This window comes from Hemicordylus capensis, chromosome 2, assembly GCF_027244095.1.
Source record: "Hemicordylus capensis ecotype Gifberg chromosome 2, rHemCap1.1.pri, whole genome shotgun sequence".
Classification (NCBI taxonomy): domain Eukaryota; kingdom Metazoa; phylum Chordata; class Lepidosauria; order Squamata; family Cordylidae; genus Hemicordylus; species Hemicordylus capensis.
Window position 1 is genome coordinate 428,666,244 of NC_069658.1, and position 104,427 is coordinate 428,770,670.

At 45.9% G+C, this 104,427-nt stretch overlaps 4 protein-coding genes across 8 annotated transcripts; 3 read left to right on the plus strand and 1 right to left on the minus strand.

The window, feature by feature from the left end:
• Nucleotides 1-12,387: 12,387 nt before the first annotated feature.
• LOC128346313 (keratin, type II cytoskeletal 5-like) lies at nt 12,388-33,533 on the plus strand. Of its 3 annotated transcripts, none has more exons than XM_053299475.1 (10): nt 12,664-12,802; nt 18,387-19,226; nt 21,528-21,742; nt 22,808-22,868; nt 23,298-23,393; nt 24,798-24,962; nt 28,020-28,145; nt 30,347-30,567; nt 32,449-32,483; nt 32,921-33,533. In XM_053299475.1, exons 2-10 carry the CDS (start codon nt 18,681-18,683, stop codon nt 33,190-33,192), a joined length of 1,737 nt encoding a protein of 578 aa, XP_053155450.1. In that variant the 5' UTR covers nt 12,664-12,802; nt 18,387-18,680; the 3' UTR covers nt 33,193-33,533. The 3 variants fall into 3 exon arrangements, with proteins under 3 accessions (XP_053155451.1, XP_053155450.1, XP_053155449.1); XM_053299474.1 differs by having other exon boundaries at nt 12,674-12,802; nt 17,425-19,226; XM_053299476.1 differs by lacking the exon at nt 18,387-19,226 and having other exon boundaries at nt 12,388-12,802.
• A 3,849-nt stretch (nt 33,534-37,382) lies between these two features.
• ETAA1 (ETAA1 activator of ATR kinase) lies at nt 37,383-50,052 on the minus strand. The gene is made up of 6 exons (XM_053290459.1): nt 49,747-50,052; nt 46,656-46,793; nt 44,392-44,468; nt 42,540-42,658; nt 40,273-42,305; nt 37,383-37,560 (listed from the first exon to the last, which is right to left on the minus strand). The coding sequence occupies exons 1-6, from the start codon at nt 49,958-49,960 to the stop codon at nt 37,448-37,450; spliced, it is 2,694 nt and encodes an 897-aa protein (XP_053146434.1). The 5' UTR covers nt 49,961-50,052; the 3' UTR covers nt 37,383-37,447.
• On the plus strand, nt 49,746-80,242 carry LOC128342726 (keratin, type II cytoskeletal 5-like). 3 transcript variants are annotated; one of them, XM_053290463.1, is made up of 9 exons: nt 49,746-49,905; nt 61,885-62,093; nt 67,832-67,892; nt 70,508-70,603; nt 72,066-72,230; nt 72,604-72,729; nt 73,889-74,109; nt 75,508-75,542; nt 76,464-80,242. In XM_053290463.1, the coding sequence occupies exons 2-9, from the start codon at nt 62,062-62,064 to the stop codon at nt 76,721-76,723; spliced, it is 996 nt and encodes a 331-aa protein (XP_053146438.1). In that variant the 5' UTR covers nt 49,746-49,905; nt 61,885-62,061; the 3' UTR covers nt 76,724-80,242. The 3 variants fall into 3 exon arrangements, with proteins under 3 accessions (XP_053146438.1, XP_053146439.1, XP_053146437.1); XM_053290464.1 differs by lacking the exon at nt 49,746-49,905 and adding an exon at nt 55,448-56,943; XM_053290462.1 differs by lacking the exon at nt 49,746-49,905 and adding an exon at nt 56,958-58,585.
• A 6,085-nt stretch (nt 80,243-86,327) lies between these two features.
• Nucleotides 86,328-103,986, plus strand: LOC128342725 (keratin, type II cytoskeletal cochleal-like). The gene is made up of 9 exons (XM_053290460.1): nt 86,328-86,798; nt 89,017-89,225; nt 90,985-91,045; nt 93,241-93,336; nt 95,404-95,568; nt 97,529-97,654; nt 101,572-101,792; nt 102,040-102,074; nt 102,176-103,986. The coding sequence occupies exons 1-9, from the start codon at nt 86,328-86,330 to the stop codon at nt 102,448-102,450; spliced, it is 1,659 nt and encodes a 552-aa protein (XP_053146435.1). The 3' UTR covers nt 102,451-103,986.
• Nucleotides 103,987-104,427: the final 441 nt, after the last annotated feature.

Genomic DNA, 104,427 nt, shown 5'->3' on the forward strand with positions numbered 1-104,427 from the left:
GTTGCCCAGATTTATGGAGTGCAGCAGATTTGGCAGCTTGCAATGGCAGAGTGGCTCTATAGCAGACAGGGCTGCTTCAACTTCAGCCTTCCTGCAGATGTTGGACTACAACTCCCATCATCCCTGACTATTGGCCACTGTGGTTGGGGATGAAGGGAGTTGTAGTCCAACAACAGCTGGCGGTCTGGAGGTCTGCAACCCTGCTCTACAGGATCACTTGATTCCGGGTTCCAGGGGGATGTGGGCTCTGGTGTCAATGGTTCCCCTGCCCAAATTGCCTGCAGTTGCCTCTTCTGACCAGCATTCTAGAGGTGGAAGGAGTACAGAATAAATGGAGGATAACCAAAGTTAACCAAAAGACAGAAACTGCTAGGGTACCTTAGGGCCAGACTAAACTCACATGGCACCTTTATCTCTATTCAGACAAAATGCCCTCCCACATTCAGTGAAGAAGGAAAAAAGAGCAGGCTGGGTAGCCATGCCTTCTGATACCAACATGCCCACTGGTTATGCCCATGCACCCCAATGGCTATGCATTCCACATTTGCCTGAAAGGGGCATTGCTGACCTGGAGAGCGTCCTCTGAGCAATTTGGAATCTTGGCTACTCTGGATATGGCTAGCTGATGCACTCCTGCTTTCTCCCCACACACTGCCAGCCGCAGAGAGCAGGCTGTCTGAATGGGGCTTCTTTCTTTGTAGGGGCCCCAGTTTGGATTAGGAGTGTGGCATTTAGGGAGCGGGTTAACCATTTCTTCCCAATGCTCCTTTCCTAGTGAAAATCGCATTCCCCAGCTTCTTTAGCCACAAAAGTGGGGAAAGACAGGTATTTGGGGTAGGATTTTCCTCCTACCCCATTAAACAGTTGGGTATAACTCAGGGGCAGAGCTACTAGTGTTCAAACATGTCACAGGAACACAGGCCCGCCAGGGGGGTGGGGCCTCCACAGGCCACTCAGCAGTCTCCACACCCTCCCCCTACTTGGTGCTATGGCTCCTCACCTCCACCCTTTTTGCTCCCCACCACTGCCTTTGCCACTACCCTCACTACTGCCCATCCACTGCCACCAGTATCCCGTGCTCAGAAGCAGGGAGGTCCTGTTCCATTCCGTTCTGGAGAGAGAAATGGATACGGGCCTCCCCGCTTCCCAGAGTCCCTCAACACCTATCCTCCTCCCCCCCACCCCACAGATAATATTAACTTTGGGACTGGGGTTAAGTCCAGGAAATGGCACGGGGGTGGGGGGAGGACTAAACTTCCCTTCCACCAGCCTTGATGAAAGACAATGACTTGGTCAGAGATTGTGAATGTGGACCATATCTAATCCTCTTCTGGATCCAGCAAGCACGGTCACATCTGTAGGGTAAGTGGGATGGTAGACTGTGGTCAGCGGCAGACCACTGGCTAATTTCTGGTGGACCACCTAGTAGTAAGGTAAAGTGTGCCGTCAAGTCGATTCCAACTCCTGGCGCCCACAGAGCCTTGTGGTTTTCTTTGGTAGAATACAGGAGGGGTTGACCATGGCCTCCTCCCACACAGTAAGAGATGATGCCTTTCAGCATCTTCCTATATCACCACTGCCTGATATAGTACCAGCGGGGATTCACACTGACAACCTTCTGCTTGTTAGTCAAACATTTCCCCACACCCCTGTAGCTTTCCATAATGAATGTCTAGTTTATATCCTTCCACAAGTTTACACAGTAAGAACTAATGAATATGTGAGACACAGCTTTTATGCTGGAACACCAAACATATGGGCTGGCATTCTGACCAAGGTTGTAGCTATAATTGAGTGGATGGGTTCAAAGAACCCGGGCCCCCGAGCTCCTGAGGGCCCCCCGAGCTCCTGAGGGGCCCCCAGCTCCACCTTCCCTATTTTCTTCATTACCTCCCTCACTCTGAGGGGCCACTGGAGGGGGGTGAACATGGCCCCCCTCTGCCCTAGCTACACCCCTGATCCTGACTAATGCGGGATGTTGCGCTAGCACAAAACTGTGTGCTAGCTAGTTGAGCGAAGTCGAGAGTTTGCGTCCCCAACTAGTGTTGCCAAACCGCTTTGCGCTTGTACAACGAGGTGTACAACCTGTGAGGGAACCTTTGCACAACAGCACAATTCCAAACATCCCTCTGGCATGGCGCAGCTTCTCAGTCTTCTTGCGCTAGCGTCGTTTTGTTCACAAGGCTAGTTCACGTGATCGAAATCTGGGTAGGACAAGCATTCTACCCAGGTTCAAGATCTGTGCATGCTTCTGATTTTCGATCATGTGTGAGTGGAAAGTAAAGTAGGAGGCGGGGGAATTGATCATGTGCAAGACATGATAGAGAGGTATAAAATCATGCATGGAGTAGAGAGAGTGGACAGAGAGAAATTTTTCTCCCTCTCTTATGACACTAGAATTAGGAGACATTCGATGAAAGTGAAGGCCAGGAAATTTAGGACTGACAAGAGGAAGTACTTTTCAACACAGTGCCTAATTCATTGATGGGATTCTTTGCCATGGTATGTGGTGATGGCCACTAGCTTGGATGGCTTTAAAAGGGGCTTAGACAAATTCATGGAGGACAGGTCTCTCAATGACTACTAACTTGGTGGCTGTGGGCTACCTCCAGCCTCAGAGGCAAGGTGCCTCTAAACACAAGTTGCAGGGGAGCAACAGCAAGAGAGAAGGCATGCCCTCACCTCTTGCCTGTGGGCTTCCCAGAGGCATCTGGTGGGCCACTGTGTGAAACAGGATGCTAGTCTAGGTAGGCCTTGGGCCTGATCCAATAGGGCTGTTCTTATGACTCATGCTAGATACAAGGGATTTTCCTCCTACCCCATTAAACAGTTGGGTACAACTCAGGGGCAGAGCTACTAGTGTTCAAACATGTCACAGGAACACAAGCCCGCCAGGGGGGTGGGGCCTCCACAGGCCCCTCAGCAGTCTCCCCACCCTTCCCCTACTTGGCGCTATGGCTCCTCACCTCCACCCTTTTTGCTCCCCACCACTGCCTTTGCCACTACCCTCACTACTGCCCGCCCACTGCCACCAGTATCCCGTGCTCAGAAGCAGGGAGGTCCTGTTCCATTCCGTTCTGGAGAGAGAAATGGATACGGGCCTCCCTGCTTCCCAGAGTCCCTCAACTGCTTCTCTGCATAGGATAGCAGCAATGGGCGGCAAAGGTGCAAAGGTGGCAGCAGGGCGGCTGCCTCTGCCCCAGTAAAGAAAGAAGGCAGGGGTGAGGTGGGTGGAGGGCGCACATGCCTCTGGCGGGGTGGGGAACACAGAGCTCTGCTGCCTCCACTATGCCCTTGGTACAGCTGCTGGGTAAGATGGAGCCCTCCTGCCTAGTGGGAGCCTTGCACATGATCATTTCCCCCACCTCCTACCTTGCTTTTTACTTGCACATGATTAACGATCAGGAGTGTGCACAACTTCTGAACCTGGACACTTGCCCTACCCGATTGTTGGTCATGAGGACTCTTCTTATGAAGAGTTAGTCAGGACGTAGTCAGTTAGTTAGCCATCAAGCATACAATACTCATGGATCTGTAGTCATTCTCTTTGGAGATGAGGTTTCTAACTCTCCACCCCTTGACAATCCTACCTAATGCAAGGTTCCAGTTTATATCACCCTCGATAGCAAAAACAAAAAGGAATTCAATATTGGTCCCCCCCTCCCCGCCAACACATTTTCAGGATTAAATGCTAGACTGTATAGAGGGTCCTACTTTAAGACCATTGGTCTGAGAGTGAAGGCAGATATTGGCCACTGACTGGTGCATCTGGTCTTTCAAACTCCCAAATGCACATGGTCAGCAATGCATGTATGATTGATTGATTGATTGATTGATTGATTGATTGATTGATTGATTGATTAAGTGCCATCAAGTCAGTGTTGACTCTTAGCGACCACATAGATGGATTATCTCCAGGATAATCTGTCCTCAACTTGCCTTTAAGGTCTCTTAGTGGTTCATTCATTGCTGTGGCAATCAAGTCCATCCACCTTGCAGCTGGTTGTCTTCTTCTTCTCTTTCCTTCAAGAGAAGGAAGAGATATGTGTAACAAACAGTGGTAAGCAACCAGGGGTTTCTAAAACAACCCAGGGTCTCTGCTGTCATCTTCAGTCACTCCCAAACCTGTAACTACATCTCCTTGCACATAGTTCTGCCTTTGCTCATTAGCTTTTCCATATAATTCATTTCTGATTAATAAGAACCACACCATGTCCCGCCCTCCTCTAAGTGCTGAAGAGAGAGTTTGCTTTCCTTATTAAAGACTGCTAGCTGCCGCCCCCCCCCACCTGCCCCATATTATTAAATCACCAAAAAGGGTCTTTCCAGTTTTTCATGCTTATAATAAGAATCCCAGTACATTATAAAATGGAGCTTGCTTTTCAACTACATTTGTTGGAAGAAACAAACCATTCTTATAATCAACTTCAGTAGGCAGCTTATCTGTCAGCAGTGTTCAAACCTGAATTAACCACTCCCTCATCACTGTGGTTGATGGTGCTTTCCAGTAAATGAGATCAGATCATTTCTGCTGCAACCAAGATATTTTGCAATAATAACAAGCTTTTAGACCTTTACTGGTCATTCTCAAAATCATTCAGGAGCAGAAGATTCCAAAAAACCTCTACTGCATTGTTTGGAAAAATAACTCAAAACAAATGGTTTTGTCCTGTGTATTCAGCTGCTATTTTATGAGTTCTCTAGATAATTTAGACATATAGGCCGCATTCACAAGTAACACGGAACCGTGGATCCAATGGACCTGCGGTTCCTCTCCCCACCCTACCCTCGCTCTCCTCTCTGAATTTGAACAAAATGGAGAGCAGGGATCCTGCAGTCAGCAAGACTGCAGAGGGGAGGGAAAACTGGGTGTGTGGGCTCCCTTCTTTCATGAAGGACAGGCCACACTGCCAATGATAGTCAGAGAGAGGGAAGAGCTTCCTCATTCAACTCCAGTTGCCGAAGAGTAGGACTGCGGTGCCATGTTCAGACATAACACTGGCACCACAAAACCTGAGTTAAAGGCAGCAAAACTTACCACAAACCAAAGGTATATATTGAGTCGGGGGTGGGGGGGAACTGCGAGTACATTTTTGGTCCAAACTGTGGTTGGACACATTTGGATGTACACAAATTTCAACCAGAGGCCCCTTCAACTCTGGTTTCATGTTAGGTGTGAGTGCATAGTTTACCATGTTAGAACTTGCAAAATACTGCAAGATACTTAGGGCTGGATAAACCAGCATGCACAGTGCTCTCTAGACATAGTCGCATGTCCCGGTTAGGATCTTCACGGTAGCTTAATTTGTTTCGGAAGTATGTGAAGCTATTCTCACAAGCAGCGAAAACCAAGCTAGGGAAGCCCAGCCGTGCTGTGCGTGACAACCACCAGGAGCTGCACAGATCCTGGCAGCGGTGCGGCAGTGAGCCCTCCTAAGTAGCCCACTGCTTAACCCAGGTTTTGGGCGTGAGCCTGCCCCAAAACTGGGCTAAGTGATCGTGTGTCTTCTGTAGCTGCTTGCCGCCACGGCAGACACACTTGGGGGGAGGGGGCTCCCAGTAATGCACCACGCACTCGCACAGTGCATTATAGGGGTTCGGGGGGGGCCAGGGCACAGCATGATGGCGCTTCCCTGTGCCCGACCCCCAGAGCGCCCAAGCAAGGTGTGGGAGCACTGCAGGGAAGCCGCTGCTGATCTGGGTGGGTGAGCTGCCCGCCCCGAGGAAGGGTAAGCGAGTGTCTGCGGAGAGGGCAGGTCAAACCAGACCTCCTTTCGGTGCGTCACACTGCTTGAGTGAAGCGCCTCTGTACATTTTATGAAGAGATGATGAAGCTCCCTTATAGAGAGCCCTTTCTCATGATCAGTGGGAAGGGCTTGAGGGCAGGCGGAGGGGAATGCTGCTGAAATGTCCTGTGGTTGTCTTTGGTAGAATACAGGAGGGGGTTACTATTGCCATCTCCCGTGCAGTAAGAGATGATGCCTTTCAGCATCTTCCTATATCACCACTGCCCGATATAGTACCAGCGGGGATTCGAACTGACAACCTTCTGCTTGTTAGTCAAACATTTCCCCGCACCCCTGTAGCTTTCCATAATGAATGTCTAGTTTATATCCTTCCACAAGTTTACACAGTAAGAACTAATGAATATGTGTGACACAGCTTTTATGCTGGAACACCAAACATATGGGCTGGCATTCTGACCAAGGTTGTAGCTATAACTGAGCGGATGGGTTCAAAGAACCCGGGCCCCCGAGCTCCTGAGGGGCCCCCAGCTCCACCTTCCCTATTTTCTTCATTACCTCCCTCACTCTGAGGGGCCACTGGAGGGGGGTGAACATGGCCCCCCTCTGCCCTAGCTACACCCCTGATCCTGACTAATGCGGGATGTTGCGCTAGCGCAAAACTGTTGTGCTAGCTAGTTGAGCGAAGTCGAGAGTTTGCGTCCCCAACTAGTGTTGCCAAACCTCTTTGCACTTGTACAACGAGGTGTGTACCTTCCCCACAGATGACCACTCCTCCATAGCTGGGCACGCTCACTGCCTGCCCAGACAATCCTCCGCTGCCCCAAGCAGCATGGGGGAGGGACCTGGGACACGTCATCCTGGAAAGCCCCAAATGCACCACATGAGTGTGTGGTGCCTTTATGGGGATCGCCACAGGGATGGGCGGGTGCCAGTCGCTGCTACAGTGCTGGCTAACAGCAGCCAGTACGGCACACAATTTAAAAAGGGGGTCTAAGGGAGGTTTGCCGCTGAGTCACCGCCGGGATCGGGTACGATCCTGGCAGTTCTCATGTGCAAGCCAAGCCTTAGCCCGATCTTGGCTGCGAGTGAGAACAGCCTCAGAGAGTCAGACCATGGGTCTATCCAGCCCAGTATCTGAAGCTCAGTGAGGTCTCAAGCAGAGATCGTAGAGATCATCCTAAGGCCTTTAACTGGAAATGGAGGGATTGAATCTGAACGCTTCTGCACACAAAGCATGTGCTTTAAAACCTGTGAATCAGGGCCAAGGTAACCTTGAAGGACCAGGCTCCCATCTTGTGCAAAGGAAACTTCCGCACAAATGGCTCCACAGACAGTTCTGAGAAGCAAGGGGCCACAGTCTGAGGATGGCTTCCCACACAGTCAGAGGATGGCCATGGCAGAGCACTTGCTTTGCATGAAGAGGGCCCCAATTTCGACCCTTGGCATTGCCAGTGAGGGCTGAGGAAGACCCCTGTCTGCAACCCTGGAGAGCCAAGGTCAGGCAGGCCAGCATTGACAATGCTGACTGCAGTGGTCGTCTGACTCTGCCTCCGGCACTTCTGTGAGTTCAGCCATGCTGATCAATTTCACTCTCATTTTGGGCCATGATAGCTGCTATGGCACTACTTAGTGCTATTCTTCAGAACTAGGAAAACCCCTTGAGGCTGCATGCCAACTAAAAACCCAAAAACAAAACACACCTCTGAATGGGCTTGATACCGTGTTGCTGTTATATAGATAGAAGCCAGTTCCCAACATTTTGTTACACACTAGGGCAATAACTTGGGTCCCCAGTTATTGCTGGACTACAACACCCATCACCCCCTGCTGCAGTCACCAAGTGATGATGATGAGGGTTGTAGTCCAGCAAATCTGGGAACCCAAGGCCAGAAATCCCTATTCTAAGGTGACCATAGAAACATAGGAAGCTGCCATATACTGAGTCAGACCCTTGGTCCTTCTCGCTCAGTATTGTCTACACAGTCTGGCAGTGTCTTCTCCAAGATTACAGGCAGGAGTCCCTATCTTGGAGATGCTGCCAGGCAGGGAACTTGGAATCTTCTGCATGCAAAGCAAGACCAAGAAACAAAACCAAGATTGGGAGGAACAGATAGGAGCAAATGCAATCCTTAATGACTGAGTCACCAGGGCCAGGGAGCAGAGTTAGCCCTTATTTCGGGGATGTCCCTAAAGGCTCTCCTTTCCCTTCATTTACATAAGTGAATGACTGCCAGTTTAAAATAAATAAATAAATAAATAAATCTGGGCAACACTGTTGCAGTGAAAACGAAGCTGCCCTCCACCTTAGAGACTTGTTGATCCAAGAGTTCCACTCATGGAGGGGTGCAAGGTGCATAGAGCATGGATAGCTGCACTCCACACATCCAATGATTGTTTCAAAAGCAATGCACATGCTTTCAAAAGCATGCCAATAAGAATGATAGGAGTTTTGCCATTATTAATGGGGTGTGTGTGCTAGTTTTGCTGGTTGTCATAATGGGGTGGGTGAGTGGGGGGGGATATCATTGTTCCAATCCTGCAGGAGATGATACAGACACAAAATTCTGTAGGGACAGGGACAGTGGTGGCAATGAATGATAACCCCAGGACCACAAATTGTGATAGCAGTCAGTGGGGGACAGAGGGAAGAACAAATAGAGGGCAACCGCTCTTGCAATGTCTCCATGCCTAAACACCCAATTTTACCAACATCACCACTATCATCCCCGCCCTGCCTATGGACAGCTCTGCTTTGCACAATGACCCCGCTTTCAGCCTCAAGAGTCATCACTTTGAGAAACTTTGCAAGGTGCAAAATAAGCCACTTAGATCATGTTCCAACATGAAGTTATTTGACTATTTTTCTCCTGAATGGAGAAGAAATAGTCCAAGGAAGAAGAACCACAGCAAGATTGCGTAGTAATGATGATGCAGTCCTTATGAGAGAGTTTGAAAAATGCAAAAGGTGTGGCGGGGAAGCCTAGGAGAGGAGGGTGGGAAGAAGAAACCGAAACCCTGCTGATCTAGGGAGAGCCTAGTTAACTCGACCACAGAGGCATGCAGATGCACAATGGGATTCTGACCAGATCTATATTGTGCTTCTTCGCTGCTCTGTTTCTTGGAAAACTCAGAGCAGATAATTAGGCTCTCCGTGATCCCCTATCCAACCACTGAGCTGGTCTATACCTGCTTAGCAGCCACAATGCTGCAGCATTGTGTGCACTCAGACTCTTCCGTGAAAAAAGATCGCAGCAGAGAAACACATAGGCAGATTCCTGCAGTCTCAAAACTGAACAGTATGTAGTGAACGTACAGCATACCAACCAAACAAACACAAAAAGCTGGACATTTTTGTGCAACTCGCCTGAAACCTAAAGGTCAATAGGGTGCTACACAAAGGGATAATTTGTGGTTTCCATCATCAAGGGCTGACCAAGTCAAACAATGTTCGAAGAGCCCCCGCTGACTTCTGAGGCACCACAGCCAAATGGACAGTGCTAGGATAAGGCAGTGGTGCCCAGTAGGAACATAGGAAGCTGCCATGTACACAGTCAGACCCTTGGTCCATCTAGCTCAGTACTGTCTTCACAGACTGGCAGCGGCTTCTCCAAGGTTGCAGGCAGGAATCTCTCTCAGCCCTGTCTTGGAGAAGCCAGGAATGGAACTTGGAACTTTCTGCTCTTCCCAGAGCTGTTCTATCCCCTCAGGGAAGGGTTGCCATATTCAAACTTCCCAAAGCCGGGTAGCCTAATTTGCATATTATGAACTTTTATGCAAATTATGTGGCAACTAATTTGCATTTTATTAATTAATTTATTTGACAGATTTGTATACTTCCCCCTCCTTCTCTGTCCTCCCATGTGATCAGATCCAGAGTAAAATCTGGGCAATATGGGCAGCGCATTTGAAATCCATGTAAATCCAGGTGGAATTTAGCAGCCAGTTGGAGGAGCCAAAATCCAGGGGCTACTCTAAATTCTGGGGGATGTGGCAACCCTACCTTAGGGGAATACCTTACAGTGTTCACACTTCAAGGGGCTATTCTTACGATCACAAAAACTGGGCTAGGAATATCCTAGCCCGATTTTTGTGATCGTAAGAACCACTGGGCTCGCAGCCGAGCCCGGTGGTTCTGGAGCGGCTAACCTGCTTCTGTAGGCCGCCCCTTAGCCCGGGTTTGTGGAGCGAGCACTCCGCAAGCCCAGGCTATCTGCTCGTGAGTAGCCACGGCGCCACAGCTACTCGCGAGTAGACCCCCGACCGGGAGGCTTAAAAGCAGCCTCCCGGCTCGAGGGTCTCCCCAGCATGCCCTGCGCACTTGCACAGGGCATACTGGGGCTTCCGGGGCCCGCGCAGCCCCCAAACTCCCCAGCCTCCACCGGCTCCATCTCGGAGCTGGCCATTGTGTGGGTGGCCAATCCGGCCACCCAGGGCTCCCTCCCCACTCAGCGCCCTAAACTGGGTCTCACGGATCGTGAGACCCGGGCCCAAGTCTCCCATTCATATGCAACCAGGGCAGACCCGACTTAGCTAAGGGGACAAGTCATGCTTGCTACCACAAGACCAGCTCTCCTCTCCGGCACAGTTGCATAGCTAGGGGAGAGGGGGCTGTGTTCGACTCTCTCTCTGGTGGCCCCTCAGAGTGAGGGAGATATTGAAGGAAATCAGGAGAGGTGGCGTAGGGGGGCCCAGGTTCTTTGAACCCATCTGTTCAATTATAGCTACACCCCTGCTCCTGCACCACTGCTGCCCTCTCCCACCCACCTCTCCGTCCATAAATGGGAATGTGCTCTGGAGGGGGAGGCCTCTGGTCGGAAAGCCCATTTGCTGATGGGGGAGACAGGTGTGTGGTAGTGATATTTCTCATTGGAGAAGCAGAGACGAGCATTGGAAGGGAAGGAGGGTTGGTGGAGAGGTCACCAAATGATATGGGAGGCAGAATGTCATTGGGGGACACATTTATGCCCTTGTCACTGCACCCCTGGGACTCAGATGTGGCTCCTTCCCCCTCCCTCCTGGTGAATGGGGGCATGGTGGTGGCAGACTCCTCATCCTTCTGAGGGTAAGAAGGAAATGCTGCTGCTGCATCCTTCCCATGCATGGAAGGGAGAGGAGGAGGAGAAGCCACGGCTGAGTCCTGTGGCAACAACTGTCCCCCTTCCACCCTTTCCCTCAGTGAACGAGGGGGATGCAACAGTGGTGGCATCTTGGAGGGTGAAGGGAGGGGATGCTGTCGCAGCCCTGCATTTGCCAAGGGGGAGGCAGAAGAGTGGCCAGCTCTGCCCTGTAAAAATGGGCCCCTCCCCATTGAGGAGGGGTCCTTAGTGCTCATGCATCAAGGGCCCCCAAAGACCCAAAGGCAGCCCAGCTCACTGTGATTATTATTTATTTATTATGATTTATTCAATTTCTATACCGCCCTTCCAAAAATGGCTCAGGGTGGTTTACACAGAGAAATAATATATAAAATGGCTCCCTGTCCCCAAAGGGCTCACAATCTAAAAAGAAACATAAGACAGACCCCAGCAACAGTCACTGGAGGCGTACTGTGCTGCGGGTGGATAGAGCCAGTTACTCTCCCCCTGCTAAATAAAGAAAATCACCACATTAATAGGTGCCTCTTTGCCAGGTTAGCACGTGATGTGCAGTGTGTGGGATAAGCACAACTCGGGCAGCACCAAACATGGAACTTGCGAAGCCGCCTTATACCTAGTCAGAGCATTGATCCAAAGAGCCCAGAACTGCCTATTCTGACTGGCGCTGGCAGTGGCTTACATTCTACACGGCGCCCCACTGATCCATGAGTGACAATTCCTATAGTGGCAATGTAGTGACAATTTCCCATCGTTCCCCATGGGAGGAGCATCATTACAGTGCGAATACAATTCTTGGTAGCCATGGAGCCTCTCGCTAGCAGTGTGGATGGGCTTTGGAGTAGCACAGAACCGGTGCATACTCCACGCTCCTGGAACAGTGCTGGGGAGAAGGTCAGCCGCCATCTCCATGGCCTCTTGCAGAAGTCTTCCCCCATCCCCACTGCCCAAGATCCTTCTAGCAGAGGTGCTGCAGATGGAACCCTGTGACTGAATGTATACAAGCCATCTATGCTCTGGAGCCACTCCCAATATAGCCAGCGTGGTGTAGTGGTTAGAGTGCTGGACTAGGACCAGGGAGACCCGAGTTCAAATCCCCATGCAGCCATGAGGCTTGCTGGGTGACTCTGGGCCAGTCACTTTGCTCTCAGCCTAACCTACTTCACAGGGTTGTTGTGAAAGAGAAACTCAAGTATGTAGTACACCGCTCTGGGCTCCTTGGAGGAAGAACGGGATATAAAATGTAAATAATAATTTCATCTGAAGTACTCCAAGATGTCTGATGCATAGGTTGGATGGAGCACACTGTTAGAGACAGAAACAGGACAAGATGCACATGCACAATCAAGCACTCTTTACAGTTTTATCTTTATTATCTCTTCAGGCTTGATGAACATGGTGGGAACTACACATTATAACAAATGGCTTATTCCAAAAGTAGGAGTCCTGGTTCTCTTCTATACATTAATACGCTAAGGTGGTCCGAGGCTAATCTCGGGTGGTACGTGGCACATCTTGCGAGAGTTCCTGCTGAGGAGGGAGGGAGGCTGAGGAGGAGTCAAAGAAAGAAGAGCAAAGGCCGAAGCGAGGAGGCCGAGTGAGCAGGGGGGAAAGCCGAGCGAGCAGGGCCTTCTGTCACCCTGCCAAGCCTACAGGAAGTCTGAGTGGCGGTGGGAAAGCTGAGTGGCAGGGGGAGAGGCCGAGACAGAAGGCGCAGAGGAAGGCTCAGTGGCAAATGGAGGGCTAAAGAAAGAGCAGGCATTGAGGCGGCGGCCCAGGTTGACTCTAACTGCAGGGCAGGCCTCCATCGCCCCGCTGAGTCTCGCAAGGAGGATGGCCGGGGCGGAAGGAGGACGACCGAGGGCCGTCCGTGTAGGTCGGATGCGAGGCCCCAGCTCAGCCATTCTCCTCGCAAGGAGACTCGGCAGGGCATCAGAGGCCGGCAGTGGGGACATCTCTGAGGTAAGGGGGCTGTGGGGGGAGGGGGAAGAGAGGGAGGGAAGGTGGGCAGGTCTCTGGGGTGAGGGGCTGTGGCGGGGGGGGGGGGGTGAGGAGAACAACTAGCAGGCGACCAAGGGTGGGCTGGGAGCTATCTATCTATCTATCTATCTATCTATCTATCTATCTATCTATCTATCTATTTATTTATTTTATTTAACATATTTTTATACAGCCCAAAACTTACATCTCTGGGCGGTTTACAACCAAATAAAAACAAAGGTAAAACATTAATTAAAAACACAAACAAGAAATTTAAGACACAATTTAATTTAAAAAACAACAACAAACCAATATTCTAAAAACAACATTAAAACATTTAAAACAATTGTTAGCTAGACAGGAAAATAAAGGCAGCCCCTTTGCATGTGGGGCTGCTGGCAATGGAGCAAACCAGACCAGTGGGGGGAAGGGGGGAGAGAAAGAAGGGAGAGGAAGGAAGAAAGAGAGAAAGAAAGAAAGAAAGAAAGAAAGAAAGAGGGGGAGAGAGAGAAGGAGGGTGGGGAGGAGGTCTCTGGGGTGAGGGGGCTGTGGTGGAGAGCGAGGGGAGCAAACAAGTACTAGCGCACAGATGCTCTGTGTGGGTTCAGCTAGTGTTAAATAAGTCATAAAGTGTGATCCAATGCTGTTGTTTCCCCACCCTTCAAGTGGCAGCCAAAGAAATGGAGTAGAAATGGAGCAGGAGCAGGGAAACATGCCATGTGAGGCCATGATGGCACCATGCATTTTCCCTTATCCAGCATCGCAGGGGGAGGAGGAAGTGATGTAGGGCCCCTGCTTCAGACAGGAGGAGCCATGTGCCAGCTGTTACCATAATTCCAGCCCACAATTACCATGGTTCGTGATCAGCAGTTTCCCACACCGATCGAGTTGTCTTCTCCTTGCTACACAATGGTGAAGATGAAACGTGTTGAAATCCAGCCGATCCATGTGAGATGCAGTGCACAAGAGGCTTACTCACCACATGGTCACAATCTGACCACATGGAGTGACTCAAAGTGGCATCAGCCTGTACACCATTAATTATCTACCACCATCAATGTACCTGAAGCAGGTACATTGCAAAAAACAAAAGCACCAACTAGCAAAAAAGGCAGCAGTCTGTGTGTATTTATTTATATATACATACATACATACACATACACACACACACACACTGGAGGAGACAACAACAACTAAGGTCCAAGCATGGGCAGGGATTAGGGAGGATAGACACTTTCTTAGCCTGGAGGTCTAAGGGGGGCGCACCTGGGCTACACTGCCATGCAGGGGGAAGTCTAAATTTTAGATTCTTTATTTTATTGTTAAATTTATATACTGCCTTTCATTAAAACAATCCCAAGGCAGTTTACAGCAGAATTTAAAAACAAGATTGTAAAAATGACACAATTAAAATATTAAGCTAAAAATATAAAACAAATCTGATTAAAAATTTAAAACAAAAGCATAAAAAAGCAATACAGAGTACAAACAGCAGCAGCAGAGACAATCAAATAAAAGCCTGGGTAAAATGCCACGATTTAACATGCTTTCTAAAAGCTGTGATCGAGACCGAGGAGCGGATACCCACTGGGAGAGCATTCCAGAGTCTGGGGGCAGCAACAGAGAAGGCCCTGTCCCCAGTGCACGACAACCAAGCTTCTCTTATTGTCGGCACCCAGAGCAGAGCCCCCTCAGATGACCTCATCAAATGGGCAGCAACCCTTGGGATGTGTATACAAATGTATTCCTTGAGGATGTGTATACAAATGTATTTCCCTGTATCTATAGGAGGTGCTCAGATCTTATAAGATTTTCTGGAGACAAATAGGAGCAGTTTTAGAAAAGAAAAAGCAGCATTCTCAATGGTGAGCTGCTGGTGGAAGCCCTCCTCTGGGAGGGGAGGGGTGAGGGAAAGTGCACTCTCCTTTCCCCTCCACGGGAAATTGTAGGACTTGTAGCTTCAGAAACAGAGAGAAATGTGCCTTGTGTGTGTGACATACTGGTAACTACAGTGTTTCTTAGCTCCTGTGGGCATTTCCTGTTCAGAGGCCGGGGGAGCCAACAGGGTGTGGTTGCAGAAGGGAAGAACAAGCAGCATAATAATCAGGGACTTTGAGATTGTAAGGAGAGTGGGAGGCAGTGCTGCAATTAAGCTCCAGAACACCATGAGGAAATTATTTAGGCCACTGGTCTCCAGGGGACACAGCAGAACAGACACTAGTCTCAGGGACAGGGGTGGCGACAGTAGCCCACATATACAGTGATATGACGGGAGAAGAAGGGTCCCCCCCTTGCAGAGTTGCTGGGGAATAGCTACGATGAAGGTTTATTCCCCAGCCCTAGTTTAGCATGTGCAGAGGGGGAGGGGAACAGTGTTCCCTCGAAGGAGTGTGTATGTACTCACACATTTTTGATGTCCGTTCAGTTAATTTTAGATCCCGCTCAGGTTTAATCAGGAAGGTCCCACTTTGAATGCATGTGTGCACACACTGCCTTGATAATGCCACCCAGAAAAAAACTCATTCTGCACAGATAAGTGGTTTTTGCTTCTCTTCCCTCCCTCAAAAACCTTTCGTTCTTCCACAAATATGTCCCTGAGGGCCACATGATTCTCGGGGATATATTTACTGAAGTGAAAATGGCTTCTGAAGGGAGGGGATATCTGTGAAAATTGCTTCCCCATTCCCTCCATGCACGCTGAGCCACTGTTTAAAGGGTTTGTTACTATACATATGCCTCATACTGCCATGTCTGGCTATAAATACAGAAACAATAGTCCATCAAAGAAAGCGAACGAAAAGAAGCTGAAGGCCACAAATCAATCCTCTGGTTTTTCAAAATGGACAAGAGATCGGCGGGGGGTGGGGGGGTGGGCAAGGAAGGAAGAACCACTTTACAAGTTTGTACTGGGATCAAAGAAAGGATGCTTGGGCACAGACAAAAGCAGAGGGAGTGGTAAGAAAAGATAAATATGAAGAAACACAGACACACATACCTAGGCTTTGTTTCAAATGAGGGTGAGGAGGACTAAAGGGTTAGGCCAAAGTCTTCACAGAATGGGAGGGAAAGAGACAAAGAATTGGCTCACTCCGCATTTCACCATCCTATTCTTGCAACCTGCAGACACTCAGACAATGGGCTTGCCTGTGGTATGTGTCTGGGAGACTGCTTGGATAAACAGATTTGGCATGAATCACCTCTTCCCTGAGTAAGCTGGGAAAAAGGAGAGCTACATTATACACAAACTGAAAAGGTGAGGGACACTTTTTTTAAAGGTTCCCACCCTCTACAGATAACATAAACTAACACATCATGGATAAACCATTCTTTAGGTATTTCAGCTTCCAAATGCTAGCAATCCCAATGTAAATGAGAGGCCTTGTAACTGCTTTAAGGCTAAAAAGCAATCAAAGGTTATACTCTTTATATTGCTTGCATTTGAAGGCCTTGCCTACTATCCAAGGACCAGGGTTGCAACACTGAGTTGATCAATTGATTAGACCAGGGGGTCACAGTATTACTGCAGATGTTACTAAACTACAACTCCCATCATCCCCAGCTGCAATTTATTGTGCCTGGGGATGATGGGAGCAGTAGTTCAGCAACATCTGGAGTACCACAGATTGGGAATCCCTGAGCTAGACAGACTGATTAAAAACTTGTCATTTGTTAAGAGGCTGTCCCCCTCCCCAGTTAATCTGGGACCAATTTTTAAAAATGCTTTTAAAGAAACTCTGTATGTAACGAGCATCATCTTAGAAGAGGCATGCCCTCTTCTCTCCCACATAGGCTGGAATGCCTCTTCTAAAACTGCGCTTGTTGTAACCCATGTGCCCATCATTCAGACACAAAACCTGACATCCAGTTACTCCGTACTACTACTCAGTAGTTATTCTAATGATCTACCAGCAGCTGACATACCATCTAGTTCCCTGTCATTCTAAGAGAGATGCACATATTTTATTTATTTATTATTTATTCAATTTCTATACCGCCCTTCCAAAAATGGCTCAGGGCAGTTTACACAGAGAAATAACAAATAAATAAGATGGATCCCTGTCCCCAAAGGACTCACAATCTAAAAAGAAACTTAAGATAGACACCAGCAACAGTCACTGGAGGTAGTGTGCTGTAGGATAGGGCCAGTTACTCTCCTCCTGCTCAATAAAGAGAATCGCCACGTTAAAAGATGCCTCTTTGCCAAGTTAGCAGGGGTAACATATGCATGAGTTCTGCTCAAAAGCACATGAGCGCTGGTTACAGAGACTGGGTGCCTCCATACCTACCAAGCACAGCATCATCACTGCTCTGATGATGCTTCCATTATTCCCAGTGGAAGCAGTGTTGGAATAGGGATGGTGCTGTGCTCAGTAGGCACAGAGGCAACCAGTGCCCATGTGTTTTTGAGCAGAACCCGGTTGCATATGTGCATCTCACTTAGAGATCTGCAAGGGACTGCATGGCATGTCAGCCAACAGCACTACTCAGAAGTAATTTAGTGTGGATATCAGCTGAAGTACGCATTTTAGTCTCAGGTGCATATGCAAATTAGGAAGATGCCGTTGATTCACTGGATAATTAATCCATTGTATTATGATTAACAGATGTGCTAAACCCAATTTCAGCTCTTGGTTGCCTTCAGACAACTTGGCAGATTCTTGGCAGATTCTACAGGTTGCATGCACAGCTGATAGGAAGGTGCATCAAAAGACACACACAAAATGGCCACAGACACAGAAAGGCCCGCTGCTGATCCCTGAGACCACCTCTATGTACTTAGTCCTTTGTGTGGTGGCAGTAGCGGAATGACTGTCTCCGAGTTCACCTTGGCAGAAGGGAGTCCAAGGAGGGAAGTTTGCCGAGGATTCCCTGACACCTGGAGCTGGCCCTGCCCAGACTCCCAGAATCCAGGCTGTTCTCAGAAGAAGCAGGAGTGGAAGTGCAAGAAGGGTGGGTGAGAGCAGGCCTGGTGTACAGCCCTCACTCAGCGAAAAAGCTCATGTGGCCTGCTAATCTAGTGTTAGACGATGCCTGTGCATTCACAGTTCAGATCCTGCAGGATGCCTTTAGCTAGGGGAAGATACCAGTCTTTGGTAACCTTTAATCCTAATGTTCAGAAAGTAAAAGCTTTTTACTCAGGCTTTTATGTGATTGTCTCCATTGCTGCTGCTTTGTATATTGTACGGTATTTTTATGTATGTATTAAAAAAATTAATTAGATCTGTTTCTATATTTGTCGCATATTTTAATTGTGTGATTTTTATAGTCTTGTTTTAACTTTTTCTATGTGAACCGCCTTGTGATTGTTTTAATGAAAGGGGATATATAAATTTAACAATAAATAAATAAATAAATAAAATGCATGATTTGTGCATGGGGTATGTCCATCCCTGCCTTTAATTTCTGAGGTGCTAGGGAGGGGTATGTGGAGAACAAGCTGTGTCCTTCGTAGGCCTGAGGAACTGGTTTCACAGCAAGGCACATCACCACCTTCCTATCTTCTTGTTCCCCAGCTAGAGTACAAATGGAACTCATTATTAACACCGCCTGTCTCCCTTTTCTGCAGAGGCCAGCGAAGGTGATCATTATTTCCAAATGACAAGGATGCCTTCAAGGGTTATACTTTCATTCAGCCTTTTGTATGGCAGAGTGATGTCACCGTTCAAAAAGCCGCAGGGCATGCCCAGCCCCGTTAATCAGAGAGGTGATCCATGTTATTCATCACCAATCCCTCTTCCTCCAGTATATAAGTAAAAAAGAAGAACCCTTAAGTCCTAGAGAACACAAGAACACCCGCCTCCCTTTCATCTACGGTGTGTGCTCTTTCTGTGTCTCCATTCTTTTGCTCCCTCCTGCTAAAATGTCTCAACAAGCCAGCGTAAAGATCCAGAGAAGAGGCTTCAGTAACGCCTCTGCCATCCTTCCTAACACTTGCCGCACCAGCTTCAGTTCACACACCGTATCCAGAGGCAAAGGCTGTGGCATTGGTGGTGCTGGTTTTGGTAGAGTTGGTGGCGGTGGTGGCTTTGGCAGCCGAAGCCTCTACAATCTTGGTGGATCTAAGAGGATCTCAGCTGTCGGTGGTGCCTCCGGTGCCTGTTATGGCAGTGGTGTTGGTGGTGGGTACGGTTTTGGTGGTGGCCTTGGCAGTGGATATGGGGTTGGTGGTGGCCTAGGTGGTGGCGTAGGCGGTGGCTTCGGCTTAGTCGGAGCTGGCTTTGGTGGTGGGCGAGGCGGCCCTGGCTTCCCTGTTTGCCCACCCGGCGGGATTCAAGAAGTGACCATCAATCAACACCTGCTGACACCTCTGAACTTGGAGATTGACCCCAACATACAGAGAGTCCGTAAAGAGGAGGGGGAGCAGATCAAGACCCTCAACAACAAATTTGCCTCTTTCATTGATAAGGTGAGAAATAAGATTTTATCAAAGCTTTACCTTCTGTTTCTGTAGCAGTCATAGCTGGGGAAACAATTGGAGTCCTTCAGTGGCAACTCCTACAGTTCTTTGCTGCCACTACAGCTATTTCATTGTCTCGTAGAGCTGGAGGGTTGCTTGTAGGCCAACCCACTGCTTGGCGCAGGAAATCCAGATATGGAGCATCCTCAGCAGAGGGCTATCTAGCCTCTGCTTGGAGGATAATCAACCCTCCCCTCAGATATCTGGTTCCTTTCCCAAACTGCTCTTGCCATTAAGAAATTTCTCCTAATGTTGGACTGGAATCTAACCTCCTATCCCTTAAGCCCATTCAAACTTGTCCTGGCCTCTGGGGAGGCAGAGAAGTAGTCTTTTGCCCTCTTCTCTGTGACAGACCTTCAAATGCTATCATGTCCTTTCTCAGTTTTTTCTTCCCCAGGCTATACACACCCAGTCCCTTCACTATTTCCTCATAGGGCTGCTGCTGCTGCTGCTTCTCCTTCTCCTTCTCCTTCTTCTTCTTCTTCTGAAAAAAGGATGCCTATGTCCTTCTCAAAGTGAGGCACGCAGAATTAGACACAGGATTGCAGATGAGATCTGATGAGTATGGAATAAAGCAGAACTATTACTACTCATAATTTGAAGAGTGTGGTTGTATTATTACAGCCTCAAATCACCTTAGCCTCTTTTTGCAGTCGCATTGCACTGCTGACTCATGTTCAGCTTGTGACCAACTGTAATCCTGAAATACTTTTCACATGTGCTACCAAGATGTACCCTTCATCCTATCCTTCTGTATTTGATTTGTGAGAGTTTTTTGCCTACATGTAAAATTTCTAATTTGCTTCTGTCGGATTTCATTTTGCTCGTTTCAGCCCGATTTTCAATTCTGTCATGGTTATTTTTCATTGTATTTCCATCTTCCAAGGTATTAGCAGTCCCTCCCAGTTTTGTGCTGTCTGCAAAACTGGTGAGGATTTCCTCCACCCTTTCATCAAAATTATTAAGACAACTGTTGAAGGGTACAAGAGACCCAAGGTAGAGCTCTGCAGCACCCTGCTTGAAGCCTTCCTCCAATTTGACGGAGAGCCATTGATGAGCACTCATTTCACATTAGCACAAGCCAAGGGCAAAGTTCCCAGCTTTTTATTGGTCATCTCCTGTGCCTTTTACAGCAGCCTGACATGTAGATATGTTGCAGCCAATGAGCATTTGCCGTTTCCCATTTGAGGGGTGCAAAGTAAGACTAGTGAAGCTTCTGAAAGGGTTTTTACAAATCCTTTCACTGAAGTCACAGGCTCTCAAACTTGAATCCCCACTACAACTCCCATCATTCACAGCCTTCAGTCATTGTGGCTGTGAATGGTGGGAGTTGTAGTCCAACAACATATGGGGATCCAAGTTTAAGCACCCCTAACCTAAGTAATCACTGTGCCAGGCTGCTGCTAACAGCACATGGCCAAGGCCAGTGGCGGGTGGGGATTAGCAATGCCAATTTAGGAAGGTAAAGAATTTAGAACTGACACAGTTCTAGGTTAGATGGCTTTCCATTTGATAGACAAGGCAGAATTGGAGGGTGGAGTGAATCATGATGAGTGGTAGTGATGATGGGCAGGAAAGAGTCGATTTGCAACAGTGACTGTGCATGCAAGATGAGGCTTGAATGGTTCGTTCATTCATTCATGCATTCATTCATGCATTCAAAGTTATACTCTGCTTCACCCTACAGTATTGGCAGTAACAGTATATTAAAAACAAATAGGGCTGTCCCTGAAATTTCAAACTTGTGATATTCAAAATGAATTTCAGGGTTCCTCCTAAAGAGAAATGGGATGGGGCCATAGCTCAATAGTCGAGCATCTGCTTTGCATGCAGAGGGTCCCGGGTTCAGTCTCTGGCATCACCAAGAGACTTTAGCTAAAGCAGGGGCACAACAAAACATGACTATGCATAAGTAAAAATATCATTTATGCTCATATGCATTATTATATTTATAAATATCTGCATTCCAGCTTTCCACAAGCAATGCTCAAATAGTACAAATAGGATACCAGCGCAACAGAATGAGTAACATACCTCACATTACATATGAGTGAGTTACATGATCTCGTAGTGTATCTTTCCAGTGGATGGTGGAACTGGAAACTTGCCTCTACCTGCTGCTGCTTCTAAATGATCTCGGCACTTACAATCAATTGCATTACCCTCTCATAATCAGGGTGAAGGTTTCCACTGGAGTTTGTATTTAACACAAGCTTTAAGTGATTTTTTTTTTAACCTTTCTGCTTCCAGGTGCGCTTCCTTGAACAACAGAATAAGGTTCTGGAAACCAAATGGATGCTGCTTCAGGAACAGGGCCAGAAATCCATTAAAAACAACACTGAACCTCTTTTTGAAGTTTACATCAGCAACCTGCGGAAGCAGCTGGGTAACCTGGAGAATGACAGAATGAGACTGGGTGGAGAGCTGAATAACATGCAGAACCTTGTTGAGGACTACAAGAACAAGTAAATCCCCACCCCCACCCACCCCTCTCTCTCTCTCACACACACACACCACTGCTCTGTTTATCCTTTCTCTTGGAGACCCCCTTCCTATATTGCCCCCATGTTTGATTCAATTTCATACACAGAAGCATTGGCTTAAATACATCAAGATTTCCTACGTGGAAATTGCTCTCTGTTCTTTTGCAGTGCAGGCCACGTGGATCTGCCCCATGGATTTCACACCGACCAGTAGCCAGCAAAAAGACATACACAAAGTTTGTCCTGGTTTAATAAAATAGGCAGACTCCATGGTGAGCACTTGGACACCACAGTGGGCAAGCTTGACCTAGTTCAGATTTAAGGAGTCTCCACATGGGAGGCAGACGAATACAGAAGGGGGGATTGTCACCAGTCTCTCCTTCTCCCAGAAGCATTCTGTGCAATGCACAGAAAATCCCCCCCCCTTCCATGCGCAACCACCCATGTTGCTAAAGTGGAAATATATCTGCTGCAGCTGTGCATCCTTTGGCTGCATGCACACAACATTATTGTTAGGACGGCAGCAGGGTTCCCTCTAACAGGGACTGCAACTCCCAGAAACCCCAGCTGCAATGGCTTTGCGTGGGCATTCTGGGAGCTGGAGTCAACAACATCCAGGAATCCCTGTTAGAGGGAACACTGGATGCCAAGCACTAAGACTAGAACGGTGATGGCTAAAGTTTTGGGCAAGTGTGGGGTTGTGCCCCTCTAGTGAAGCACTGCAGTTCATATGTAGCCTGCCAGCCTTGGCATATTTTTGTCTGTTGTCTATGGAGCCAAGGAATAGACCAAGCTACAGTATGGGAGAGGCAAGCAGGAGTTTAAACCTAATCGCATGCCATAGCCAGGCCTATGGGCCTTCCAGCTCCTGTCCTAGAGTGCCACAAACCCCCTCGCAGTTTATGCCACATGTGCTGCAGGTTGGCCACCTGCAGAATAATCTTCTGAACATCGTCAGGATCATCCTCAAATCCTTCGAGCATAGCAGCCACCTCACACTCATTTATCTAAAGAAACACTGTTTTTCTCCCTGCCCTGCCCTAACAGATATGAAGATGAGATCAACAAGCGTACAAATGCAGAGAACGACTTTGTAACCCTCAAAAAGGTGCGTGCCTCTTGATATCACAACCATGTTGCTGGCAGGAATAGTTTTGCTGTGGAGGGTAGCAGTCCTTTTCTCCGATGTTGAAGGGTGACAGCATATGTCCATCAAAAATTGCATTTAAAATACATCTCTGCGAAGAGAAAGCATCATATTCTCAAAACGTTGAGCTATTTTTGTTGTCAGAAGCAAGTAGTAGTGCCAGTGTCCACCATTCTTAAAAGAGCTGTGTGTGTAATACTAAAAATATTCATAAGAAGTAATGACTTAGAGTGATGCTACAGGCATTAGCCAAGAGGTCCCTGTGACATCCATGCAATCTCATTCCACATAGCACTCTGTACATACTCTGTACACATTGATGCACCTTGTCTCCCCCTCCTGCTGCCCTGGTTCTGACCATCTGGTTCAACAATATCTTGCCCTTTTTAGGATGTGGATACTGCCTACATGAACAAAGTAGAGCTAGATGCCAAGGCAGATGCCTTGAATGATGAACTCAACTTCCTCAAAGCCCTGTATGAAGCGGTAAGGATTCTTCCTATTCTCTTAAACTGTAATGTTTTGTATTACATCATTAGAATATATGGACTGCCAAGGAGACAGACTATTTGTTTGGCCAATTATTCTGCCATAGTGGCCAGTTTTGGAGGCTTCCATGGAAAATACTGAAAAAACTGCAGGGTAGAGGGGTCCATTGACGAACTGTCTCAGAGGAGCACAAAGGATGCATTTTTTAGAAGACTGGCAACATTTCTCAGAGGGAGTGGGGGTTGTTTTCACATCTTGAAAGGCCAATAGGCCTGGATATGCCATATTACTAGGTCTAAACTCCTGCTTGCCTCTCCTGCACTGTGCCTTGGTCTATTCCCTGGCTTCAAATTTCAATATATGGGAAATTCAGCAGCAACTTCATTTCACATATATTGAAATTTGAAGCAAGCTTTATGGTTCCTGCTTAGGCAAAAGAACTGAAGCATTTCAAGGGAAGTTAAGAGTTTCAATCAGATTAGAAACATTTCACAAAATGGTTCTGCACATCCTTAGTCCCAACATCTGGATGTCCAAGAATGGTCCAACCAGATGTCACCTCTTGAACATCTTGCTAAACCTATGTTGATAGAGCAATCCTTCATGAATTCCATGATAAAAATTGTTGGTCATCCCAACATACCATGGCAGGACTGTTCATCTTACTAAGCTTAAATGTGTGGTGTAAAACAAAATGTTATAGAACTAAAAGAAACATCTGTCCAGTTCCATCAGTCAAAAGGAATGTTGCACAAACACAGCATCTGGTCTGTGGGATAGAGTTCAGCAAATTCAGAATCTCATTGCTCATGTTTCTAACCTTTATTGATAAGAAGAAAACCATGAAAACATACAGACAGAGTCTCATGAAACATTAAGAGTACAGAGGGCTAAGCTGAATTTCCATGGTTTACAGGGGTGGGCAAAGTTGGCCCTCCAGCTGTTGTTGAACTACAGCTCCCATCATCCTCGACCACAGTAAATTGTGACTGAGGGTGATGGGAAAGTTGTAGTTCAGCAATAGCTGGAAGGCCAAGTTTGCCCACTTCTGGAAAGGGTAGGATTTTAGTGCCCTGTATAGCTGTTTCTCCCATTTCCTTTCCTATGAGTTCATAAGAATTTCTAAGATTTCATGACTCTGATGTCTTCATTTATTTTTCTTCATCCATTTCCACGACTATTTAAAAAAACGAAATCCAAATCCACATTTTCTGAAAACAGGAATCCTGGATACAGAATAAATTATGCAGAATTTGCATGTTTTGCACATTGGGCTAATTCATATTTGTGGAGAATTTGGGTTGGCATGGTGGGGCATATTGGCTTGGAATTTGCGGATAATGTATAGCTCTTTGTATGATGTATTTTTGTCTGAGCGGGATATTGTTACATCATCCACAGGAACTCGCCCAGATGCAGACTCAGATCTCCAACACATCTGTGGTCCTCTCTATGGACAACAACCGTAGCCTGGATCTGGACAGCATCATTGCTGAAGTCAAAGCTCAATATGAAGAGATTGCAAACAGGAGCAGGACTGAAGCCGAATCTTGGTACCAAAGCAAGGTAAATATGTGCTCCATGTAGTGGAAGAATTATATATCTTACATCTAAAACGATACAGCAAGAGACACTTATTAGGAAAACAGTAGATCCATGCTACTGTAGATTCATGCTACTGGACTCATGTAGTCCTGCGGTGCCATGGCTACCAGCAAGCAAAGTCACTTCAGCATGATTCGGGCTCCACATGGTAATATTTGTGAGTGGCAGCCATGCAAGTAGCCTAAATTGTGTGACTAGTTTATGCAGCACTGAATTTCTGAGCATCTCATTATTAACTCAGGGGTGGGGGTGGGGGTAAATCTACCACATTGGAATCCTCCTGAAAGGCAGATATAGGGATTTGAATGTAGTGGTATCTAAGACTAGACATTTTGAGTGGCTAGGGAAAGAAACAACTCCTTTTCTCTCCTTATTGCCAGCCTACACTAGTTGGGACCCACCAAAATGACATATTATGGCCTGAGGTGCTCAATAAGAATCTGCCTCCTCCGCCTGGTTTATGCAGTCCCAGGCAATCAATCAATCAATCAATCAATCAATCAATCAATCAATCGTTCTTATGGCCATAGACCAGCATAAAGCATAAGGGGTGATTACATATTAAAAGTAAAAGTAGATATTAAAAGCCTAACGGTGCACAATACAAGCAGATAATAGGAGTGTGCATGGTTTTGGTCCAGCATAATAGAACAGACCGCCGGACCAGTCAGGAGGTCCAGCGATCCGGCTGGGTGGGGGACTGTGACTTTAAGCGGGGTGGTAGTGGTACTTACCCTCCCCCCGCCACTCTTCCCCCTCCGGCGCTGGTCCTTGGAAAAATCTTCTTGGGGCGGCAGAGCTCCTCTCTGCCGCCCCGGCCCCTGTCGTTGTTCATCAAGCCTTAACAGAGACGAGCGCTAGTGGTGTGCATGCGCCCTGCACGGCGCGCTCGTCTCTGATGCTGCAGCGCGCATGCAGCATACGTCACTGTGACATATGCGGCGCATGCGCTGCAGCGTCAGAGACGAGTGCGCGCGCCACGGGAGGAGCTCTGCCGCCCCAAGAATATTTTTCCAAGGACCAGCGCCGGAGGGGGAAGAGCGGCGGGGCGGGGGGGGGGTAAGTACCACCACCACCCCGCTTAAAGTCACAGTCCCCCACTGCCGGACCAGGGGGGACTCCGAGCCATGCACACCCCTAGCAGATAATGAAAGACTATGATAAAAGACTATTAGTATCAGAAGTCGAAGTGAAATTTAAAATAAAACTATGGCTGTCTAAGACAGAGCAAGACCGCAAACTCTTCATGACCGAGGTCTAAGAATTGCAATTAACAGTACAAATATTTGTAAAGGCATCATTAAAACATCATTAAAAAGAGGCATAAAAGAGAAAAGCAAGAATGCATTAAAAAGTTATATGAAAAACATGGAGGTAGATAAAATCATGCAAAATTGCAGTTAACAGCAATTATTTAATAATGGTACCTATATTTATAAAAGGCATCATAACAACATCATTTTTGTAATTAAAAAGCATAAAAGAGAGAAGCAAGAATGCATTAAAAAGTTATATGCAAAACATGGAGACATATAAAATCATACAAGGGCAACTATAGGCATAGTAAGAGTTGTATCAATTTAGGGCAGGGTAAAAAACCAGGAAGCTGTGGGACTATAGAACTCTGGGTTGCCATGAGGGAACCCTGGGTTGCCATGAGGCGCTCTGAGGCAGCAGGCAAAGGTGTGCTCAAGTTAGTCCATAATGTTGGGCGCTGGGCACGAACAGGTCGTCATCATCCACCAGATTTTTATTGCTGCCATGCAGAACTTAGCAACACTGTAAGTGGGGGCGGGGTTGCTATCAGAAAGCAGTGAAGAGGTGTAAAATTGGTCCATACGATCAGGATAGTTATGTAATAACAGTAGAACAAAAGTTAGCTCAAATGTCCCCGTAACACAAACACTGAAGGAGGACGTACCCTGTTGTTTCTCCTTGCCCCAGGTCACAGGGGCATTGATGTTCCGAGAGTGGAATCTTGCTATATTGTCCCTCAAGCACAGCTGAGGGGGAAACATGGCAACGTGCCAGCGTGAAGGCCCTCCTGTGCTTTGGGGGCAGTCCCAGGCAAGCAACAAAACCGGGAAGTGTATCAAGTCTGGGATGGGCTTGATACATGGCTAGCAGGCTGTGTTTGGCTTGGTCAGTGTGCCCTATGGAGCCCAGTCCCAAATTCCCAATCCTACCAACTGCCCCTCATTGCCCCTCCGTCTCATTTCTCCTTCCATTGACTACTCCACAATTGGACAATCAGCACAGAATAAGCCTTATCACACAAGCAGCCTAATCCAGGCTAGGGCAGACCAGGCTGGGTTGGACTGCTTGTGTATAGTGCTGGGATTGAGCCCAGTCCCACCACTGCCCTCCCATACAACCCAACCTTTACCCCAGTGAGTGCGCCCTTTACCCTGGCACTGGGGTCATGTGTATGCTTGGGCTACATGCAGCCCAACCATACACAGAGCCCAGCATCAAGAGCGCCCAACTGAGGGAGGATCCCTCAGTGCAACACATTCCTGGTGTGGTGCACTGGGGGTGCCGGAGGACCTCCTCCTCTCTGCCATTCGCCATGGCACCAATTGTGTGTCGGGTGAGCAGCAGAGCCTTGGTAAGAAATTTGATTATGGGTGGAGAGGCACCCTGCCTGCCTCCTCGCCAGCCCATATGGTTGTGTGCACAACCTTAATATCTAATAAGCATATGGAGCCCTGTCCCCAGTAAGCCGTTATGATTCCTGTTTGTGTTTACAAATCAAATAAATAGCTCTTTCACTTAATAATGGTAAATGTAATGACATTTCTGTAATTCATTCTGCAGGCAAAATGCACCACATGAACCTGCTGCATTGTGAAATGTGGAGTTTTAGTATTCCAGTTGCAATAGATTGAAGCCCCAGCTTGATCAAAACAAGCCAACCAATCTATGCCAAAAGTTTATTATTAGTTTATTTGTTTATTTCGGCCCAAGGCCAGCATATATATGCCGAAAGTGATTGTGTTTGTTTCCGTTGTACATTAGTATGAAGAGCTCCAGGCTTCTGCTGGAAGACACGGCGATGACCTCCGCAACACCAAGCAAGAGATTTCAGAACTCACCCGACACATTCAGAGACTACGGGCTGAAATCGACAATGTGAAAAAGCAGGTGGGATATTGCTGGAAATGGAAATGTAATCATGTGTCTGGAGTTCTTCAGAAGTCAGTGCATCTCTTCCACCAACCTTGGTCAACCTTGGGAGCCAGTGTGGTGTAGTGGCTAGAGTGCTGGACTAGGGTCGGTGAGACCCGAGTTCAAATTCCCATTTAGCCATGATACTTGCTGGGTGACTCTGGGCCAGTCACTTCTCTCTCAGCCTAGCCTACTTCACAGGGTTGTTGTGAGGAGCAACCTAAGTATGTAGTACTGGGCTCCTTGGAGGAAGAGCGGGATAAAAAATGTAATTAAAAAATAAAATAAATGTAAGATAGGACAGGAGAGCCAGGGAGGATGCATGAACACAGAACTTTGGTTTCTCGTTCTCCTGCTCGCTATGGTTGACAAACAACTTTATCCAGGGGTGGGGGGTGTCCAGCAGTGGCTGTTGTACACCATGGAAGGACAAGCAAACTACTTTCCCAATATTATCACCACGTCACCTTAAGTGACGCAGCGGGGAAATGCTTGACTAATAAGCAGAAGGTTGCTGGTTCAAATCCCCGCTGCTACTATATTGGGCAGCAGTGATATAGGAAGATGCTGAAAGGCATCATCTCATACTGCGTGGGAGGAGGCAATGGTAAACCCCTCCTGTATCCTACCAAAGAAAACCACAGGGCTCTGAGGGCGCCAGGAGTCAAAATCAACTTGACGGCACACTTTACCTTTACCATAGTATTAAACCTTTGTTCTGGCCCCAAAATGAAAAGAGGATCAGTATTATGATTTGATGTTCTTGTCTCACCCTTATCAGCCTTATTGCTCTTCACTGATGTGGTTTTAGCCTCCTCTCACATGTCCATTTCTTAACTCTTTTGAGCCTTACTTTCCTTTAAAAAAAATACCACATCTGCCCCATTATCATGAATATTAGTTTCTACACCAGCATCATTGTTAGGACCATACCGTATTTTACGGACTATAAGACGCTACAGACTATAGGACGCACCTTAATTTTAATCCAGTTTTTCAGGGTTTTAACATATTAAACTGTTATCAACTGTACCGAAAAGTCCTGCTACCGGTAGCGCCAGGAAAGGACTCTCAGCCTTGCTTCAGTTTGTTCTCCTTTCTTCTTGCCTCAGATAAGTCCTCTTTCAATTGCTGCTACTCCACTCCTTGTTTGCTCTTCAACCTGCTTCTGACTCTATTAAAAAAACAACAACACCTCTTTCGTTTCCCAGCTCTCCGCTCCTCACCAGTATGCACATACCAGATGAGGGAGCTCTGCTTTCTTAATTCTTTTCACTTTCTTCACTCCTGCTAGCTCCAGGAAAGGACTTTCAGCCTTGCTTCAGTTTGTTCTCCTCGCCTCAGATAAGTCCTCTTTCAATTGTTGGTACTCCACTCCTTGTTTTCTCTTCAACCTGCTTCTGACTCTATTTAAAAAAAAAAAACACCACCCTCTTTCGTTTTCCAGCGCTCCGCTTCTCATCAGTATGCACATACCAGAGGAGGGAGCGGCTACCACTTCGGCTTTCTTAATTCTTTACACTTTCTTCAGCTGAATATGCTTGCAGAAAGTAAAACAGAAAGCTGAAAACAATGGTGTTGCTGGTGGTGATGTAATTGCACGATCGGGGAATCCACAGGGTGAGCTGGAGCGGCAGTCCCCAGGCTGCACAGAGTTAATAGCATCATTTAGCATTGTTTGCTGGGGGATACCCCCCCCCCCTCGGGCAGGCTTGCGAGTAAAAGACGCACCTGAATTTTGGTGGCTATTTTTTGAGTGAAAAAATGCGTCTTATAGTCCGTAAAATACGGTAGTTCAAATATTACTGTCAGCATCACTCGTGTGGCAGGGGGCTTAGGAGAGAAGCTGGTCTTCTGTCATTTGCACTGGGATAAGGAGACAGTAAGACACAGTGGGAACTGCCTCCTCCTGCTCAGAAAGGATTCCAGCTGTTTCTTACCTTCTCAATAATGGCCGTGGAAATGACACCTCTAGGGAGAAGGTCTGTGTGATGCTGATGGTTCTGCTTGCCAGAGGGCTTGGGACAATTACCTGTGGCAAGCTGGCAAGTGGGTGTGTAGATACTTGGCGCTATCAATGCATACTGTGCTTTATGAAGTCAACAAAAGACAGATCCTTGTTTTAAGCAACTTACAATATAAATGAAACCATTCCCCCTCCCCCTCGACCCCTACAGTGTGCCAATCTTCAGGCAGCCATTGCTGAGGCAGAGGAGCGGGGTGAGCTGGCCCTGAAGGATGCCAAGCAGAAACTGGCTGAGCTGGAGGAAGCTCTTCAGAGAGCCAAGCAAGACATGGCCCGGCAGCTGAAGGAGTACCAGGAGCTGATGAATGTCAAGCTAGCCCTGGATGTTGAGATCTGCACCTACAGGAAGCTTCTGGAAGGAGAGGAATGCCGGTCAGTAAGACACAGTCTTAGTACTCATAACCAAAAGCTCTCATCCTTTTATTCCATGCTAATTATCCCAGAATAACCACGATCTCTGTCTTCTCTACTTACCATTTCTAAGGCAAATTAGAATCCCCGCTTTTTACCATTACGACTGGGAGATAATAAAGGAATACAAAGGGGAACAAGTAATTTTAAATCTGTCTTGGCATCTAAATGGAGGGCTTGTTCAGTCAACAATGAAGTACAGGATGGATTGCTTGTGCGCCAGGCCTATCACAGAAAGCGAGCTTGCAGCACTTACTCTGGACTGTGGGGTGTGAAAAGATGAGAAAAGCTTTCCTTCTCTCTTTCCCTTCTCTGTGGTTCCTCTTTGAATAGAAGTGTGCAAAGGACCTCTGGAGGCCCACTGCCAGCTGTCAGGAGATGTGCGGAATACTGCATTGAGTATCACGGACTCCAGTCGTAACTTGCAACAGGAGATTCTCTGGCCACAGGGGCTAGGTGTGCAGCTCCTAGGAGAGAAGAGCTGGTCTTGTGGTAGCAAGCATGACTTCTCCCCTTAGCTAAGCAGGGTCTGCCCTGCTTGCACATGAAAGGGAGACTAGAAGTGTGAGCACTGGAAGATATTCCCCTCAAGGGATGGAGGCACTCTGGGAAGAGCATTTAGTTTCCAAGTTCCTTCCCTGGCATCTCCAAGATAGGAGAGAGATTCCTGCCTGCAGCCTTAGAGAAGTCGCTGCCTGTCTGTGAAGACAATACTGAGCTAGATAGACTGATGGCCTGACTCAGTATATGGCAGGTTCCTACGTTCCTACACTCTCCTCTCCAAGACTGGTGCACCAGCCTCTATGATATGGGCTCTTCAAGTGCATCCTTAGGTGTATCACCCAATCAACTTTCCTCAGGCCCCTCTCTCTGGATTCAGAAGTTCCAGGTAGCCACTTTTAGATGTTGAGGTTCTGAGGACTTGAGGATTCATTATGGCATTGTCAGAACAAACTTCCAAAAGGAGAGATAAGGGCTTCCAGTGGCACCTGCGGTGCTGCTCCAGTGCTATTGCTCTCCCCAACACTGTGCAGCCATCCAGGTATCGAAAGGGCTTTCCTTGGGGTTCCAAATGCTTCATATTCTACTAGACACCCAAGTGTCAGATTACTACTTGGTGAATCTGAACTGGTCTATGACTGTACAACTGGCCCTCGTTATTAGCAGGGCTTACGTTCTCGCCTATAGGTGCAAATACAGAGACCATGAAGGTTTTGTTAACCTTACCTCCATGGGGATCTAGGAGTTGTTTCCTACACACACAAAGGCTAAAAACAGGGAGTGGGACATAAATAAGAGAAATAAAGGACTCTACAATGCTATTCAGGTCTCCAGCAATGCCCTCCCCAATTTCCACACAAAATCACAGGGATGTTTTTTTTTTAAGAGCCCCAAATGGCTCTGCAATGAAAAATGGCAACCAGAAATGACATCGGGAATCATTTCTGGCCACTCAAATCCACAAATTCGTGAATTTAGCCTATTTTTATACCACAGACAAAGAAATCAGGCCTCTAAGACCCATCTGTAGATATGCTAAACCACAGTTGTTGAAACCAAGGATAACAAGGGCTGTCTGTACTAAACTAAATTAATTATCTATAAGATCTATTTGGTGATTCTAGCATGCAAAGACAAAATATTATTGGTCAGAGCAAGGAGTGTGCACCATTCAACATCCTATTTTATGGGATTCACAACATACTTCGCTATAATGAACCAGGGCTGCCCTTGTTTGTTTGTTTGGTTGGTTGGTTGGTTGGTTGAATCTGCCTCTTTTAGTTTAACCCTCAGTGTTCAGACAGTGCCTTAATTCTTACACCCCATTTTGTGTCTTGACAGGCTGACTAGTGATACAGCAGGTGCAGTGAACATCTGTAAGTATCTGGGAGAATATTCCTGTTTTGGGGATCACATGTTTGTACAGGTGTAAGAGGGGTCACTTGGTCCTGTTTACATAAGGAGGGCTGTACTTAGAGCAGCCAGACCACCATGTCTCCTCTCCATCCACATTCTTCTTGTCCATAATGCAGTTGCACAACTACAGCTACAGTGTCTGTACTGATGCAACATCCTTGGCATTCAGCTGTAGCACTGACTCAGGGGACCATATTAACTCAAGGGCCCTTGTCCTTACCTGTCATTACCTAAGGGAGCCCTACCCACTCTTTACCTTGCATATCTAATCTAATCTATCAAATTTGTATCTCTGGGCAGTTATTAGGCCAAAGGATGTTTAGAATCCTCCTAATTCATTTTGGCCGACTGGCCAGTTCTCGACACATTCTGAGCATGTGCTGTTTTCCCTCCACAGCTGTTGTCTCTTCAACCGTTTCACGCGGAGGTGCTATGAGCAGCGGTCTCGGCTACGGAGGTGGGAGCAGCCTCAGCCTGGGAGGAGCCGGAATGGACGGTTTTGGTGTAGGAGGCAGCTGCGTTGGTCTTGGGAGTGGACTTGGTATCGGAGGAGGCAGCGGATTCAGTTCTGGAAGCGGAAGACGTATCGGAGGTGTGAGCCTTGGAGGAGGCAGCTGCTCTAATGTCAAATTTGTTTCAGGTTCCTCTCAAAAAAGCTACAGAAGCTAAAGCTCAAACTCCCTTGTAGTGCTTTTAAATAAAAATGTAACGTGGACCATCTCAACCCTGGGCTTTTGTCTACACAAACCTCTGTCTCTCCTTTGTGAACAGCTCTTGTAAGACATCCAGTTTATAATTCTTTGAAATATACAAAATTCTGCTTGTAAATCGATCCATACTTTGCAATAATCTGTAATCTTGACCCCTACCTTTTTTGAGTCAAAATTCTGAAGTTTCAAATTTTGTATAAACCAGATGACCATTTGTCTGCTCTTCAAGTTGTTTGAAACCTTGCTTCACTTTTGAGTGTGTTATTCTGTCCAATAAAATGCATATTGTAATTTATAGAATGGCCCATTGCTGTTATTGAAGAGCTAGTGAAAAATAAAAATACACACATCAGAGAGTTTTAAAACAATACTAAAGGTTGTGCCATTGAGTCAGTGTTGACTCCTGGCAACCACAGAGCCATGTGGTTTTCTTGGTAGAATACAGGAGTGGGTTACCATTGCCTTCTCCTGCGCAGTATGAAAGGATCCTTTCATCACCTTCCTATATCGCTGATGCCCAATGTAGGAGTTTCCCATATTCTGGGAAACACACCAGCGAGGATTCGAACCAACAGCCTCCTGCTCTCTAGGCAGCTTGCTTCCTCGCTGCAACATTAAGTGGCAAATCAATACTAAGGTAAAGTGTGCCATCAAGTCGATTTTGACTCCTGGCACCCAGAGAGCCCTGTGGTTTTCTTTGGCAGAATACAGGAGGGGTTAACCATTGCCTCCACCCACGCAGTAGATTATGCCTTTCAGCATCTTCCTATATTGCTGCTGCCCGATATAGTACCAGCAGGGATTCGAACCAGCAATAAGAGGAGAGCTGGTCTTGTGGTAGCAAGCATGACTTGTCCTCTTAGCTAAGCAGGGTCCACCCTGCTTGCAAATGAATGGGAGACTAGAAGTGTGAACACTGTAAGATATTCCCCTTAGGAGATGGTGCCACTCTGGGAAGAGCAGAAGGTTCCACATTCCCTCCCTGGCTTCTCCAAGATAGGGCTGAGAGAGACTCCTGCTTGCAACCTTGGAGAAACTGCTGCCAGTCTGTGAAGACAATACTGAGCTAGATAGACCCATGGTCTTATTCAGTATATGGCAGCTTCCTATGTTCCTAACCTTCTGCTTGTTAGTCAAGCATTAGCACTTATTTAGCACATTTCAAGCATGGGTGGCCATCTTGATGGTGACAGAGATTTGAAAGAAGCCTTTAGCATCTCTTCATTAAAGGCTCTTTTGGGCAGTGGACTGGGCATGCAGAAGAAGAATGGAACTATTTTCACAGCTTTCCCCTCCCACCAAAAGTCCTGCCCACTTATATAATTATGTTCCTGAGGTCACACAGCCCTTAAAAATATATATACTCTTCCTGCTCCTTTTTCCTCATGAAAAATCCACCCCCTCCCCCCATGGAAGCTATTTGTCCCCAAAGCTGCTATTTAATGCAAATAACTTTGGGGCAATTTCCTTGAGGAAAGTAGCACATCTGCTAAACCCTGCTTGAGGCTCACTTGTGCCTCAAACATTCACACATCTGCCATCTTGAACTGGGGTGAATGACATCATCACAAACTATGCCACTGAAGTGTCCCTATGCATCCCTACAACTGTACCAAATTTGATTCAAATTGGTTAGATGGTTCACAAGTTAGCCCACTTGCACCTCAATCATGCATTCACCATCTTGAAATCGGGTGGATGACATAATCACAAACTATACCCACTTATGCCTCAAACGTTCACACATTTGCCATCTTGAACTTTGGTGAATGACATCATTGCAAACTATGCTACCCCTTTGTGTCACTACAACTGTACCAAATGTGGTCCAAATCAGTCCAGGCATTGCCAAGTTGATAAGACAAACAGCTGGGTGATCTCATAAGTTTACTTTAAGGAAAGTAGGCTAAAAATCCTACTCATAGAAAACTAGCAGGCCAGTGACAAATCTGGGGTAGAACCCTTCTGATACTGAGATGTCTACATGGAGAGAATACTGTGAGTTCAAGGTTGGGGAAGCATTCAGTCATGTGAGCCCACACAACTACAGTATGAAGTGGTGTAGCCCAGATGTGGGTTTGCTCCCAATTCAAAACTAGGCCTTCACTGAGAAGCTGCACCACATCTAAAGATGTAGCCCATCGGGTGTTATTAGAACACATTAGTAACAGGGAGCATAAACCAGAGGTCTCTCTGCAGAGTCTGTGGTGTTTGGTGTGTTCCTGTCCCTTTTCCAACTCTCATCCTTATTCCTAGCCAGTTTAGCACTAGCTATCTGTCTTAGACACAGAGCAGAATTCAGGGTGTTAGCGTAACACCTTCCCCCACATCTTAAACATACTCTTCTCATATTCTTCTGGATCAGTCAGAAGACATGTGGGGTTCCCCAGGCAAAGGGATACCACTGTAAGCCTCTGCTTTCCTCAGCTCTAGTCATATGGATGGGAGCCTTTTAGCATCCTCTGATCCCCATCTCCTAACCATGTGGCTAGAGTAAGGTCACAATCTTCTCTTCTAAAGCCTGGTTTCACACCATCATACAAATCTATGTTTAATGCAAATTACCATCATTAGCACAATTGTGTGAGCCCAAGGTGATGTCAATGGCCCAAGATGAATCTGAGATTTCTGCCATGGTTTGAGTTCATACAATCACACTAATGTTAGTAAGCCACATTAAACCTAGATTTGAATGATTGTGTGAACCAGATCTAAGTCCACACCACACAGTGTGGCCAGTTTGCTCTACTGCATGAACTGATCCATGTGGCAAAGAAGTGTACACAGTTTGTCAAGGGAAGCAGCCATCATGGATTGCATTCTAGTGCTGTTTCCTAATTACAGATTAGGAGGAAGCATTCATGTATAAGAGGCTGCGCATTTAATCACAGTTTACAAAGATAAATAAATCTAGAAAACCTTACTATGTTCAAATGTACACAAGAGTTTACAAAAAATCAAGCTCTTAGGCATTCCTGCGATAACACAAAATTTAAAATGTTCTGGTGAACTGTGGTCCAGGTTTTAACACGTAGTCTTGCATTTTTCCATGGATACATTCCACCAACTACTTGGACTGGAGAGGCATTACTAAGATATTGTGGGCTACCGAGAGTAAAATGGGATATGGGCTACAAATTATAGGAGCCACCTGGTACTAGAAAATGGCTATAACACAAATCTGTGGCAAGAAGAAGTTATATGTTCAAATATTCCCGAGTAAGGACTGCCACAGTATCATCTCTGACATGATATAGTTGAATGCATGGCACAAATAGTACACCAGATAGTGGACTGAGGGAATAATGCACAGCTGTAAATAGAGTTTTGAAAAGCTTCACAAACAAACAAAAATCCCAAGTAGGGGTGTGCAGAACCGGTTTGAAGCAAACTGGGTTTGATTTGAAGCAAACCAAACAGGCCGTGGGGGGGGGGTGGGGGGGGTGGAATGCAGGCAGTCCAAGTTCAAATTGAACCAGTCCAGGTCTGTTACAGACTGTTTTGACAGACTATGCTTGTAAAAGGGGAATGTGGTGAGGATTCCTCTTTACAAGCAAAGGGGAATCCTGCCTTTAAAAGGCTTCTAAGGGTGGCTGGGGGGGGGGGTGATGGGGGGGCACCTTACTGGCAGCAGCTCCTCTAAACCCAGCTCGCTCACACGCTCCCAGGAGCACAGCCTGTACAGCAACAGTGCGATTCTGGCCTCTGCACATGCAGAGGCTGGAACCACACCACCGCACAGGCCATGCTGCTGGGAGGGCAGCACTGGGCTTTTGAGGAGCCACTGCCAGGAAAGTGTTCTCTCGCTGCCCCTGACCCCAGCCACCCTTAGGAGCCTTTTAAAGGCAGGATGCCCCTTTGCTTATAAAGGGGAATCCTTGCCACATTCCCCTTTACAAGCATAGCAGTCAAACTGGTACGATCAAATGGACTGTACTGCTGGTTGGTTCAACCGAAATCAGTTGGTACAGGCAACTCGGTTCGAATAGAACCACAAAAAACTATTCTGTGCACACCCTTAATCCCAAGCAGCTCCTTGCTCACAGATCAATATTGGAATTGCCCTTTCACATTCTTCTGGGAAAGGTAATTGTATTCAGAGATGGTGTTCCAAAAAAAAAAAAAAAAGAAAAAGAAAAGAAGAAGAAGTGTAGTGTCATTTGATGATTTTACTGGTCAATTGTCAACAAAGCATCCAAATCTTCCAGCTACTCTCAGGTAGGTGCTGTATTTTTAAGCAACGCTTGCATTTTATATTTTCTCCGTTCAAGAGCTTCTTGCTTTTTCCTAGCAATTTCTTCTTGAGAGCACTTTCTACTTCTCTGATCTGCAAAACAAAAATTACCAGCCTTACACACCACATATTGTACAGCTTAAAATCATTAGCTACCATGGTCTGAAGAAACCAGATATGTTTGGCTGCAGTACTGACACATGAACGGTGCCAATTCATTAATGGTCAGCCAGCAGCCCTCAAAGTAGGTGAACATCTCTGGTTTTTGAATTGTTGCATGAATGTCTACCAAAATTTAGAGAAAAACACTTCCTCAAGCTAGGGATGTGCACCAAGCATTTCAGCGGGGCGGGGAGCAGGACCTTTAGGCACGAAAAAGCAGGTCCTTACCTGCTCTGCCATCGCGCATTTCCTGCTGTGCTGCTCAGAAGTCTGTACATGGCTCTTGGGCTGCACTCAGCAGCCTGCACATGGCGGTGGGACATAAATGGTCAATGCAATGTGCGCCAGCCATGCACATAATCAGCAACACTCTACTAGCTGAATCGATTTGTGTGTATCCCTACTTAAGAGTACATTTTGCAAAGCTACCTTTTAATTGCACAGTTCAACATTAGCAACTGAGCCAACCCCTAAATTTAAAGCAACTGGACTCCAGAGAAACTAGACTTCAAGTTGGCAGTGTGAGTGAGAGTGTGTGTGTGCGTGTTGGCAGGGATACAACTTTCAAACAAAATCACAGAGTTTAGAAAAATTCCAAGCAAGCAGAAATCACAAGACAGTGACACGATAACCTAGAAGATTGTTTCTTTGCTATAGTACACAACAGTATGTCAAGCATGCTTTGTTATTCTTTTGGCCACATTAGCATGCAACATGGAACCATGGGTCCAATGGAGGTGGGGGAGCTGGCTGGGCGGGCTTCCTTCTGGACTGAAGGATAGCCTGAACAGCCAATCACGGCAGAGTTGAGGGAGGAGCTTCCAGGGGGTCCAGGGGACGAAACCTCAGGCTGCAGTGATGAAGCTCACTACAACCCGAGGGATTAGACTGGAATGCCAAAGCTGAACCCTTGGTTTCGTTGCCGCACCAAACACCATCTTCCCACATTTGGACACAATATCCATGAAACTGCTGGCCTATTCAACTGCAGTTCCGTGTTACGTGCTAATGTGGCCATACTTTATATAGTAAGAAACCTGTCAAATCAAGAAAATGCGATCAATAATCCGAATCCCATGTGGTGATGCACTGGCATATTAAAAAAAAAGCATGCTCGGTAAAGAAAAGTTTGTCTGCTAGTTTGCTGTCGCCTTGCTGTATAGGTGCCGCTTGGTGCAAACTCAGTACTTTACTCAGCTTTCTATCTCTCCTGTATGCTTTGAAAACATACGGGCCGTGACAACAATCATCTGACTTGGGGCATATAAAATATGCAAGTGATTGCTGAACTGGACTTCTGGGGCTTCTAGCAGCCTTAAGGGAGAGCCCTGTATGTCCTGCTGAGCTCTTTTTCTCATGTTCCGGGATCACCCCTTCTCTTGCTGGTCCGTGTCTTCCTCTTGCAGTCTGTCAGAATACTCCAAATTTGACAAATGCTTAATTGCATGATAAACAGCATCTTAAGCAAAGCAGTGCAGCCCAACTCCTTCTAGGTATAGGATCTGGATATTTTTGATGGATACATTGTCTGGTTATTAGCACATACTGGCTGGCATCCAGACGAATGAAGCACTTGCACAACAAAGTTGCACTCGTGCAAGCAGATAACATAGCTGCGCTGAATCACAGGGATCCTCAGAACTGCACTGTGGCACAAGAGTTCCTTGCAAAAGCTATGAGCTGTGGCACAGGTTGCACACCTTGCTGTGCTAGCACAGTCATAGGGAACATAGGAAACATAGGGAACTGCCATAGACTGAGTCAGGCCACTGGTCTATCTAGCTCAGTATTGTCTTCACAGATTGGCAGCGGCTTCTCCAAGGTTGCAGGCAGGAATCTCTCAGCCCTATCTTGGAGAAGCCAGGGAGGGAACTTGGAACCTTCTGCTCTCTTCCCAGAGCAGCTACATCCTCTGAGGGGAATATCTTGCAGTGCTCACACTTCTAGTCTCCCTTTCATATGCAACCAGGGCAGACCCTGCTTAGCTATGGGGACAAGTCATGCTTGCTCCCACAAGACCAGCTCTCCTCTCCTAATGTTTGTAGAAGGACAACACTAGTGTGAAATGCCACCTCCAGACTTAGCGCAACAGCCTTGTGCTAGTGCACCACACTGGCACATTGGAAGAATAAGTGCTTCATTAGTTCAAATGTCAGCCAGTATTTAGAGTGCACTGTACAGATAGTAGTACTCAGTTGCTAGGCAATACACTGTAGTGTTGAGCTGTACCAGAAACAAGAAGGCAAGGTACCACTGGCAGCATGCGAGGCTCTACTAGGCAACCGAAAAACAGATTACGATTCTGCAAGATTCTTCGCAATCATAGCCACGTGTCATGAAGCTCATTCTCACTGGCAGGCAACCTCTTTGTTCTCTCCCTTTCTGCGTACTTTGATTCGCTACTTTTAGGTAGCCCCCAGCTCTCCCAAATGACATTACTTGAAATTTCAAAGAAATAAACAATTCACAAAGCTTTGAGAAAAAATGAAGGGCCACCTTAGAAAATGGGTAAAGATTGGGAATGTTTTTGCGCAACTCTAAAATGTACCCATTGACCCGGGAAACCTTTTTAACATTAAGAGTGAAAAATAAGTATCAGATTTTAAAAGCTCGCCACCAATACTGAAGCCTTCAGAAATTTACCTGTTTCTGCTTGTGTAAAGACATCAGAGAGGTGCCTCTTAAAGGCTGACTTTGGGTTCGTTTGTACAGTTGTGTGCAGCGGGACATTTGGTGGATTCTTGCTTTCCCCCAAACCCAGATGAGTTCCAGAAAAACTTCCTGTATTTACACTTTTATGCTCCAAAACAAGGGTTTGGGAATTATTAGTCTTTCGGAATGCATATTTTGGCTTTTCAGCTGCTACTTGCTTAATACTGCTATTCTGCACCTTACCAGCATTCCATGGGCCACTCTGCTGCTGTACGCTATCATTCATATTTAGACATGCATTTGGAATAGTGGCTAAGCCAGATCCAGAAGCAAAGCCTCTTTCAGGCACTGAATTAGACCTATGGCATTTCCCTGGAATACTGTTGATGCCTCCATTTGTAAATGGTGCACAACTGCGCTGTGCAGAACTATTTGTAGCCTTCTCATTCTTTAGCAGTGTTGTGGTTGCAAGAGGAAAATCTAATGAAAAGGTTTTCCTGAGCGTATGACTCTTTTGGACCTGTGGGAAATTCAAAAGCCCTGGCTTGGGTACTGTGAGATAAGGCTCCACCTCCAAATTGCCATGGCTTCCTGTCACTGATCCAGCTTTTTCGTTCTTATTCCCAACTTCTTGGCTCAGGGTTTTTCTCTCTATGTCATCACAGACTCGATACAGCAAGTTGTCGTCATCATCACAGTTTGTACCCCAAAGACTATCAGATTCACAAAACAACTCTAAGACGTCATCCGAGAACCGAGGCTCATTCCAATCATCATAGGATGAAATGTGTTTCTTTGGCATTTCTGCCTGTTTTCGGTGACCTTGGCTAGTTGCTTTTTGTAGGTCACAAGGCTTGGTATTGGCAGGAGTGGTCGATGACTGATGTTTAACATTGTGCATATCATTTCTACATTTTCCACTCTGTGCTTTCTGAGGATTCGAATGCACCGAGACAGCAGCAGTGTTTTTGTCAGAAAGAGAAATACTGGTGAAACATTTAAGCTGTGTAAAAGCTTCCTGTCCACTCCTGTATTCCGGTTTCACTGGAAAAAAACTACAGCCAGACATTTTGTTCAGGCTGCTTCTTGAAACAGAGTGTGTCTCACTAGTTCCTGAATGACAATCAGGAGGCAGAAAAACAGTCTTTGTTTTTCCTATGCTACTGCTTTGTTTCGGTAAAGTGTGAGATGCTGAATTATTATTACCGGCTTTAACAAAATACTGGGCCTCATTAGGTTTGCCAGAATCAATAGTTCTTTCTTTTGTTGCACTGTTTTCATTGGAAGTGCAGGGCAAGACATTTTCCAGAGTCCTAATCAAATCAGGGTTCTGTGTAATTTGCATTAGAAATGAGTCATCTGCCAACAGATCAGCACCCCAATCATCGAAGTCATCACCAACAAGTCTGTCAAGCTTATCCGAGCCAACAGATTCTTTCTTACAAGAAGCCGCATTTTGAACTGTCTGTTCAGAAGCCGCTTCAAGTTTTTTAGCTGGAATGGGTTCCACGCATTCTAGCACAGGTGCTGAGCTGTGGCTTCGATGCATCTCTCCAGCCACACATCCATTAGCATCTGTGATTTTCTCCAAAGGATGAAGCTCCTCTAGTAAAGCATTTTGGCTTCCACAAGAGTTGTTGCTTGGAGAACAATCTGACAGGCCTTGGCTCAAGTGACCACTACATTTCTGGGGAGAGCAGTCAAAGAGGGCATTAAGGGCGACTTCCACATCGAGATCTATGGACTTTTGACTGATACTTTCAGAAGGCTTGGCTGCCGCGCTGTTCTCCTTGACCATTCCAACGGGCAAGGAAGTAACAGGTTCAGGGTGTTCCCCAAGGAACTGCTGCTGATTTTCCACCTGTCCATCCTGTTGATGTTCAACTGACTTTTTTGTCTGCAATGCAACGTGGGTACTCCGAGGGCATGAAACATCTTGATCCTGGATTGCATCAGTCAGGTTTTTATCAAATTGCTTTGCCAACTTCATGAGCTCTTCTTCTCCAGTTTTCAACTGAAGACCTCTGTGTGAAAGACCAGAAGAAAACAAAATATGAGGACCACAAGATATTCTGCAGAATGACTGACACCTCATAGTTTTTATAGCTACTCAAAAATCTGCACTTTTTCACCACATCATAGTATAACAAAACATACTATTTAAACAGACTGCAAACAATATCTACCAACTTCATGAAGCTACTGATCATTTGAAAAGAATTGCCTGCTGAAGATAAATGAGTGGGTTCTCAACATACCTTATGCCATTTACTTTTATTCTATGTCGTACTTTTGGTATTCCAGGAGTACATGGAATGGCATCATCGCCAATCCACAATCCTAGAAGAGAGCCTTCATGACCAGCAGGTCTCTCATCCTGAAAAGGGTAAGAATTAGGTTTCAATATTATTAGATTAGAAGCGCGCACACAGATACACTGTGTCCGCTTTTAAAACTGTATATATGCTTAATACAGAATCCTGAAGCACTCCCAGACTGTGTACCTGTTCCTTCTGGGGGAGTGTGACCCCATCCAGAAACAGCAGATCAAAATTGCCATCTGGGTTCCAACCCCACACAATAAGTATCTTTGTCTTTTTGGATTGAGTCTCAGTATTACCGCAAAAGCAGCATGGTGTTTTCTCACATTGCACTGGGAACAACTGGTATTATGCCCCATTTCAAGTATTCACATATTAGAATAGCAAGAGTTTCTTGAAAGTCCACTAGGTTCAATGGTACTTCCTTCTAGAAAGTGCATTTAGGATCACCCTATAGGCCAACTTTAATCCAAGCTTCACAATAATCAGAATGTTAGTTCACCTTCTGACAATACATGGGAAAAGTACCTTCCCGTCAATTGCATAATTTCAAATCCAACCCTGCTTGAGACTACTCAGATAGGAGAAGTTGTAAGGACAATGAATGCTGTATGTGCATTTAGTTTTTATTTATCTATGCCACCATTTGGTGTCAACATCCTCAAGGCAGCTCATGGTCATGTTAAAAATCATGAACACCAATAAAAACGCAACAAGACTATATAAATATACTATTTCAGCCCATTGAATAAAAGCATGGCAGAAAAGCTACTATGTAATAGTTGCTGAAGGGGCAGAAGAGATAAAGCAGCTCACACTTCCCTGGGGGAGGAGGGCAGGCAGATTCAGATATATTATATATAGCATAATCCAGACACAAAGAGTTTCAACTACCATATTTACTCAAATAGAAAACTCCTCTGAATTTAAGATGACCCCCATTTAAAAATACAATACAGGTTAAACCTGTATTTATCCAAAAGGAAAGCAACTCTGAATTTAAGACGACCCCCTGATCATCAAAGATAATGAGAAATGTTCTCATTAAAACATTTTGTAAAAAAAAATTAATCCAATTGAATGTAATTACATTGCCCACAACAAATAGATTAATCATGTCATGATTTTTATTTTGGTCTTTGACAAGCATTAAAAGAACCTGATTAATCTTTTCTTGCACAATAGGCATATTTCCCAAAGCTAAGAAGTCCTTGTTAGTATTAGTGATAACATCAGGCTCCTAATTTTCAAAAATTAAGACACAAAACATTTTGCTAGCTAAAGGGGAAAATACTACAAGTAATGCTAAGTGTGATCTAATGTCATGTGTGTTCTCTTTTAAAATATGTTGATGTTAGAACATTTTACAAGAATTATGTGTAGCTTCAAGAATTACTGCAGATGTCAATGCATACCTCACTTTCTCAAAGCAGACTGTTTGTGCAAAGAGAAAGATAGATATGTCCAACCCATGCAGAGAGAGAGAGAGGCGCAGAAAGGCAGGCGTGCATGACCTGTGCAGTTTTGCCTTAAAGGTAAAGTGTGCCGACCAGTCAATTTCGACTCCTGGAGCCCACAGAGTCCTGTGGTTTTCTTTTGGTAGAATACAGCAGGGGTTTACCATTGCCTCCTCCCATGTAGTGTGAGATGATACATTTCAGCATCTTCCTATATCGCTGCTGCCTGATATAGTACCAGCGGGGATTCAAACCGGCAACCTTCTGCTCGTTAGTCAAGCATTTCCCCGCTGCACCACTTAAGGTGATAGACTTAGGAAGGAGTAAATTACCTGAGGAGCAATTCGATTAACAATTTCTGAAATTTCAACTGTGCACCCATTAGTTGTCTGTTTCTTTCGCCCTTTGTCTGAGGGAGAGAAGGAAAAAAACCTCACTTTTGGCAACTACAAAACTCTACCAAAAAATGAAGATTTCCCAAACTTAGAAGCAGAACAAGACTAGAATATTTTTTATTAACATTATGTAAGAATTGATACCTGAACCTGCTTATTTTCTTCTTCCTTGCTCATCCCCATTTCCTATTATATCATGTCTGTTAAACTGTATTATTGTATCATATCTATTACACTGCCATTATTTTAAATTATAAACTGCTGTGAATGTGTTGGCAGAAAGGCGATATTTAAATGTAACAAACAACAATGTACAAATGTCTAGTTTTAGTGATGAAAATTTAAAACTCTGGTAATAGCAGTATCTCCAGCACAGCTTACAAATAAAGTAGTAAAATACACAAATATCATAGCAAACCACAATGTATATTTATTCAGACCAATATCCTGCCTTTTCTGTACTATACAGGCTAACAATATAAAAAGATTGTAAAAACAGAAATCATAAAGCAACATAAGAACAGCAAGTAAAAGCAGGTAGGAACACAGCATAATTTAAACTGAAAAATAATTTAAGACCTTGAGGTACAGCAAGCTTTTCAGTTTCCATTTTAAAAAATGGATAGGGAGGAAGCCAGTCAGATTTTAGAAGGGAGGGCATTGCAAAGTTGAACAGCTGCCATCCAAGTGGTCATCATACCGGAGGAGAGCTGGTCCTGTGGTAGCAAGCATGAATTGTCCCCTTTGCTAAGTAGGGTCCACCCTGATTTCATTTAAATGGGAGACTACATGAGTGAGTACTGTAAGATATTCCCCTGAGGCTGTGGCCACTCTAGGAAGAGCACCTACATGTTTGCATGCAGGAAATTTCAAGTTCCCTCCCTGGCATCTCAAAGATGGGGTTGAGAGAGACTCCTGCCTGCAACCTTGGGAAAGCCACGGCCAGTCTGTGTTGACAATACTGAGCTAGATGGACCTATGGTCTGACTCAGTATATGGCAGCTTCCTATGTACCTATGTTCCTTTCTCTTTCCCACCAAATGAATTTATCCTACAGACAGGCCTGAGAGTGGGGTTTCAGAATCAAATTTCAGGGCCCTGGAAGGTTCATATGGAGACAAACAGTCCAGTCCTGAACATAACCTGGGCACAGGCTATTTAGGGCTTTAAAGGGCAAATCCATCAGTTTTTAAAATTATACATTTATATCCTACTCTTCCTCCAAGGAGTTCAGAGCAGTGCACATGGTTATGTTTATCCTCACAATAACCCTGTGAGGTAGGTCAGGCTGAGAGGGAAGTGACTGGCCCAGAGTAATGGCTGAGATGGAAATTGAACTCAGGTCTCTCCAGTGCTAGTCCAACCACTACATCACTTTGAATTGCTCCTGAAAGCCAAACTAGCATACCAGTGTTAACTGGTATAAAATTGAGGTGACGCGGGCGATTCATCCCTCACCCACCTTCACCTTAGCAGCAGCCCTTGCTGAAGCTTCTGAACTGTCCTCAAAGTCAGCCCCACAGAGAGAGCATTACAGTAGTCTAGCCTGGATGAAATCAGTATGTGTGTCACTGAAGCAGAATCTAAGTTTTAAAAGAACCATTAGACAAGTATCAGCACTGAAACAGCAAACATTAAATACCCTCAAATGCCTTGGCAAGAAGGAGAAAGTTCTAGAACTGGAAAGATTATTTAATTCACTCCCCTTGCCCACAGTTCGACTTGTTCAGATAAAGCAACTGGCCCTATCCACCCATCCCCAGCACAGCATCCCTTCAGTGGTTGTTGCTCATGTCTATCCTATGTTTCTTTTTAAGATTGTGAGCCTCTCTGGGGCAGGGAGACATTTTATTATTTATATCTACATAAACTGCTTTGGGGACTTCTGTTGAAAAGTAGTATATAAATATCCATCATATTCGTATACTTTGGAGGGGAAATAATTTTAAATGCCAACAGTGTAGGTGCCTGAAGAATCAACCTGGAGTGAGAGGGGGAAGGAGTTTCACAACCAGAGAAGTCACAACTCCTGGTAGCATGTGGAACAGAGGATTCCCTGGAGATCTTAACAAGTGGGTAAGTTTGTATAGGAATGAGCAGTCATTCAGGTATTTTAAGCCCCAGACCACTGAAAGAGTACTTACCATATATTTCAAAATACTGCTTAAAAGGGAGACTTCAAAGGAGGACATTTACAATACCTTGTTTACGTGCAATTGGTGAGTAAGGATCCCAGAAGATCTCTTGCTGTACATCAGTTTCGTTAGCAGGAGAACTGAATGTAGGTACACGTGATCTGCTCCTTGGTGTTCTCTTTGGAGTCTTATACGAACATGTTTCTGCAAAACACAACAGACCAAATTGTTTCTACAAAAACAAGCAAATTTGTTTGACAAAACAACACACACACCTGCTCTTACTTGATGAAAATCAACATGTGAATGTTTGGGGAAGCTGATTCACTGACACTGGTGATAATTCATCAGCAGAAAGGATCAAGTATTTTTTCTCCAACATTTGATTTATTCCAAGCCATATGGCTTCTACTATTCAATAATTATAGAGGAAATTTAGCAATTAAATTACTTAAAGCAATTTAATCAGGATAGACCAGATTATTGTTTAGGACCAAGAATAATGAAGTAGTCACACTATGCCAGTGCATACAAGGTGTGGCCTCTTAAGTCAGGGATAGGTTTGAGCGAGCCATCTGACAAGTCTCATGCACCCCTGGAAATTGACCAGAAAGGAAAAGTCCCATTCTCCAATTCACACCCCTTGCTCACAAAGTATGCAGTTTGTCCAGTCACCAAGCTCTGGCCTCCATATTTCAAAGTTTGCTAAATTGACCTTGGTGAGCTCTTGCAACAATTCTTTCTCTAATATTTCTATGCTGCGAAACAGCACTGATTAAAGGCAGAATTGGGACAAATGTAAGGTGCAAATTATTATTATTATTATTTTTACATTTATATCCCACTCTTCCTCCAAGGAGCCCAGAGCGGTGTGCTACATACTTGAGTTTCTCTTTCACAACAACCCTGTGAAGTAGGTTAGGCTGAGATGCGTGACTGGCCCAGAGTCACCCAGCTAGTTTCATGGCTGAATGGGGGTTTGAACTCGGGTCTCCCCGGTCCTAGTCCAGCACTCTAACCACTACACCACGCTGGCTGAACAGGTTGAATCTGAACAGGTTGCCAAAAGTCAACCAAAAAATCAGACTTTTTGTCCACTCAAAACTAGGCTATGCTACCATAAGATGATTCACTGATCAAACCTCTGAACCTCCATGAAGATGTGTTGAAAGAAATACTATAGCTCATTTACAAGAATGCCTGTCTACCTAAATGATTATTCTCAAATGCTCCAATCAAAATTGGAGGGTCAATGGCCTGTTTTCTTGAGAATCTCTACCTATGAAACTGAATGCACACAAGAGGGGACCAACATATTTTCAAAATACAGTTGAGCTCCCTTTTCCTGAATTATGTAATTTTAGGCAGAAGACATTTCCATGAATGACTGTATATTTCATGTATCACTTAAGCAGTTTATATAAACAGAGAGTAATACTGAAGATATATAGTTTGTAAGCTCACTTTAGAAATAAGCGACTATAGGATACAATTATTTAGATATTTCTATCCTGCTGTTATTAGAAAACAACAAAGAAGTTTACAAGATTTAGAGGAGATCCTACATCTCCTACCAATCACTTTCATTAAATTAAGGGTGCACAGCTTTGGACCTCCAGCTGCTGGACTATAACTCTCATCAATCCCAGCCACAGTAGCCAATAGTCAGGGATTATGGGAGATGTAGTCCAACATCTACAGGGGGGACGAAGTTGTGAAGCCCTACGTTAAATGACTCCTCACTCTAGGCAGGCCTGCACAACTGGTCCCACAAAACAGATGTTTAACAACAACTCCCTTAAGCTCTGACTTTCGGCCACTGTGGGTGGGAATGATGGGAGTTGTAGTCCAAAAACAGCTGGAGGGCTGAAGTTGAAGAGGTTGCTCTAGTGCAGGGATTCTCAATGTGTGGGTCCCCAGATGTAATTAGACTTCAACTCCCATAATTCCTAACCAAAGGCCACTGGGGCTGGGGATTATGGGAGTTGAAGTCCAATAACATCTGGGGACCCACACGTTGAGAAACCCTGCCTAGTGTATTGAGTGGAAGAACAACTTTCTCTACCATATTATGTCTGAGTCATGCCCCCCTCCCCACTTTTTTCTGAATTAAAGAGCTCCAAATGTGTAGTTTTCACATAAGGAAGATGCTTAGCCACTTGCTCATTTTGGTTGCCCTTTTCTGTATCATTTCCAGCTCTACAATATTCTTTTTGAGAGGTGGCAACCGGAACTGTACATAATATTCTAAGTGCAGACACACCATAGGTTTTCTGTGGGCTGTACAACCCTCCTGAAGATGTTAGGGCACAATTCCCCTCATCCCTGTCTCTATCCTGGAGATCTCCTGCCTCATAGGCAAGATGCCTCCAAGTACCAGTTGCAGGGGAACAAAAGCAAGAGAGAGGGCATGCTCTCACCTCTTGCCTGTGGACTTGTGTGAAACAGGATGCTGGGCTGTATGTATGAACCTTGGGCCTAATCCAGCAGGGCTGTTCTTATATTCTTATGACTTACTGGCCACTGTGGCTAGGGATGATGGGACTTGTTGTCCAACAACAGCTATGAGGGCCAACGTTGTGCAGCCCTGCATATTGGCAGCTTATTTTTTTTTAATCTTTGTCCTAATGATCCTTACCAGCGAGTTCAGCTTTTTCACAGCTGCTGCACATGAAACCAACGTCTTCATTAAGCTACCCACCACACCCACAAGATGCCTGTCCTGGTTAGTCACTTACAGTTCAAACCCCATCAATGTATACTGTATAGGACTTTTTAGAGAACCTTACAGGATGGAACCACATTGAGTCGCCAGGAGAGCCCGTTATGTTCTCTCCCATCGGAAGGAGGAGAAGGGTGTTGTGCATGAAAAATGCTGCATATGGGGCAAAACCTAGGGCTCTCCCTCTCAATTTGGGTTCTGGGGCAGATGCACATCCCAAAGGGAGGGCAGAAATTCAACAGGGCGAGCCAGGCTCTTCTACGGAGAACGGCACCATCCTAGACACGCTTTCTTGCAAGGAAGCTCCATTGCACCCCCTGCAGCTTATTGATGCACAGGCAAACCAGACTCCGGATTTTGTGACGAGGGGGGGACGTGCCAGCAGGAGCGAGCTACACTGCCTGAGGCTTGGGATGCAGGGGGGGGAACAGATACCTCGGGGGATCCCGGGGGAGATGGGAGGCTCTGCAGACACCTCCCCTTCCACTTTGCTTTGGCCGCCCGGACTTCCCGCATCTTGGGCATCGACGCCAGCTTTCCGCCTGCTGCTCCGTCTCTCTGGGCTCTTGAGGGAAAGCGTCTCCTCCGCTCCAGGTATTGGTATTGCTGCCGCCGCCGCCGCCGCCGCCTTCCGCCGCTTACTCGCCATATGAAATCCCTACAGCGACCCTCCCGTCATCTCTTACGCCGCTCAAAACACCGCCATCTTGCCCAGTGCAGAGAACAGCCGCGCGTTGATTGGTCTAAACCAACTGCCCCGGGAGCGGTGATTGGTGGAAAAGCTAATGAAGGTTGGAGCGCGGGGAGGCGGAGCCACCACAACAAGCTTTCGCTGGGCTTGCTGCGGCTGTTGTGCTGTGCGGCGCTCTGAGTAAGCGAGCCAGGCGGGCAGGCGGGCGGGCAGGCAGGCAAGGCAGGCAGGCAAGGCAGTCGCTCCTTCGTTAGTTAAAGGAGCGGCGCTGCAAGCAAGAACGGCTTCTGCAGGATGTGGAGATGGTCACGCCACGGGCGGGGTTAGACGGCTTGACAGAGGGATCATTGGACCATTGTGGAGGATAGGTCTGTTAATCCACGGCTGTTGGGTCCATGCAACCTCCGTGGGCAGAAGTTTTTATACTTCTGGGCAGGGGCGTAGCAAGGTTGGAGGGGGCCCAGAGACAAGATTTTAAAATGCCCCCCCCCCCGCACTGAAGCTCAGCTCATGAAGTAAAGACATCTTAAATGAGGCTGAAGAGTGGTAACAAAAAGCAGAGTAAAATCACATCAGGGTCACATCAGTTTCGGAGGATGAATACAACTGAAGGAAGCCCGGGTGGGTGTGTGGCTGGGGGAGTCCGTCATGTGACTTGCCTCTGGACACACACACACCCCCCCCCAAGGCAGTGGGCCCCCAGACAGCTGTCTCCCCTTGCCCCTGCTTCTGGGTACCAAATGACGAGGGTGGCTGTCTCCTTCATCTCCTGCGTGTGGGCTTCATGGAAGCATGTGGTTGGCTCCTGTGGAAACAGGGTAGTAGATAAGATGGGCCTTTGGTCGCTTTCAGCAAGGCTTTTCTAATGTGCTGATTAGCCTTCTGTAAGAGGCTCTCCTCTCCCCGATTCCTTTACAAGAAGTTTGGTCCTGTTTTATTACCTTCTGCAGCATGCCTCTCAAGTGCAGCCCCAAAGCATGTTTATTCTGAAGAGAGTTGAATAGAACTCCCTAGTTAGTGTGCATAGGATTGCAGCCCAGTTCTTAAAATCAATGGCTTAAGCACACTTAACTCTGCACATAGGACTGCTGCTGTCATTGTTTTCTTCATCCACAGTTTGCTCACCTGTGTAATTCTCACTAACTGGCCCAGCCCAAGTGTGTGCCCCACCCCCCATAGTAGAGGCAAAAGGGTGAGCCTCAGTCCCCCACGCTTGTAGTACACACAATGTGCACCATGTGCTACTCTCCTCCAACCCACTTACAGTATGCACCTATCTCCCCTCCCACACTCCGTCCTCTTACCTGATGACTGCCACCATTGCTGCTTTTCTTCCCACTACCTGCCTTTTCAAAAGGTAGAGGGTGAGGGAGCTGGAGTGTGGAGGAGTACTGAGTAGAGTGATAGCCCACCACTCTTTCTCCATAGGGATGTGCATGGAACCATTTCCAAGGCCCTTTATGGACCTCCAACCCAGTACGATCAGCCAGCAGTTCCGCCGGTTCAAAGGCGGGGCCGGGGAGCATCCCTTTAAGGGCGGAGGAGGTTGCTCTTACCCCTCCCATCACATTTCCCCTGCCAGCGCTCAGTTTTAAAAGCCCCTGTCGGGGTGGCAGAGTACCTCCCTGCCGCCCCGGTCTCCTTGGGCAGAAGTGCACACACGTGCCAGGTTCTTCTGTTAACTTCCGGGAGGTACACTTCCACCCCGACAGGGACTTTTAAAATTGAGTGCTGGCAGGGGAAATGAGGCAGGAGGGGTAAGGGCACCCTCACCTGCCCTTAAAGGTGTGCCCCCCCTTCAAACCACCACCACCCGCCAGTTCTTGCACATCCCTACTGCTCCACACTCTTCTGCTCTTTTCCCCAGCCTCTGCCTTTTGAAAAAGCAGGGAGTGGAAGGAGAAGTAGGAGTGGTGCTGCCATCAACAAGTAGGGTAGGGGCAATGGGAAGAGGCACATGCAACAGGCTGTTCAGCTGTAAAGGAAGAAGAGTGCTCCTGTATCTTGAAGTAATGTGTAGAAGAGAACATCTTGGCAAAAATCCTCCTTGTCCAGCTGGAGGATGAGTTCAAGTGCCTTTTTGGAGGCTTGAAGAAGAAGCAGGTGATCACCTAGGAGTCCTTTGCAAAATGGACATATCTTCACCGGTCACAGTGCAGTTGTAATGATAGCTCCAGAACACTACTGGCCCGATAGCAAAGTAATCCACAATTCTTTCTCCACTCCCAAGTGCTGCATTTTAATCACGTTTTCCTCTCACATTGTACACCAACATTTTCTGTACCCATTAATTCAGCTCCCTATAAAGTAATCTATTAAAAATAACTGTTTCCTTCCACATTAAAGAGTTATAATTTTTTTTAAAAAAACAACACAGTTAACAGGTATTGTATACAGTGCTACTAAAATTAATCATAGGAGGCATTTTATATGCCCAGTTAAAAAGTGCTTCCTGAATGAAACCTGCAGACATGATAAAGTTCAGGTATCTAACATCATTGCTCAACATGTACTCTGCTCAGAAATCAAAGCAAATTTCATAGCAAACAAATGCAAAGGAAACCCAAAAGGTTTTTATAGCACCATGAAGTTCAAAAAATATTATAGCATAGGCTTCCATAGATAATCCGTGGATTATAGTCCACGTGATCAGATATGTGAACCATTCTCACTTGGCAGATATATATATTATCATCATCATTAAAAACATTTATATTCTGCTTTTCATCATCAACCACAACAACACATCAATTTGACTTACACAGCAAAAGGTATAAGAAAATGGCTCCCTGTCCCAAAGAGATTCAGTCTTCAAAACAAAGCCACACGCACAAAGGAGATACCAGCAGCAGCCAAAGGAGAGATGTCGGTGAATAGGGACAGTTGTTCTCCCCTTGCTAAATATAAGATAACTGCCTCTTCAAAAGTGCCTCTTTGTCCAGTTTTACATGGAATTCACTAGAGAATAACCCTCGGTCACAGTATAGTGTTGTTTGCCCAGTACGTTATTGGTAAGAAAAATGCTCAGCACTTAAAGCACTGCTGCAATGTAAATATATATGCATGTATTTTAAAAGGTTTGAGGATACCCTGGACAGCCAGGAAAACAAACAAATGGATCACAGAACAAATCAATCCAGAATTTTCTCTCAAGGCACCAATGACCAGGCTCAGACTATCATACTTCAGACACATTATGTGAAGACCCAGCTCCCTTGAGAAGTCCATAATGGGGAAAGTTGAAGGAAAGAGAAGAAGAGGACAACCGGCAGCAAGGACTTGATTAGGACAACAATGAATGCACCACTGAGAGACCTTAAAGGCAAAGTTGAAGACAAATCATCCTGGAGAGAATCTATCTGTGTGGTTGCTAAGAGTCAACACTGACTTGACGGCACTTAATCAATAAATCAATTTTAAAAGGAGACCAATTGATATAGCTACAAAAATTAAATTGTGGTAAAGCCTCTCCTCCCCAAATTCTTTTAAATTTCGCCACTTGCCTCTTCCCCTGAAGACACCTCTCTGCAATGAGTTGGGGAAAACCTTCCCTAAACCACAAAATTTGGCGCACACACACTTTTTGGGCGAGCTCTACTTAGTGTCCCAGGTTTGAAGGTTTAACAAAATCTTCTAAAGTGATTTTACATGCTGGGAAAAAGGATACATAAAGTGGTTTTATATGCTGAGTAACAGGAGGGTGTTTCCTTTTGAATACAGTTCTGGTTCACCTTGTACTGTACAGATAATTGCTGCAGGCCCTAGTAAAGTACATTGCTATAAGATAAAAGCATTAGAAGTGGAAGTGCTGTTCTCAGGCACCACATTCATCCCCTTCATCCCATTCATAGAGGAACAGAGTCCCCTGATGGTGAATTTGTGGGATCGTAAACACTGAGAGTGCCTTCAAGATCATGGTTTGGAACGAGGAAGATTTTATCAAGTAGGAATGCCTTTAAATTTCTCCTTGGAATCTGGGGTTTCAATTATCAGGTCTTGTTTCCAAACTGGCTCATCCCCAAAAACACAGAGGAAGAGTTGACCTGCTAGGACCAAATGCAGCAAGCTCCCGTGCCCTCTCCCATCAGCCCCCACTGCTCTCCTTGGCGGCCAGGGACTGTGTGTGCTCTTCCAGTCCAAACATTAAGGAGACCTGTGGGTTTTGGATGTAGATGCAGGCCTGCTGCATTCTCTCCCTCTAACTCAGTCCAAGCCTAGATATTGAGTGGACTCCCCTTGGCTTGGTTCAGCAAACTGAGCGTTTTATAGTCTAGTTTTGTTTTAAAATGGAAAATAGCTCAACATTTTTTCTGAGCCCAGTTCTGAAATTCAACCTCAACGTTCTGCCAATGAGCAATGGGGGCTAAACCAGTGCTTGGTAAATTTTCTTTGGATCTAGGAGCCAGCCCAAAAATTTAGAAGCCAGACACTTGCAAATATTATTGGACTTAGTGATGGATGTTGTGGAGGAGAAGGGCAAATGGTTTTCTCTTTATGCCTTTCATATGCTTGGAATAGAAACAGGGCTGCCTAGGACAAATGCAGAAAGGCTCTTTGGGTATAAGGGCAATAAAATAAGCATTTCCACACTGCAAAGCTTTTTTTCGATGACCTTTAATGCACAATAAAATTTAAAAGTTTAAAAACATTCAAAAGTTTAAAACTTAAAAAGCAAACCACAGATGTAACAAAATAGCAAACGTTTCGATGTAAGACATCACCCTCAGTGCTATACAAAGATGGCTGAGTTTTGTTCTTAAATACAACTTCACACACCATGATTCAGCTAAAGAACTGAAGGCAATCAACCAATCCTGTGCAGCTCCCAATATCACTTACAGGGGGGAAATAATTAAAAAATTTAAAAAATAATTTTATACGCACACACAAACACCAAGCCAGCTGGTTTTGTGCATACTCCTATGACCAAGGCTTGTGCAGCCCTAGCCCCCTGGGGAACCAGGGAATTTCCCCCGGGCTATTACTAGGGATGTGCATGAACCCATTCGGAGGCCATTTAAGGGTCTCTGAACTGGTTCAAACAACCGGCTGTTCAGCGGGTTCGAAGGCAGGTGGGTTGGACTTTAAGGATGGGACAGGGTGCACTTACCCCTCCCGCCGCTTTTCCTCTGCCGGCACTCCGTTATTCAAGGCTCTTTCAGGGCGGCAGCATACCTCCTTGCTGCCCTCTCCCCTCTTTTCCCGGAAGTACCCAGAAGTACCTGGCGTACGCGCCTGCCCACCTGATGTGCACGAGTGCGATGTGCACGCCCAGCGCGTGCATGCACACTGGGTACTTCCGGGCAAAGGGGACAGGTCAACAGGGGGGGTATGCTGCCGCCCTGAAGGAGCCTGGAATAATGGAGCACCGGTGGGGGGAAAGCAGAGGGAGAGCTAATTGCACCCTCCCCCACCCTCAAATCCAACTCCCCACCCAACCTTTGAACTTCCCCCACCCGGTTCCATGCACATCCCTAACTATTACCCAGGTAGAAGGGCACAGGCATGCCCTTCTACCTAGGTACCTGGTCATGTATGTCCACACACACAGTCAGGCTGCAAGAGTGCCCAGCGGAGGGAGAATCCCTCAATGCACCATGATCCTGGCCCAGTGCACTGAGGGATGCTGGAGGGCTTCATCCTCCACTTCCCTGCTCTGCCACTCACTGTGGTGCAGCCCGTGTGCCTCACAGGTGAGGCAGGAGCCTGCCTCCCAGCCAGCCCCTCCCCCCATGCCATCATTACTGCTCTTGTGAACAACCTTAGATTTTATTAACCATATCCTAGTCTAGGCACCACAGTTAAATTTCTAGGCACCATGGTTCCCTGGTGCCTGGGATTTGTCAAGCCCTAGGCTGAGCTCAAGCAAAGGAGAGGGACTGCATCTGTGCTCTGCCACTTCCTTCCAACTCCACATAGTCTGAAGACTTCTCTCCACAATTCGACACATTTGAATATCAGCAGCAGCAACCTCTGAATGCACCTGATTAGTGGCCTCTGCTGCCAGCTAGAGGGTTGCATGCATGCCCCTCTCTCTTGTAGCCCCAATTTTGAGAGGAGGGTGGGGGGAGTGTCATTCCAGTCCCTGTTGTTTTCCTGCAAGGCATCTGGGTGGATCTCCTCCTACCCTGCCCTGTGCCCTTGCCCCCACTGGGCATACTCAAAATCGGCACATAGGCAATACATTGGGTTAAGGGGCATGCTCTGAGCTCATGGTGAGAGATGGGCATGTGACAGAAACAGTGTGGAAACCCAGCCTTACATGCAGTTTGCATGCTGCATGATAGGTGCCCCTAGTGTTATACAACCCTGGGTGGATGCCTACTCTGTCTAGCTGGTAAAGCAGCAGACCCTGATTGTTCTAAAACCTCTTTATCTGCAATCTGCGTTTGAAACCATTCCAATCATTGCAAAGCAGCACTAGCATTCCGGCAAGCAGATTTTCTTCACTGGGCATTCTGCAAGTTCAAAGAAGGCAAAAGTGGCCTACTCACTGTGGCTCTTAGCCACATCTGCCTCTTAGCTGTTACTCTTCATAAACTCATCTGCTGCTACTGCTTCCATCTTCCACCCCGAACTGCTCCTGCCGAATGTAACTTTTCTAGTCCTGAAAGAGGGAAATCGCTGAGGTTGTTCACATGACTAAACGGGGAACAGTTTGGGGGAAGGCAGCAGCCTTCCTACATTCCTCTAGATGATCAGAGGCTCTTTGCAGCTCTCCTGTTCACACACCCAAACAAGCAGGGCAGTGGCAGATGCCTGAAGAGCATCAGAAGGAGGAAATCCTCCCCCATCCCATAATGCACTGTGGGCAGTGGAGAGGCAGCCCTCACCAATGCAGCAGGGCTCCTCACCCTGGCCACACTGTACTCGGACTCTGTGACCCCCATTCTCAGAAGCAGTTTTCAGAGCCCCGATTCTGCAGATGACCAGAAAGTGAGGTAGGTCACTCCTTTCCCCTCCTATCTCACTTTTTTGCCTGGTTAGCAGATCCGGGCTATCCGGGTCTGTAGCAGCTGCGTTGGGAGGCCCCCTGGTTTCCCAGATGACATGGGCTGCTTGGGTAAACTCTCTCCAACCCAAGCAGCTCATATCATGTGAATGGACTCACTATGTTGTTTAGCATTTATTGCATGTTTATTCAACCTTCTTGTAGACCTGGGCGCTTTCCAGACTAGTTGCTCAACAGCAGCAAAATGCCTCCATTCAGGCAAGTCGCATTTGAAATGTAAACAACAGGGGGAGCAGTCTCGCGGAAACCCGAAAAAACAGCAACTTTCTTATGCCAGATATATGAGGTACTAGCTCTATATCGCAGCAATTAAATTCAAAACAAGGCATTGGAAATCTGAATGGCACCCTGCTGTCCGTGGAGAGATTGCGGTGTCCCAACTCAGGAAGTGTGGAAGCACACTTCTGAGAGCCCATTGCAGGGTCTAATCTGGAAAGTGCCCTGGCTCAGACACGTGGTTTATGGCAGCATCATTCAGTTCTGAGGCAGTAAGATGCATGCAGGCCCCCTCCTTTTTCCATGGAATTTTTCTGGAGATGAGAACTTGCTATATCAGTGCTTCCTGTTCCTAATGACAAACTTGAGTGCATGTGTCCTCACTTGTGACTCTGTTGACTTCACAGTGGGTGTTGTGCCTGAATTGAGTGCAAAATGAACGGTTGCTGTTGAGAAGGGTTGCCAAGGGAGCTGCCTCAACAGCTTTCATTAGCCTCGTGTAGCAACTCCATTCCCATCAGGTTCAAAAAAGAAATGGCTGTTGATCATACCAAGTTAAAAGCAACGCCTTAGGCAACCTCCGACATTGTTAATTCTTTTTCTTTTGCAGAAAAGTACAGGGTTAGACAATTCTGTTTGGTTTTACAAGTCTGCAGGTTGCCAGGGCATTACGTTAGGTACATTCCGGGTCAACCCAGTGATTACCGGGACGGAAAAGATGGGTTTATGCCAGGCATACCAAACTGATTAATTCAGCCCAATGATGTGTGATCTCCAGTGGCCAAACCCAGCTCTTGAACGAGATAAAAGGGGGCAATCTGGAAGCTTTCAGGAGAATCCTTTCACTTTTGTGGTCCAGGAATCTCATCTCATCTCTTTCTCTTTCTCCCTGGTTGTGCACAGAAACAATGGCTCAGAAATCAGTCCGAGTCACTAAGAATTTTAGCACATCTTCGGCCGTTCTCCCAGGCAGCCGAAGTAGCTTTAGCACCGTTTCAGTATCCCGGGGAGGCAGTGCAGGCTTTGGACGTGTTGGTGGTGGCTTTGGCAGCAGAAGCCTCCATGGTTTTGGAGGGAGTAAAAGAATTTCCATGGGTGGCTATCGTACTGCCAGATCTGGATATGGCTATGGGTTAGGCCATGGTGGAGTTGGGTATAGGGTTGTGGGTGGTGGAGGGTATGGAGGCCTTGGTGGCTATGGAGCTGGAGCTGGTGGCATCCACGAGGTTACTGTCAACCCAAATCTCCTGGCACCTCTCAACCTGGAGATTGACCCTACCATCCAGAGGGTGAGGAAGGAAGAGAAGGAGCAGATCAAGACACTCAACAACAAATTTGCTTCCTTCATTGACAAGGTAACTAGCCTCTTGATCTCATCCTAACCTTTTTCAGTGATTCTGATATGAGTTCCTTGTTCAACCTAGCAATATAAGCCAACTATAGATACTGCTTCCTCCCTGTCTTTAATTGTACCCTTCCAGAGGTGAAAACAGGGCCTTGCTTGTGTGATTGTCACCAGAGATTATAGCTTCAGTGCCCAAATATTGCAGACTGCTGAAGGTTCTTCTTCACTAGCTGTCATTTATTCTCCAAAAGCCAAGCCTATACTGGGCTTCTGAAGCAGGGTGTATTCATAAACTGACCATAAGAGTTTTCTTTAAAAGGGAAAAAAGAACTATAAGAAGTTTTTTAAAGCTTGTTTGTTTGTTTGTTTGTTTGGATGTAGTTGGATTATTGAATACCTACAACTGGCCAGCAATGTTTTTCATCTGGACAAAGGATTGTGGGGGAATGAAACGGAAGCAGCACAGGGGCTGAACTCCAGCTCCATGGGGCCTGAACTGCGGTGCCAGCATTCAGATGTAATGCTGGTGCCGCAGAAATGGAGTTTGCAGTGGCAAAACTCTACTCTGAACTAAAGGTTGGAGTTTGGGGAGGGAAACCTCAGGTCCCTCTTCACCGCAAACTCCAGTCGCCCAAATTTGGACGGGTGGATAAGAAAACTAGAGGTGAAGGGACCTCTGGTTTCCTGTTACATCTGAATTTGGTCTGTGTGTGTACAGATCTCATGTGCATGCAGTGTATGCACATTGAACATAATGTGTGAATAGGGCCACTGTCTCTGGGAAACATGGACAAATGAAACAATTCCTTACGAGATCCTGGTCAGCAATTAAATATGCTCCAGGATGCAAAGAGCCACTTGGGACACATCCCTTTGAGACACATCCACTTTGAACAGCAACCCAGTGGCATATCATAAGTGGTGTTTTGAAATTCCTCTGCTTCAAAAGAGGTTGTCATGTGATGGGGAGGATGGAAAAGCTGCCCATTGGAAAGCTCCAAAGTTCTATAGTCATGCAGTTCTCTGCACCCACCAGCCATTTTGCAAAATTCTATCCACTTAGCTGATGCAAGCAATATGGCTTTAGAAAGAGTGAAGTTTTGGATTTTTCAGCAGTATGCTAGGCATGATCAGGACAGACTTATCAAGGATGTAATTGGTATATAAAACAGTTTTAACTTTTAGTCTTCTTTGTTCAAGGGACAGAGCAATACTAAACATCTTTACCCAAGAGTAAATCCTCTGTGATCAAGAGGATTTATTTTCTAGTAATTGTATATGTAGCATTGAGCAAGAATTATGCTAAACAGGGAACATCAAATTGTATTGGGCCTTTGTGAGAAATCTCACTTGTCTTGTAGTAGCAAGCATGAATTGTCCCCTTTGCTAAGTGGGGTCCACCCTGGTTTGCACTTGGATGGGAGTCCATATGTGAGTGCTATAAGATATTCCTCTTAGGGGATGGAGCCGCTCTGGAAAGAGCATCTGTATGCTTGCATGCAGAAGGTTCCAAGTTCCCTCCCTGGCATCATCAAGGTAGGGCTGAGAGAGACTCCTGTTTGCAACCTTGCAAGAGCTGCTGCCAGTCTGTGTTGACAATACTGAGCTAGATGGACCAATGGTCTGACTCAGTACAAGGCAGCTTCCTATGTTCCTATATGTTACCACCCCCTGTCCCAAATGCAAAATGGCAAAGGAAGTCCGGGTCTCTGAAGCAAGTTGCTTGCAATCTTGAGTGGCTTAGATCCTTCACCACTGAGATAATGGATGTATTTACCTCACTAAAACGTATACATATAGCTATATAGTTAGCAAAATTCCTAAACCTTGCTATATTAATTGCATTTGCGTAGCTGCCAAGGGACAATTACTATAGGTTGTTAGATGCAGAATTGCTCAAACTTCCCACAAACACACACAAAACAAATTATTTGTTTAAATTAAAAGATTAAGGTCATTTTTTGCAAATTAAGCCCTCCGCTGCATATCTTAAATGCACTGCACAAATAAAATGTCTAGGAAAATATGCTTACTTAGCAGCAAGTTACTCCGTTTTTGCAGATAGGAAGGCAGTGAGTAAAGGAGGAGCAGGAAGGCTGCATGACTGAAGATGAAGGCTGTCAGGAGGGACAGGCAGCCATGTAGAATACTATAGGGGATAGAGCCATAGTTCAGTGGTAGACCATCTGCTTTGCATGCAGAACATTCCAGGTTCACATCCCTGGTATTTCCAGGTAGGGGCTAGGGAAGAACCCTGCTGCTGCCAGTCAGAATAGCCCAGGGTTTCTTAACCTTGGGCCCCCAGATATTTTTGGACTACAACTCAGCCACAAAGGCCATGTCTGGGGATGATGGGAGTTGTAGTCCAACAACATCTGGGGGAGCCAAGGTTAAGAAACTTTGGTGTAGCCAGTACTGAGCTAGATGGCCTAGTGGTTTGACCCTGTATATGCTTGCATCATATGTTTCTATGCTTATCTTTTGAGAGTACAGATGCTGTTTGTATGTACTTGCATGTGTTATCCCTCCATTGGAAGAACATCAGCCCAGATTGAATGGGACCACAGCAGGAGCAAAGGGTTCAAGTCCTTCCCTGCTGTAATCCTGATCCAGAAAAGACAAGCACACCAAAGCTTAGCTCTTGCTTACAGTGATGCTTAGTTTGCCTCTAACATTGAGGGTTAGTTAGAAACTGACTTTTAAAGAATAAAAATTGTGATCGCTATTGAATAGCAGGGGGAGAGCAACTGGCCCTATCCATCCCCCATCCCAAGCACAGCACCCCTCCAGTGGCTGTTGCTGGGGTCTATCTTATGTTTCTTTTTTAGATTGTGAGCCCTTTTGGGACAGGGTGCCATTTTATTATTTATATTAGAAAGATAGATCATACACACACTGCTTTGGGAAATTTTATTGAAAAGCAGTATTAAAATATTCATCATATTCGTATCCTGTATTAGAGTCCATGTAAAATTCCCCACATATGTTATAAAAAAGGTAAGCAGTTTTGATTAGCAATACATGCCTAACACTTCCCAGTTTCATTACCACTTCCAATTGTTTGGTCAGCAACTGCAAGATCTGTCTTAATCCCCTGATGCTGCCCACTCTTTGGGATAGTACTATTAATGCTTAGCAACCTGACATCGTCTTCCTGTATATGTTCCAAATGAAGTCCTTGTTGGCCATCTTTTACCGTCTGTTTTAAATGGAAGAGAAAGATGCTGGGTTGCGAGCGTGTATTTCTGTTGTTTTTAGTTGCTTTGGTAGTAAATAGCACAATGTGGAATTTATTGTTGTCTTCAACAGGTCCGTTTCCTGGAGCAACAGAACAAGGTGCTAGAAACGAAATGGAGCCTCTTGCAGCAGCAAAAAACCACCCAGTATCACATTGAGCCCTTGTTTGAGGCCTACATCAATAATCTAAGGAGGCAGCTGGATAATCTTGGACAAGAGAGGCTACGGATAGACTCAGAACTGAAGAATATGCAAGATGCTATGGAGGACTTCAGGATCAGGTAGGCAGCAGCAAAGAAATCATAAACAATATTCAGTGTGGAGGCTTGGCTGTCGAGCACACAGGACAGGGCCACTCAGTAATTGCCCCCCGGCTTTAAAGTTCTCTCCCGGCTGGCATCCACTCCTCAGTCTCCATCACAGTTTTTAGGAAACAAAAACATGGCTCTTCACCCAGGCTTTTATAGGAGAGAATGTCTTTTATGTGAGAAAACTTTTTCTTTTTGCTGTTGCTGCTTTGTGTTTTGTGTGTTTAAGTTTTATATAGGTTTTAAACTTTTAAAATAGAGATGTATTTTTAGAATTATTTTTTGTATTTTAATTGGGTATTGTTTTAACTGTGTATTTTAATTATACTGTAAATTGCCTTGGGATTATTTTAATGAAAGGTGGTACATAAATTAAATTAAATAATAAGTGTGCAGCCGGGGGTTGGGGGTGAGCCAAGCAGGCCTCCTCCCACCCCGTGGTGGCAGCGGTGGGCGGAGCTGTCACTGGGCCTGCCTGTCTGGCCCAGTGGTCCTTGAAAACTGTGAGGCACTCCAGCACAGTGTTTCTCAACCTTTTTTGGAGTCAAGGACCGCTACATTCTTCGTGCAGAGTTTCAAGGACCGCTACATTCTTCATGCGCAGTTTCCTGGACCAGCAGTTAGTAAAGGGGTTTTAAGTTTATCTATCTATCTATCTATCTATCTATCTATCTATCTATCTATCTATCTATCTATCAGACTTCTATACTGCCCAAAACTTGCATCTCTGGGCAGTTTACAATTAAAATAATATAAGCATTAAAATATTTTGCAAACATGGAATATTAGGGGTTCTCAACCTTAGTTCTCAACCCTCAGTTAAACTCCCATAACCCCCAACCACAATGGCATTTGGCCATTATGGCTGGGGATTATGGGAGTTGAAGTCCACCAACATCTGAGTACCCAAGGTTGAGAACCCCTGAATCTAAAAGCCTGGGTGAACAAATTTGTCTCCAGTATGTCTTCAGTATGTGCAGCGTGGGGGTGCTTGTGATTACTCTCCAATGTTGGGCCAATAGAAAAATTTAAAAGCTACATGGGGTCAATGAAAGCAACACACAAGCAAGCTTTTGAAATCCCCAAAACACTTCATCAGGCTGGATGTCAAGCAAAGCAAAAAGGAGGTGAGGAGAGGAGAGCTGGGCAAGTTCAGTAGAGCTGGAAATCTACAGTTTAACCCTCTCATGATGGAAGTGGAGTTTTAGCAGGAGTTGTGTAGTCGCAGGGCTGGATCCAGACCACGTTAGTCAGGACTACACACTGAAATTAATTTAGTCATCTCTCATTTGTGTCAATGCTGCGTGGTCATGATCACCTGGCTTGATCTGGATCCTGCTCTTAGATGTGCACTTTGTGAGGCGGACCTAATAAAACCCGTGCAGCTCCTCCAAAACTCCTTAAAAACGGTTACATGGCAGGTGCTGGGAATGGGGCTTTTTTTTAACGGTGAAAGAAAATGTGAAGAAGAGCGGTGAGGACCTGGCATTAAAGGGAAGGGGGTGATTCTGAGATGGCGGAGGGCGTGGGGCGTTGTAGTGGTGGATGCCTCATCTTCCTCACTGGGGAGACGAGGCACTGTTCAGGGTGGGTGAGGCAATGGTGCACCGGACTGAGCTCGGAAGGTCGCCTGGGTCCAAGAGCTGCCGCCACTGTGCTTGCACACCAGAGTGTAGCAGGTGTTACCCCATCCTCTCTCACAACGCACGCTTCTGTGCCCCCCTCCCAACTCCCCTGCGTGCGCCAATCACACCAGCCTGCCTTTGGAGCCACGCAGCTCACGTGGTCCCATATGCTGCCCTCGCATACCTGCGAGGCAAGCCAAGGCAGCCCTCCTCCCACCCTCCTCTGCTTAGCCCTCACTGCGGCATGATCCCGGCCAGAGGTTGTCCCCCACACCTGGCGAGGTCATAAAGGGGACCTCCGTCTTCCACCGGCGGTGCAGATCAGGGGGTTATAGGGGGCCGAGGGACCACAACACCCCACCAATGCAAGAGGGATACAGCGTTCCCTCTCAAGGTGCCTTGGCCGCAACAGGCAACTGGTTTTAAATCGGTTTGGATCGGACACAAACCATGCTGGGCATCAAATCCCCAGGATCACTTCATTCCAGTGCCATTCATCCAATGACCCTTTTGCATGAATGCACAAAATGGTATCTTGCCTCTTCCCCGTACCACACCGCCTCCCTCCTCCACTTAGCCCTCCTTGGTACGCGTGCTTGCTCCCCCTCCCCCGAGGAAGGTCCACTTGCACTCCCTTTCTGCAAAGCCTGAGCCAAGTTGGCCCTCCTCCCTCCCTCCGCCACTTAGCCCTCACTGCGGCATGATCCCGGCCAGAGGTTCCACCCCCTGGCGAGGTCACAAAGGGGACCGCCATCTTCCACCAGCAGTGCAGACCAGGGGACCGAGGGACCGAGGGACCACAACGCCCCACCAATGCAAGAGGGAAGCAGCGTTCCCTCTCAAGGCGCCTCGGCCGCAACAGGCAGTTGGGTTTCAATCAACCAACCTTTGGCTGAAAACAATGAGCATGCAAGAACCAGCAGCCCTTCAAGTGGCACCCAATGCCATACCTTTTCCTTGATGCCCCCGCGCTGCATACAGTTTGAAGCTGTAAAGATAGGGAATAAGATAGCTGTAGGAAGATCTCAGCAACACGTGGAGGCAAGGCAGAAGCAGGGTCCCGCGCCTCCATGATACTCTTCCTCTTCTGTGCCATGTGCAAAATTGAGGAAGTGAGTGCCTTGATTACAGTTGTTGGGGGTGGGGGTTGACTCCCAGTCAGGGACCGGCACTCAACCCTTCGGGGACCAGCAGCAGTCCAGGGACTGGTGGTTGAGAAACTGTGGTCTACACAGACTGTCAGCAGCTTCTCCAAGCTTACAAATAGGAGTCTCTCTCAGCCCCATCTTGGAGACGCCAGGGAGGGAACTTGGAACCTTCTGCATGCAAGCAAGCAGGTGCTCTTCCCAGAGTGACCCCATCCCCTGAGGGAAATATCTTACAGTGCTCATGTGTCATCTCCCATTCAAATACAAATAGGGTGGACCCTGCTTAGCAAATGGGACAATTCATGCTTGCTATGCCCCTGGTGCTCACTGAGGTGTCATATGCTTCTGCCATCTCCTCTCAATGCTTTCTTGTAAGGAGGAAGATTTCCTTCCCCACTCAACTGTTGTGAGGTGGCAACTGGTCGTTCTTTCTACCAGACCACTTCATTAGCTGCCTCTGCTCTAAATAATAACCCCAATCCCCCAACTGCACGTTCAGCTCCCATTCTATGGAAAATCTCAAGCTGACCTTTCTCTTATTACGTGACTTCAGACCCTCTGAAGTCACCAAGATGGCATTCATCTTCACCTAACTAATCTCTGGGTGTGGTAATAATGAGCTCAACAGAAAGTTCCATCCAGTTCTTCCGGTGGCATGAGAAGAAAGTCACGAGGGCTAATAAAGCTGTTTTTCCATAGAAGGTAGAAAATTATAGGAGCATTAAAAATCTACACCTTTCATGAGGGCTTGGATGTAGCCAGGCAGCCTTTATCCATTCTTTGGCTCTAGGAAAGTACATTACCACATAGGGTTGGCCATATAAACGTTGCCCAGCAAGAGCTCTGTTTCTGCAGCTTCTTCTGGCAGCTTCATATCTGGCAATGTTTGAAAAGTGAAAGAAGGTAAATTTGAGTTGGCCTCTCATCAAAGTAAAGTCAAGAAAACGAGTCTGGGCTTTCCTTCAGAAACATTTAACATAAATGCCCCAAACACTTCAGGTTTTAAGTTCATAACTTGCGGCACTCCTAGCTGACTATTTTACTTATATGAATTATTTGCAGCAAATCTCTTGCAACTAGTTCCAGGTTGATAGAGCAGCCTAGCTCTTGCAACCTACTCTTGCTTTAATCTGGATGCAGATGTTAGATTCAGATATCCCCCCTCAACTTTTCACCACAGATGTGACCCACTTTTTCACCTCAGAAATACTTCAGAATAGGATGTGTTCCTCAGAAGCATCTCAGTAACTTCGCCTCCTGCTGCTGGAATCCAGTTTGGATTCTGTTGCTAGAATTATTGTAACAACTGTGATTATTTTAGGTGGTTTGCTTAAAATAAATCAATGCCACCCTTCAGTTTGAAAGCTCCCAAGGTGGTTCACAACAGTTTTAAAGCAATAAAAAATAGAAGCATATATTCAACAGAGGAATAAAAACCAACAGCAACAAATAAAAGACAACAGATTATAATAGATCAGATGCTGGAACACCTAGACCAGGGCTGCTCAACTTCAACCCTCCTGCAGATGTTGGCCTATTACTCCCAGAATCCCTGGCTGTTGGCGACTATGATGCGGGATAATGGGAGTTGTAGTCCGAAAACAGCTGGAGGGCTGAAGTTGAGCTGCCCTAGACAAATGAGAGTTTTCACCTGGCACTGAAAAGACACCAACTCAATGACAGGTGAGCCCCACTGAGGAGGGTATTCCAAATGTGAGGCATTATGCTTGAAAAGGCCCCCTCTCCATTCACCACTCAGATAAGGTTATTGATCTTAATGTTGTGTTAACAATTATAACCCACTTTTCTACCATCAAAGGCACTCAGGGCAGCTTAAAGGAAAATAAGATAACAAATATTTTAAATAAATAAATAAATAAAGAAAGAAAGAAAGAAAGAAAGAAAGATAAAATACTAACATTAACACTAAATTAATAAAGCAATATTAATAGAACAGTGGCTGGCAACATACACTCTAAAAAAAAGTGTGGGTGCTAAGAAGCACTAATGCTGCTGCTGAGTTCCTAAAGCAGCATTGGAGCTGATGCTGGCACTTGCATGGGAGGAGTGGATTTTGTTCATCTGGAAGTGCTCTGTGCCACCTGAAAATAGGTCCCTGAGGGCTGTGCAGCCCTCAGAGACATATTTATAGAAGGCAAAGAGCCCTTACGGAGGCAGGGGAGAGCAGTATAAATTGTTTCCCTCCTCTCCCTGTGCATGCACTCTGCCACTCGGGAAGACTCTGGCTGTATTTGCACGTAATGGGAAACCAGCGGTGAAGGAGCCTGAGACTGACAAACCTGTACGTGCAAATGCCTGAAACTATGGTCCTGTCAGAAAAGCAACATGAGGTTTCCCTTGCTAAACTCCAGTTACAAAATGTGGGTTGTTGTGAGTTTCACTGCTCATACCTGAGGTTTCCAGCTGCCAACATTACATGCGAATGCAGAACTGCAGGCTGTCCTTGCTGTAACCGAAGTTGAGGGAGGAAGCTCCTTCATCTCACCTGTTGTGATTAGCTATCGGGGCTGTCCTTCATGCCAGAAGGAAGCCTGCGCAGCCAGTTTCCCCTCCTCTCTGCAGTCTCCCTGACTGCAGTTCAGTTCCTGTCTGTTTTGTCTGAATGCAGACAGGTAAGTGCGCGGCGGGGGGTGGGGGCGGAACCACAGGTCCATTAGGCCCTTGGTTCCGCATTACGTGTGAATGAGGCCTCTGCCTGTGTGGACATAGCTTCTTGCTGCATCCTCTGAATGCTGTTCCGGATGTCAGCCAATGAGAACAATAGCAGTACTACTTACGTAGTCATTGATTATCGATGATGGATAACTTAAAAAAAAAAAACTAAGGAGAAGAAAAACGTCCTCTTTTTTTCTAATCATTTCTTGGGCTCCTTTTTTCAAGCAGTAATGAGATCCTCAATTCCCTTTTCTTCCCACAGGTATGAAGAAGAAATCAGCAAGCGCACAGCTGCAGAGAATGAATTTGTGGTGCTGAAGAAGGTGAGTGGCTTCAGTAGCCCTGCTAACTGGTCAAAAGAGGCATCTTTTAATGTGGCGGCTGTCTTAAATTTAGCAAGGGGAGAGCCGTTGTATCTATTCCACCCAGCACAGCATCCCTCCCATTGGCTGTTGTCTGTTTCTTCATTATGTGTGTTTGTAGATCATGAGCCCTTTTGGACAAGGAAGCACCTTCTGATTCTTTAGATTCTTCTGATTCACATAGTGAAGCTTTTTATAACTGAAAAGTGGTATATAAATATTCTAAATAAACAAATACATTTGGGACAGTGTGGGGCTGACGTTTAAACAAATGCCTACTTTAATCCTTATGTTGTACAAGTCCCTGGCTAAAGGTCTTCCACATTTTTTGACAACATTTATGTAGGAAGTGGCAATCTCCCTTATAGATTCTTATTCATACAAGCTGACATGTCCCGCAGCAGAACATGGGCATTGCTGAACCAGTTGTGCTGCTGCAGGGCTCTAACTCATGTGCTGCGCAAGAGGGCAGTACCAGAAATGCTGACCTCTCACACCTGTGTTCTTCACTGTTTATCAGGAGGGAGCCACTTTGGCATGTGAGAGCCATTTCCCATTGTGCTGACCTCTCTATGAGAACCACACTTTTCCTAGTACCAAACAGGGAGATGGGGCTTCAAGAGAAACAGAGCCCTGTCAAGCTCCAGCACCATTTTAGGTGGTGCTCACTGACACAAACTACTGGGAAGTGTAGTCCTTCCCAGCAGTGTTCGCACCAGGGAAACCCATTTCCTCTGGGGAAAGTGCTGGGAAGAACTATATTTCCCAGCAGTCTGTGCGCACCTTCTGAGAGGGTGCTGGCACTTGACAGGGCTCTGTTTCCTTAAAGGAGCCCCACCAGCACTGGGCAAAGTGCAGCACTGCATGGTGGTTATGGTTGCCTTTACATGGTACCAGGGAGCTGAGTGGAGTATTTGGCTTTGGCTAAAACTTTGCACCAGCCTAATAAACAATTAGTCATTGAGCCACACATAGGGTCATTGGGAGGCACCAATGACTCCGAGGCCTTGCAATGAAGAACAGTGTCTTGGCGTGAGCATACATCACGTACTACTTCAGTTGGGAACGATGGAAGTCACATGCAATGTGAAATAGTGCAAGAGGTCAGTCTTCTTGTGCAGCACCATTGCGGTGTGCATTAGAGTCCTACAGCGAGTTCTGCAATGCTCATGTTATGGTGCAGGGCATGTAAGCCACTGTTTAAAAATGGGTCCGTCCTTTGCCATCAATCATAATACAACTTTACATTTAGTTTGTTTTTCACTATAACCTTTGTGTCCTCCAATGAATAGCCAGTTATCTTCCATCCCATCTTATATGTATTTGTACTTTTAAAAATAAAAACCCTTTCCTTCTGTCCTTGATAAATGTAGTCTTATCATCACCCCTAATCACAGACTTTGGACTATCAGCCTACTCTCTCAAATGTCTGCAGGTCATCTTATTTTATATGGTTAATTAATTTGCGTATAGGTGCACTGTCCTTTATTCCAGCCATTAATGAAAGTACTGAACAGTATCCGATTGAGTCATGTCCTTATGCCAGCTACTGAGCAGCTGTAACAAATGTTAAGGTTATATATTTGAGAAAGCAAAATCAACTATTTTGCAGTAGATAAGAACTTTTTATGATGTGCTAATTTTAAAAAAATCAGCGAATTAAAAAATTTACTTTGTTTAGGCAGTAATTTTCAGTTTTAGTTTTTTTCAGGGAAACCTTTCCTCATTAACACAGCTGTTGAATACAAATACGACAAATATTTATATACTGCTTTTCAACAAAAGTTCCCAAAGCGGTGTACATAAATATAAATAAATGTTTTTAAAATGGCTCCCTGTCCCCAAAGGGCTCACAATCTAAAAAAGAAACATAAGATAGGCACCAGCAACAGCCACTGGAGGGATGCTGTGCTGGCGGTAGATAGGGCCAGTTGCTCTCCCCCTGCTCAGTGAAGAGAATCACCACTTTAAAAAGGTGCCTCTTTGCTCAGTTAGTAGAGGTGTTGAGGAATGCTGCATGTCTGCCACAAAGTTCCAGTCTATGTTCTGCAGAAGATGCTGAGGCATGCTCTTACAGGCCTGCTCAACTTAGGCCCCCCAGCTGTTTTTGGACTACAACTCCCATAATCCCCAGCCACAATGGCCAATAGCCAGGGACTGTAGGAGTTGTAGGCCAACATCTGCAGGAGGGCCGAAGTTGAGCAGCCTTCTCTAGGCATGCACGTTTAGCTTCTGGTTCTCACCTCTGAACTGAGTGTGCAACCTTAAACACATCCCATACTTCCCTGAAGTGTTAGAGGGGAAAATTAGTAGTGATTGACAAAATATCTTTCAGGGATGCTGGCCTCCCATTGCCAGTCTTCTAATGGAAGAACCACTTCTCATCTTTTGAGGAACTATATGCTTTCCCAGTACTCAGTCTAAGAAACACTGGGCTAGATCAACATTAAGAGTTATTTGTTGAATCCAGGCATATAAAGTCTATTTGGCAACAATAGATGACCAGCAGAGGAGACTGATTTCATTGTAGCTGTAGCCATATGTTGCAATGTTCCTTTTTGATCCTCTTTTTCCAGGATGTGGATGCTGCTTATATGAACAAGGTTGAGCTGGAGACCAAGACAGATGCTCTGATTGATGAGATCAACTTTCTGAAAAGTCTCTATGAAGCTGTAAGAATTGTTTCCAATCTTTTGTCGTGGTGGGGCGGGAGAGAGAGAGAGATGACTAACTCTAATAACATTAATATTTTTTTAAAAAACTGCTATTGGGGGGCTTGAATTACTGCTTGCTGAGAGATTTACTCTTCAACTATTCATGTGAGGAAGTCAGTTCTCCATGGTCCGGTCTCTCCAGTGCTCCCTGGTAATGTCTGAAAAGAATAACTGCATGGCACAGTGGTTTACACATGATCTTTTCCCAACGCAAATATCATCTAAATCCAGGGTGGGTGATGCTGGCCTGAAAAGGAATCACCTAATTTGCCTAACCTGCATGACCCTTCCATGTACACATTCCTGGAATGGCATGGGGAAGCAGCTTGCACACCTGCTCCCAGAGCATATGAATCAGGCCTTAGTTTAATCTCCAAATTAAAATGGAACAAAGGTAAACATAATGACTGGCATCCAAACTAACACTGTACCACCATGCCAAAGGGAAGAGGGGTGATATTTGCCAATCTCCTCTTTCCCCTGAAGCCCACTGTCCCTCCCAAAATAGGGCTCCATGACCCTCAGGGAATATTTTTGGGAGGCACAGTGGATTCCAGAGGGAAGGAGAGACCAGTGAAAACTGCATGCACACCCTTTGCATGATGGCACAGTGTTAGTGCAGCAACCAGCACTGCTTCACCAGTGCAGTGCTAGTGTGGATGCCAGCCAATATACACAACATAATCGATTGTATATCTTAAGTTAATAAGATATACACATCATATCCAAAAATAACAATCCATCAGCATGAAATGTGGTCAGTTCCACTGACATTATTTCTGTAAAGCATGTCAATGATTAATAAAAGGTTATAAGTTTTCAAAATACCTGGTATTTTGTTCTTAAGTACTTAGTGGCTGACATCCAGACTAAATAATTCCTGAGCAGTCCTATTAAAATCAACGAGTCTTTTAGAGCAACTCCTGAAAAGCACTTTTGCGTAACTTAGTCTGGATGTGGGCCAGTAAGTGTTGCCCATTTCAGTGATTTCCCCAAAGTGGCTTTGTCATTCTGCTAAAGAAATTGCACTAGGACTTCAGCATTGGCTGGCTTCTAAAATCTTGGCAGCTGTTTAAAAAAAACTCCAGCTTAATTCAAACTATATTTTACTTAATTTTTACTTAGACGCTCTCATAATAATAAAAGTAGGATTGGAAGGAATATGGAGAGAGACACAATACAAAGAATCAAGCCTGAGTTCTAAACCAAATGAGTCTCTTGCAATGGCCATTTTCCTTCAAGTCCCAAGTAGCAGGGTTGAATCCACATTCCCTTCCAGTTCCTCACCATCACTTTTAGTATGGTTTATCTTGCAAAGTTGTTTCTTCTGTATGCATATAAGCCTGGCTGAGAGAGAGAGATTCTCTCTTCACTGTCTTCCATGTTGTGAACTTTCTTTTCTTCCTCTTTTTTTCTTAAGGAACTAGCCCAGTTACAGGCACAAATTTCCGACACCTCTGTTGTTCTCCAAATGGACAACAGCCGAAACCTGGACCTGGACAGCATCATTGCTGAGGTCAAAGCTCAGTATGAGGACATTGCCAATAGGAGCAGGGCTGAGGCAGAATCCTGGTATCAAAGCAAGGTGAGAGGGGACAGAATCCTTAAGTGTGGGGCAAATGGGGCTGAAAGAAGAATTATCCAATGCTTTAAGGAGTTTGGAGAAGTGGTTGAATTCAATTTTCATTAACGATACAAATTTCCCAGAAGAAATGGTACTGTCACATCATAAGATATGTGACTAAATTTTTATTTTGCATGAAAAACTGGTATGTTAATTTCAATTTGAAGTTCCCAGTCCCTGAGGAATGTCATCAAATATATTTATTGATGAATTTCACACATTTACTTCCACCAAAACCCAGCAATTTCCTCAACCATTCTCAGCAAAACTCAAACTTTACATTTGGGAGTTCAAATGAATTCACCATGTTGCATTTGCCTCCTCCACTTCTCAGTATGAAGAGTTGCAGCTCTCAGCCGGTAGACACGGAGATGACCTGCGCAATACGAGAATCGAGATCTCCGAGATGAACCGCATGATCCAGAGACTCCACTCGGAAATTGACAATGTGAAAAAGCAGGTACTGCCATGCCAACAAATTTCAAGCAACATTTCAAGGCAAATGTGAATGCTCCTGTCTGGGCAAAACATCCAAAGAATTTTGAGGGAAGCAGAAAAGAACTTTGACAAGACTAACACAATTTCTCAGGAAATGTCCCTTTCATCTTTAAGTTTCCTCCGAGTTTTACACAAAGCAAAAATGAAAAAGGAGGGTTATACTTTTAAAAACAGGTTTTTAAAAGGTTTTGTTTATAAAATTGATAAAGCCAAGCTTCAGGATATTTTTCTTTGCCATTATTCTTTCAACGTTTTCTTGAGAGCAGAAAGAGCAGCCTCAGAAGGGCTCCCGGGCATCAGTGATATTTCTTTTCTTCTCAGCAATTGCTTCCACAAAACCCTGAACTGCTTTTAAAACTCCTCCAATGCTTGTAAGGAATTTAGCAAACAAGGTGTGGAGCAGGGGCGTAGCTATGATTGAGGGAAAGGGTTCAAAGAACACGGGGCCCAGTTCCTGAGGGCCCTCCAGCTCCATCCCTCCCTATTTCCTTCATTATCTCCCTCACTCTGGAGGGCCGCCAGAGAGAGGGATGAACACGGGCCCCCTCTCCCCTAGCTATGCCCCTGGTGTGGAGCAAGTTGGCATGAGAACAACTGAAAAGGAAACTGATCCTGGACAGACAAAAGGAAATACTTTATGCCACATATAGTTAAGTTATAGAATTAACTGCCACAGGATGTGGTAGTGCTACTAGTTTAGATGGTGTTAAGCAAGTTGGGTACAGATCTTTCTTTGTATAACTCCCTCCCCCCCCCCCACCTAGGATTGCCAAGATATCATTGCCAGAATGAGGGACACAAGTTGGGGCAGGGCGGCGGCTGGGAGGTGTATGCAGTGGTAATCAAGAGCCTGAGTATCATTGACATATATGTAATTGAATTATATGCTATTGAATAAATGAGGGACAAATGCTGTCCCTATAGGGACCAACATTTCATTCCTGAAATGAGGGACATCCTGTGTAATGAGGGACAGTTGGCAACCCTAGCCTCACCCCCCCATTTTGTTGATGCTAATCCATTAGATCCAGATAGACTAGCAAGACCTGGGCTAGTAGTTTTCTTAGAGGGTAGGTTCTGAATGAAAAGACCTGCCCAATTCTCTTTCCTTTCTTGTACAGTGTGCCAATCTGCAGACTGCCATTGCTGATGCTGAGCAGCGAGGCGAACTTGCTCTTAAAGATGCCAGGATAAAGCTGGCGGAACTGGAGGAGGCTCTGAACAAGGCCAAGGCCGACATGGCCCGCCAGCTACGGGAGTACCAGGAGCTGATGAATGTCAAGCTGGCCCTGGATATCGAGATCGCCACCTACAGGAAGCTGCTGGAAGGAGAAGAGAGCAGGTGAGTAGAATGCAAGACATTGAAGTGTGCTGTTTTCTGTTGACGAGATACTTCACTGCAGACTGGGTTGAAGTTCCCAATACAAAGCATCACTTAGGGGAAATAAAGGATGCTCTCTCATTTGTCCAGGCTTTTTTCTCCTCTTTGATATCCACTGGGCCTCTTAGCACTCTAGGATTAGTCTATGCAGCAGATGGGCCTACTCTAGGTGCCTTTCAGTGACTGGTCCCCAAAATTAGATTTTAATTATGGTGAAAAGTGCTGAGTGTTCCATCATGTTATGACAAAATTCTCCTGCTATAATATTTTCATTGCTTTTCTGGGAGGTAAGTCAGCACGGGGCAGGGACCAATATAGAACTATTAAGAGCCTCAGCCTCAGGTATTGAATATTTATGTCTACGCTATGGCAGCATCCATGGTTTTAATACTTCCAGTCACCATGCTCAAAGAACAGTAGCATGTGAGATACTGTTGAATTGGATAAACTTCATTTGTCTAGTAATAAACAAGGGACCTCATCTCCAAACTGCACAGGGAGCTTGGACTAAACTTAGAGGGCTGCTTCTGTTGCCACCAGCCCATTGGACTCCTCTTTCCAGAGCATCATAAAAGTGTCTCAGGTTCAAGATTAGGAGAGCTGTGGAGATCGTCTTATCTGCTCAGGAACTACAAGTCACAAGAAACTGACCGTGAAGATTCCTTACTGTCAGGTCAAAATTGACTTCCACGCTGTCCTGCCATAGAAAGATAGACAATAGGTCAATTCAGGATGTAATTGGACTTTCCACTGATAACAGTTTCAAGAGCATTGAAGTTTACCTAGACATGATTTAGAGAAAGACTGTATCTCCCAAGACCAGAATGTACTATCATTTTGATGTGGTGATTAATGATCCTCTTCTGCACCTGGAAAGGAAGTTGCACATGCAAAATGCTGTTCTTTACATGCAGCCTCCTATGGGATCTCACTGTGCACAGAGCTTTGTTCATGTTGTAATGCTTTTGTGTTGAGCTGGGATTTGATTCTTAATGATGCGTACAGTGACTGACATACCACACAAAGGTATATCAGCCCAATAATACTGTATACACACAAGTTACACAAATTGCATGCACATACACACACACACACACACACACACACAATGTTACACAAGAGTAAGTCCATTATTTCCAATGGGCATACTCTTGTAAAACATCATTTGCACAATTTTTGTGTTTGCACAACTTGTGTAACTTATGCAATTTGCATGCAAACAGTGTTACTGGACCGCCGTACCATTGTGCAGAATGTCAGCCAATTATTGAATCTGGAGCTTCTGCAAAACAGCTTCAGAATTGCTACTGCTTTCCCACTTACAATAACAATAATATGTGTGCTTCTCTCCTTTAACAGGCTGGCTGGAGAGGGCGTTGGTGCAGTAAACATCTGTAAGTACTAAATATATGGATCACAGAAACTCGGTGAGATAAAGTCATGCACCTCTAAGAAATTATGGCACACCACTGATGTCTGTTTGTTCGTTCCTTTCTTCCTAACACAAAAGGAAGGAAGGAAATAACTAAAGTCAGTTTGCTTGTTAGCAACAAAAAGATACCAAAATAATGGCAAAGGTGTTGTATCAGAGAAACATTGCTAGTCCATGGGTTGGATCAGATGATACTTTCTGAGGTTTCCCCTCAGATGTTTCACTCAAGCTTTGGAGATGGGGCCGTAGCTCAGTGACAGAGCATCTGCTTTGCTTGCAGAAGGTCCCGGGTTCAGTCCCTGGCAGCAGCTCCAGGCAGGGCTGGCAGAGACTCCTGCCTGGAACCTTGGAGAGTGGCTGCAGTTAGTGGACCACACCTGCCACCATGCAGAGAATGCAGTTTTCAGCACACTCCTAAGCACTGGAGTCATGGCATGTCATTACTCAGCACATGGAGTAATGGCACATTAAAAGTCAGATCCTTCATTGGGCTGGTGGTGCACACAACCAACTTGCCATGGGTTTGGACTAACATGCACCACGCAAATGCTATGGTGGTTGCTCAGGGTGCAAACCTAGGCATGCTTCCTTAGGACCAAGTGCCACTGAAATCAATGGGCCTGACTCGAGAGTAAACATACTCCAGAGTAAACAGGGATTGGGCTGTACATTTACTAAGGATTTGATGACTGTGAGTTTCCCAGCATCCATCTCCCCCTCTCCCTCACCCACCCACTCACACACACATACACACCCCTCCATCTTCTCCCCTCCTCCTCTGTAATTCTGACCATATTTTAATCAGCCAGTTCCACAGCTCCAACTTTCTTCTCAAGAACAGATGTTCCTCACACTCTGAACCTTTCTTCTTGTGTCTTTGCAGCTGTGGTCCATTCATCTGGAGGCACAAGCTACGGTGGTGGAAGCAGCATTGGCCTGGGGGCAGGTCTGGGCCTGGCAGGTGGAGCAGGCCTTGGTTATGGAGGAGGCCTCAGTGTTGGAGGCCTCAGTGCTGGAGGAAGCAGCTTCAGCTCTACCAGTGGGAGGGGGCTAGTAGGAAGTACTGGTTCAGCCAGGGCGGGCTCATCCAGTATGAAAATTGTATCAAAAACCTCTACGACTAGGAAGAGCTACCAGAGTTAAAAGCTAAGTCAAATCAGGGCTGCCTTCAGGGGCAAACTCGATGTGACAGTGATGGACCCATGTGTAAGACTTGCATCATCACCAAATGCTGTAAAGTGTGGAAGTGGGGGGACAATTTAAAACACTACCTGGACAGACAAACCAGAGGCTGCTGAACCTATCCTCTGCGGATGCTTTTCTCCCTGAAACTTCTCCTCAGCCATTTTTCCTCTGGTGGGAATAGAAACCAGAAGCAACTCCTGTCAGGAGAAAGCCAGAGAAGCAGATTCAGGGGAGAAAGGTGGACAAAGAAGGGCTCAGCACCCACACACCTGGCCTGTCCATGCTTTGCTTTAACCCCTCCTCTTGCTTTACAGAAATTTGGCACAACCTGCACTCTAACACAGGTGTCATGCCACTGAAGTCCAGCTTGCCTCTCACCCTTACCTTCCTGCAGATACCACAAGTCTCTTCAAAAGTGATTCTCATTATCTCCATGCACTCCTGAACATTCTGTATGAATCTAATATTGTATGGCAGCCAAGATGGTTCAGTGGGAGCAGAGTTGGATTTAGACCCGAGTCTAAAGCAGGGATTCTCAACATTGGGTCCCCAGATGTTATTGGACTTCAACTCCCATAATTCCCAACCAAAGGCCACTGGGACTGGGGATTATGGGAGTTGAAGTCCAATAACATCTGGGGACCCAACGTTGAGAATCCTTGGTCTAAAGCTCTCCAAGTTCTCATGCAGCCACTGGATTACCTTGGGTCCGTTCCCCTAGCTGTAAAATTGAAGCAATTCTAATTGACCTTGCAAGGATGTTATTGGGCTCAGTGAGACAAGCAATATAAGTATGGGTTGTAGAAATAATGATCAACAATATCATATAATTGACCTTTCAACAGACCTGTAATGTCTATATCCGTTGAATGCTGGACACTTTCAATTCACAGTGATGTCAGGGAGCCAGCTTCATTCATAAATGGTTCTAGTTGCATGCAAGCACAACTGTAGCTCAGGGGGATAATCCCATGTGCATTTGTCTGGCTCCCCCGATTAATTCATGAATTACCAACTCTGTTCTCCGATGCTCTTAATTCATAGCTATGTCAAGAGTGTTAGGCGGATGTAATACATTCAGACATTACATTGGGGAGTACATGCAAACACACTGGAGGTTCATCTTTAATAAGAAGCAGGCCTTCAACTCTCCCCAGACAGAGGAACCATCAGGCTGCCTCCTGATGGCAGCCCATTCACAATCCAGGAGAAAAACACCAAGACACCTTCTTTAGAAAGCTTGATTAGTCATGTTCCCATTAGGCGAGAAAAGAAAACAGTGAGGTTTTTCACATGACCAGTAACAATGGCACGGAGGGAGGGCTGGTGTGGAGGCAGGCTGGTGGAGACGCAGCCTCCTGCCTGCCGTCGCGCACACAATCACTTTTATTTCCACGGCTCATCCACTTGCAGGGCACACAAGCCGAGTTGCATCGAGGGGCAGAGCAAGGAGTCGGAGGAGGAAGTCCTCCAGCATCTCTCAATGCACTGTGCTAGGATCAGTGCATGGAGGGATTATCCCTCAGCCGGGCACTCTCACAACTCAGCTCTTTGTGTACACAGGCTGCCTGCAGCCTGCACAAACACAACTAGGTACCTGGGTAGAAAGGGCATGATCGCGCCCTTCTACCGGGGTAATAGCCTGGGGGGAATTCCTCCTCTGTGGGGCAGCACCGGGATCAGCCTCGATCCTTGCCCTTCCCATGAGCAGCCCTACCCCGGTAGGGCAGCACAAGCCCAGGTACAGCTGCTCATGTGAATAGCCTTAGTTTCTTGGGCCAGGGAGTTCATTATCCTGAGCAAATGAGCCACTTTTTGTATTCCAAATAAACTGCAGCACCAACCCCAGCAAACATCAGCAGCAGCTTCTGAGAATTTCAGAGAAAGAGACCTTCACTGTTAATCAGTTCAAGGGGCTGCTTTTCAGCACACACAATCTTTGCAGGTCACTCAACACACTCGGGTTGCCCTGAGAAGCCCATGTAGTGGACCAGGGCATTTACAGTAGCAGCACAACCCGTACAGGGGAAAAGATATGCACAACCCTGCACAACGTAGTGCTTTCCTTGTAGAATACTTTCCCCACACTTCCAGTTTTGGACTAAAGTGTGCTGCAGAAGGCTAACTGGACGTGTCTGTAATATGTACTCCATACACATACTAAGCTCTCCTGCCCACATGCAGCTCTCTGTATATGTATCCCTTGGCCACACAGAGTTGTCTGTTCCACTGAAGCAAATGGGGAAGTAACTCCGCGAGCACTGCTGACCTCATGTCTGCAAAAATGACTGAACTGGTTATTTATAGAAAGGCAATTCAAGTCTTAAATGTTAAGATTTGGTCAGTTGCAGAAGCTACATTTACAACTTGATATCCCAACTGAGATATCTCAGTTGTATGTATATGTGTATGAGAAACTTCAGTTTTCTTCTAGGAAAATGAACTGGATTTCTTCATGCATTTCCTCACTGCACTGATACCATTATGCAGATCTCTGCCCTTTGTGTTGTTCTGCCTGCCTGCCAACTTTTTTCCACAGGTGTGAAGAACATGCATACTGCAGCCATCAGGTGGTGCTCTACATAGTTGACTGAGCACCATCTTTACCATTTCCCCATTTACTCTGCTGTTTCCTAAGCATATACGAAGTATGAGATTAATGTTCACATCTTCAGTGAAATACAGAATGGAATTAAAATGCATGAATTACACAGTCATTAAAATAGTGAATATTGGGCAGAGTCCCACCAAAGATTAAAATCAGAGAGTTAAGCATACAGTATACTCTCCCATCAATTGAGATTTGATCTGGACCTGTCTTGTTACCACCAACATAGCTACTATCAGCTTCAGGAGGTGGGATTTAAAGGGCAATGGTGTGGGGGGAAAGTGTTAAGCGCCACCCCCACCCCAGTGTTGCAACCCTAATTCAGTCCCCCCCCACCACACACACTGTTGCTTTTAAATCTAAGGCAAAAACAATGGAACACTGGACACATTCTGAGTTTTAAAAATGAAAATCTCTGGGACTCAGGAAACAAAATTCATTTTAAAAAGTGGAAAAAAATTGTAAACTATAGCTTCAAAACAAAAGCATCAGGATTATTTTACATCCTTAAAAAAAACAAAAAAACCCTACAAATCTAGAGCTCACACTGACCCTATCCTAGCCTCCATACAAGATGGCACACGAATTTTACCAGAATGTTATGCAATGAAGTGTATGGGCATCGTAACAAACATTAAGACACGAGAACTATCTCTTCATAATCACCACCTAGCAGAATCATATGTAATAAGAAAACTGGTCATTTTAATGCTTTTGCTCCAAGGTTTTTTTTGTTTGTGTCCTGGTAAGGAAAAGAGAAATGTGTCTGGCTTGCCAGTCAGACAACCACCGTGCTTGTTATTTTGTGCTTATGTTGGAGTCTTTCAGATTTCAAGTAATTTCCTTAATAAAACTGCAGGCAACCTAAACTGTGTGTTTGGATCATGGCTTTGGGGCTCTATTCATAGCATGAAAACAGAATTCTGTGCTTACTCTGTGTGTCCGAGTTACCAGGGCTGAGCTCTGCCACCCTCTTTTCTATAAAGACAAACAAGATTCAGCCCTGGACTATGTGGTCCAAGTACGAATTGTGTTTTGAGAATCTGCGGAGTGTGTTTCCTTCACTCCACCCAGCTGAGATGGAGATGAAGGATTGGGAGGGTACAGTGTGTGACCTCTTGATGGCCTTGTGCCCCAGCATAGTGGGGTGCTCTCTTCCTATACATATTTTTCTCACACATGGACCCAGCATGAAGTGCTTTGACACTTGAGAAAAACAGGAACACATCCTTGGAAACAATGAAACCAACAGTCAAATTCTACAGTGTACTTTGCAAGGCATAAAGTGGATAGGAGCAGGTGCAGCTGGCCTTGCTCCACTGCACCATTTGCATTCTGGGGTTGCATACACCAGAACAGCAGTTCAGGGACACTGCAAGTACTGCTGTGCTGGTACAGGTGCAATATGCAGGAACTTCGACATTCAGAGGTGGTATAAGGGGCACAGTATGGGTAGCAAAAAAAAAAAAAATGCAGGAACCACTAACTCCACATTCATGCACTAGTCTGATGTTGTCAGCCACAAAGCACAAGCATTAACGAAAATGAACCATCACATGAGGGCATCACATTAAGACATCCCTGCAAATTGTGGTCCTGGTGAACCAAGGTTCCTTAGGATCAGGGCCACCCCATCCACTGAGCACACATAGGCAGCCGCCTAGGGCACCAAGCTGTGTGGTGTGCCATCATGCACAGTGTTCACCGGCTGCGTGGCTGCCTTTGCCTCCAGCCCCACCTCCCAATCACTTGCCTGCCTGTGGCCCCCATTGCCTCCTGTCTGCCCACTTGCTCACCTGCCTGTTCTATCCACTTCATCCGGCACTGCCAGCCTGGGCCTTTGTTAAGCTTTGAAGTGCTGCTGCGGCACATTATAGTAACATCACCAGGGGCACATTAACGCATAGGCAACATAGGCACTTGCCTTCAGTGGCAAATTTTGAGGGGTGGTAAATTTGGGGAGTGGCGTGCAAGTAAAGGGCTTGGGTCGGGGGGAAAGTTAAATCTTCCTTCTCTACCTTTTAAAAACCACCACTGCGCATTGGGATGGCAGAAGGACAGTGGTGACATGGCAGGGATGGCGGCGAGCTCCTCCCATGGGCCGGCCTGCCTCCCAAATGACAGGTCGGGCCATTTTTGGACCATGTCAGGGCTCTCTGTGCATGGGGAAAAGATTTAACTCCCCCCGCCCAAGCTCTTTACTTGTAAAGGGGAACCCTTGCCAGATTCCCCTTTACGAGTCTAGCTGTCGAGCCCCTCAAGCCGGAGCGGCAAATCTTTGGTTGTGTACAGGCTCCTTTCACCCTTAAGGCTTCTCATCTATCTCTACCACCTCCATTCACTCATCCATTATGACAATCCACAATGCAAAATATATACAAACCATCAGGAGGAAGACTCTCTTATATAAAAATAAACAAATTGCATGCACAATAAAAAAAAATTTGCACAATTTATCCTAACATAAGCTGTATTCATGTTAAATTCAATATACATACAATCTGTGTACAGAATACTTCGTGCAGATCTGTGCACACATGCAGTTATTCACATGGGTTGAATGAAAGTACAGCTGCACAACTCCTTCCTGTATCCTGCATCTGAGGGAGCCTGTACCCAGAGTCACTTTTAAAATGAATGTATGTACAGTCATTCACACAAAAATATGTACATGTGTACAGTTACCTGTATGCATGCACAACATAAGGTCTGAATTGATTTTCTTGATCCAGAATTTCTGTATCTTCTCTCCAGACCACAAACATGAGATTGTTCACACATTAGGTTTTTTTAGATGTACATCTAAAAATGCAAGTGTGGATGTGACAAACAAGTGTTTGAAAACACACCCAGTGTAATTACACACACACCCAGTGTAATTACAGTGTCAACAGAGGCATGCCAGCAAGTCCTGCAGAGAGAAGGAGAAACACTGTACCCCAACAGTCTCCGCTCTTCAACTTCCTCATCCACTCTGGTAGCTGGTCTTGTGGACTTGTCCCCTTAGCTAAGCAGGGTCTGCCCTGGTTGCATGTGAATCGGAGACTAGAAGTGTGAGCACTGCAAGATATTCCCCTCAGGGGATGGAGCCACTCTGGAAAGAGCAGAAGGTTCCAAGTTCCCTCCCTGGCAGCATCTCCAAGATAGGGCCGAGAGCAGGGGCGTAGCAAGGTTGGAGGGGGCCCAGAGACAAGATTTTAAAATGCCCCCCCTCACCAGAGGTGTAACTATAGGGGGGGCAGGGGGGGCACGTGCCCCGGGCACCATCTTTTCTGGTCACATGGGGGGCACCGACATGACAAATTTTTTTTTTAATTTTTTGTTAATACAAATGTTTCCTGCTCAGTGCAGCAGCGCTGCAGCAGTCAAGGCAGCACGTAGGCAGCCCATCCCCCACGAGCGGTCCCTTCCGCACCCCCCGCGCCCCCCCATTGCTTTGCTGGCGCCTGGCGGCCAGTCAGTGGCCTGGCTTGGCGGCGGGCGCTTGTGAGGAAAAACCTAAGTATAATGTAGTATGTTGTGGCGCGGGGGGCGCCATTTCAGTGCTTGCCCCGGGCGCCATTTTCCCTAGTTACGCCTCTGCCCCTCACTGAAGCTCAGCTCATGAAGTAAAGAAATCTTAAATGAGGCTGAATAGTGCTAACAAAAAGCATTTTATATATATATGTACACACACACACACATATACACACATGTGCCACAATAGAACATCACCCTAAATTATTTTTTTTAAGGTTCTGTAAATTGTGGACGATGCAAGTCATTTCATGATACTAGAGAAAGACATCCTGTTCTAGCAGCTCCAGGTCTTAACACTCAGATCAGTTTCAGAGGATGAATACAACTGAAGGAAGCCCGGGAGGGTGCACGGCTGGGGGAGTCAGTCATGTGACTTGCCTCTGGGGGCCCCCCCAAGGCAGTGGGCCCCCAGACAACTGTCTCCCCTTGCCCTATTTTAGTTATGCCCCTGGCCGAGAGAGATTCCTGCCTGCAACCTTGGAGAAGCCACTGCCAGTCTGTGAAGACAATACTGAGATAGATATACCAATGGTCTGACTCAGTATATGGCAGCTTCCTATGTTCCTATATTCCTGCTTTGGAAATTCAGTTGGGGAAGGGAGGACTGGCTACGACTACTGTGAATACTTATATACAGTGGTCCCTCGACTTACGTAATTAATCCGTTCCGAACACACGTTCGGAGGTCGAAATTTTCGTAAGTCGAGGAGCGCACCACGGAAGTCTGGAAACATTCGTAAGTTGAGGAAACCGCATCTAAAAATTCGTAGGTCGAGTAAGCTGAATCTAAACCGGCAACTACTTCCGGTCTTTTTTGTCGCTCGTAACTCGAAAACATCAGATGTCGAGTAGTTCGTAGGTCGAGGGACCACTGTATAGTGCTTTTCAATAAAAGTTCCCAAAGCGGTTTACATAGATATAAAAAAATAAATAAGAGGGCTCCCAAAGGGCTCATGATTACAACAAACAACAACCAACAACAACAACGTCATAAGATAGACACCAGCTACAGTCACTGAAGGGATGCTGTGCTGAGGATGGATGGGGCCAGTTGCTCCCCCCATCCACCCCACCCCGCTAAATAGAGAATCACCACTTTTAAAAGATGCCTCTTTGTTCATCCTCCTGCTGGTTGGTCACCTTGCTGCTGAGCCATTGGGTGAGGAGATGTCAAGGCAGGAGATGGAGGACAGAGGTTAAGGGAGTGGTGTCCACTTCAAGCACCAAACCAAAGTGAAAGCCCTTTTCCAGAGGGTGTTTGGTTGGCCTGATTAATGTCCTCTTTTTTCAGCTGTTCTGATTAATGTCGTCTCTGTATAGTACCTACACAGTGTTTTAAATCATTTTTGGCATGCTTTTATGACATATGATTTCAGGTATGTGTATGCGTTGTTTTAGTTTGCTTGTTTTGTTCACTATCAGGGTGACGTTTGATGGAAAGTTGGGTTAGAAAGGTTTTTAACAAACAAATGTACGATGTGATGTAAGTTTTCCGCATCTACTCCACTACTTTGGTGGCTGCTTGCTGCAGAGAAAAAACCTGCAACAAAATTATGTTATATCATGTGGTTTGCCTTTCTAAACATGACAGGGGAGAGGTTCATTCATTGTTATATTTATATACCGCCCCAAACACAAGTCTCTATAGTAGTTCTTGGTGGAGATGAACGGGAGATGTGGGTACAGTATTCCTGCAGCATCAGCAGTTAGCTGCCTCTGTTCCTATGCCTGGTTGGCAGATAAACCCGTATCTTAAAAGGTGGGGGACATATCATGCAAGGGTGCATCAGCCCATGAACACTGTGTGTACTCAAGCCGTGCAAATTGCACAAATGCAAACACTGTACAAGTGATGTTACACTCGAGTACACTCATTGGAAATAACAGGCTTACTCTTCAGAACACAGGAAGCTGCCTTATACCGAGTCAGACCATCTAGTTTAGTACTGCCCACACTGGCTGGCAGAGGACTCCCACGTTTCAGGCAGGGGCCTTTCCCAGCCCTACCTGGAGGCTTTCCAGACAGGGCTTCTGCCCTGAATCTCATTCAGAAGAGAGTGTGTGCGTTCACACACCAGCCAAATGTACCCTGAAGTCCCTTCAAGATCCTTGGACTGACACTGACTCCACTCACAAATCGGGCTTTGTCTTGAAAATTCTAGCATATCTCAAGTTATTTCCAGGTTTCTAAAATTCTGGTTTTAAGCTCCTTTTCCAAAAATGCGGAGCAAATAGGGAGAGGCACTGATGTAGAATCATTAGCATGATAAGAAGGATACTCTCTTTAGAAATGCAGATATAGCTCTTTAGTACTCTCTCCCCCAACCCATTGGCTAGAAGGAAAACAGGGACGCCTGCCATGTGAACTTGCATCAAAACAAAACCAGAGAGCAGAGGGGAGGTGCTAGTTCCCTCAGTGCCGCGAGGGTGATTCGAAGTGGCTTCGCTCAACACTTACCCCACAGCATGAAGCCATGTGCAAATAACTCCCTCGAGATGCCAGGGAGTGATCCTGGGATGTTCTGCACACCAAGCAGATGCTCTACCATGGAGCTACAGCCCTGTTCCCATTCCCAAATGATGGCTCTTGTGTAAACATCACTTGTCTAATTTTTGTGTTTGCACAATTTGCACAACTTGTATGCACACAACATTACTGGGCTGATGCACCTTTGAGCAGTCTGTCAGACCCAATTATTCTGAAGATGTATACTCCACCTGTTGATCCAAATGATCCCAAGACAGGCTTCCAACAAATAACAATTCAAAACTACACAGCAGCCCCTTAATCTTCTGGTGCATGACAAAGGCCGGAGTGTACTTCCTTTCATGCCTCCAGTTGGCAGAGCCACTGACCACTAGAGCAGAGTTCTAGGGGTCGGACTCTAGATTCACACCAGCAAAACTGAATCAGATTCTGACCATGTGTGTTAATCACTTTCCAGGCATTCCCAGGCCCATGCATCAATTCAATAAACAACATGTTGCTTTCTCCCACATATAAAGTGAAGTAATACCCCTTTCCCTTCTCACCATATGCTGACTACATCAAACAAGGCTTTTCTCCCCTTTTTTCTTTTAATCATCACTATAAAAAGGGGAGGCTTGCAAGCATAGGCATAGTTTTTATGGAACTGGATTTCCCTGCCATTAAATTAGAAGGTACAGGAGATGTACTTTCAAGTACAGCCCGAATCTCTGCTCAGCAAAATGGGAAGGTGAGCTGGTTACCCAACAGCCCAAGCTAATAAATAGAATTTAAATGGCCATTTGGGGCTGATTCGACAGCCAAGGGCAGCTCATCACACAGATAAAAAGGGGAAAGTTCAGATTCTGGCTTCAGAAAGAAGGAACCACTGGTGGACACTTTCTGATCAACTCCAGCACAATAGCATCAAGCCACATTAGCCTTCATTCCACTATCCATCAGCCATTATGTCTTGCCGATCCTATAATGTTAGTTCTAGGGGTGGTGTTGCCGTCAAGAATTACAGTTCAAGCTCAGCTGTTGTACCAAGGAACGTGAAACGCTACAGTGCTGTCAGCACCGTCTCGTACAAAGGGGGCAGCAGTGTGGGCCCTGGAGGCTTAGGTTTTGGCAGCAGGAGCCTGAGTGGCGTTGCATCCTGCAGACCCAGAATTGCTGTCGGTAGCTACCGCCCTGTGAGATATGGATATGGTTTCGGGAGTGCTGGTCTCGGACATGGCTATAGTACTTCTGGCTTGGGCTACAGAGTTGGTGGAGTCAGCGGGCCTTGCACCCCTGGTATTGCACCCGTCACTGTCAACCCCCACCTGCTCCAGCCTCTTCACCTAGACATTGACCCTAGTGTCCAAGCGGTGAAACAACAGGAGAAGGAACAGCTGAAGACCCTCAACAACAAGTTTGCTTCGTTCATTGACAAGGTGAGTTGTCCGATCACAGACTCTTTACTTGTAACTATTCATTAGATGTTTCAGTGAAGAAACTGGAGGAAGTTTCATTCATATGTGTGTGTGCGCGCGCGTGCGCATCTCTGAAACATTTAGACATTTCTAACATAAATCTTTTGTTAAATTTGTAATTGCCTGATGCCATGCTGACTTTGCTGATTAGAAACACAATGGTTGATATTTCCTGGCCAATGGTTATTTAGATTAGATTAGATTAGATTAGATTAGATTGTTATGGTCCAAGACCAGCATCAGCTGATGGTTATTAAAGTTTCTCAAGGCACTTTGGGGGTTAAGTAATACATATGGCATGGTCTTAAATTACACCATTGACCTATGTATCCCAGTACTGTCTGATTGACACTCTGGAGCATCTCAGGCAGGGGCCCCTTCCATCTCTACTAGCTGAGTTCTTTTAATTCTCTTTTAACTGGAGATGCCAGGGACTGTAGTCAGGAGTATCTGCATGTAAAGCATGTGCACCCTAATTTCCACAGAGCTATGTTCCCTCCTTTCTATACTTAAAGCAAATTTTCTAGTATCATATAAAAGTTACGTACAGACTAATAAATGGTAGACATGGGGTGTTTCCAAAAGCTTGTTGCATTGCATAGGGAGTGTTATGGGGAAGAGGTGCTCTCAAGTCAACACAGGCTTGAGCAGAGAGAGCAGGAGTGGAGGAAAGCTGTTAACCTGCCTGAACAACAGGCTATGGACATAAGCACACTGCAGATGGATAAACTGGCTTAAATAGCTATTCCCTCATCCAGGGGCGTAACTATCATAGGACAAGGGGAGACAGTTGTCTGGGGGCCCACTGTTTTGAGGGGGCCCCCTGAGGCAAGTCACATGACGGACTCCCCCAGCCACGCACCCGCCCGGGCTTCCTTCAGTTGTATTCATCCTCCGAAACTGACATGAGGGTTGAGATCTGGAGCTACCAGCACAGCATGTCTTTCTCTGGTACCATGAAATGACTTGCATCGTCCACAATTTACAAAACCTTTAAAAAAATAATTTAGGATGATGTTCTATTATGGCACATAGGAGATCTATATCTATATCTATATCTATATCTATATCTATATCTATCTATCTATCTATCTATCTATTCTCCTGGGTATGCCTTGGAATGTGTGTCCTAGAGCCCAGCTGATTGGCTGGGTGGTGGACGTGCCTGATTGGCTGAGGCACACCCAGGAGGATTGGTTGCCATGGCAGCGGCAGGCCTGGCCACAGAGGCCAGAGGCAGCGGCGGGCCCAGCCCAGCCCAGCCACGGAGGCAAGGCCCACGAGGCGGGGAGGAGGTGGGGGGGAGGAGAGGCGGCTGGGCCTGGAAGTGGAGACTGGGGCAGAAGGTGGAGGAGAAAAGGTAACCGCCAGCCCCAAAGTGCGCACAGATGCTCTGTGCGGAGTCGGCTAGTATATAAAATTTTACTCTGCTTTTTGTTACCACTATTCAGCCTCATTTAAGATTTCTTTTACTTCATGGGCTGAGCTTCAGTGAGGGGGGGCCATTTTAAAATCTTGTCTCTGGGCCCACTCCAACCTTGCAAAGCCCCTGCCCTCATCCCAGAGGATCCTGGGAATTGTAGTTCTGTGGCAAGGGACCAGGAAGTACTAGCAAAATTTAAACACTTCAAATGGGCAAACTACAGCATCTAGGATTATTTGTAGGAGCCATGACAGTTATAGTGGTATAAACCCATTACAAGGGTGTAGGCCTGAGTGTCCCATGCTCCCAATACTCTGGCTCTATACAACAGATTAGGGAATTGCCATAATGTGGGGGTTTGGAGACAGTAGGCGGGGTGGAGACAGTAGCACTAGGACATATGTGGAAATGTGACATTTTATATAGACTGACACTTTCAAAGTGTTGCTTCTCTTTATATTTAGCAAGGAGAGAGCAGCTGTCCCCATTCAGCTTTAGCTCATTGTACCTTGAGTGGCTGATGCTGGTGTCTACCTTGTTTCTTGTTAAGTTGTGAGCCCTTTGAGGGCAAAAACAATCTTCTTCTTCTTCTTCTTCTTCTTCTTCTTCTTCTTCTTCTTCTTCTTCTTCTTCTTCTTCTTCTTCTTCTTCTTCTCCCCCTCCTCCTCCCCTTGTAAACCACTTGAGAACTTTTTCATTTGAAACCCATATATAAATAATGATAACAGCATTTAATCTGTTTGGTGCGGGAGATAGGTCCGGTTCTTGGAACAACAGAACAAGGTGCTGGAGACAAAATGGAGCTTATTGCAAGAGCAAAAACGAGTCAGGAGCAACATTGAGCCTCTGTTTGATGCCTTTATCAATAACCTGAGGAGGCAGCTGGATGGACTGGGATGCGACCGAAACAAGCTGGAGTCAGACCTGACCAACTCAAGGGATGTTTTGGAAGATTACCGGAGAAAGTAAGTGGAGAGCTGCATTGATCTATGTTCCAGGTTCATGTACTATACCCACCATGCCAAAACTTATATGGCTTGTCTTGAGATTCTGAAAAGGTGATTCTATCCTCAATGCACCCGACCCTGGGTTTGCACAGTGAGCCATGTATGACTGTTGGGTCCGTTGAATGCAAGATGACTTGTGAAAGATTGCGGGGGGGGGCATTATAGAACATCTTATTTATCAAAAAGAAAATTACAGCAAGAAAAATAACAGACAAGTAATATATTCATCATAATTCTTTCTTATGCGCCTGGTGGTGCAGTGGTAAAACTGCCGCCCTGTAACCAGAAGGTTACAAGTTCGATCCTGACCAGGGGCTCAAGGTTGACTCAGCCTTCCATCCTTCCGAGGTCAGTAAAATGAGTACCCAGAATGTTGGGGGCAATATGCTAAAATCATTGTAAACCGCTTAGAGAGCTCCGGCTATAGAGCGGTATATAAATGTAAGTGCTATTGCTATTGCTATTGCTATTATGCCTGTAAACTACCTTGAGATAATTGATGAAAAGTGGAATATTAAATGTAATATTAAATATACATGTAATATTAGACTTGTAAACGATAGAGTATACATATTGTTGATATTTCAGTAAAATTAAAACATTCATGTTACACATATCCTTTTATATTACAGCGTATTGAATAGACCAGGTATTTCCATTGAACTCTGTGCCTATTAAATTCTGTGTCTTCACAATTGAACAGCATTAATTAACACAGTAATTAATAAATACTTGTTTCAACTGAAGTTTGAAAGTGCCATCTTCCCTCTTAGGATCTTACATAGTCAATTTTGCCATAACAAAAATATAAATAATAAATAAATAAATAATGTTTTCCTGATCCATTGCAGTGGAAATAATATTTCATTTCCAAACTTTAGCATAACACATTCTAGCTGCAACAATATTATATCCTTTAATATATTTTAACAATGAAGGCTTGTGCAGAAACCCAATGGAAAATTCAACTTGCTTTACAGACATTCATTTGGCTTCCTTTGTCATGTTTCAGGTTTTTCCCCTTGGGCAGAGACCTAACAGGCACTTCAAATGCAACTTTGTGCAGAATTTCAGGGACAACCCAAGGGAAACCCTCTGAGAAGTATCAATTGTCTCCCAGAAACTCTTATGGCTTCCCTTAGAAAATTCTCAGACATTTCTCTTTGTAAATTTCTTTTAAAATGCTCTATATCAGCATTTTGGTGCCAGCCCTTAGTCATCTATTTTTTAAATGAAATTAATGAGATGTAGCAAAGATTTTGGATCTTTTGGGGGCAGAATGGCTCCTGTGGTACCACTCTGGCTGATGCCTGTTTCCATCTGCCCTTGGCTCTGTACTTTGACCTTGCCTTTTCCCCTTGCTGCCTTTACCGCAGGGGCATTAGAGACCAGATTCCTTAAAGAATTTGACTTAACCAAAGTTATATCTCTAGTGCTAAGGCTGAACTTAGGGGTGGGTGTGCTGAGTGGTTGCCCAGGCCTGAAGTGGGTGTTGAACTGAGTGGTCCCAAGCCACACAGCTTGTCAACACTCCTAAACTAAGCATAGGGAGGTGCCAAAGGCCAACCCTGCCCAGTCCTGTACAAAACACTTGGTGATACGTATGCAAAGAAACTCAAAGTATCTTTGGGCTATCTAAATGTCTGCTGCATTGTTCCAAAACTACAAGCTATTTCCAGCATAAGAATAGGTCCAAAATGGTCCACTTTTTCACCAGGTATGAAGAGGAATGCAATCGGCGAACGGGTGCTGAGAATGAATTTGTAACACTTAAAAAGGTGAGTGATGCACAGATTACAGTCTCCATTTACAATTTGTGTGTCTAAAAGGGGAACTCTTCCTGTATAATATCTATAGAACTGGCATTCCCCCAAAGCTGGAATCTGCTTTCTGGAATGGTGGGACTTCATCCGTTCTTAAAAGTTTGGATACCAGCTTCAGCAGTGTTAAAACCGTACTGGTATGGAAACTTTTAAGAAAGAAATAGACTCTATCATTTGCTAGCAGGATTAGCTCCTAGTTTACTTTATAGCCATTCCCACTCTAGACAGTTTTAGGCCTTGTCACCACAGGAGCACAGGCAGCCAAGAACACAAAATGCTGGAGGTACAAATCCCAAAAGAAGTGAACTGGAGCTCATTTATCAATGCTGTGCAGTTCTTGCAAGAGGCCTAGGAAGGAAAAGAAGGCAGGCAGGCAGAAAAAAAGTCCCAATTCAGACATCATGCCAAACCTCAGGTAAATGTAGCTGAGGTAGGTGTTTGTGATTGTCTGAATGCATGAAGCTGTAGTTCCATCACTCAACTGCAGCTCCGTTTTTGCCTCCAAGCCTGAATTTGAACCCTCAGTTAGTAGTGCATTTCACTGCTGAAATCAGAGGTTCTGAGGCACCATTGCGTCATCTGAATTCTGCAGCTGCTGTAACTTGGGTTTTGTGAGGAACCTCACTACCATAAAGAGGTCGGCTCAGAGCAGCTCAGAAATGTGTCCATTCTATGGTGGCCAAGTCTTTCTCTGGCTGTCCTTCAGAGCAAATGCTCCACTTCTGCCATTACCTCGCTCCTCCTGCTGCTGCTTGGCAACAGGAACGCTGCCTCCCTAGAGTTCCTGCACTTAAGGGACAGAGCCAGATAAGCCTGCTTTCCCCTGCTTGCTTTGGACTTGACACATTCCTGAGCAAGAAAAGGCTGGGAGGAAAAGATGGAGACAGCAGGAGAGAGTCCTCAAATGTTATCATTTCAGTGTTTGTTAAGGAGCCATTAAACCCTACATACAAACGTACATGAACATATGTCTACACACACACAACAGCTGCCCCTGTGCCAACACAGAGGAATCAGAGCAACAGCAGAGAAGTACAGGCAATAAGATGAGTTTTCTGCAGATATACCTGGGAGCATTTAGGAACATAGGAATATAGGAAGCTGCCATATACTGAGTCAGGCCATACGTCCATCTAGCTCAATATTGTTGACCCAGACTGGCAGCGGCTTCTCCAAGGTTGCAGGCAGGAATCTCTCTCAGCCCTATCTTGGAGATGCCAGAAAGGGAACTTGGAACCTTCGGCTCTTCCCAGAGAGGCTCCATCCCCTGAGGGGAATATCTTGCAGTGCTCACACGTCATATGCAACCAGGGCAGAGCCTGCTTAGCTAGGGGGACAAGTCATGCTTGCTACCACAAGACCAGCTCTCCTCTCCAAACAGAGAAATGGGATGAGCCCAGCCTCATGTGAGGCCCTTCTAAGCCTGTTCTTTATGACGAATATAGGAAGTGAACCACTCACTACCATTACTGTGTATGAGATCTGCCTTAGAAGCTGGTAGCAGCTGGGCAGCTATGTTGTGCCATAAGCCCTACCAAACTGTCCCTTCTCACATCTGCCATCCCACCACGCCTCCTTCCCCTTTCTCAGTGAATCTGAGAAAGTTTCTCCCCCAAGATCCCCTTCCCATCTGGAAATGCCTCTTGCTATCGTGGGGTATCACTGATTGTGCATATATGCATGGCTGTATAGCTTAGGAATTCCAGGGAAGTCACTTCTATAAGACGTGGCAGGAAATATGTCTTTTCCCTGCCAAGGGCAGGCATGATCACACAGAGCATGCCCCCCATCATATCATGGCCAATAGTTGCTGGGTGACTGTCACACTGATGCAATGCCCACAGCCTGGCAGTGCAAGCAGAACAGAGATTGCTGGAGATCACAGCCTAGTATATTAAAGAGTGCTGCACTAGGACTGGGGAGACCCAAGTTCAAATCCCCATTCAGCCATGATACTAGCTGGGTGACTCTGGGCCAGTCACTTCTCTCTCAGCCTAACCTACTTCACAGGGATGTTGTGAGGAGAAACTCAAGTATGTAGTACACCGCTCTGGGCTCCTTGGAGGAAGAGCGGGATATAAATGTAAAAATCATCATCATCATCATCCTGTCTTACTATTTCTTTTTCCCTTCTTTAATCTACTCCCTAGGATGTTGACTGTATATACATGAACAAAGCTGACCTGGGAGCAAAGGTGGAAAGCTTAATTGAGGAGATCAACTTTCTGAGATGTTTGCATGAGGCGGTAATGACATTTTCTATTCTGAGTCCATCATGCAGTCTGTTTAAAAAAAAAATCAATGCTCTTTGTTCTGAAAAGGCAAAACACATCTAAACATCTACATAAGGAAGACATGTTCATCCCTATCCATCCTTTTTTCATCCCTATCCATCCTTGATGACCTTCTGCTATCTAAGCAATGTAATCAATGCCTGTGAATCCCTTACTACCAAGTGACTATCCATAAGGGGGCTGGGTTGCTCTGGCTGTTGGCCTAGAGAGCTGGGTCAAAATCAGGGAGTAAAAACAATAAAGATAATATAGTTTAAAACCAGACTACTTAAAAATAAATCAATAAATCAGCTGCTGCTCTCAGGAGCACTTGGTTTGAGCTGCCACATCGTTGCCATCTTGCCCCGCCTCTGCATAGAGAGTCTGAAGAGTAGCATGATTTTGTATCTGCTTCCTTTTTAAACACAATGGCTAACATACTGTACAAGGTTACATCAGCCTTGTAACACTGAGGTTTGGCAGAATCACTTTTTACCAGCTGTGATTGATTTGATAATTCTGCCCGTTCCTTGAGGAGAATGACCTGAAAACAGTGGTACACCAGCTGGTAACCTCTAGGTTGGACTACTGCAATATGCTCTATGTAGGGCTGCCTTTGTACATAGTTCAGAAACTTCAGTTAGTTCAAATGTGGCAGCCAGATTGGTCTCTGGGGGTATCCTAGAGAGATCACATTATGTCTGTTTTTATTAAACAGTTGCACTAGCTGCTGATGTATTTCCAGGCAAGGAACAAAGTGCTAGTTATTATCTTGAAAGACTTGAATGGCTTAGGTCCGGGTTACCTGAGAGAGCACCTTTCTTGAAAAGTTCCCCACTGCTCATTAAGATCATCAGGAGGGGTCCATCTTTAGGTGCCACCAGTTCATCTGATGGTGACCTGGGATTGGGCCTTCTCAGTTGTCACCTCTGGATGTGGAATGTCCTCCCCGTGGATATAAAAGGATTATCTTCTCTGGGGGCCTTCAGAGCACTTTCCAGATTACACCCTGCAACAGGGTCACAGCGTAACTCTGAAGTGTGCTTCTGCACTTCCTGTGTTGTGACACCGCAGTCCCTATGGTGACAGCAGGGTGCTGTTCAGATTTCCAATGCAATGCCTTGTTTCGAATTTAATTGCTGCAATATAATACTATGACGTTGTATATCCAGCGTTAAAAATTTGCTTTTCCCCCGGGTTGTTAGTTTTGAGACTGCTCCCCCTGCTGCTTATAATTATGCAAATCGAAAGTGATTTGCCTGAACGGAAGTATTTTGCTGCTGTTCAGAGGCTAAGCTGGAAAGTGCCCAGCTGAGCCTTAACGACCCATCTTTTTAGCCTGGCTTTTAATGACATCTAATTTTACTTTTAATTTTAATCTGGTTTAAATGTTTTGTTGTTTTAATTGTTTTGTTGTATGTTTTTTATTTTAATGTAAACTACCCTGAGCCACATTAGGAAGGGTGGTATATAAATTCAATAAACAAGCAAATAAACATGCAAAAAAGCAAAAACTGTACAATAGGAGTTGCACATGAATAACCCTGTTATTTCCCATTGGATTACTCTCATGCAATTCATGTTGCACAATTTTGCATTTTTGCAAATTGCACTCTGGCACAACTACAAAAATGCAACTGAGATAACGCTGTTCAATAGGTCAGCCATTGTCTGTTGTAGGTCCAGTTTTTATATATATATAAAAAACAACTCCATTTCATTCCTCTCCCTCCCCTTGTCTTCTGAATCCACCCCCCCCCCCCTTCCTTTACAGCAGGCTTCCCCAAACTGTGGCCCTCCAGATGTTGCTGAACTACAACTCCCAGCATACCCAGCCACAATAAGTTGTGGCCAGGGATGCTGGGAGTTGTAGTTCAGCAACATCTGGAGGGCTGCAGTTTGGGGAAGCCTGCTCTACAGGATCCCCAATGAGACAAATTTCCAAATAGCAGAACTGAATCTCAGATAGGATACAACAAATGACCTATCCGAATACAGAAATAAGCAATGAGTAATAAATTTCATTATCTGTCACCATAGGAACTGCATGAACTCCAGGCCTGCATTTCAGACACCTCAGTTATTGTGCAGATGGATAATAGCCGAGGCTTAGATTTGGATGACATCATTGCTGAAGTCAAAGCCCAGTATGAAGACATTGCAAACAAGAGCCGCTATGAGGCGGAGTCTTGGTACCAGTGCAAGGTGAGTGTTCCTTGCTAGAAAAGGACTGCCAATCCTTGTAAAACTGATGGCAATATCAGTGATTGCAGGGGCATAACAAGGTTGGAGTGGGCCCAAAGACATTTTAAAATGCCTCCCAGCCCGGTCACTGCCTTCCTCTCCTTCTCCTGGCCCGGTGTCTCTGCCATTGGGGGCTGCCGCCATGTGGAGGGGGCTGCAGCCAGAGCGGAGAACTTGCAGCAGGCTGTGCGGGCGGGTGGAGGGAGGAGTGGGCCATGCGGGTGGGTGGGGAAGAAGCGAGCCATGCAGCAGGGCTGCCGCCAGACTGAGCAGAGAACTGTCTTGCAGGGTGGGTGGGCGGGCTGGCAGGGAAGGAGTGAGCCATGCGGCAGGGGCTGCTGTCAGAGCAGAGAACTTGCAGCAGGATGTGCAGGTGGGTGGGGAGAAGCAGGCCATGCAGGCAGGTGGGGAAGAAGCAAGCCATGCGGCAGGGGCTGCTGGGAACTTGCAGAGCGGGTGGGGAGGGGGGGAGAAGCGGGCCATGCGGGCAGGCAGGTGGGGACGAAGCGAGCCATGCTGCTGCGGGGGCTGCCAGCGAACCTGCAGGCTGAGCGTACGGGCAGGGAGGGAAGGAGAAGCGGGCCATGCGGGGAAGAATCAGTCAGGTCAGGCTGGGAGGAGAAGAACCACTAAAAGAAGAAGACGCCCCCAGCGAAAAGCCGCCCGCGAGCCCCACCATGCGCCTTTCCTCCCTGCTCCGTCCTTCCCAGTCAGCTAACCTGACTCCTGCTGCTCCTCCATGATGTTGTCTCTCAGTCAGTCTCCACCCTCCTAGCTTGTCTGTTGTCTGTCTCTCAGGTGGCAGGCAGGGCAGAGGGCTCACAGGTTGTGATGCCAGTGATCTTTGGCTTGCTCAGCGCATGTTCCAGGAAGCAGCTGAGCAAGCTGATCATGTGCTTTCTCTGGATCACGGGCATTACGGCCAGCCAATGGATGGGGAAGGAGGAGGAGCTCAGCCCATGAGGCAAAAGGAAAGGAGGGGGGGAGGAGTCCTCCCGGAGGAGAGACTAGTAGATACAACAGTCTTGCTGCGAAGGAGGAAATTTATTTTTTAATTTTTTTAAAAAAGAAATAATTAAAGGAAGCTCGGGCAGGCGCTGGGTGTGGGAGACACGTGACATGTCTTGGAGGGGCGAGGCAGGGGGCCCGAGACAACAGTCTCCCCTTGCCCTATTTAGTTACGCCCCTGAGTGATCGTATCATGGAGCAATGCATTCTAAAAAGGAGGAGAACTCTAGAGTAAAGCATTGCCTAACATGACACAACAGACAGTATTCAAATTCTTTTAGCTGGTTTTGATGCTTTGAGCAGCATGGAAGAAGATGTGCTTCCATATCCTAAGAAGATGTGCTTCCCATCCTAATATGAATAGGAACAAAAAAAAAATGTTCTAATCAGTTTTAGACCAGCTGAAGATATATCCCATACATTGAGCTGGGTTGGTATATTCTTTGTTTTTTAAAAATAAAATAAAATAAAAAGCTGTGCCAAAGTAGCCCAAATTCTGCATGAAGAAAAACCAATTTCTGTAACTTGTAGACACTGTGCAAATAAAGGAAATGTAGAATATCAAATATATTTCTCCTAGTGTTGCACTTGAAGGAAGTTTGCTCTGCCCTGTGGGTACCAGACCCTGACACCAGATCACACTGCTCCTCTTTGCAAACACCCCTCTCTTTTTCTGGGGTCAGTAGCCTCTGTTTGGTTGCACTGTGCAATTCGGATGAATAGAGACAAACAGACAGAAGCACATCAAGGTGCAACTATATATTCATATTGTTCCCAGACCCAGTCAGTGTACATTTTGCAAACTCTACATTATTTGGAATAAAAGGAAGGGAGAACAGATCATCGAAAACTCTGACTTTCCTAGGAATGATGATAAAGAGGAGGTGTTGACATGTAATGTTTTCTTTCAAAGTATGATGAGATGAGGGCAACAGCTGGCAAGCACTGTGACAACCTACGTGACACAAAAAATGAGATCATGGAGTTAAACCGCATTATTCAGCGACTGAAAGCTGAGATTGACAGCGCCAAAGGCCAGGTAACTATGAGCAAACTGGCTGGCTCTATGTGTATGTCTGTGGAGTTTCTCCATGCTATCCTGTAACCTCAGTTTATCTTGCAATTCATTTGGATGGAGTTTCCCATCTAGGGGTCAGCTTGGACAATACAGCCCGCGGCATGTGTGATTATGGAGGATACATGTCAAGATCATTCCATTGGGACTTTCTCTGGGAATGTCCTGATGCCTTCCTGGCACATATCTTTATCGGATGGGGTGGGGAGGTGGGGTGCTGTATACATGCAAGCCCTTGTTTAAACCCAGTCTTGATTTTTGCCAAGCTCCCCTTCCTTTTGAAGGGCGCTGTGACTCCCAAAAACATGTCCCGGAGGGTTGCACAACCTTCAGAAACATATTTTCAGTGGTCACAGCGCACTTCAGATGAGTGCTCAGGCATGGGGGAGATTGGTGAAAATCCTGCATGCATGAGCACCCATGCTGCTTCAGTATTCATTTTTTAAAAATTTCACTTTACTCTAAATCACAACAAATGGACAGATGCCTCATAAGAACAGCCCTGCTGGATCAGGCCAAAGGCCCATCTAGTCCAGCATCCTGTTTCACACAGTGGCCCATCAGATGCCGCTGGAAGCCACAGGCAGTAGTTGTGGGCATGCCTTCTCTCCTGCTGTAACTGCTGTTACTCCCCTGCAACTGGTACTCAGAGGCATCCTGCCTTTAAGGCTGGAGGTGGCCTACAGCCCTCCGACTAGTAGCCGTTGATAGACCTCTCCTCCATGAAGTTATCCAAAGCCCTCTTAAAGCCATCCAGGTTGGTTGTTGGCTGTCACCACATCTTGTGGCAGAGAATTCCACAAGTTGATTATGTGTTGTGTGAAAAAGTACTTCCATTTGCTGGTCCTAAATTTCCTGGCAATCAATTTCATTGGATGACCCCTGGTTCTAGTGTTATGGGAGAGGGAGAAGAATATCTCTCTGGCCACTTTCTCCACACAATGCATGATTTTATAGACTTCTATCATGTCTCCCTGCAGTCATCTTTTTTCTAAACGAAATAGCCCCAGGTGTAGCCTAGCCTCATAAGGAAGGTGCTCTAGGCCCTTTATCATCTTGGTTGCCCTCTTCTGCACCTTTTCCAGTTCTACAATCTCCTTTTTTAGATGTGGTGACCAGAACTGTATGTAGTACTCCAGGTGTGGCCGCCCCATAGTTTTGCATAAGGGCATTAAAATATTAGCCGTTTTATTTTCAATCCCCTTCCTAATGATCCCTAGCATGGAATTGGCCTTTTCCACAGCTGCCACACATTGAGTCGACACTTTCATCAAGCTGTCCACCACGACCCCAAGATCCTTCTCTAGGTCAGTCACTGACAGCTCAGTTCCCATCAACATATACCTGAAGTTGGGGTTTTTTGTCCCAATGTGCATCACTTTACACTTGCCAACATTGAACCGCATTTGCTAGTTTGTCGCCCACTCACCCTGTATGGAGGGATCCTTTTGGAGCTCCTCACAATCCGTTTTAGATTTCACTACCTGAAAGGGTTTGGTATCATCTGCAAATCTGGCCACCTCGCTGCTTACCCCTACTTCTAGTTCATTGATGAATAAATTAAAAAGCACCGGTCCCAGTACAGATCCCTGGGGCACTCCGCTTCTTACTTCCCTCCATTGTGAAAACTCTCCATTCATCCCTACCTTCTGTTTCCTGTCCTTCAACCAGTTAGCAATCCACACATGTACTTGTCCTCTTATCCCATGACTGCTAAGTTTCTCAGGAGCTTTTGATGAGGAACTTTGTTTTGGAAGTCCAGGTATACTATGTCAACTGGATCTCCTGTTCTTCTATGCGCTTTACAATTTTATCGTAGAGGATGCTTTCCATCAATTTGCCTGGAATGGACATTAAGCTAACTGGCCTGTAATTTCCCAGATCGCCCCTGGATCTCTTCTTGAAAATCAGTGTTATATTTGCTACTTTCCAATCCTCCAGTATAGAGCCGGATTGCAGGCATAAGTTATATATTTTAGCAAGGGGGTCGGCAATTTCACATTTAAGTTCTTTGAAGACTTTTGGATGGATGCCATCCAGCCCTGGCAATTTGCTCGTTTTCAGTTTTTCCAGACAGTTTAGAACATCAGCTCTTGTCACTTATATCTGACTCAGTTCATTAGCCTCCATCCCTGAAAAGCCTGGTTCAAGAACAGGTATATGCTCAATATCCTCTGCCGTGAAGATGGATGCAAAGAACTCATTTAGCTTCTCTGCAACCTCCATATCCTCCTTAATAATCCCTTTTACCCCTTCATTATCTAACGGTCCAACCGCCTCCCTGGCAGGTTTCTTGTATCTGATGTATTTAAAGAAGTTTTTGTTATTCCCCTTGATGCTTTTAGCTAAATGTTCCTCAAACTCTCTTTTGCCTCCCTTATTGTCACCTTGCATTTCTTTTTCCAGAGTTTGTGTTCCTTTCTGTTCTCTTCATTTGGACAGGCCTTCCAATTTCAGAAGGAAGTCTTCTTCTCTTTTATGGCTTCCTTAATGGTACCTGTTAGCCAGGCTGGCATCCTCCTGGACTTAGTGGTACCTTTCCTCCTTTTTGGTATACATTCTAATTTGGTCTTCTAGTATTGTGGTTTCGAGTAAACTCCATGCATTCTGGAGTGAAGTGACTCTCTTGATTTTCCCTTTCAGCTTTCTTTTTACTGTACTCCTCATTTTGGAGAACTTTCCTCTTCTGAAACTCAAAATGTCTGTGTTAGATTTCCTTGGTGATTCTCTCCCCACATGTATGCTGAATTTGATGGCACTTTGGTCACTGTTCTCTAAAGGGTCAATGACACTGACATAACACACCAGGTCCTGGGTGCCACTCAGGATTAAGTCCAAGGTCGCCATCTCTCTGGTTGTTTCCAAAACCAACTGTTCTAGAGCACAGTCATTCAGCGTATCTAGAAATCTGACCTCTTTGTCATTACCGGACTGTGAATTTCCCCAGTCTATGTGTGGGTAATTGAAGCCCGTTATTACAGCCCTTTCTCTCCTTGACGCCTCCCTGATTTCCTCCTGCAACTCCCAGTCACTATCAGCATTTTGATCCGGAGGGCGATAGCATGTCCGCAGTAGGACGTTCCCTTTCAGGGCTTGTATTGTCACCCACAGGGTTTCTGTGGAGGACTCTAGTCCTTCTAGGTTTTCTAGCTTGTTAGATTCTATCCCTTCGTTAACACACAGTGCTACTCCACCTCCAAGGCACCCCTCCCTGTCCTTTCTATAGAGTTTATATCCAGGAATAACAGTGTCCCACTGGTTCTCACTGTTCCACCATGTTAAATCTTCCACCAATATATCTATTTCTGCGTTAGCAACCAAGCACTCCAGCTCACCAATCTTGGCTCAGAGGCGTCTGGCACTGGCATAGAAGCGCCTACACACGGAATCTTTTCCCTGGTGTACGCTATCTTTCTTTTGACTCTTTGACCAGCTGGCACAGGCTCCCGTCTGCTCTTTATGAGGTTCTGCTCTGTCCCCTTCTGTTTTATCTGAATCCTTTGCACCCTCACACTTTAAAGGATGGCCTCCTTTGCTGCATGTGCATTTTGTAAACCAGGATGCCAGCCGCTATGATTATAGTAACTCTATACGTAGCTCAGTGGAAGAGCATGTCATGCATGCAAAAGGCCCCAGGTTGAATAGTTAGTATTCCAGGAAGGACTGAAAAATATCCTGGTTTTCTTATGCCTAGTTACAGGCATAGAAAGCAAAAACAGGATGGATTTGCCACACACAACATATTCAAGATACCCCTGTAGTTAAGTGGTCCAATCACACATCTTGGAACCATAATGTCAGATTTCACTATGATAGTTTATATTGTTGGGCCAGATAGTCAAGAATGGGTCAGAAATGTCCTCTGGCTTTTACCTTTGTAGCGTAGCAAACTGGAGGCTGCCATAGCAGAAGCTGAGGATCGTGGAGAAATGGCCCTCAAGGATGCTAAATGCAAGCTAACAGAGCTGGAAGATGCCCTAATCAAGGCCAAGGCAGACATGGCCCGGCAGCTGCGGGAGTACCAGGAGCTGATGAATGTCAAACTGGCCCTGGATATTGAGATTGCCACTTACAGGAAGCTGCTGGAAGGAGAGGAGAGCAGGTGAGTTCATTGAGAAGACCTTCTACATTGTATTGGTGTATGGGCTAAGAGTGGTCTAGTGCACACATTAGGGACACTAGGTTGAATTTTGTTTAGATCACAACATTTAGTAACTGTCATCACATGGTGAACTGTTTGAGTGTAGTGGCTTCCCACTTGAACATGGGGCATCATCTTAGATTTCAATATTAAAGGCAAAATACATGATGATACAGAGTATGAGTCTTTCCCATTTCCATCTGAACAGGTTGTGCGGCGAAGGTGTTTGTCCAGTGAATATCTGTGAGTTGTTCTGTTTATTTCACCTTTGTTACAAATCTCATACACATTTTTCTGATTTAGATTTACATTGACAAGCCTTTGTCATTTTCTGGTTTTTGCAGCGGTGTGTCGGACCCAGGGTGGAGTTGTGTGTGATGCCGATCCTTGTATTGGTGGGGGATATACTTCCAACAGTCGGACCATTGTCAGAGGCGGAGGAATTGTGAGCAGTGGAGGAGGAGGTGTGTGTGGCACTGGCATAGGAAGAAGTCTTGTGTCAGGTGGTGGAGAACTGGCCACTTCTTGCTTGCCAGTTGGAGCATACAGTGCTGCAAGTGTGAAAGGTTCTAATGTCAAGTTTGTGTCCACCTCCACTTCTTTTAGAACAAAATATTAAAACTGGGGGACTCTCTGCTTCAGCGAGGACAGCCACAGCCTTCTAAAAAGCATCTAGGGCCATTTTACACGCTCCTTTCTGTAGTGAGGTATGCAACCTGATTACAAAATATATGAGGCAAGGTGAGGTGGTTGCTTCAAGTGGCAGATTATTGGGGTGCCAGCAGGATGGTAAGATGCCTCCCCCATTTCATCTGCCTCCTTCTTCTGCCCACCCCATCAAAGCAGCTCTTTGCCAAGCAATGGCAAAGCCACCTCCTGGCAAAGAGCCAGCCTTCTCCTTCTCCTCCTCTTTTTCATCACTGTTGCCTATCTGCCATACAGGAGCGTAGCTATAATTGAGCAAAAGGGTTCAAAGAACATGGGCCCTCCAGCTCCATCCCTCTCTATTTTCTTCATTGTCTCCCTCACTCTGGGGGGCCGCCAGAGAGAGGGATGAACACGGGCCCCCTCTCCCCTAGCTACTCCCCTGCTGCCATAGCATGAGGTGCACACACCTTCCTGCCCATCCTCCAGTTCCCCACTTGTGTGAGGAACCCACCATTGGAGTGTTATGAAAAGGGAGAGGAAGCAGAAAAGAAAACCAGGAAAGGGCAGTAGAATCTTGGAGACGCTCTGTAGAGTGTCTCCAGTACTCTACTGCCCTTTTCTTATCTCCTCTTGTGCTCCGCCCCCCACCCTTTGCATGTTAGTCCAGCAGCTGAAGAGGGAGGAAGTAGAGGAGGGTATGAGTATTGCACAGTGGTGGCTATTGAAACTGCAGAGGAGGAGGTGTGTGTGCATACATGCACAAAGCCAAGCAGTGCTTATTGCCAGCACTTCTGCTGGAAAAAAAAACAATGAAGGGGAGGAGGATGTGTATGTGAGTGGGCAGCATTTGATACTCAGCCTCAGGCTCACAGAGATCTTGAGGCACCCACTCATGGATTGTGTCAAATATGAGTAGGACATTCATCTATTAGGTACCATGTTCGCTTTCCAAGTGCTTATGACTGGGAACCCAAACATGTTCCCAATGCCACTCACGTGTTCCAAATGGAGAATGTGACCCAATACACACCCAGAACTCCTCTGCAGCTGCATATTGCTAGGGAAGATTAGTGGTGGCAGGCAAGCTGTATTTCAGGGAAGCTGGTCTGTCATTATTGATCTCCCCACTGAGGAACCCCTGCTAAGCTTCCAAGGAATCCCAGTTTCCCAGAACATAGTTTGAAGAACTTTGCTGTTTGTAATAAGGAATCTCATTGCATGAGAATTTCTGGGCATGATTAGTCATAATCAACAAGATCACATCAGATCATTCCGTGCATATAACCTATGGGGCACCTACAAATGCAAACATCTGTCACTTTTCAACTTTTACAAAACTTATCAATACCACGTCAGCTAGGGGCATTTGTAACTCTTCATTTGCAAATTCACGCTGTGCAGGTAGAGGTGGTTATTTCATTCAAAATTTTCTGCCACTATCTCTCTGATTTGCCTTTCTCTTTGGTTAAGTTCTGTATTTTTTAATAAACCTATAAAGCACATGGTCTGCAATGTGGTGAGATCTCACTATGTTTCTCAGTCATGAACACATGAAACAAAAATAAGGTTTGGAGTGTCTGAAAGCATGGGCAGGGTGCTTTCCCCCCAACTCTTCACAAGTGGTTTGTATACATTTAGGATTGGTGAACACAGCTGCTAAAGTGCTTATCTTATAAGAGTGAATGAAAACTCATAATAGGCAAAATGGTGAAACATGGGGTATGATTGCACACAATTCTGGTCGTCTGTGTGTGTGTGTTTAAAAAGCTTTAAAACAGCCACATACCCACAAGCTTTCCACAAGCAAACTGGAAGAGGGCCCTGCCAACCTATTATATGGAGAGCATAGGTATAGAGCAGGCCTGTTCAACTTTGGCCCCCCAGCTGTTTTTGAACTACAGCTCCCATAATCCCCAGTCATTGTGGCCAGTACCAGGGATTATGGGAG

Coding starts and splice junctions, on each gene's coding strand:
- LOC128346313 (XM_053299475.1), top strand. CDS start 18,681: ATGTCTCAACAAGCCAGCGTAAAGATCCAGAGAAGAGGCTTCAGTAAC. Junction 21,743..22,807: donor GTTGAGGACTACAAGAACAA/GTAAATCCCCAC, acceptor CTGCCCTAACAG/ATATGAAGATGAGATCAACA. Junction 32,484..32,920: donor AGCAGGTGCAGTGAACATCT/GTAAGTATCTGG, acceptor TTCCCTCCACAG/CTGTTGTCTCTTCAACCGTT.
- ETAA1 (XM_053290459.1), bottom strand. CDS start 49,960: ATGGCGAGTAAGCGGCGGAAGGCGGCGGCGGCGGCGGCGGCAGCAATA. Junction 42,659..44,391: donor TTAATCGAATTGCTCCTCAG/GTAATTTACTCC, acceptor TACCCTTTTCAG/GATGAGAGACCTGCTGGTCA. Junction 42,306..42,539: donor ATAAAAGTAAATGGCATAAG/GTATGTTGAGAA, acceptor TCTTTCACACAG/AGGTCTTCAGTTGAAAACTG.
- LOC128342726 (XM_053290462.1), top strand. CDS start 58,139: ATGGCTCAGAAATCAGTCCGAGTCACTAAGAATTTTAGCACATCTTCG. Junction 62,094..67,831: donor ATGGAGGACTTCAGGATCAG/GTAGGCAGCAGC, acceptor TTCTTCCCACAG/GTATGAAGAAGAAATCAGCA. Junction 75,543..76,463: donor CGTTGGTGCAGTAAACATCT/GTAAGTACTAAA, acceptor GTGTCTTTGCAG/CTGTGGTCCATTCATCTGGA.
- LOC128342725 (XM_053290460.1), top strand. CDS start 86,328: ATGTCTTGCCGATCCTATAATGTTAGTTCTAGGGGTGGTGTTGCCGTC. Junction 95,569..97,528: donor AGTCTTGGTACCAGTGCAAG/GTGAGTGTTCCT, acceptor TTTCTTTCAAAG/TATGATGAGATGAGGGCAAC. Junction 102,075..102,175: donor TGTTTGTCCAGTGAATATCT/GTGAGTTGTTCT, acceptor TGGTTTTTGCAG/CGGTGTGTCGGACCCAGGGT.